Raw genomic sequence first — 108055 nt, forward strand, 5'->3', positions numbered from 1 at the left:
AGAGAAAAATATCATGAAGAAAAGGCAAGGACCAGCAGGCCAGGACATAGAGACAAGGGCTTAATGACAGTGCATATTGTCTTCCATCAGTTCCTGCTGGCCCCCACACACTGGGTATTTAGGGTGATACACTCCCTCATTTATATATGTGTTTGCGTAAGTTGATTTAAGAGATTTTGAGACCTGCTTTGAGAAAGTTCTAAAATGCCTACTCCCATTACACTGAAATGTACTACCACACAGTCTTCTTTGTTCTAATGTAGAATATAATTCTATTTCCTTCTGCACCTCAACCTCAACTTTATGCCTAGATGGGAAGCTTATCAGCTTGTCAGTAGCAGAACAGTGATACGTTTGAACCACACCATGGAGTTTTGATCACTACAGGAGATCAATACAGCTGAGTGTCTGCTTTGTTTTGTAGATTTGTCTCCTCCCTCATTATTTTCAGAAGCAGGTATGTTTCCCAACACAAAGATGGCAAGAAGGAATTTATCATTGACTTTATCAGATCAGAACTTGGGTAGGCTCCCAAGGTCAACACATACAGGGTCCAAAGCACACTTTTATATATCTGTAACAAGGCTCCTTTGACAAAGCATTAAAGTACAACATTGGTTTATGTTACTTAAAAGCTTCTTAAATTTAGAGTTAACTTAGCACATGCCATACTGCATGCCCAGTCTCCTTTGTGGAGAGGCTGGATAGCTCACTAACCTTACTGAACTGTTACATACACTTTGCTCCTAACCTGGCCAAACTTTGTGCAATTTATTCCAGAGAAACTGTGGTTTGGCATTCTTACTTCGTTAACGTACCCAGAAGTTTGTCATTAATAACTTAAATTCTCTGGATCTAATATCTTTAAAAATAGAAGCAAAAATCCCAGGATCCTAATTCTGTCAAATGAGTCACTTCTTATTTTTGCCAGTGACCCCAGGGGAACAAGGCGAAGGCTTAAATCCTATAAGAGCCACAGATGAATTTCCTAATGGGTTATGCAGAAGGGCGTGGAAATCTGTGGTTTAGGAGCAGCTTGTGAGTTGTCTTGCTGCCCATTGCTTGCCAACCACCAGAGCACTTTAGCCCTAAGGGGACAGTCTTAAGAACAGACAGAGCACAATTAAGAAATACTAGCAAATCCCTTTATCATAAGCCTCTGTTTCATTTTCACAGGAATGACAATATGCCTCTAACATTTTTTTATAACTCACTAAATTTGTTCTTTGATGGTGTCATACCTGTATACCATCCATTGTGATTACTCTCACCTCCCCATCCATCCTCTCTCACACCTCACACCTTTGCCTCCTCCCCACAAGGCCTTATACACTCATGTCTTTTGGTTTTGGTTTTGTGACCCACTGAGTTTAACCAGGGCCATCTATGTAAACATGGGTTTGGAACTATTCCTCAGAGCCTGGTGAGCTCATACAACAGAAAGCAACAATTGCCCTACTTCCAGAACCTAACAAAAGCCATTAGTTCAGGTGAGGGATAGTGCCCTGCCTGTGATGCCCTCCATTTTCTGTGATTGACTTCTCAGGTCATCTTGTGCAGGCCCAAGGCAGATAACCACGCTGCTGTGAGATCATTATTGCAATGACTGTATCATGCCCAGAAAATGGTATTTTGCAGCTCCCTTTTCTATCTCTTCACTCCTTTTCCCTCAGTTCCTTGATACTAACATTCTGTTTAGGACCGAATACTTAACTGTCATTTATTCTCAGCACCTTAAACAACTGTGAATCTCTGCATTCACCATGGTTCATTGCAAAGAGGAGCTTCTCTAATTAAAGCTGAGATTATCAGTTGCCTATGAGCACACATCTGTCTTAGTTAGGATTACTATACTATGACCAAAACCAAGTCGGGGAAGAAAGCATTTATTTGGCCTAGGCTTCCATATTACTTTTCATCATTGAAGTAAGTCAAGACAGGAACTCAAAATAGGGCAGGAACTAGGAAGCAGGAGCTGATGCCAAGGCCATGGGAGGAGTGCTGCTTACTAGCTTGCTCAGCCTGCTTTCTTTTAGAACCCAGGGCCACTCGCCAAAGGATGTCCCCACCCACAATGAGCTGCTCCTCCATCAATCACATTAATAAAATGCCCTACAGGTTTGTCGACAGCCTGCCCCTTTGGAAGCATTTTCTCAATTGAACCTCCCTCCTTTCTGGTGACTCTAGCATGTGTCAAGGTGACATATAACTAGACAGGATATTATCTGTGCAGATAAAAATGAAGATTTGGAATATATGTGGAAAGTGTTTGGAAATTAAGGTTCAATGGATGTGTCTTTACCTCATGATATGGTTCCATTCACCTGTCAAATTATGCCTTTCTCAATTATTTGTTCTCATTCACCCCAAACTTTATACTTAACCTTACATACTATTTGATCTTTCTTGCCTCTGGGAGCTTTTTGGAAGGTTCTTCCCTCTGACTTAGTGTCCCTTGTCCCCTGACATCTAATTCTGGCTCCTTGTTAGGGTTCCAGATCATATTCTGCTATCTTAATCACATGCACCTAGATGTGGCACTTCCTCTGTCACAGAATTTCACATGCTATGTTGCCTTACTGTCCTTACCACCTCCCACTCACTGGCGTGGCTTCACACAGCACATTAAACCTGGCATCACGAGAGAGATGACGCAACACTTGTCAGATTGGGTTATTCTAGGCATCACATGGGACTACAAGGGAAAATTTGTCTTGGTTCTCTCAAAAGAAATAACATTCTATATCCTTAGAACTTTATATCTTCACTTCCTTCATATGTTATGACTTGAATACAGATTTACCTTGAAGATCAGGAACATACCTGAGCAGATGCCGTATCAATCATAAAAGTAACATGTTTTCCAGATTAAAAAGAGGACACTAGATTATATGACTTTAGGATTTGAAATTTTCTATCTTATGTGTTTAAAATAATAATTCCAAAAACAAAAGTTCTGACAAGTCACATACATTAAATGTATTTGGCCAACATGTATAAAAACATAATGGATAAAATTAAGACTCTTCTTAGTAAAAGCTATTGTAACTTTCAAGTCTTTGATGACCCTTTGGTGGAAGCCCTAAAGCCAGTATATTAAGGGTCAAATTAAAGGGCACAAATCCCGTGTTTGTTCAGCTTCTCTCTACCATGGACCGTAGTATGTAGCAACAATGCAAGTTCCATGCCTCATCCATGTGGTTTCTTTTTATGCTGCCACTTTGCACCGTTGAAGGATTTATCACCATCTCTGGCTCTAACAACACAGGGAGGTAGCTTTGTTAGTTCGGGAAAGGGATGTGGACACCCTCAAGGCTTTTCCTCTCACAATAGGCATAGACAAAATGAGGTCCAGAGACACAAGGAACTCCTCCAAGGTAGCAGAGGTAGGTTGAGCACACAGGTTCCTGGTGCCTTTCCCCAGTCCCCCTTTTTTTGCTTTTGATCTTTCATCTTTTGATTTTGGTCACTTGTGATGCAGTATGTGTTCCCTGTCTATCTCTGGGTTACATTTGCCTAGTTCACCATCAACAAGGCTTACAACTGGATAGTACTTACCCATAACTTTTCAGTGGTTAGAAGGATAACCATGATTAATGCCTGTTCTTAGAGCACGCATTTTACTTCTATAAATGGAGTAATTTGGAGTTAACTGGTGCAGAATTTGGATAGTGGGTTTTTTCTCTCAATTAATTCCTTAGTAGGAATAGGTTTAAAACAATGAAATCAGTATTGATAGTGGGTTAATAACGCTCTCTAAATATACAAAAGAGAAGGTCTAACATGTTGTAGAATATTATTTTAAGGTGTGTTGTAGCCGGAGGTTTCTCTGGTCCTGCCCAGCCCCACAGTCTGGAGGAATCTCTCCTATGTGCAGTCCCATAGCCGCTTATAAAATAATCATTCAGAGGCTTAATATTAATTACAAACTCTATGGCTTATGGCTCAAGCTTCTTGTTAGCTAACTTATAACTTTACTCAACCCATTTTCATTAATCTATGTATCACCATGTGTTCCGTGGCTTTATCTGTTGTGGTGGTATTCTAATTGTACTGAAATGTGATTTTGATTGTATGTTAATAAATAAAGTTGCCTGGGGGTCAGAGCTATTAGAGCTATAGCAAGAGTGTGGCGGTGGTGGCACACACCTTTAATCCCAGCACTTGGTAGAAGAGCTAGGTAGATCTCTGTGTGTTCAGGGATACAGTCAGCATTGGAGACATATGCCTTTAAGACCTGGGGGGCTGTACATACAGGCAGTGACGAGGCAGTCACGTGTTTGGGTTTACAACCAATGAGAAGGCAGAACAAAAAGACTATAAAAAGACATACACACAGGAAGTAGCTCTCTTTTGGGGAGCTAGGAGCACCGCAGGGGGAAGGGTAAGATTTTAACTCTGAGCTCTGACCTCTTGGCTTTCTCTTTTAAATTGATTCTGTGTTTCTTATTTAATAAGACGGTTGGTTACATCTACAATCTGTGTCCTTGCTGCTCCTTGGATGGCGGGCTGGCATCTCCCCCCACTCTGCCCTTCTTCTCTCTTTATCTCTGCTTGGATTTCCTGCCTGCCTCTAATCTACCTTGCCATAGGCCAAAGCTGCTTTATTTATTAGCCAGTGCGAGCAATACATATATTCACAGCGTACAGAATGACATTCCACAGCAGGGTGTTATTTTTGTTTATGTTGCATTTGTTTAACTTTGTGAGGCTGTGTTACTTTGCCTGTTTAAAACACCTGACTAGTCTAATAAAGAGCTGAACGGCCAATAGCAAGGCAGGAGAGAGAGATAGGTGGGGCTGGCAGGCAGAGTAAATAAATAGAAGGAGAAATCTGGGAGGGAAAAAGGAGTAGCCAGAGAAGGAGGAGGACCCAGGGGTCAGCTACCCAGCTACAAAGCAAGCCACGGAGTAAGAAACAAAGAAAGGTACATAGGAATAGAAAAGGAAAAGCCCAGAGGCAAAGATAGATGAGATTATTTGAAATTAAGAAAAGCTGGATAGAAATAAGCCAAGCTAAGGCTGGGCATTTATAAGTAAGAATAAGCCTCCATATGTGATTTATTTGGGAGCTGGGTGGTGGGCCCGCCCTAAAGAGTAAGAAGTAACCAACAACAGTAACAAGGCAGACAATTTTCTTTTTTTAAAAAAACTTTGAAAAGATTTTAACTTTAACTTTCATATATATGTATGTATATTAACTTTTTAATACTAAACATGAAAAGCCATCTTTTGAGTTCTTGGGGAGGGCTATCCAAGGGACTCCCCAAACATTCAGCCTATTGCTGTTGCACTTGGCTGCTGCCATCCAGAGGTAGAAGGTAAATTCCTATTGCTGAAGATACCATGCACTTCAGAAATAGGGCCCCGAGACCCTTGAGCTGTACCGAATGCCTACTCCCTGAGGAGTTGTTTCCATGGTACTAGAAGGCACTGTGCAAACTTCCAAGGGAGGGAGACATTCAATCATCTTACCCAGCTATGATGCCTATGAGCCGCATCAATGCCTAGCATGGCATATTAACCCTAAGGGAGCAGCAATGGCATGCATCCCTTGTTGGTAATTGCTCTAAGTGAACTTGAGACCCATTCAACAAGAGGGAAACAATGCTTGGCACTGGAAACTTAATTCTCCAGTGCTAGTGCAGTCTTACTTATTTTAACATATGGAAAGAATCTCATTTAGCCACATACAGCTTATAATGCCTTCAGAGTGTTATGGTTTAATACTAAGTAAAATTCAGACTTCCATGGATTGATTAGATCTAACTGAAGTCAAACTTTAAATACCAGAATTCTTGTGTTGTGCCTATAACTAGCAAAATAATTTTAGAGAAAATTGCATTGGAAAATTGTAGCTAGAGTTTTCCTGCCTGGCCCACAGTCAGGACAAATCTCTCTCACCTGCCAGTCCCACAGCTGCTCAGACCCAACCAAATAAACACAGAGACTTATATTGCTTACAAACTGTATGACCGTGGCAGGTTTCTTGCTAACTGTTCTTATATCTTAAATTAATCTATTTCTATAAATCTATACCTTGCCACATGGCGTGTGGCTTACCGGTGTCTTCACATGCTGCTTGTCTTGGTGGCGGCTGGCAGTGTCTCCTTCTGCCTTCCTGTTCTTTCTTTTCTCCTCTGTTAGTCCCGCCTATACTTCCTGCCTAACCACTGGCCAATCAGTGTTTTATTTACTGACCAATCAGAGTAATTTGACATACAGACCATCCCAGAGCAGAAGATGAAATTAGATTTATTCTTAAGTTGAACCCAAGCATAAATAATTCAGATAGCTTCTTTTTAAAGACCAATTCCAGAATAGTTTTCCTTATCCAAATCAGTGTTTCATTAAGTGAAAGCATATATTACAAGACAGAATCACAAATATTTCTCATATTTATGTGGGTTTTCCTTTATTCTTCCCATTTTTGCAAAACAAAAGCCCTGGTTGTTCTCATTAGCATGGAACTAGACAGTCATACTTTGCTTGTTATAATAATGGAGCATAACCTAGCATGTATCTTACTTCTTGGTGTTAGTGGGGTCAGAGAGAATAGTTGGCAGTAACTGAGTTTACCTCTGTTTCCAGAAAATAGTTCCATGTAAAACAAATGTTTTTACTAAAAATAAATGGAAAATAGTAGACAAAATACATTTATATTTAGTATATTGTTTCTGTTTAATGGTGAATGGAGACAGAGTGGAGATAAGTCCTATGCTTACATGGGCCTGATTCCTGCTTCTAAATTTGTATGTAATTTCCTCAGTTCAGGTACTCCAAGGAAAAGGCACCACAATAGAATAAGTATATTGGGACTAATGTCAGTGAAAGAAAAAAACAAAACAAAACAGAACCAAAAAATGTAATGGAAGGGAATGAGAATAAGGAGAAAGGTGCAGACCATGCTTCAGGTCTCTCCCTGTGAAAGGAGACCAGACAAGGGAGAAGGATTAAGTAGGAACAGCCTCAGAGACTCCAAGTAGAGAAATACTGGCCTAACCAGGAGACTCTGGCACAAAGACTGACCAGAGAGCAGGTCTGCTTAGGAAGAGATAACCATTAGGAGGCCATGCCTAGGCTTCAGATGGGAGCCATCAGGGCTTCTGAAGGCTTTAGAGCTTGTGGAGGCCCACAAAGGTTTCCTAGTGAGATCTGAGCTTGCCTTACCCAGCAGAGCTGCGTTAGAGGATTGCTTGTGTGGTTACCAGGTGATTGGAAAGGATCTGCACTTGGCTGAGCTGGGGGAGGTCTTTTGCTCCACCCCTTGGCATTCCTATAAATAGCCCTTTAGAAGAGACAAACAGGGCCTGGGATAAGGATCTGCCCCCCCCCCCAGGTTATCCCGTATTGCTATCTGTTTCTCTCTCTTTTATCCTTCTATCTAAATCTCTTATTCCTCACTCCTCAGGAGCACCTTGGGGTAAAATGTGGGAGCCGGTCTCCCAGCTGGCCTCCCACAGGAGCTAGTGGTTATCAGCTCAGCTAAGTAGCTTTTTGTGTAACTAATGTTAATCTTTAAACAATAACCATCCTTTTATAAATGAAATTTAAATTCTGTGTGACTATAGCTCTCTATTCTTCTGATATTACCTCTGAAACAGGAATTTATGATTAGCATATTAAAGGTGTACTTCCCAACATTAACATTATACTTGGTAGTAAAAACATGAGAAGGGTGAGGATACCCACATGTACCACTTCTATTCAACATGGTAGGAGAAGTCTTACCTGGAGTGATTAGGAAAGAAACACAACTAAGTGACATCCACATTGAAAACAATTAAGTAAACCCATCTCTCCTTACATGACCCTAACATCTAAGAGTTAGGTGCATTTCTATACACTAGCAATGACCTATCTCAAAAGGAAGTTAAGAAACTTTTAACTATTTTGTTTCTTGTTTTGTTTTGTTTTGAAACAGGGTCTTGCTGTGTAACCCTCACTGTCCTCAGACTCAGAGATCCCTTGCATTTATCTCCTAAGTGCTGAGATTAAAGGTGTGCACTACCATGTCTGGCTTGAAAATTCCACTTATCATAGTATCAAAAAGACTAAAGTACTTAAAAATGAAGTGCTGATGAAAGAAATTTTAGAAGATGAAAGTAAAAGAAAGGACTTTCCATGTTCATGTGTTAAAAGAATTAATATTATTCAAATATTCAAACTTCCCAATGTGACTTACAGATTCAATGTAACACCTATACAAATCCCAATGACATTTTTCAAATATAGAAAAAATTTCTAAAATTTGGAGGGAACTCGCAAAATATTCTAAATACCAATGCAATTATGAGCAAAGAGAAATGATTGAGAGGGTAAACTTCATGACTTCAAGATAGTAATCAAAACAATTCAATACTGTCATAATACTGATATAGACCAATGATATAGGATAGAAAGTCTAAAAATAAATCCATATATACATGGTCAATTTATCTTCAGCAAGAGTGCCCAGAGCACACTATGAGGGGAAAAAAAAATCATCTATTCAATAAATAATGCTAGGAAGATGGAATATCCACATGCAAAAGAATGAAACCAGGTCACTATTTTATACTGTGTACAAAAATCAATTCAAAACCCAGTAGAGACTTAAGTATGGGCAACTGTTAAATGGCTAGAGGAAAATATGGCAGAGGGGCTCCATAACATTGGTCTGGGCCGTAATTTCTTAGCTATGACATCAAAAGTATGGACCACCCCTCCCCTCACTGCAAAATGAAAGGAATCCAGAATATAGGACCAGGGAGATGGCCGGGTGGGTCAAGTGCTTGTCAGGCAAGTGAGAAGACTCGATCCCCAGATAGGCATGGCAGCTCAACTGCACTTCCAGCCTGAGGAGAGACTGAGATTCCTGGAGCAAGCTGGCTAGAAAGATGAACCGTATTGGCAAGCTCTGGGTTTGATGGGAAGAACTTACTTTAAAAAATAGGGTGGATGAGCCATTGAAAAAGATTCCTGAAAGCAATCTCAGGCCTACACACACACACACACACACACACACACACACACACACACACACACACACACATATGCACACACACATGTGCATGCACACACATACACAAAAGTGCATACAACTACATACATACAAATATACATCCCTTTCTTCCACATAAACATTAAAAAGAAAAAATCAAGACAATAGATGGGTGGGATTCTGTACAATTTAAATTTGCTGCATATAAATTGTAACAAAATGAAAAGATAGCCCATAAAATGGTTGGTATTGAGGAATTAATATAAAAAATAAGGATAGATATAATTTAAGTAACAAAACTTTAAAACAAATAGCCTGATTAAAAATAGACACATGACAGGGATAGGTATTTCTCCAAAGACTTAACAGTAGTTAACACATTACTAGTTATTAGGGAAAGACAAATCAAAATTATAATGTATTGGTGAAATTATTAAGGCCACACCACATAGTTAAAAGGAGATTTATTTAATGGCATAACTTACAAATGAAGGAATAGGTAGGTTGAGGGTTCTGGGAAAGACGCAGCAGTAGTCCGACGATGTTCTCTGGAGAACTCTTCTCCATCCACCTCTAGCATCTGGGCTCCCAGCAGCAGCAGCAAGAGAGCGCAGCACATCCCCATTTCCGGTCTTCAGTACCTCCCTTGGCCCCGCCTTATGGGCGTGATAGTTACCAAAACCTCAATGGGGGTTGGAACTTCCAGACCAAAGCTGGAATGGCTACCCACTACAATAATGAGTTATTGCCTCATTCCAATTAGGATGAGTACTATAAAAATGACCAGGGACACTAAAAAAACCTGAGTTTTAGTGAGGATATACTCCAATGGTGGGAATATGAATTGGTGAAGCCACTAGGGCAAATGATGCGAAGTTTCCTCAAAAAATTAAAGGTAAAATTACTTTTTGGCCCAACAGTTCTATCTCTGGGTATAAAGCCAGAGGGACTTAAGTGTATTAAAGAGAGATCTGTACTCCTTGGTTCATTGTAGATATGAAAATAATTAAATGTCTCTTGGATGAGTGAAGGAACTTGTTTATATAATAGAATATTATACAAGTATATGAATGCAATAAAATCTTACCATTTGTAATAATATGGAAGAATCTGGAGGCTACTAAGCCAACACTATCTTTATCACACTCTATCTCAGGGTTCATTGAGGAAGAGGGGGCAGAAAGACCTGAAGAGCCAGAGATGGTGGGTGACTATAATGAAACAGTGTTTTCTGGACACAGCAGGGCAGTTGCACATATAAACTCGCAACAGTTGTGACATCATGCAGAAGACCCATGCAAACTCAGGCTAGAAAAACAATTTCATCATGGAGAGGACTGGTGGGCACAAAGTCCCACTCCTAGCTGAGGGGCTATTGGCTAATGAGAGCTGCTGGGAGAGGGAGTCAGTCTTCCTTTAAGAGTGTCACCCCTGATAGGTTGACCAAGTGTCAGTGGATGACCACACAACCCAGAATATATGAGAAATACAAATTGGACTTGATTGGCTTAAAAATAAATAGAGAAGGCATAATGTTGGGTGGGTAGGGTAAGGTGTGGGAACAACTGGGTAAGGAAAAGTGAATATGATCAAAGTGCATTGTCCTTAAACAAGGATGACATCAGTAGACATGCTAACCTGAAAGGGGAAAAGCTTACAAAGCTGTAACTATAGCCAACTACAGGCAACTAGAAATGCTGGGTGGGAGGGATAGTCTTCCCCAGGGAAGAGCACACCAGTGGCTCTCCAATATTAAATGGTCATCCCTGCAAAGACAGGCATACAAAATATTATACAGACTAAGCAGGTTGTATTTATAGATTTAGGAATATATATACATATATATATACATATCTGTTTGCGTGTATGTATGTATATGCAATTAAAGAAATAGAGGTCATAAATTTGAATAAGAATAGTGGAAGGTACATGGGAGAATTTGGAGGGAAGAAAGGGAAGGGAGAAATGATGTGATTATAATTTCAAAGAATAAAAATATATTTAAAATCTACATTGCATGAAATTCTCAATGACTAATAAAAATGGGAGGAATTAAAAAAACTAAAAAAGACAGGAACTTTGGAGGAATTAATTGAATAATTTTTATGATGTGATGATGGTTTAGTGGGTATACAACATACACACACACACACACACACACACACACACACACACACACACACACTAAAAAATATGTATACTTGCCAGGTGGTGCTGGCACACACCTTTAATCCTAGGACTTGGGAGGCTGAGGCAGGCAGATCTCTGAGTTTGAGACTAGCCTGGTCTACAAAGGGAGTTCTAGGACAGCCAAAGCTACATAGAGACCCTGTCTCAAACAACCAAAGCCACAAAGAAACAACAAAAATTATGTGTGCTTATTTGTAGGTATTTTGCCAGTTACTTGGTAGTATTGACCATTTACTTTTGTGTTTCAGTTATCAAACTGGGCTCCAAACATATGAGCTGCTTCCTTCTCTAACAGTGTTTTGTTTTTTTTTTTTAAATGAGAAGTGACATTATCTGTATAAGACTGAAAAATTAAGTTATAAGATTGTTCCCTTTTCCTAAATCTCATCAGTAAGCAGACACTGTGCTGTTTTGGTGTCTATTTTCCTGAAGTCTGGCATACAGTAGTTGCTTACATAATGTTAGATGAAAGAATAATTGGATGAATAACAGCAAGCTCTCACGTAATGTAGAGTTTCATTGAATTGCAGTTTAGATATTGACAACAACAATGTATGATGCTTTATGTTAGTGCTGAGCTATTAAGATGCAAATCTTTATCTAGCTTGAAAGAGCTTGACCTTTATTAAGTGCTGTAACCAAAGGATAAATGATTGTAAGAAAACAGGTAGAGAGACAAGGTGGTATTTATGTTGAGACTTATTTATGTGTCTTTATGTGCATGAGTCATTCTTTCATTTTGTTGACAAATTAGGTCATTTCTGTGATGTTTAGTGTTAACTGTAAACAGGATCTACAATCACCAGAGAGATAGGTTGCTGGGCATGCCTGTGGAGAATTCTCTTGTTACTCGCTGTGGGAAGATGCATCTTAACTACAAGTGGGTCCCATTTCCCTGGGCAGGTGGTCTTGAACTGTATAAAAGGAGAAAGGAAACTAAGTAGTTTACATGCATCTGCGTTTTGGCTGAGTACAGTGTGGCCAGCTTCTTGCCTTCATTTCCTGATCATGGTAGGATGTGCCTTAAACCGTGAGCTAAGACATAGCCTTTCTCCTGGTAGTTGCTTTTGTCAGAGTATTTTGTACTCTGGGACGAACTTTTTTCACCTTCCTGTGTACTGCAACTCTAGATAAGCCCTTTCGGATTATCATCTGTGGTCTTACCCCATTTTTCCCCTTGATTTGCTTTAGGCCTTAATTTTGGGATCTTCACATTTATACTTTAGGGACATTTTTATCTAATAAGCCCCAGTTATATTTGGGTCAAGCCCATTGAAAAAAGATTCTGAATAAAAAGTGTACTTCACTTCTTGGTGACGCTCGCAAAGAAGAGAGTAGTTTTGTAAGTCACTCAGTTTAAGAATAAGATACAGCTCATTAGCAGGATTTGAAAATGTTTTGAGAATAATGTCAAGATTTACCACCCCACCCCCCATATTATTTTTTTCAAGTAAAAAGCCTAAGAGGCTCAAGACTGGATGATGACCTAGATTTTTGGGACAGCCTACACTGAAACAATTATTTCTTTTGAGCTGTCACATTTGTAGGCCACTAGCTGTAGATAAATTTGTTAATGTTACCATACTATTAATGTCCTTTCTTCAGCCAGTAAATCTAACCTATAAAATAAAACTTAAAACATGGACCATGTGAGACTAGTGCCTTTCTTTATTTCTAGTGCAGAGCATTCAGGATCACAAACTGTCACAAGTTTATAAACTGCTATAGTTTACAACATTACTTTTCTGGCTTAATTATTTTCTTCTCCAAAGCTGTGGCCATCTCAGGCTCCGGGTGTTCTCGCTTGATTGGGTTCATATATTGGTGGTGCTGTGGAATGAGTTATGGGCCCTTACAACTCACACATTGAAGCCTTTCATTCATGGTGTCAAGGTCTTTGAAGACAGGGTTCTTTGGGTGGCTGGTTTTGAACAGGTGGTGAAGGCAGAGCTTTCTGACAGGTTCAGTGCCTCAGAAGAGATATAAAGTACTTTCATTTTCTCCTTCCCATGGCGGGCGGGTAACATGAGAAGGTGAAACAGTGTGGGTATTCTCTAGAACACAACTCTGCTAGACCCTGACCTTGAACTTCCAGCCTCTAGAACTATGACAAATACATTCCTATAAATAAAGCCTTCCAGTTTGTGGTACATGCTGTGACAGGTGGAGCTAAATGCCATTGTGATTGGCTACCTGCTAATGTGATCCCTGTAAAATCAGAGGTTTTCCCTAATCCAAACTGCCATTCCAAAAGCAGCGAGAAGCCAGGTGCATCCGAACAAGGTCTGAGGCTAGGTCATTTCAGGAGTTGGGCCTCAGGGTGAGTGTAGGTCTGAGGAGTGACTTCAGAGCTGGGCTCAGCTTAAACATTTTCTGTTAACCTCAGTGATCATTTCAAGACAAGGCAAAAAGAACTTTCTGTGGGTAGCTGCACACTTCTGCTTTCTGTTTATGATTTTTTCTTTTTTTTTTTTTAACTCTATTTGATATAATCAAGGAGATAAGAAAACTTTACTCAGAAGCTGTGTCATTGAATATGATAGAGTTGGACAATTGGGTGCCAGATTGTGTTGTGTTGTTTGTTTTTGCTCTTTTGGCCTTTTTGGGGGGCCCACCACCCAGCTCCCAAATAAATCTACACATGGAGGCTTATTACTTATGAATGCCCAGCCTTAGCTTGACTTAGTTTCTTGCCAGCTTTTCTTAACTTAAATTATCTCGTCTATCTTGTCTCTGGGTTTTTCCCATTCTCTTACTTCTGTAAATCTTACTCCATGGCTTGCTGTGTAACTGGGTGGCTGGCAGCTGAAGTCCTTCTTCCTCTCTGGCTACCTTTTTTTTTTTTTTTTTTCCGAGACGGTTTCTCTGTGTAGCTTTGTGCCTTTCCTGGAACTCACTTGGTAGCCCAGGCTGGCCTTGAACTCACAGAGATCCGCCTGGCTCTGCCTCCCGAGTGCTGGGATTAAAGGCGTGCGACACCACCACCCGGCTTCTGGCTACTTCTTTCTTCACTCCTCCATCTCTCTTTTTTTTTCTTTCTATATCTTCTCTCTGTCTGCTAGCCCCGCTTATCCTTTCTCCTGCCTCTTTATTGGCCATTCAGTTCTTTATTAAACCATCAGGTGTTTCAGACAGGCACAGTAACACAGCTTCAGAGTTAAACAAATGCAACATAAACAAAAGTAATACACCTTAAAATAACATTCTACTACAATGTTGTTTATACATCCTTCCTCAGATTATCTGATTGCCCGGCAGCTGTATTACACTGACTTGCACTGACTTGTATCCACTGATGAGGATTGATTGTGTCTTCTCTGCTGTAGGCTCTCTGACTTCTAAGCTGTGGGGAACTACTTCCACTTCCCATTAACATCAACATTCCTTTACACACCATATATATTTGAGCATCTATACTTCTTCTTTGACATGTTTCCCTTGAAACAAAATCTTTGTCATGTGTTCATTTTTAATGCCATGTTTTTACACTTTTTCTGAATATTATCTTTTAACACTTAACTTCCTCAATCAGACATGGGGATAACAACAATTCCCCCATCTTATTTCCTCCCTATACTTTAAAGATTACATGAGCTCATACTTAAGGACTGTCTTATTTACTTTTGTGTTCTTAATACATTCTTAATACATTCTTAATACATTGAATTATGTATCATGGTGCTTTTATTATTAAATACTAGACTACTCGGAGTTATTCTAATTACTATCAAACCTTACTGATAACACAAGAACCACAACCTCTGACCTCACTTCAAAATGGCTAAAGGGTTCACTTTAGGTAGCATTTTTGAAGAGCCAAAGGTACAGAAGTCACATGCTGGGCAAATGGGGACATGAACACTGGGCCCTGGTTTTTGATTCCAGGGAGGAGGCCTCTTGTAGAAGAGAAAGGCTAAAGGAGACTCCAGAAGTTGCCTCTTTCTTTGTAGGCCCTGTGCCACCAGGGATTTAGAGATCAAAGGTGCTTTCTCCACACAAACATTAGCTTGTCTAACACACAGTCAACTTGCCACTTGGGCTTAGCCTTTGTGCTGGCTAAAGTAAGAAGATAGAAAGAGGCAGGTAGAGAGTAGCATTTCTAGGATGTAAAATCTTACAGAGAATATCACCATTTGTTAAAGCACTTCAACTACCTACTCTGATTAACCAAACCTGTATTCTACTTTTTAGCGTCAAAACACTTATTTCAGTTCCCAAATATAAAACCCAACTTTAAAAAACAGGAAGCTAAAATTCCAAATTGAGGTCATCGTACAATACTCTGTGGTGGCTTTTCGCGCCACACGCTTAGCTTTACTTTTCTACTCTGTCTTTCCCTACTGTTAAAATGAACAGGTATTTTAAACATAAAACATTGCTAAATCAGAGTGTTTCAGCAACCATATCTGAAATCATTCACCCATCACAGTGTAGTGGGATGTATAACCCCAGAGATACCAGGCTGTATATGAAATGTAATCCCTCAGGCCCAAGTGTATGAATACTTGTCTCCAGATTGGGGCAGGGGTACAATTCTAGGTGGTAGCAGAACCTTTGGGGTTGAAGGTATGGCTAGCCTTGAGGTATGCTACTGGAGAAAGGCCTTTGAGGGTTTCAAGCTGGCCCTGCTTTGGCCCTGGCTCTCTGTTCTTATTTGGTACCATATCAAAGCTGCTGCTACGAACCCTTCTGTCCTGGGCTCACCCACTCCAGCAGCCATGCCTTCTCTGCCATAGTGGAATGTTCTCTCTGGACAGAGAGCCAAATTAAATGTGTCTTCTCATAAATTGCTTCTCTCAGGTTTTTTTTTTCCATAGTGACAAAAAAAGTAATACAACTAGATTTCCATGATTCTAACAAATATTTGAGATAAATCAACCTATAAGGGTTGGAAAGGTTTATTTAGTTCACAGATTTGGAGCCTTTAGTCCATGGCTGGCCTGTTACTTTTGGGCCTGTGGCAAAGAGTTAGATCATGGTAGGGCCATGGTAGAGCAAAATGTACAACTCATGGGTGTCAGGCACTGTATGGGAAGAGGAGGAACTATATTCTACTAGATCCTTCTGGTGCAAAATCCTAGGGACCCAAGACCCCCTACTAGGTCAAAGTCTTTGTTACCTTCCAAATGAACCAAGCCCAAAATTTAGCCCTTAACACATGGCAGACATAAACTATTATAAGGTTTTAGTCTTGGAACCTTTAATTGTTATATATAAAGAGGGTCATATGAAAGAGATTAAGTGAAAGATGGAGATGAAAAGGTATCTTGGGATGAATTTGGGAGGCCCTGACCTGAATGCATGCACAAATGCCACTGTTACAGGGCAATGGAGGGAGCTCAGACATAAACAGGAAAAGGCACTGTGAGAACAGACCCTGGTTGGTGTGATAAGGCTCAAAGCTAAGAATTCCAGTAGCACAAGACTCTGGGGGAGACAAAGGAAGAGACTTTGCTACAGAGCTTATAGGAGAACTGGAGGCCTGCTAGCACCTTGTTTTGACCCAAGTGAAACATCAGAATTCTGGCTTTGAGAACATGATACAGTCAACTGCTATTCCTTCCATGATCACTTGTTACAGCAGACACAACAATCAAATATAGGTCATTCCACAGAAAAGCTGCTTCTGCTTTCTAAAAATAAAAGGATAACTTTGCCAAATGTGTAAGATTACTTGTGCCTCCATTATGGGGTGTTGAGAACTGTGTGGTTAAGCCACAGAATTGACTTACATATCAGAGGCAAGTAGCTCTAGATCAAGGTCAGCCACATTGGTTTTGTTTATGGTTTCTCTCTAGTTTGTAGATGGCTATCCTCTCTGAGCCTTCCCATGGTCTTCCCTCTGTACCTGTTTGCACCCTGACCTCTTTTTTAAGCACAGCCATCCTGTTGGTTCAGGGTCTGTCCATGGGAGGTTATACCTAAATTGCTTCTTTTAACTATTTTTAAAACACTGGGCTGTGAGGGAATTTGAATTAAGCTCTGTAAGTGGACTAACCCAGATTTCTCAGGGAAACTTTGCTTGACTTGAAAGCGTGTTTGCCTTTGTTGTTGATCTTACTGTCTGTCCTCTATTATGCCCTGTTTGAAGCTGAGTACTTGCACACTTTGAAGTTGTATTTATTTTGATGGCAATGAAAGATGAATGAATGTACTGATCCTTTAAATGCTTGGCAAGCAAATGTAACTTTTGTGTTTATTTCAACGTCACATAACCTCGCTGAGTACTACAATGTGGACATATCACATTTCTGCCCCACCTCGGGCACTTACAACTAGGAGTAAACAAACCATTATAGAGATTTATTTACAGAAAAGGAATTCTTAGTGTGTCCTCTGAGGGCTGGGATGTTTCAGTTAGTAAAAGTACTTTTTGTCACACAACCATGATGACCTGAGGTCAGAGCCCCAGAACTCAAGAAATAGCCAGGCAAAATGGTACATATCAGAGATTGAGTTCTGCGGAGCTAGAGACAGGAGGATCCCTGTGGCTTGCTAAGTTGATGAGCTCCAGGTTCAATAAAAGTCCTTGTCCAAAAACTAAGTCTGAGAGTGACAGAGGAAGACATCAAACTTTGGCCTCAGTCTCTGACCTCCACTTGCATGTACACAAACACCAGACAGGTACACATACACACATGCACGAATGTTCTCTGGACTAGCAGCATCAGTAACACCTGTACAACTATTAGAAATGACTAACTCAGTTCAGCCCAATTTTTTAGGTACTAGTGTTGGGCCAAGACGTCTACAGTCTGACATCAGCTTATATATATATATATATATTTTTAAGATTTTATTTATTTATTATGTATACAGCATGTATGACTGCAGGCCAGAAGAGGGCACCAGATCTCATTACAGATGGTTGTGAGACACTATGTGGGTGCTGGGAATTGAACTCAGGACCTCTGGAAGAGCAGTCAGTGCTCTTAACCTCTGAGCCATCTCTCCAGCCCCCAGTTTGTATATTTTTGTCATATTTATGCATAGCACCATTTTGGAAAAACGTTTTCAGATAACAACTAACTCAGCCCCATGAGCTTGACACGTTTATATTGAAGCTCTTTACAAAGTAAATATGGTTTCATTCAGAAGATTAGTTATAAGCTTTCTTTAATTTTAGACAAAAAGAGAGGAAATGTGTGGTATTGTGTTCCCCAAAATATTGTGTACCTTAATAAACTTAATAAAGTAAATATGATAACACAGAAGTCATTTGGGTCTTGTAAACTACAAATGATATCTCTCACAAGGATGAGTTTTATAGCCTAGAAGTAATGCTCGAAGTTTTAGGGGGAAAAAGGTCTACGATACATAAAACATCAATTCTGGAGGATATGGGCAGAGCCTGGCTCATCAGACAGCAAAATATCACAAGGTTGTAAACTATATCCATTCCCAGCATTCCAGGAGGAGGAGAGGTTAAAAACCTCTTTCCTTTGAAGGACGCCTATGAGTTTAACTTTCCTGGCTTCTCCAGTGCTTATCTATGTGCACACGCATTATTTTTTTTACCTTCTACATAATGACATTCTATTACTTACATAATCAGACACCTAAGACTTAAAAAGCCAGAATTAAATTAGTAAAGATTTAAGACCCATAATAAATAATTACTGAACTACATGGAATTATTTTCTATGTCAAAACTCAGGGCTTCTGCTTGGGGTAGTAAAAATAATGACCTGCTAAAAAGCTATGTATATGCAGTTTTAATGTGCAGCACCATAAAATGTCAAAAGTAAACTAACAATAAGAACACCGTCCCTGCCCCCCAATACATGGAAAAGCAAATGGAGTAGCTATTGGTTATGCCCAAGGTCAGGGGAGAAATGACAGGGTCCTCTGACCTTCCCTTTCATCCACAACTCAGACTTTTTGTTATGAAACTCATTATTTCTCACCCTTACATGAATTCTAATTGTATCCATAAGTGTCTGTTGAAAAATTGCTATTTAAATTGAAATCTTCCCTCTTTCTCACATTAGCTTCCTCAGTTCTTCTGAAGGTCTGTTGAGAGTACGGAAAAGGCTTTGGTTGAGCATAGTTCTTGTCTCATTTGAACTCTTTCCCTCAATGATTGAAGCATGATAATAGTTTGTTGAGTTGCTCATGTAACCTAACTCTTATTTTACGTATGAGGAGGTCAAGTGACACAAGTGACCTGTTCAACAAGACCCAGATTGCTAATAAAGTCAGAGCTTAGGTGTTCTTAATGTAAACAGGTGTTGCTGGATATATTCAAAAGCATTAGAAATTAAGGTCTAAGTTTGGGGCAGGAAAAATAAGAGGTAGATGACAATGAGCTGCACTGTAAATCATTAACAGAAACTGAAGTTTTGATTATACACAAAGCCTTAATTAGAAACTTGTGTAAGTAATTTGACTTAATAAGTGCATAAAATATATAGAAAAATGAGATATTATGTTTTAATATAAAGGATATTTGAGCAGTAAGTATCTATGGAAAGTCTTTGGGACATTAGTAATCCTCCCTCCAACCATAATAATATTGCCCAACCTTTATCTGTGGAGCCTCTACTGTGCACCCTGTGATGCACTATAGCAGAGGCCAAGATTCTAGCTTTCAGAATTTCTGTAAGAAATGGGAAGGATTTATAAAAAGAGGATATCAGACTGCAGTAGAATTAGAACCAACCACTAAGAGGCTTTCGGGTGACAGTCGGAGGATCACGAATGCAGGTTTGTGCACTATGACTGAAATGGCCTTACTAAGCTGATGATGTACAGAGACCTGAAGGAAGCTGGGCAACAGGCACAGCATGTGCTGGGGAGAGTTACAGGCAGAGGGACCATCCAGGTAAAAGGCCCCGAGGAAGTACACTGGGCATGTGTGTGACACAATAACATACATTCCGAGGATGGAACATACAGGGGGATAGGTGCGAGAAGACAAGTAGAATCAGGCAATGGAGGGATGGAGCATGTAGGGCCTTGTAGCTCTTACAAGAGTTTAGGTTTCTTTAGTGAGTAGGAGAATTTTGTACAGAGGTATGACATTATCTGATTATCTGTCATGTGTCTTAAAAGGATCACTGATGACTGACTGTTCTGGAAAGACTGTAGGAAGCCATCACAACCCAGTGAACAATTATGGTGTCAAGGACAATGGTAGTTGGGAAGATGATGACAATTATTTGGGGTACAGTTGTAGTTTGAAGGCTAACTTGACTGATAGACGGATGTGAAGGATGAGAGAAGAAAAAGTTATCAGGACAATTCCAGAGTTATGGGCTTGAGTAAGGGGAGGATGTGGTGACATTTACTAAGATACATAATATAGCCAGGTGCTTTATTCTAATACTAGTAACTAATACAACTGATAAACAAGTCCATTTTATTTACTAAAAGCTCAGAGGGAAAACTTTATTGCTTATGATTTTATACCACTTTAATGGCATCTGTAGTGAATAATGTAGACATGAACTCCAGAGAGATTGCTTGGTAAAGCTTTTTGTTCCTCATTCTAGGAGAGGGAAGCATGCCATGCTCCCTGGCAGCATGTTGTGAATGGTATGTGTGTGGGAGATGTCAGCTTTACTGTCTCAATGCTTGTTCAAGGATGAAGGAGGAAAGGAGAGGAAGGGAAAGAAAGAAAAAAGTTTACAACCACTTAACGCTAGCCTTAGAAGGCAGAGATGTAAGGACTACTTGGTCCTCTTGATGAAGATGGAGACCTTCCAGTGCTACAATATTAATTCTGTAAAGGTATATTTTAGTGTTACTACATGTCCTATTGTGCTTGTGGATGTCACCTCCAGTTTCAGAATGCATTAAATTCACATGTAGAGCCCTTGAAGTACACAGGGACAGAACATTGACATTTTTATTCTTAGGAGGATTTGGCTGATAGGCTAAAGAATAGGCTTTTGTTATGCTGGCTGGTGTCTTTAATCTGAAGGTCACTGAATTGAACTTTAAAACTGTTAGTGTACAGTACCATGGATGTGTAGTCCCAGCTACTTGTGCAGCTGCTAAGGCATAAAAACTGAACATAAACATTTGTGACCAGTCTGGGCAATAGTTAAAGATTCCCTAGCTAACTCTATCAATGGAAAGCAAATCTCTCTCTGTCTCTCTGTCTCTGTCTCTGTCTCTGTCTCTCTCTCTCTCACACACACACACACACACACACACACACACACACACACACACACATCTACCTGATAAATGATATCTAAAAAGTTCAGGGTAATGGTTTGATATACATAAATACACATTATGAAATAATTTCCACAATCAAACTAATCAACACATCCATCACTTCATAGCTTGTTTTAGCAAATCTTTTGCACAGGCAAAACTAGTTCTAAAGTCATGCTTTCATCCTTTGAAAGTTTTTCATTTACAAGTGAACAGTGCAAGTTTGAAATAGAACACAAACCATTGTGTCTACAGCTCCAAGCTGCAATTTCAGTATTGGGTACAAACTTTAAAGCCAAACTTAAAATCTTCCAAATGGTCATTGTACTAGTTCCTTTCCTTGTTGCTATGACCAAATACCAGATGCTCAGTTCAGAGTGAACAGTCCATCATGGCCAGAAGCAGATACCACTTTCAAAAGCCTGCCCTCAGTGGTCCATTTGTGATACTGGGCCATGGCTCTAATGGTCTACAATGTCCCAAATTATTGTTACCATCTGAGAACCAACTATTCAAACACATGAGCCTGGGAGTTGGGGGCAGTTTATATTCAAGCCATAAGTCACTTAAACTTGTTATGATCAACCAAACTGCTTTTACATAGTATTCTGAATATTTCATTATCAGTGATGAAAAATCTCTCAATCCTGCCTGCCTCTACCCTAGAGATATCAGGGAACATTTTTATTTGGTGTGAACTGGGCATGGTAATTACAAGTGAAATCTAGTGGAAAGAGACCCTGGGTACTGCTCAACATTTTATAATAATGTACAACAGTGCACAGGAATTATCTAACCCAATGCACATTCCACAATATGTTCTCCACTGGAACCTTACAATTTGCCTGTCAACTCAATATTGGCACGCTGAAGGAAGATCAGCACTGTAGGGTTGTATTTCTGGGATAAGACAAAGTCCCTCTGAGGATGTACGCCTTGTTGTTCACCACTCTTGGAGTTGGAAGGCTGTTCAATTCTTTCTTTAGAAACTGACAAGTGCCAGACATCTAGAGAGTTAATGAGAGTGCTTAAAAGGTAATTATCTGATTTATCTCATGTCTAAGAATTTCATTTGAGCACTGCCTGGTCATTTTAGCTATATGACATGCTATTTAATCGAATTGACTGTGACCATTAGCAATTCTAGACATAGCAGCATTAGTAACCATGGCTGCCAGTTATTAACTCAGAGTCCTCAGGTACAATATTCTCTAAAACAGGTGCCTCAAATTCTGATGACCATCTGTCTTATTTTCATCTCCAACAAGTTGTGCCAAAATGTTTACATGCCTAATGGTTTTTGTAAAAAGCAAACAAGCAAGCAAACAAACCTATGCAATATTAAAATATTTCAAAAAAATTGAGTTATAATTGACACATAAGAAAATAGCTATTTAAAATGTAATAATTAAAGATTTTTGGTATATTCAGAGATGTATAACTACTAGTGCAACTTGAGTTTGGAACATCTTCCTCATTCCATAATGAAACCCTGTTATCTATCAGCAGTCATGCTGTACCTCTTGTAGACTCAGGCGACCAGCAACAGTGACATACTACTATTGCTAAATATTTGCCTAGTCATTTCATGTAAATAGAAGTACAGTCACTTGTGAAATTTCACTGAGCATGTTTTCAAGGTTTCTCATTTTGCAGTATTAGTTCTTAATGTTCAAATATTCTACTGGAAGTATGTATTTCTTTTTCTTGAGTACTATTGTAACTGAAATGTATTTTACCAATTCTCTGAACATGTGTTGAGTTTGTAATTCCCAATTTAGAAACAGCTTTTTATTTAGAGAGACCTTGTTTTGAGACAGTGTCATATATGCCAGGCTGGTTTCTAACTCACTACATGGCTGAGGATGACCTTGAACTTCTGATCCTTCTGCCTCCACCTCCTGAGTGCTTGGGTTATAAACACGGGTAACCATGGCAGATTTATGTGTTGGGGATTAACCCAGGGCTTTGCGCATCTGGGCAAGCACTTTACCAATTGAGCTATATTCCAGACCTAGAGAGAAGGTATTAAATGATTAAGTTAAAAAGAGGATAACCTATAACCTAAGGGGCCCCTATACAACATGACTGGTCCATATAAAAGAACACCAGAGGCGAGTAAGCACAGAGAGATCTTGAGAGGACACACTGAGGAGGCAGTTGTCTTCTTCATAGAATTAGCTTAACAGAAAGGGAGAGCACAAAACTGAGTTTCTAAAAATGCAATATTTATTGTCAGATTCCCTCCCCTTGTGTTATAAGAGTCATCTTGAGAAGCCTATTAGAAAAACTATAAGGGAATAAATCATCCATAATTAGGAATAAATTAGTTATTTCAAACACTTTTGGAATGAACTTATCATCTAATAATACAGGGAAGAAATATTTTATTCAGCACAACTTGTCTACATTTTTTTTTGTATAACTTTGATCCAAGAGAGCAAATGGTAAGATTATAATAGAAAACAAAACCTGAACAATTCCAACTAGAGTTAACACCCCAACTTAGATGGGGGAAATTTCATGGGGTTTCACCCTTAGATGAAGAACTACAAGTGATGAAGAACTGCTGAGAGGAAGAATTAATCTTCCTGAGAGACAAGCCCCTAAATGGTTATCCCAAACCATGCAGTCAGCCCTAGAAACATGCACAGGAGGGGAACATGAATGCACTCAGCAGGTTATATTCATGTTTATTCATTATGGATGTATTTGTATCAACAATGGTTAAAGAAGAGGAGGCCATCAATCTGGGAGATTTGAACATGGAGGGGTAGGATGGAGGTGAGGATTCCCCTAAGTGAATTAAAAAGGCTAATGATCACAGGTTCACAGCTGGGACATCAACAATTACTTTCCTCATTTGGTAGCATGCACTACCTTCCATCACAGTAGGGTGAAGCTTCCAGGTCAGTGGCAGCTTGATGAACAACGCTTTATGACTCAAGCATGCAGTGTCTTCAGCAATAGTGTCTCACTGTCAAGTTCTACAGGGTAACCAGGAGCACTGGCAATGGCCTGTAATGTTAGGGTGTATATGAAGGCTCTCTAATGGCCAAAATTCCGAGAGAGAGAACCAATTCCTGGTATTGGGCTTTTTGTTAGTCTGTGGTATCTCACAGAACTATCACCTAGGAAAGAACCTACTACTACTATTCTACTACATGAACATAATATTAAACCAACACCTAATGACTTAACCTTTATATTCATCGATTAATGCATCTCAACTCTCATCAGAGAACCTTCTTTGTACAGTAGGTGATGATTAACACAAAGACTCACAACTGGTCAAGGTCCAGAGAACAAGAGACTGCAGAATGCTCAGCCCTAAATAGGACATTTTTCACTGCCCGCCCCCCAGTGTTCAGGGATCCAGGAAGTGGGGGTGAAAAGAGTGTAAGAGTCAGAGGCAGTAGATTACTATAAGAAAACTTCCCAGACACAGCACAGTAATTACAAATACAAAACGGCATATTATTGTGGGATTTTGTTTGACTAAATTCTACACAAACTGAAAATGTCTTCTATTAAGTAGCATTTTGGTCATGTTAACACAGGTAGTTTCTGCATTTCCAAGAAGTTATCCTATGTTAATAAATACAGACGACTCAATCATACTAATTTTGGGAGGGTTAGCAACTGAGAGCAGAAGAGTTGAAAGGCATTTTGGCTTGTGTCCCCTTGAAGAGGTCTTAAGCCAACGATAAGTCAAGTCCTGTTAAATATTTTGATAAGGAGTTGTTGTTATACACTAATATTGCTTATTAAATGTTAGTAGTTCCATGTTGAATCATTGTTAAGATTTTTAATGTTATTAATGATGTGAAAGGGATTTTTTTGGGGGGAGTATCTCAAAATGCAGAGATTTGTGCATATTCAACATATAACATGACTGAGTTATACTCCCCAAAAGGAGCAATTTCTAAAAATAAATACATAGTTCATTACCTTAAGATTACATACAAAGAGAAAGTTGATGTTGCAATAAACACAGTAAAGCTATTTGGGTTTGAAGCCAAGTCTGTGGAATTAGGTAACATGATATTTATAATTTACATAGATAAATCTTCAGTCCTAGTAAATTTATCTGGAATTACTTGAAAAACAATTCCCTAGATATAAATGCATTTAAAATGTAAGGATTGGGCAATTTCACTTTTTCTCAGCAGTTTGCTAGTACAGTGCCCATACTGGAAAAAGTAAAAGTATTTCAGAAAACAAAAAATGACTGAAAAGGGAAATTAAACTTTCTTTGGTTTGCAGCCAATATATGGGGATTATATGGGTACTGGTGAGTTCTGAACCACTTAGAGGATTACCACAATAGTTTTTTTTTTTTTTTTTTTTTTTTTTTTTTTTTGGTTTTTCGAGACAGGGTTTCTCTGTGTAGCTTTGCGCCTTTCCTGGAGCTCACTTGGTAGCCCAGGCTGGCCTCGAACTCACAGAGATCCGCCTGGCTCTGCCTCCCGAGTGCTGGGATTAAAGGCGTGCGCCACCAACGCCCGGCCACAATAGTTTTTAATAAAAAAACAAATGAAATATGGAATACTGTATAATTGGCAATTTGATATTTGTTAAGTCACTAAAAACCAAAGTTCATATGATCTATAGCTTAGAAATGAAACAATCACCAGGCGGTGGTGGTGCATGCCTTTAATCCCAGCACTTGGGAGGCAGAGCCAGGCAGATTTCTGTGAGTTCGAGGCCAGCCTGGTCTACAGAGCGAGTTCCAGGACAGGCACCAAAACTACACAGAGAAACTCTGTCTCAAAAAGCCAAAAAAAAAAAAAGGAAAAAGAAAAAGAAAGAAACAATCTACAATTTCATTTTCCACTAAAATATTTATTTGAGGTATCTTACTGAAATAAATAAGAGTAGTTTTCCTCTAATACTGGTAAGTATAGTTATCAATATATCATTTTTTAATTGAAACACATCAAATTGTTTTTCCTAGAATATAAAGTAATACTGGAAACAAAAATAAGTACTTAACCAATCTCACTATTAAGTTATAGCCACACGTCTCCTGAATCTCAGCATGGCATAGGATTTGGTGGAAGAACAGCAGATGTGAAGCCAGAGGGCCTGGGCCCCATTGTCTAATTGCTCCATGTCATAGGCAAGTTTCTTAGTATTCCTAAGCATTAGTTCTTTACCTTCAAAACAGGGATGATATTAGTTATAGCTACTTCACAGGACTGTTGGGAATATTAACTACATGAATACACATAAAAGCTCTTCATGATATGTAAAAGAGCTGTAAAAATAGTTTCATTTCATATAAAAGAATCAATGCATATCTCCCTTCAACTGAAGACTGAGCACCCACAATGTCTTCTTCAGTTGAACTGTCACTGTAAACCTGGAGTAGGAATGCACCTTAGCCAAGCACCAAGGCTCACTGATGAAGGAGACCCAGGGACAGGTTTCTGGGCAGTTAGGTAGGAGCTAATGAATCCTGAGGGTCACTCAAAATTCCAAAAGCTTAAAAGAAAGAAAACAAGAACATTTATAGTCCATCACAGGGCTGGGAAAGAAGCTACTTCTTATTTTGTGATTTCAAGGTCACCTATTAATTCTTCACAGAAGAAGGGACAGTTTCATCACTTACAGTTATATGCATGTGTGAACACAGCACTCTCCTGCAGTAAGGTCAAACACTAGTCGCTAAGGGCAGAGTAACTGAAATGAATAAACTCTATTGTAAATTTAGATACTAGTAGCTAAAATGACTAGTTATAGGAACATAGGAAGGGAATACCATCTAAGACATCAGTACAATGATGATTTAAAAAAAAAAAAAGCCATGTTCCTATGCTATAGTAAGACCCCAAATCATAAAATTTCAGTATTTACAGATGCATCCATCTTCAAACACATTTAAAAAAACTTACTAAGAGAATTAAACAGATCATTGTAAATATTAGTAACACGTAAAACCACACTAACAATGATACCACTTTAACACATAATAGAAAAATGAATTTTTCTGTATTTTAACTTTTAGTAGCAAAACATAAAAAGCAAAATAACTGCCTAATGATTTAGCATTAGGAGTTGTACTACTTACTTTTAAGTTCCAATGACAGTGCTATAGTTTAAACTCATGCAAGTAACTAGTTATTACAGTTCAGTACTTTCTTAAAATATTACTGAGAAGATAATGGTGAATCATATGCTAAAGATGATGAAGGCCCTTTCAAAAATGTGGTCTACATTGATTGGATATATCAACTCATACAAAACTAGACTAGTTTACTTTCTCTCTTATATATTCTGACTTGTTATTACAAATATCTATCCATTACAAGAAAAGTCTTCAATACCTTTCTTAATTCCCCTGCCTTATTAGTTACAGATATTCATTGAAGCAAAAAGTGTTTCAGTAGGAATGTAAAATTAAAATTCATTGTACATGTTTTGAAATTAGTATATGGAAAAGGAACCAATTGCCAATTATTACTAGGCTAGTATGTAACAAAAAAAAAAATTCATCCAATTTGAAATAGTATTTACTAATATTTACCGATCTTTTGTTTTTAATTAATAGTTTTTTGCTTTACAACTATGAAAATTAAGTCCTATATTAAAGTCTGTGGGATGATTTCACAACACTTCATTCAAGCTCTTCAGTTTCTTTGGTAAACAGGTCTGCTAAGTCAGCCACAGTCAAAACAGAGGCTTCAGAGTGCTTCCCGGGTGAGCTTGTATGACTGCAAGATTTCAAGAAACACAGTGAGAAAGGAAGGCCAGGAGCTAGTGACTGCATGCACAACAACACACGGAGAACACAAATCTGCTCCTATACTGTTGTAACTGAGCCATGGGGATCTCTTTGGAAGTAGATAATGAATGTTACATCTCATGAAAATCAGTGAAAATGCTGAAATACTTCTGAGGCTTTGTCAGAAAATGTTTTCTATGAACAATTAATAAAAATTCAAAACAAACAAAAACCAGCAAAAGACATCTGACAATTGTTGCCAAGAACGCTCTAAATTCACCATTTACTTTTTTCCACTTACTGAGTGAGAGGTTCAGTGGCTCTTTTAGTATTTTAAGTAACTGAAAATAAGAATCACTGAAGCCTGAAGATGTAAAGCCTGTGGGACGGCTGGCTTTTTTCCTTGTACATCAGCAAAGTATGGGAATCTCGGATTTGAAAAGGTTTCTGTGTTACTCCAAGTACCCCTGGAGATGCAACCCCTTCTAAAAAGCTATCATCTCTTCCATGAGCAACTTCCAACACATCCCATCTCACAGGGAGGTCCAGAGGTACTAGTTTATTTTAAGATGACCTTAAAAGGAAAATTACTGTGCATATATTAGGAAGTTTGATGACTGCAAGACCACGTTTAAAAGGTCAAACTGTTTTGCTCCTCTGATGCTTGTGAATTTGACACAATTCACCAGCCAAGACTGCAAATTCAGACATTCCTATCAATCTGTGATGGGCAAGGGTCAACTATGAACAGCAGTTCATGTTTAGTTTCACACACACTGGACAAAGGCCTAGGTAAGACAGAGCAACACATTTAAAAATAAGTGTCATGTGGCAAAGAAAAGTCAGCTAATTTTGCATATTACAACCTAGTAAATTACCTTAAATCAAATATAGACTGTACAAAGCATTAGTTGGGAACTGCTTTGGATAAAATGCTATTCTCTGCTTTATAAAAAGTATTAGTGTTTATATCATTTGCTATCATCCAAGTGAAGGTGATCTAAAACTCAAATGATAGGGAATGTTACCTACCTCCTCTCAGCAGTTTTCAGCATTGCCTGCATTCGCTCTTCTATTGTTGCTTTAATTAAGAATCTATGTACAATAGTAGGTCTAGAAGATAAATCAGAATTGTAAGCTTAAAAATCATCTTAAGACAAATGAGTAGAACCTGACTTTACATACACATGCTGCATTTGTTAGTCCATGGGTGCCCACCTGTGGCTGGTACATAAGAATGCTGAGGGACAGGCCAGAAGTGAATACTGCCAATGTGATCTTCATGAACTAATTAATACTCTCATGAGGGAGAAAGATAGTATACACATGAAAAATCAGGCCTATGTACAGATAATGCCATAAGGAGTTGAAATGAGAGATGGGAACTAGTTACTAAGGACAGAAGCAGCGGGAAGAGCAGGCAACAGAAGACAAAGCATGTTCATGAACATTACTGGGATGAGCACACACGGGAAAAGCTAGAAATGTTTCAGGGGTCAACAAAATAACATAAGTGTGTTGTAGCGAAACAGATGAACACAAGGTTAGAGGTGGGCAGGGTTCAGACCATACATTGTGGTTTTGCAGGGCCCGATCAGGAACTGGGTTCTGTGGTTATTATAAAGGAATATGTTCCAGTGGTTATGTATAATTGGATTCACACTGTACTTTGGAAATGCCTCTGGCTATTGTGGAGGCAGAGAAGAGATGAAATTCATAGTCCTCTCAGCAAGAGGAGGTGGATCGTGCTTTGTGTCAGTGGGTAAGAAGTAGTCAGAAGATGAGGAATATCTTTGATATACAGAAGTCAAGACTGAAATAATTTGAATATAAGACATTAAAAAGAGATATACAGGAGAATCCTAGATTTGTCTGAGCAAGTATAGATGATAAGAGTCACATTAAAATATGAGGAAAGCTTGGGCTAGCTGAGAGTAGTCAGAATGCAGTTTGTTTTACCTAGTCTATATCCTGGGAGAGCTGTGAAGTTCCTATATACGTGTTCAGATATTGACTAAATCTATAAAGCTGGTAATTTCTGGGTTGAGGGATATACATGTGAAACTCACCCACGTATACATTCTACTTAATACTATGGCACTGGGTGAACTAGAGAGAGTAGATAAAAAGGGCCACTGGACCACTGGCAAGAAGTAGACCATCAATTACACGCTAAGCCTCATTTTAGTAGTATTATTCACGGGACAGCTACCAAAATAGGAAGGCTAACAGAATGGGAGATCAAGGAGGTAGAGGCGGACTGTAAAGGAGTGTCAGTTTAAAAATGATGACATTCAGACATGTTTATGTGATGTATTACAAGAGGAAGGCTCCTGAGAATAGGAGAAGAGGTAGGATTTAAGACAAATGGGGTGGAAAAAAAAGGACACATCTTCCACTTTAATAAAGGGGGGACAAACACTATACCTTCCTGACCATTACCTGAGCCATACTCTTGCCTGAAACCAATCAGTATTAGATCCTATACCATCTTGCCCAATCATGGAAAATGTCCAGTGTTCTATCCATCTTGTTTTCCTCTTTCTTTCTTTCTTTCTTTCTTTCTTTCTTTCTTTCTTTCTTTCTTTCTTTCTTTCTTTCTTTCTTTCTTTCTTTCTTTCTTTCTTTCTTTCTCTCTCTCTCTCTCTCTCTCTCTCTCTCTCTCTCTCTCTCTCTCTCTCTCTCTCTCTCTTTCTTTCTTTAAAGATTTATGTATTTATTATGTGTACCGTGCTCTGCCTGCATGTATGCCTGCATGCCAGAAGAGGGCACCAGATCTCATTACAGATGGTTGTGAGCCACCATGTGGTTGCTGGGAACTGAACTCAGAACCTCTGGAAGAACAGCCAGTGCTTTTAACCAGTGAGCCATCTCTCCAGCCCTTGTTTTCCTATTTCTAATGAATCATTCTGTACTTCATTTTTCATTGAAAGGAAAAGGACATAATTTTTAATTCTATTCTCTTCTTTTACTCTGCACAAAATCTCTCAAACCCCTCCTCCTCCTATGAGCTGCACAGTAACAGAATGAGCCGTGGTTAAAGCCTGGGCCAGGGAGGCAGCAGGTGCACCTGCACTGTTCTCCTTGCTGTGTCACCACACAAGCTACGCAATCCTTCTGTTTGGGATGGCTGGGCTAGAGCTGAACAAGAAAATCTTACAGGCAGTTGCTTACACTGCTCCATTTAAACTGCTTTTGAACATGCTGCTAAGTAAAACTAATGGTCACAGCTCCAATAGTAAGATTCCTTTCCTGACATTTTGCAGCAAATGACAGTTAACCATGTAGGTGTCCTACCCTTTCCCAGAGCCTTTTAATTTAGGTGTGCCAGAGTTTAGTTTGTGGCCCATCACTTATCTTTCTCTGCTTTAATAATTCTATTCATGCTCATGGTTTATAAAACACATCACATGCTACTGATATCTAAGTTTGTGCTTCTAGGTCTGGCTTCTCTCCCAGTCTCTGAACTTAAATATCTTAGATAGCTAATAAAATCTCAAACATATCTGAAGTAGATTTTTGTTCTTCCTACTCAATCTGTTCTAATAGTCTTCCTCTACTCAGCTAAAGATTTTTTATCCTCCTAGCTGTCTAGGATAAAGCCCATGGCCCAGACCCAATCTCCATTATGCCTACAGATACTGTTAGTTCTACTTCCAGAACAATCCAGAACCTGACCACTACTAGCAGGTGAACTACCACCAGTCAAGCTACCTTCCACTTTCATCAAGACCACATGGCCTCCCATGCTCCCCTTACTCCCAGGACTGAACACAGCTCTCAGAATGACTGTTTCAAAGCTGAAGTTAGACTGAGTTCTTCCTCTGCTTGCAGCTTCCCAATTAGGGTCTAATATGATCCTCAGGATGATCCCTGACTTCATTTCCTACCTGTTTCAGTCGAGAAACTGTAGTTCCTTGCTATTTTTTTAATTTTTATTTTTTTGCAAAACCAGGAACACTCCTGACTTACAGATGTCACACTGACTTTATTGTCTGCTTAATCATTCTTTCTTAAGATATTAGCATGACTAACTACCCAGTCTCTTTCAAGCTTTGCCCAGATGTTACCTCTCAGTAAGGTTGGATTCCAAGTCATTTGTGTTCTTTTATCTTCCCCATCCTGTTCGACATTTCCAGGTCCTAACATGACATATCCTTTACCTACATCTGTTGCATAATAACTGTTGCTAGACCAACCTGCTTACAAGTTGCATGAGGACATCTCAAATGCTAAAATTATGCATGGCACATAGAAAGTGCTCAACAGAAGTCTACTGAAAGAAGTGTGTGGAGAGTGATGAACACCAACTATTACGTAGATAACAGAAAGAAAGATAAAAACTTCAAACTCTATGAGGCACAACTGTCACTGGGAAGGAGGATACAAAGGTTCAGGTAGTCTTTTAAAGGAGGAAAATCTATTTAATGGGAAGTAATGGCCTTAATGGACTTAGGCTTTTAAATCAGAGACAAGTCCTATCTATGTTTTAGAACAAGAAGTCAGTGTTTAGGGCTGGCAAAATGGCTTTAACTTAGTAAAAGTACTTGGTAAGCCGAAGAACCTGAGTTTGATCCCTAGAACTCCCTTTTCTTAAAAAAGTTAGATGCTGTGTGCATAGGCCAGTTAGCCTAGAAAGTATGCCAACCAGCAGAAAAGCAAGTAAGATTGCCTCAACAAAATGGAAATGGAAGGCAAGAATTGACTTCTGGAAGTTGTCCTTTGACCTCCAAATTCACAACATGGTATGTGGACACCGGTACTTACACATACACTAAATTTAACTGTACTCTAAATGGCATTTGGAAGTACTTTAGAACAATTGTGCATTATGGTTCTACTACTTTGCTATATTTTGTTAAGTTTTTTTTTTTTTTTTTTTTTTTTAAAGAGTACAAATCCATTTGATGAGATTTAGAATTACCATGGAAACACAACTCTCGGTGCATCTGTATGGGTACTTCCAAAAAGGCTTAAGACTTATGTGAAGAAAAGAGACCCACCATGAATAAGGGCAGTAGCATACCATGGGATCAAGACTGAATGAGGACAAAGTAAGCTAAGAATCAGCACTCATCTGCCAGTGTTCCCTAATTGTGGTTGCAGTATGACCAGCCATGTCCTTTTTCTGCTACTTTGAATTTCCCACTCTACTAATAAAACTGTGAGCCCAAACAAATCCTTCCTTACCTTGGCTGCTTTTGTTTAGTGTTGGACACAGCAATGAGAAAAGCAATTAAAAACAGAGCCTATTTCTTTCCCACTTAAAATTAAAGGTTATCAAAGCTCTTTATGCAACAATCTGTATTTCTGATTCTCACATGCCAAGTTCATTTACTATTCCTTTTCTCATGCTTTACGACAGCAGTTCCAAACACCTCACAATCCTCAGAAATGTCAGTTTATCTCCTACTTATTTCTACATATGCAACTCTCCATGACTGCTTTCTAGTCCAACTTTAATCAGTCCTTCAGCCTACTGTCTTCCTTTATTCTTAGGGCACAAAGCATACCATTTTTGTTCATATAACTTTAAATCATCTTTTTCTTGTGCTACATAGTAGCTTTCTGTGTATATTGCTAGATGGGAATGGATTATGTCTTACATGATTAGAATCTTCAGTGTGTAGCATAATGCCTGACATACTTTAGGTGTTCAGTAACACTTACTAAATGAGTAATTAGTGTGTGCTTAGTAAGTGTATGTGTATGTCATCAAACACTCAAGGTCTCTAACATTCATGAGGTAATAGAACTAGGAAGTTGTGTTACAGATACCCATATAATCTATCATTTGAATAAAGGAAGTACTTATCACATAATAATCACTATTACTTTAGTACTACACTAAATCTAATTATCTTTTATTTACACTGACTTACTGGTTCATTCACTGTATGTGTGCACGTGCATTCAAGTGCCAGGGAGCCCATGCAGGTATGTGACAAAGTGGAAATTTCACATCTGACTTCATGTGAGGGGTTAGACTATGTATGCATAAAGTGAAACATAAATCAATTTCACAGTTAGACTAAGACTTTTTCCTCAAGGTATCTCATTAAAGATATGTATATAATCTAGAATCTGAAGGCAAAACAAAACAAACTCTAAATCATTTCAGGTGAGGGAGACAGAACCTGTACTTAAAAACAAACAGGCCATGATGAACATAAATAATTTAAGTGCTGAGTTAGTAAGTGGTTGATGCTAATTTTAGTCCTTACTTTGTCTGTCCGATCCGGTGCACCCTCCCAATGGCCTGAAGCTCATGGGCAGGGTTCAGTATAGGCTCCACCAAGAGGACATGAGTGGCTTCGATGATAGTTAGTCCATTAGAGCCTGTGTGCAGGGGCAGCAGCAAAATATTGACTTGAGGATCATGTTTAAAAGCTGAAAGGTTCTCCTAAAAAAGAAAGATACATTTTAATATTAGCTGGACTGATTAAAATAAGAGCAGTTTGTTACAGTTCAAGTTGAATATGGTAGTGAAAATTAAATGCTAATCCACCAATTTTAGAAACTAGAATGTTGTTTTCCTTGATTTTGAAGAAGAGAATCATACAAACACTTTTGCTTTTATAGCATATAGTAAAAATCATATCATAGATATGGGATACATGAAAACTGAACTATATGAATGTAGAGGAAAATGAGAGGAAGGAAAAATATGTCAGAGTTAATGTGAGGTAAGACAGGAATCTACTACATTTAGTTGTTCTCATGTGCAGTGTGTCTCAGATTACGAGGGTGTGACTGTAGGTGGAAGTTTCTCTCTTACCTGCCTGTTCCCAAATCCCTGGCAGCCACTTCTTACATAATTGACTCCGAGGCTTAACATTACTTGTAAGTGCTCAGCCGGTGGCTCAGGCTTATTATCAACTAGCTCTTACACTTAAATTAACCCATAATTCTTATTTATGTTTAGCCATGTGGCTTGGTACCTTTTCTCAACACGGCTTTCTCATTTTGCTTCCTCTGGGTCTGGCTGGTGACTCCTGACTCCACCTCCCTTTCCAGCATTCTCAGTTTGGCTTTGCCAACTAACTTCCTGTCCAGCTACTGGCCAATCAGTGTTTTATTAAACCAATTCAAGTGACAAACTTTTACAGTATACAAGAGGATTATTCCACAGTACTGAATGTGATATAAAGGAAAATTTAACCATATGTACCTTTTCCTGATTATATGCGTGTGTGTGTGTGTGTGTGTGTGTGTTTTGTGTGTGTGTATGTGTGTAGAATACAATCCCAGGATACAGGGACCCCTTCAAAAGAGATACTGCAAGGCTATTTTTTCTAGATAAGGAAAAGGATCTCAAGTCAAAAACATTTTTTTTTTTAAAGACTCTCTTTTTAGGTATAATTGAATAGATCAAAAATACCTGCAGTTTTTCTACTTTGCTTTAAAATGTTAATTTCATAGATAATCAAGAACTCAAACCCTCCTTCAGGGTACAGGACAGAAGATAAACCAAGTCAGCTAGTGAACAGCAGTTTCAGTTAGCATCTGATCTGTTAAAAACATAAGGAAAACTTGACACACCTGGAATGTCTTAATGCGACTGATTTGTGTAAATTCCATGTTGTTGTCGGTGAGAGCTTTTGAAATAATATCTAATACATCTTGCCACTAGAAGATAAAAGTGAGAAAAATAGTGTTTACACACAGCTTTTGACCAAAGAGGATTTGAGAAGGGAAGAAATAATAACTAAACCACACTAACAGTTAAATGAACAAAATCAAATCCAAACTCTCAGATAGAGTACCTACAACACTAGTTAGCTCTGTTGGGAAATACCATTTTCCCCTATCAAATAAATACTGGCTGAAAGGTAGCATAATAAAATATAAGCATCACTGAAAATAATTAAAATCCATAATGCAAAACAATGGCATATTTAATAGATATAGTTTCTTATCTTTCTAAATGGAAAACTAGGGTTTTTACTATATTTACATTATAAATAATACTTTGTAGTTCATTAACTTTTCCCTTAATAGTCAAATTCATTTGTGAATGAGTCAAGGTTATAGATTCCAATTTTTAAAGTACTGAAATAAAAATCTCTTATTGAAATCAATATAAAATGTTACAGGAACTGCCTTTATAAAGTATCATCACATTCCTCTAAACAGAAGGACATAGGAAAAAAAAAAAAAAGCTGAAAGCATCCTGAATCTTAACTATACTTCAGCAAGCATTTAAAAATAGTTCTCAGATAAATACTAAGTAGAGGCAGAAAACCAGCTGGACTGAAGCAGAAAGTCTTGATTATACCGTTGAGAAGACGAGTGCTTTGGCCCCTGGATCTCTAAGCTGTATTTTCATCAGAGTTCTGACCACAGCTTCCACTTTTGTAGAATGGCTACCCTTTGAACACAAAGGGGAAAATGCATTAATATCAAATAAAACCTGGTTAAGAAAGGAAAGAAATCGGTATAAAACACTTCATTCAAATATATATAACAGAGACACTTAACAAGTATCTATGTGCTTAGTCTTTTTGTTTTGTGTTTGCTGAGAATTTTCTTTAGTCTCTAATTGCACAACTGAATGAGTTTATGTCCAAGATGTGTAAGAGACAGCTCAGTGGGTAAGCATCTTTGGTATGAGCCTGATGATCTGAATTTGATTCCCAGAGCTCACATGGTAGAGAAAGCCAACATTTACATGTCCTCTGACTGCACACAATGTGCCATGTCATTCACATGCTCCCTGTCCTCCAAATGTAAGAAAAAGCATTTCTTAAAAGAATTTACAGATAGTTAATTGAACAGAAAGGCATACTAGAAAGTCATAAGGTAATGATACTAAACACATTTTACTTGGATTTTTTAGTTATTAAATTTTGTTACAGCAAAGAAGCAGAATATGTATTCAATAACCTTCCTCATTACTCTCATTTCTTTCATATAGAAATGCAAGAATACAAAGAGCCAAAACTCAAAGCACTTTGCAAAATGATGTCTTCAACCAATGAATAAAACTTCTTGTAATGGCATGGCCATGGACAATGACAGACACCAAATGATGTCATCTAACACACAGGTAGACTCACTTTACAAGAGTGGTTTTTTTTTTTTTTTTTTTTAATCTTTCAGAACTATTCTATCAAAGGAATATGGAAATGGAAAAGTGGTTTAAAACCTGAAGAATAAACAAATGATGAACCTGTAATCAGTGTGGTAAATAAACAATCAGTAACTGGTTTTTCAGACCTTAAATATGAACATCATAATGCCCTAAATTAACGTGTGGGGAAGGGGCCTGACAAACCAAAATGCAACAGTATTTCCACAGCAGCATTAGTCCTCTACCCTTGATGCTCTCAGTTCATTTATTTGCACATGAAAGGATAGAAAGGGAACCAAATAAACAAAGAAGTTGTCCTAATTTAATATCAAGACAAGATTATGAAAAAAAGTTTAAAAATCTTCCCACTAAAATAAAGAACTTATATTTCCTTCTTTAGATATACAGACTCTCAATTATACATACAAGGTTAAAAAAGAGAACCATCGCCGGGCGGTGGTGGCGCACGCCTTTAATCCCAGCACTCGGGAGGCAGAGCCAGGCGGATCTCTGTGAGTTCGAGGCCAGCCTGGGCTACCAAGTGAGCTCCAGGAAAGGCGCAAAGCTACGCAGAGAAACCCTGTCTCGAAAAACCAAAAAAAAAAAAAAGAGAACCATCTTATCTCAGTCTACTGATTTAAAATAACAAAGAGAATTACAAACAGGAAATAAACAGAAAGTGATAATTTGGGCCTTTAGATAGAACCACTCCCATCCCCTGCAATGTGCTACTTTTGAAACCATTTCACTTGATATGCTTCAGTACCTGTTGCCAAGCCCGATGACCTGAGTTCTATCCTTCGAGCCTCCATGGTAGACGGAGAGAAGCAAACCCTGCAAGTGTCCTCTTAACCTCCACATGCACATTCATGTCAACACACACAAGAAATATATTCCCTTCAATCTACTGAGCTGTTTCTTACTAAAAGTTCAAGAGAAAACAGAATTCTTTAAGTAACATTCCAAATAGGGTGCTAACTCCAGAAGGATTTAGCACATTTTCCTGGTATCAAATTTTGGTGGCTCTCAAAACAAAACATAGGGCTCACTTATAAATTATCATGGTACTCTAATGGGTACATGCTTTCCATTGTCTTAGTCACACAACTAGGACTGGAATCTTTGGCTCTAGAGCAACTGCTGTTTTCACAGTACTGCTGGGGACTAAACCAAGGGCATGTGCTTGCTAACCACACTCTACTTATAAGCCACACAGCTAAGCCCTTTGCCTCACACTATAAGATGCTATGTTAAAAATTCATTGCCTCTGTGAACCTATCTTGATAAAAAGCCATCATTTGTTAAGTGAAAAGAAAATGCTCTAGACAACAAAGGATTTCTGAAGTGAAAAAGTAGGAACACACGATCTCTGCAAGTGTGTATGCGAGTCTCAGTCAGACTCGAGCTCACTGATAAAGCTAGTGTTGCCAGCCAGCTTGCTCAGGGGATTCCTTTCTCCACCTTCTAAAGCTGGAATTAGAGACAAGCTGCCATGCCCACCTGACATACATGTATGTTCTGGCGTTCTAGCCATGGTCCTTATGTGTGATATGTACTGAACCCCTGAGCCATGTCCCCAGGACTGCACACCATATTTTCTTAATCCAGTTGTGAGTTTGTGCATACTTGGGTTAATTCTATTTCTTGAGTACTGTGAATGAATAATGCTTCAAGGAACTGGGACAAGAGATAAAAATTTTGGGCTGGAGAGATGGCTCAGAGGTTAACAACACTGGCTGCTCTTCCAGAGGTCCTGAGTTCAATTCTCAGCAACCACATGTTGGCTCACAACTATCTGTAATGAGATCTGGCACCCTCTTCTGGCCTGCAGGCATACATGCAGGCAGAACATTGTATGCATAATAAATAAATAAATCTTTAAAAAAAAAGAGATAAAAATTTTAACACTGCTCATATAGCTATTGTTTCTACTGTTTTCCCACCCAAGAGATGAAGTCAGCAGGCAATTACTAAAATAGTTAATAAAGAAATGAACTCAAACCTTTCTCTTGAGTACAATATAGAATAAACTAGAGTTTTGGAAGTCAACACTTTAAAAAATAGTAGAAATATATCAGCAACAAGGCCAACAAAGGGTATTTCTTATGAAATTTGGCCTAGATGTCATGCAGTAGCATAAGGCAAAATCAGAAATGCCATGTGGATTCTCACTCTAATAGGTGTGACTAATTTATTTTAATCAGATTAAAACAGAGTGGTGATGTGCTCTTGCTGCAAAAATTATAAAATTTAAATTTTGAGTTAAACATTTTCATTTGTGTTGAAAGGATGGAAAGAAGAGAGTCTCTTGCCATATGTTTAGTGGACTAAAAGAATTATTATAATAAAGCAAACATGTAGTATCTGACTTAGAAATTTGGCTATCCTTGCCCATCTAGAATAAAACTGCTATATTAATGCAATTCTGGGATAATGTGGTCTGTGGAGAAGAGAGTGCAAGGATAGTACAAATCTTTATGCAGGAGACAGACAGACACATCATAGTTGGCTTAACTATTTCCTTCACATCTGTTCCTATCTGCTGAGATCCTTTATTGAAAAAGAGAGACAGGAAGTAGGAGATATATAAGATCTTCCTGCTGCAGTAGCAATAGACTACTTGACTTGATTTGAATAAATAAAATTACCAGAAAAATACCATTGCCTTGTATTTTTAATAACTTCTAATAAAAGTAAATAATGTGCGGGGTCATAGATGGAAGCAAGGTATACCAATCCATTATGCTAAACATTGCCTATTATGTCCCTTGGTACCCAGCCTATTTCTGTTCACAACATCAGTAGACAGAGAGTCAGGGAGAGTGTATGTGTATTCTATTCAGTCTTTTTCCTGGGGATTCCAATGGTTCCACTTGCAGAATTATAGGTTAAAGTCCTATAGCACACCAGAGAAAGCCAACCTGGTCTAATTGCTAACAAACAGAAGAAAGGACATTTATGTTTAGACTACCTACATAAATAAATAAGCCATATTTTCAGAGATTTTATATCTATTATACATTAATGTATATTTTATGCATGTGAAAGAAATTAACAGTGTAGTATACATGAAACATATCCAATCAAGTTCTATAGTAGGGGAAATACTACTCATCACTCAAGAGTAAATACAAAATGAACTCATGGTAAGAAGCACTGGGAACTCTAAACTGGTCATTCATATTTTTCAGCAAAATTTCTTGAAGCTGTCTAACACAGAGAATGAAGGATCTTAATAAAGATTTTAGGGATAGATAAATACCAAGTTGCTTTAGAAAAAAAGGAAGATGATTAGGAAAAAAATTGCTTTGGGTACTTAGAAAATTCATTGCAAGGGGATGAATAGGAGTAAGACAAGAGGGAACTGGGGTTGATAGTGACCAAAATGCGTTATATATTCCTATGAAAAATGTGGTAATGAATCCCATTATACACTTAATACATCTTAATAAAATTTAACCAAACTGGCTGAACGGTGGTGGCACACGCCTTTAATCCCAGTACTCAGGAGGCAGAGGCAGGCGGATCTCTGTGAGTTCAAGGTCAGCCTGGTCTACAGAGGGAGTTCCAGAACCACTAGGCCTACACTGAGAAACCCTGTCTCAAAAAACCAAAAAACAAAACAAAACAAACCAAAACCAAAACCAATTAATCAAACAAACAAATAGCTAAAAGAACTTATCTGAAGTGCAAAGCCCAGTGACAGACGATTAGGAAGATACTCTTTGCTGTATAACTTTAATTATTCTACTTGATTCTATGGTTAAAAAAATTACATTGTAATACTACACATGCTACGGGCTATTTTTTCCCCTGGATATAGCTGTGTATATAATTGCAAAATAAAGTATGGTTACCATATATATTATGATATAGTCATACAATAAAAATCAAACACACTACAGAGGAAGGAGGGAGGAGGTATAGCTGCACTAATTTCTTCATATTTTACAAAGAATGGCCAGGGGATTCTGACCACTGCTAGTACTAAAGAAAAATTTATATGTATTGGAAATCATACAGGCTATCCACAGAACTAAAATCTGAAACCATTCACAGTAGTAGAGTAAAAAGAGAATGGAGGTAAACACCAGTTTTCACTGTGTGATATTTTGAAATTATATATTTTTCCTTTATTTTATTAATTATTTTTACTAAATATTATAAGAACCATTTTCTATTTCCTATTTTTATCACCTCTAAACTGAGTCTTAAGGGAAGAAGTGGGAGGTCTATAATTCTAGGACTTCTCATGCATTACCCCAGTGATATAATCAGGTATTTATTTACCAAATGAGCTGCCTCTGAATCATATCACCATCCCTTGCTACAGGCTACTGTACCTACTGCCCATGGATGCCCAACCTGCACCTGCCACTAAGTCCATCTATGCCAGATGTGGGACAGACACATCTGAAACAGCACAGTAATACTTTATTCTTGTAGTCATTACTTGGAGTAACTTTTTAAAACTTGTACACATACTATGAGAATTGAATGACATAAGATTGCGACTTTCTTTTAGAAAATTTCCTCTGAGAAATGTAATTTCAAAGATGACATAGCCACTCAGCTTAGTTTACTCTGCTTCTAATAAAGAAAGGGGTGTTCTCTAGTGAGCAGTATGAACAACTGGAATGGTACTGGGTGGTAACAGATTTTTCTACAGGTTTCCTTAGAGGTCTGTAATTATATAAGAACGTTCAAAGGCTCCTGCGATTGTCCAGTAGAAAGTCAGTTACTATTTTGGTATTTTCTGACTTTCATCCTGTCCTTTTCCTTTTGGAATAAGGCTAGCTCTTCCCTAGTGCCAAGCTGCTGTGTTGTTTCCATTCGCACCCGTTCACCAGGGTGGAACCCCATGCTGCTGCGACACGCACAGCACAGTCCAGTTTTGAAGCTCGTCTGACTGACCTCACGAAGCAGGAATGCTCCTCAAGCATATGCCAGGAATGAGTGCTGGGCTCTTCACTATTCATGTGTTACTGTACAAAGCACAACAGAAACTTTCTCTAGGCTGTGGGCAATCTTATATGCTTAGGCCTCAAAATTATTCTCCATTTTTTAAGATAATTTGCAGAATTATTCCAGACCCAAATTACTAGCTGTAAAAAAGTTAAAAATCATGTATGGATCAAAGGGATATTTTATAACAATCTATCTAGACATTTATTGAGTGCCTATTGCATGCTAGATATCATGCTAGATGATTAGGATACAGTAGAGAATCACATGTCTCAACTCATTCTAATGGAGTTAATGAAAAACATAGCCAAAAAGGACTGTTTTTCAGAGATAAAGATAATTTACACTTTATATCTTCAAAGTCTCTGTTGTGTGTTCAATTTATCATATGGCATGGCTGACTTTCAGCATGATTAACAATTCAGAACTATAATTGTTAATGGAGCCACTGAATAGAAACTTTCTTTTCTCTTTTGTCAATCAGAATTATATCTACTTAAGCTCATTTTTAACAAAAACATCAATATCATTTTCATTTTATCAGTTAACACTGATGTATAACATATCTGATAGCTCATATATGGATTTTGAGACATATACATAAATACAGTTATGTGTAGGTTTTATTTACCAAGTTATTGTATGCTTATTTTAAACTTACTCAGAATTATAAAATTAGCCTTTCTACCCAGATATTTAATTACATTTTGGAAAGTATGGCCAAGCCAAACTTTTGATAACTGGAAAAGCAAAACAAAACAAACACCAGAATTCATATACATCTTATTGTTTATTAATAAATACATCTTATTACTGTACTGACTATCTTGGAATTAGAATGTATATGCAGTCTTTTCTCTATAAAGTTCCATAAGACACCTCTAAGGTTAGTAGATGTACTTGTTAAAACCAAAGATCCTGGATCATATCCTATCTGTAGTAAATAAAAACTCATTGAGATAGAGCCTGAACAGCCTATTACTAAAGGCACACTGGCTGAACTAAGATGATGAAATAATAGTGTGTAGTTGGGATGGATGTTGTTTTACTGTGGTTATATCTTTGCATAATGTTTTGCAGTGAATAGAAACTTAGAAACTAAGAATCCTAATCAGTATAGAGGCTGGTTTTATACCAGCAAAAGTGCTTTGTATGAAACCTAGCCAAACACAGGACATGGGGAACAAGTCACATGGGGCTATGTTCTGCCAGGAGGCCTACTTCATCACATCCAAAATGCCTTGCAGTTGTCAGAACTTGCAAGGGGAATTTTGTTTACTTTGTGAAATGCCCAGTAGGTTCCAAGGTTACTTAGGAATACTGTCACACTGTTGCTATGGATGATACAGTTTTTATTTAAGTGCATACACCAAAGGGATACTGGTAATCTCAATATCTTATTTCTATGTTTAACCCACAAGATACCTTATACTTTGAAATCTCCAATTTCCAAAGATATCATTAGAAACAAAATGCCAAAGACTATATATTACTATTTTTGCATTCTCTAAATATCTTTTATATGATCTCAAGTTATATGATTAAGCACTATGTACACTGTTATACAAAAGTCTTATCATGAATACTTAAGATTGAAATAAACAAAAACGTTAAGGTTATAGAAATTAACCTATTTATGATGTTGTTAAGTACCAAAAACTTGATAGTAATATAAAAGACAAGAACTTCTGGGTCTAGAAGTAGTATGAACCAAGTAAGAGAGGAAGGCAGACTCTGAAAACACATGGCAGATGCTTGAAAGAGCAAGTGACAGACACAATAGGGTATAAATGGGACAGAGTCAAAGAGGTGACAAATAACAGAAGGCAGATGTGGCAGACACAAATGGTGACAGAAAAAGCAGAGAAACAAGCAAAATGTGGTAAGAAGTAAAGTGAGAAAGTGGAAGAGGGATGAGATTGGTTTATGTAATATGTAAAATATTTAGTCATGTTTAGTGAGAAAAAAAAAGTAAGCATATCTGTGTCAATGGCAGGAAGAAACTGCCTTAACTAAACTCTCTAATCTTTTCTAAATAAGATAGTTTAACTCATGTGTTCACCAATGCCCATGAAAGACAAGCAGAAGCAAGAGTACACAGTAGTATTTCAACACTGACATCCCTTTCCCAACAGGGCAACAAACGTAACTGTCCTGGGTGTAGGAAAGCTGCCATCCATGAACAGGTGTTGGGTCTGATGGGTTCAGTGACTCAGTGCCACAGCTGTGCAGTTTACTGGTCGCTAGACCAACCTCTTCCTAAACCTCCTGTACAAAGCAGGACAGCAGTTCTGCCTCACGCTGGTTCCTGGTGCCGTGATTAATGTTTTCCCTGTGTAAAGATGAGCTGCCTCCTCTTACCCAGCAATGCCACTTGTGGCTGTTGGCATACCTGCAGCTAAAAGAAGAAAAAAAAGATAGTATTTCTCCTATCTCTTTAGGAGAAGGAGAGAGAAATAAAGGAGCATGGAGAGTAGGAGGGACAGGGAAGGACAATAGTTTAGGAGTAGGTCAGTGGCCACCAAAGCCTCAGGGCTGGCCACTAGAATGCTCCAATTACCTACTTTATTTTACAACCTCTGCACCCATGCTTTAAAAACACATTCATCCAAAGGATTCAGAGATAGACTAGAGGATCCTTAGGTCATGATGTCTCTCTCCTCACTTATCCTTCCCAAACTGCACTGTGTATTCACCCTTCCAGTTACCTGCTTATACTCTTGGTTGTTTTACTGGCAGAATAAGTACTTTTAGACCATCATCATCATCATCACCACCATAAAGACACAGACACAGACACACAGACAGACACACACACACAGATATATTAATTTTTTAGATTTGTGGAAGCATTGTTCTTTTGTCTTTTGACTCTTAAATAGAAAATGCTTATTTTTCTGTGCTTTGCATTTGAGCATCAGTATTACTCTCTTTGGTCCCTAATACAAATAAATTTGCATTCTCATGATCCTCAGGAAACTCAGTTACCCTCTAATTCTATTCTTTGCTATCATTTACTAAACACTATCTTTTGTTTGTTAAACACCTGGGTATATAATTTACAATTGCTATATACCTCAGATTTAGACATTATATGTAGATATTCAAGTCTCACCTCTTTTAGCATTATTCTCCTTCACCTCACTTATACCACTCCAGATAGACACACTTTTACAGTTTGTTTGCTCAACAGCCCAACCTGTAGGTATTTGAATTCAATGAGATCTCTACTTTTTATAAACTATTACTCTATCTTTTCAAGGGTCTAATACTACAGATTAGCTTTCTTCTCTGTATTTTCAGTTTATCCTTTTTATTTTGTGAGTGTTCACATGCACACATGCATGCCACATGTGGTCAGAGGACAACTTGGGGAATCTGCTTTCCTTCTACTTTGTGGGTCTCAGCGTGGAATTGAGTTGTCACATTTGGAAACCGTCTTACCGACTCCTGTGTACCCTTTTACTGGATCTTAAACATGCTTAAAAATCTTTAATTTTGAACACCAAGAATTGACTTTCTACACTTGTGTCTGGTAACAGTTCTTGGTTTTCTATTTCTAAGTTTATCAACAGTTGGTCATTTTCACTCTTTATTTATTCAGCTCCTATGCACTCCTTGATTTCCTATTCTGTTATTTCCTTTGCACTCACTGCACTGAAGAAGTTCCTTCTGAAGTCATCTCCATTAGCCACAGCCGGGAAAGCATTCCTTGCTGAAGAACTGTCCCAGTGGCCTTGGCTGACAGTGTGTTCTCCCAGCCTGCCAGGTCTTTAGTTCCTTCTCAGTCTCCTCTTCCAGCCTTCACTGTCCCTTCAGTCACCATTTAAAAGTTATGGATATAGGGCTTGACCTGAACATAACCTCTGATTTCTTCCTTAGGTTGTCTTATTCAGCCTGTGGCGTCAAAGATCATTTATACTAGTGACTGAATTTCGTATCTCTAACTTTGCATTAAAAACACCAAATAAATATTGAAATGTACTCCCTTTCAAACTTGTCCTCTGTAGCAGCAATGATACCTAATCTGGGGGATCTCCAATGCTATACCTCCAACATTCTGTTGTACTGGAATATACCCACCTCTTCCCGTCTCCGCTGCCATCAACCTAAAGTTTCTGAAGTAGACAATGGCTGTGGCCTCCTAAACTCATCTAAATTTTTTCTTTTCTTCTTTTCTATTCCTGCTAACTGATTTTTCTAGGCTGTAGCAAGAAAGACCGTGAAGCTTTAAAGCCCGAGTGCCCATCCCACCAGCCCTTCTATTGTACGTTCAGTTTCGCCCACTGCTCTGCAGCCACTCACTTTCGTCTGAGTCATTTCTGTCTTGGTCTTTTCACATACTGGGTGTTCTTTTTCTATCTGGGAATCTCCTCTCCACAGATCAGTTCCATCCTTTTCCCATGCTGGTTAATCCCCTCATCATTTAGATCCTGTATGCTTAATAGTCATTCTTTCAGAAAAGCTCAGGATGGCTTTTATTTTGTAGTATTTATCATAATTATAAAAAAAATCTTTTGTTTAATGTCTGTATTTCTTGCTGTAACTCAAATTCCTTCTCCACATTCCCACCACAAAACTGTAAAACTCATGAGAATAGAAACCACATGTTGACTATGTATTGCATCTCCAAGGTCTAGAATACTGCCTGGGGCACAGGATACACCTAACAAATATGCATGGAAAGAATGAATGGAAATTTGTTCCAACTGAACACACCAGAGAGCAATGAGACTGACACTTTAAACTTTACTCAAATATCAGAGGGGAAAAAAGCAAGGACCAATTCTTTAATTGAACTGCAAGTTTCTTGGGAGGAAGAACACTCTATAGAACACTTAATTCTGTCAGTAACTTTAACTTGCCTCCAATTCTACTCAGAAAACACATTCCTAAAAAATAAGCATCAAGCGCTCAGAAGAAGGAATGAATGAGGAGTCGGCAGCTTCCTATTGTCATCAGCTCCACTATTGTCCACTCTGCTCAGCCGGCCACCGATGCCTATCACATTTACAGACTGGTTTGCCTTTTGACCAAGTTATTAGAAAAAAAATTCAAAAAGCACATGTAAGAAAAATAAGCAACAGAAACACCTAATAAGTGTTTTTTAATAAATGAACACACTTTGGGTAGAAAGTCCAGTGGATCTTGTTTGTACACTGAATTAGTAGTTTTTTAAGAGTCTGAATGAAACCCGGGAAAGTAAGGAATATAAACTCAAATTCAGCTGTATTCTGAAGTATTAGTCCACAGTGTTTTATAGCATACTGTGTCATCCTGTGACAATCAACTAATGCCAGGAGCCCATCCACTTTTTTTCAGTTGGGACTAAATAAGAAGAAAGCTTTTTTTTTTTTTTTAAAAACAAAACAAAACAAAAAAACTTTATAATGAAGAGAAATCACATAAATGACAGGGAAGTGCATTCTTTAGCTCTTAGTGGGCATGACTGCAGTTAGTCATGTTGGTGAGTGAGTGCTGAGCTCTCCCACAAGGGGAAAGCTGGTGATAAAGCTGCAGCCTCCCGGCAGTGTGTACAGTGAACAGTGGTTTCTAAGACTCACTGTGTCAAGGTTATTTAATGCTTCCCTTCATCAGATACTAACTGCTGTGGCACTGCTTTGACTGTGTGTGTGTTTGACCTACTTTACCTTTACAGGGATGTCATCTTCTTGGTTTGCTTTCTCTGAGGTAAAGACATAGGAGACATCTTTGTGTGATGTGGTCTGGCGGCAGATAGCACACTTGATGGAGCTTCGATGAGACCCCACACTGTACTGTTCAATTATAATAGACGTGCATTCATTACAGAAGCAGTGTCCACAGGTCAGCACTGCCCACTGAGAAGAAAACACACATGACAAGTCTTGGTGAGAAGGTGGTCGATGAGTCCTTCCTCTCCACAGACACATAAACAGGGGAGATGGCTTACAACTACAATTCCCCAGTATTTCATGTAAAATATGCTTTCAGATGAATTTTACTCTAAGAAAATATATTTTCATAATTCTCAGCTTCACTTACCTTAACTAGTCAACCATTATAAGAAGCTAGCCTTCTCATTTCAGATTACCCCATTAGCACTCTAACAGCAGATAATGAAGAACTGAGAGCAACATCGATTTGGAGATAATACACTCACTGCCACTCAATTTATTTAGATTGAATTGCTAACACAATTATATAGAAAATGAGATGGTTAATGCTTCAGACTTGTTTTGAATGACACAGGAACTGGAACTTTTGGGGGACACTCACTGCTCTATGGCAACGGGGTCTTAGACTCTCAGCTGTGGTGGTCTGTCCAGGATTTGGACATGTCTGTATTTGTACTGAAAGGGCCAGACAGTACTTTGAAAGGGGTCCAGGAATCTCCTAGGAAAGCAATCCATACCAGGGAAAGAACAAACTGGGATAAAGAGCATGATTTTGAAGTAGTTCCTGAAAAAGAAGTTCAACTTGTTTCAGTTGGGTAACACATTTCTTTCTCCCTAGTTTCATGTATGCTCTCAAGGGCTTGACCCAGAATCCTCAGACCTGCCTTATACAGGCTTGCTTCCCACTGCAGCACTATTCAGTACCCCGTGGACCTCAAGTGACACTGGAAATTTAGGATATTTATAAGACAGATAGGACTTTTGTGACTCACAGAAATTCAACTGATAAGGTACAGAGCAAGATAGGTCCACCTTCTTTCGTAACAGGAAGAAATCACTGAGTCACCTGAGCAGAGTAGGAATAACAGGACAGTCACTAAATTGGCTCTGAGAACAAATGGCAACATCTCTAACAGTATCAGCAGGGATGTGGGACACAGAGTCCCTCCAGCACGGGGCTAGAGATTCATCACTATTTTCGTAATTCAATTTTAAGTTCAGGAAACCATGGTAATATTAGAATTGGATAAAATAATGTATATGAAAAAAACTTAAAAAACTGTCAGAAGACAAAATAAAATTTCAGAGACAACTGAATTTCACTAAAGCTAAAATTTAAAGACACTATTTTGACCCGCTCCAACTCCACCTTTCTGCTTCTTTTGATGTGAAAACTTGAACCCAGAGCCAACTGCAAGGTAGGCACATTCACTATCACAAAACAACCTCCAAGGCCTTACCCCTTACTTAAGAACATATTGTTTTCATTTACAAAGTGTCTTTTGAGAAATTTTCTCTGTAAATGTTGGATTAAAAGGTTCTTTATTCTCAATTTATTGTTGATCAGAACATAAAAATGATACATTTAACAACACTTATTTCCACAGAGAAAAATCTATTGTTTAAGAGTAGGCTTATCTTTCAAATGTTCCAAAGTAACTCAAATTCTGATACTGTTTATGCTGATTTACAAAGCAGGAATAAGTCAGTAGTAGGACAGAAATATGAATTCTTGGGGAACTAAAATGGTGCTGTCATGTCTGCAGGCATTTTTACACGAACATGCACAAGTGACTGTGCTTAATTCCTCCAAAGCATCTCCAAAGACCCAAACAAATAAACAAAAAAACCAAAACAAGAACAACAACAACAGAAACACATGTAAATTCTGCTAGGAGAAGCTATCCATCCTTTAGAGCTGGGATCGACCTGAGACTTTACTACTGTTAAAAGCTATACCACTATGCCTCTGTACTACCTTTCCCACTAAACTTGTGTTATATTATTTATACTTTGTTCAATTACCAAATACGTGAATGTGGCAAAATTAAGTTACTTAGAAACAATGTCTTATCTGGAAATACATTCCCAACTATGAATCTTTAATGGAAAAGACAGGAAAAAGATGGTTTAAGCATTTGTAGCCTTAAGCTTGTCAACTGAGCCCTGGCCCTATCTCTGAGATGAGAACTCAATACTCCTCTTTCAGTTATGAGAAAGCATGTGTGCGTGTGTGTGTGTGTGTGTGTGTGTGTGTGTGTGTGCGCGCACATGCATGAGGAAACAGAGAACGGCCGACTAGTGCAGAAGCCTTATACCCTGTGAGGTGCTCTATGACCACGTGACACTTGACATAATTTTACCTGTTTTCCCAGCTGTCGAGCACAGATGGGACAAGGCTCTGGGTTAACACCGCCTGATGTTTTGTCTTGAGACTAGGGGAAAAAGGAAGAATCCCAAAACATGTTAGCCATGTCATTATATTCAGAACTTGATGCATGCTTTGAAATTCATTTGTACAAGTATGTGTTGGTAATTTCAATCTGAATTATCTAATTAGTGAGATGAGCTAATATTTTATGTATTGCTTAATACTATTATTTCTATAATTCATTCAGGACACAATTAAAGAAAGGAAACCATTTTATTCTACCATACCTTAAAGTATTATAGTACTATATTTGTGATTACAATTGAAAGCAAAATTAAAATCAAAATACAAATAGCTAAATCTTTGTAATTTTATCCTCAGACTACATTTTATCATAAAGAAATATGAATTATTAACTGCTATGGTGACACACAACTTTAATCCTAGCACTTGGGAAACAGAATTAGGTATTCAAGGTATCGTGATGAAGCTCTGGTTACATAAGACCATCTATTTCTCATCTTAAATAAAAGGCTCCTTAAATGTCACAGAAGTGTACACTCATAATGCACATGTAGAAGTGTGCACTATAATGCACATGTAGAAGTGTGTGTGCTATAATGCATATGTAGAAGTGTGTGTGCTATAATGCATATGTAGAAGTGTACACTCATAATGCACATGTAGAAGTGTGCACTATAATGCACATGTAGAAGTGTGCACTATAATGCACATGTAGAAGTGTGCACTATAATGCATATGTAGAAGTGTGTGTGCTATAATGCACATGTAGAAGTGTGTGTGCTATAATGCATATACAATACAAAGACAGGTGTGAGAAGAGGCTGTGATTTAGCACAGCTCTGTATTAATATTGCTGCTTCTAAGCATCTCTGTTTGAATCTCACTAAGCAAATAACTGGAGAGCAGTAAATACTTGACTTGAGACCTCTGTGCCTAAAAATCCTATCAAACTGTAAAAGATTTTAAACACCTCCTTAAAATTCTTATAAAATTTTCAAGTTTCAGAAAGTCAGCCAGGTGGACAAGCTTTAAAGCTAAGACAATATAATGGTAAATTGAATAAAAGATCACTAAAAATTTTCTTTCTGGTTTCACTAACCAAATATTCAAACATTAAAAGCAAAACAAAACAAAAACCTTTAACAGCTAAGTGGTAATAGAAAAATAAAATAAAACTCTGAAATGTATTTAAGCTCAGTAACTATAAAGACCCAAAAATTAGTTTATACAGGCATTTAAAAGAGTTGAGTAAATTATTTAATCTTAATATTGATCTGTTTTAGATCACATAAAACAGATCACCTACAACATGGTGGCTTAAAGTAATTCACCATATATTTCTCACAATTCTACAGGTCACCTGGGTACTTTCTGGGATGGGTTGGACTGATAGGGACAGGATGCTCCTGGAGACACAACAGTTCATGACTAGCTAGGCAGAAGATGGGGCAGAGGGTCTGTAGAGTCATTGTAGACAGAACTACTTTTGACTCCGAATAACACAAGCAAAATGTCTGTACTATTAATAACAGGACTGATAATTTTTTAAAATTTTTTTTCATTTTTTAAAAAATATTTATTTATTCATTATGTATACAGTGATCTGCCTGCATGTATGTCTGCAGGCCAGAAGAAGGCATCAGATCTCATTATAGATGGTTGTGAGCCACCATGTGGGTGCTGGGAATTGAACTCAGGACCTGTGGAAGAAGAGCCAGTGCTCTTCACCTCTGAGCCATCTCTCCAGCCCCACAGGACTTTAAGTGGAAACTATCACTAAAGTGGTTCTTGAAATATAATATGGGGAAGGGGCACTAAGAAAAGCAATACCTTCTCCAAATTTGTCAAGTAAAGAAGCTGTCCAAGTTTTTTCTGAAGTTGTGATGTAGCAACAGCTTTATCATTGACCAGTTTTATACGGTTCTGTTCAACCTAGAAGCAAACAAACAAAAAGCTTATTCTCTCTCTCAACTATGTTAAACATGTATAATTCTGAATGCAAAGTCACGTCTTCTCTTATAAAAATCCATTTATACATTAAAATTCAATTTTACAAAATTACTACTGAAAACACTTTGAAAGGACTTCGTTTTACAGATGAAATAATTCCATCAAGTTCTTTTAAATGGAAGCATCATGATGTAAAGGAAAATTGGATAAAAATCAATCTGAGTTCTATTTCTGTGCCACTTCTCAATAATTCATATATGGAATGATAATAATGACATGATACACTGTTTGTTGAAAGTGGTTTATGACATCCAGGAAGACTATCCCTGACTTTTCTTCTTCCCCTTCTGGAGTACACCAGAAAGAAAAGAGAATTAAATGAGAGGGATTTTCCTCATTGTTTATTTCATTTGTAGTGCTGTAAATTTAGCCTGAAACACACATTAGAAGAAAAACATCACTGAGAATTCATACTTAACAGTATAAAACATAATAAATTATCTTAAACTTTTTCAAAATTACAGTCTAAATGCTTTACAAAAAGAGATCCATGTAAAGTATTAAACTCTCCTAGAGGATAAAAATAAAATTTATGTTATGGAACAGGAAAGTGGTAGAGTTCTGACTGAATCCTGATACAAATGGGGATTATCAGAGTTCACATTGTAAACACCTTCTATTAGAAAGAGGAAGAACCTACAGAATAAAAACTTCTGGTGTCTTTTGAAAAACATGTTTTCCAATTCTGGTAAAACTGAGGCTGTATAAAATACTTCTCTCCATCTCTAAGCCAGGCAGAGGTGTTGTACACCTTTAATCCCAACACTTGGGAGGCAGAGGCTGGAGAATCTCTGCGTTTAAGGCCAGCCTGGTCTCAGAGTGAGTTCCAGGACAGCCAGGGCTACACAAATCAAAAATCAAAAGAAAAAAAAAAAAAAAAAACTTTTAAAAGTGGCCAAGAATATATTAGATTTGAGGCATAGAAAGTGTTAAAAAACAGATGAATGTGCAAACAAAACGTACCCCAACAGTGGACACAAAACATGTATCACATATGAACGAAACTGCTCATTTCTGACCTATAAAAACTGTTTCATATGGCTCATACTTATAGCAGTAACTATTTCTAGAAGACATCACTGCTTTGACTTTATGTCTCCTGTGCATCTTTGATTTTGCTGTGGCCTTTTTTGTGATCTACTCTCAACTACCTCATGTGGTTCAATGATGTGATGGACAGGTGGGTTTGGCTTTGGTTCCTTGGGATGGCGCACTCTTAGTCGCTCTGTAGCCATTGCAAGTTCGTCAACAGCTGACACACGATTTCTCAGCGTCATCCAGTATTCATGGAGTAACTGAAGGGAAAGATAAAGACAGTGGCAGGACACAGAATTCAAATTGTTCAAAATCACCGAGATGTACCTTGAGCAAAAGGCTTCGATGAGGCCTACATTTTTGTATTAAATGTTCAAGGAAATTTAATTCCTTAGGCTAATTCAGGATGAGGACATAGGAGAAAATAACCCTGTAGGATGCTGCTGCTGCAGTTTTTCAGGAACAGAATACCTAAAGATTTTGTGGTGAGATAAAGGTCTACATAAACTGATACTAGATTTATGTGATCACCACTGTTTTTGTCTTAAAATATTTTTATATTATATTCACATATTCAAAATAATTTGTACATGTGGTAATGAGATTACTGAAGTAAATGATTGAGCACACACCATTACACCATTGAACTCAAGAGTTAATCAGACAAATTCCTTAGAAAGTCTTAATAGTATCATTATCTCCTTATATTTCCTCTTTCAAAGCCAAAGAGGCAATTTCTATTAACTACTATTATTTATCACTGTTCATTATTATTTATTAATTACTAGTAATTAGTATTAATCCCACCTTTCATTAGAAAAATACTGTACTTATACAACTTCTCCAAAATTTATAAAAATGTTATCAATCACTATAAATACTTTGATAAGCCTTCTTCACTAACATTTTGAAGTAGATACTAGTTGATGGATCTAGCAGTATCTCATTCGTTTTTCATTTATAAAGGAAAATTGTACAATGATGGAGAGAGGTGTGCTAAGCACTCATCTAGACACAGCGCACATGGCGACAAGACTATGCTATAGAAAACAATACAAGAATGACAGGGCACTGTAAGAACAATGTTTTCCTCCATGGTATATGTAATGGCTTGTGTTCATGTGCTTTATATTTATAATAGCAAATACTATGAGCTAATGATTTCAACTTTATAAAAGTATCATTCCTCAATTTATCAAATGTATGAACTGACATTTTAGACAATATATCTTCTCTTATTTGACACAAAATTTTTTATTTTGCCTTAAAATATTACAAAAGTAGTAACATGGAAACATAACATTATAATTTAAAAATACTTTCTCTCCCCTTACCCATCTCACATCCGAAGATCAAAGATAATTTAGTATGAAAAATTATTATCAAAAAATCCCAGAAGCACATCTCAGATAGTTATAGAGCAATGGAATTAGTGAAGTAAAAAACTAAAGACTAACTTACGCTGTATCCATTGCAATGGTTTCCATATTTCCATCTTGAAAAGTACTTACTATCTTCCATAATATTCAAAGTTAGTACTGATGTTTGGTTGTTATTCCCCATGCAAAAATGAAATAAAGCCATATGTTTACTTCATAAAACAGCTGTTAAGGGGGCTGGAGAGATGTCTCAGCGGTTAAGAGCACTAGCTGCTCCTCCAGAAGACCTGAGTTCAATTCCCAGCACCCACATGGCAGCTCACAACTGTCTGTAACTCCAGTTCCATAAGATCTGACACCTTCACATCAGTGCATATAAAAAAAAAAAAAAAACCCAAAAAAAACCAGCTGTTAAGATCCAGCTAATAATAGAATAAAACACATAATTACACAAAGGTTTATGATTAACTCCAAGTGTCAGTTTAATAATTTTTGTTTTTAATAAAATTTATCTAATTTAATAAAAAGAATTGGCCAAGTATCATTATCCTTTATTATAATAACTGTACCTTATACTCCTTCTTCCATGCCTCGAAGAGATCCATTGAAACACTCCCTTCATCTACATATTCAACATCGAACCTATGTGATCTTGCAAATGACAATATTGCTTTCATAGACCGCTCTGTCTCACTTATTGCCCACAGGCCCCGGGTAGTAGTAGGTACTCGATCATCCACAAGTCCTTCTTCATCTTCTATCATTTCTTCAAAGATTGCAGTCTGGCCTTTGACTCTGAAAAGATACCAGAACCAAACAATTCGAACTGCTGCCAGTAACTAGCAGAGGGATGCCATCAGGACAAAAGAGAAGCAAGTTCAGTAGCTCTGTGGCAATTTTCACATCAATAAGGTAATACTTGTAGGTCTCTGAAAAAACAACAGCAATTCTGAAAATTGTCTTGTGCTTTTTTGTTTCGTTTTATATTTTCGAGACAGGGTCTCTTGTAGTTCAGACGAGGCTCACATTCACTACATAGCAGAAGCTGACCCTGAACTCCTGAATGCCCTCCCTTTAACTTTCAAAGGTTAAGATTACAGGTGTATGTGTTTTGCCTAGTGTTTCATGAGCACAATTCAGGATAATAACAACAAAAACAAAACACACACACAAAAACACCCAACAAAAATAAATAAATCTCTTAGCTCATTCTAAATCACATTCTGAGAATGCTGAGCCACAACCATTACCAGTCATTAAAAAACAGAAGAAAAGACAAAGTGGCACAGAGCACAGGCCACAATCCGAACACAGCCATGTCTACACACCCTAAGTACAGCAATCTCAACACATGGATAAGGTCTCTGATGAAGACAATAACAAGTGCTGCTGTTTTCTTACTGGTTACTTACTATGCATTAAGCATTTTGCTAAATAGTTTATACGTATTTTCTTATTTAGTACTTAAGAAAATGTAGGGTAACGTCACCACCTTCACTTCAAGGGGTCAGAGAGGCGATTTGCCCTTGTCAGTGGACAGGGATTTGAGTTCAAATCCATCAGACTATTGAGCCTGGGATCTTACAACTAATCTCAACTGCTCTTCATTACCATAATTACAGACTGTCCCTCATGAACATTTAGGGGTAACTTCTAATGAAAAAATGGGGCACGTTAGATGCCAAACAGTCATTAAATTGATTTAATACAGGAAAAAATATAACCGAGGTCATAACAGAAAATAGAGTCACATAATCATTCAATCCTTTGAAATGCTTTTTTTTCCCTCATGGGTAATAATCAGTGAACTTACGTGTTAGAAAATAGCTTTGATTCATACTCTGTGAACAATTCATCAGCTTTACAAAAGACGCAGCTGAAACAGAAATATTCACAAATATTAACAGCAATAAGAAGTAATAAGATAATTTCTAAAAAAAAAGCTTAGCATATTGTCTTTTATTTTTCTAACAAATGAGAACTTAAGAAAAAAAATAAAAATAACATGGTTGTCAAGCATATAATCCTTGATTTGCTTTATTTTAAAAATACATTTCTACATCTGTCTGAATTAAGAGAAAATGGTTCAACTTATGAACAACTATTTCTTGCCTCAGATCAGATCAAATGTGTCCTCCTAGAAAACACTGTACCCTGCATGACTTCCCTGCCACCCACCAGTTCAGAGGGAGTCTAGCTGGTCGCAGGTGGCAGACTGTTGCAGACTCAATCACATCACGGGATGGAGGTCTCTCCAGCTTCTTCACAGCCTCTCTCACTAACTTCTGGACCTTAGTGAGCTCTTCCATTTGTGTTGTAAGTAAGAACTGAAGACCTCTGCAGTCACGGAACCTTATTCCCATCACCAGCACAACACACCAGACAAAGAAGGTAACAAGAAAATGTTTGTCAATCATACTGTTAAACTGTCAAATTAATACACTCACTGAGACTTCCTTTCCGAGTACCCAATGGTACCTACCAGTACTCAAGGTTTAATACAATGCATTGCCTATTACAAAAAGATGCCAAAGAGTTTAACAATTCTATTCTTGGGAACTAAAAAAGAGCATACAGTATCTTTCAAGGATCAGGACTAACACATTCAAACTTTTAAAGGCTGAATCACTATAGACTTTATCTTCTGATAGTCTTTCCCTATTAGGAGAACGTAGACTACAGATTAAAACAAAACTGAGAAGAAAACAAAATTGAGAAGAAAAATGATGCATATTTATAAAAATGTAATTAAGCCAGGTGTAGTGGTATAAGCTTTTAATCCCAGCACAGGCAGGCAGAGGCAGGTGGGTCTTCAAGTTGGAGAGAATAATATAATGAGTTCGGGGCAGGGCTACTTTGAGAGGCTCTGTCTCAAACCATCAAAAAGAATAAGTATGAAACAACAACAGCAACCAAGAACAGACCCTAAAGGTTCTAACAGAATACTTCAAATGGTTACTCTAAGGAAAAAAAGTCTCTGTTTTAGATTTTTTTGTTTGAAATACTCAACAAAGCCGGGCAGTGGTGGCTCACACCTTTAATCCCAGCACTCAGGAGGCAGAAGCAGGCGGATCTCTGTGAGTTCGAGGCCAGCCTGGTCTAGAGAGTGAGCTATAGGACAGGCTCCAAAGCTACATAGAGAAACCCTGTCTCGAAAAACCAAAAAGAAATACTCAACAAAATTTGAAAACCTACATGTTCCTAAGTATATGTTGGGACAATGACCTGCACCTCCTGATACCAAATGATCTAGACACTGGTAATTACACAGTGATTCTGTGTTGTGTTATTTTCTTACTTCTCTGACATAGAAAGCTTGTCAGTTTGTTGCTTGTAGTTACTGCTTATTTCATTTCGCACCCGCTGAACAAGTTCCTCATCAACAGAAAACTCCATTGCTCTGTGGATTACATTCAGCCACCAAGGAGAATTAGAATGAATCTGGGGAAAAGGCCAAAATTAATCAATTAGTAAATATATTTAGCATTCACCAAGAAAGGTGATGTGAAAAACTGAAAAATATTGATAAGTTCTGTTCTCAAAGGATAACATATAAATGTGTGTATACTGTATTTACATTATCTACATCACACAGAAAGACACACAACCTCTGTATATATTGGGCAAATATCTCTTTTGTATTCATAACAGGAGAGTCGCTCTTTGGAATACTCTGGATGAATGAGACTTTATATAAAACTTGTGTATGAAAGCTGCATTAAAATGTGTTTTAGCAAAAAGAAAACTCAGTTCTGTCTAAGTGTAAAGGCCAACACTCAAGAAAGTAGATCTAATCAATGAATATCGAACTGGATTCCACTGAATAAAAACAAAATTATGACTAGATACTAAACAATTAATGAATTAGGAAGTGTAATACATGGAACAACTAATAAAAATTCTAAGTAAAAGACAATGTATTGTGCTGCCTCATCTTAGATTTTGCTCTGGTGTCATAAAAAAGAAATTTAGAAAGGACAAATGGCATCTAGTCTTTAAGGATAAAACCTGTGCTTCTAAATGTGGGGAGGGACATAGCGAATATCAAAAGTGGATTATAGACTTTCTCCAAAGGACAAACTGTTATTTACCCAACATCAAAAGGAATCTACTACAGTTTAAAAGGAATAAAACTGAACTTCAACATAGTTGACTCAACTACCTACCTGCCCACTCCAGAACAGACACTACTAATTGTAAATAAACTTATTGTAGTGGTTTTTAATGAGAATGCCCCCACAGGCTATTATGTTTGAACTCTTGTTCCCAGTTGGTAGAAGTGTTTGTTAAGGACTAGGAGGTATGGCTTTGTTGGAGGAGGTACATCACAAGGGGAAGACTCTGAGTTTCAAAGGACTTACTCCATTTCCAGTATACTCTCTCTCTCTCTCTACCTTACGCTTGTGGATCAAGACATGAGCTGTTTGGCCTTTGCTCTGCCATCATGGACTCCTTAACCTCTGAAACCATAAGCCCAATTAAACAGTTTTTCCCCCCCATAAGTTGCCTTGGTCATGGTGTTTTGATAAACTGTAGAAAAGTAACGAAGACATCTGTGTTATGATAGAAGCACTCACAGGTGCTAAGATTTCAAAAGGGAAAAAAAAGTTCAAGATTTCCCGCAAGCAGAATCAATCCCAACTGTTACCTGGGGACAAGCACAAGAAAGCCCACACATCAGTACCTTCCTTTGGAGCTCCCGTATGGACTGCTGCACAGGCTGCAAGGCTTGCTGGGCTTCAGCCACTTCTGTGTTACACTTGCTCATATAGTGCTCTCGAAGCTGCTTGGCCTGTGTTGAAACAGAAAGTCAATATAAACTTTTACTTGAGGGTTGGAACATAATTTAGTATCATGTTTTAGTACCAATGTGGTCACTCCATACATGTAAAGTTCCTTGACTTAAACATAAAATTCCATAGTGTAAAATATATAGTCGTTCTAGAAACTTCTAAGATACACAATGAAAAGAACAAAATTGGTATGTCCAAGCCATAAACATTTTAAAATCCTAAAGATTTGTCCCTTATAGGATCAAAAAAGACATTAATATTTCACCAGTGAGGCAAGAGATACCTTACAGAATTACTTCTCTGATTAGTTGTTGCCTTTAAGAACTGCTGTAGTTTAAAAATAACTCTTGAGATACACAGTAACAAAGGTGTTAGAAACTGAACCTGTTCCTGTACAATTTGTATGTAGAAGTCCTGACCCTTAGTGTGACCGCACTTGGAGATGGGGCCTGTAAGAAGGTAACTAAGGTTAAAGGGCATATGGGTAATGCCTTAGTAGAGTCCTTATGAGAACAGAAACACCAGGGATGTACAAGCATGAAACGAAGGCCACATAAGAAGACAGCAGTACCTAAATCAAAGAGAGGAGCTGAAGGAGAAATTAAACCCATAGCTTTGAGGACATACACCTTGATTCTGGACTTCAAACTCTAGAACTGTAAGAAATATTTATTCTTTAAGCCTCCAGTGTGTAGTATTCTGTTATGAAAGTCCTAGTGGACTAATAATACTACCAGGAATAAAATTATTCTTACTACTTTTCCACCTTTTTAAAGAATAGTGATCAAAGAATTCATAAACAAATATGATATATGAAGCCAGAGAGATGGCTCAGTGGTTACAGTGCATGCCTCACAAGCAGTAAGATCAGAGCTCAGATCCCCAGAACCCACACACATGCCAGGTGGGCATGGCAGCTTGCCTTTATTTCCAGTCTTGGAAGGGGGACAGGAGGGATCTCCTGGGCAAGATGGCTGGCACTACTTGTTCTACTAGTGATCTCTGTGTTTGACTGACTCTGCCTCAAAGAACCAGACAGAAGAGCAGTCAAGAATGACTCCTGATTTCAATCTTAGGTCTTCATGCACACACATGTACCCACAAATGAGAGCATGCACACATACATGCACACCACACACATATACAGATGAAAAGAAAAGTAATAAACACACAGACACACACAATGCTACATTCTTTAGAAAATTTCCTGTTATTTGTAACAACAAAGATAAACACAGACATTACACTAAATAAAACAACCAATGCACTAAAAGATAAATGCTGCACGACTTCACTTTGATGTGGGATTTAAAAAGCAAAACTTACAAATGGAGAGAGTGGTGGTTGCTAGTGGCTGAAGATTGAAGGGAATACTGGTCAAAGGACTATACAGCAATGACTATAGCCACACTATACTATTGAGAGATTTTAAATATTTTCACTATGAAAGTTAAGTATATGAAGTAATGGTGATAGATTATTTATGTTGAATGAGACACTCCACAATATCTGCATATATCAAAACACCATTTTGTATTCTATAAATTTATGCAATTCTGTCAATAAAAAAACTCTTTTTTAACAAATATAAAAGGGATAAATGTACTTATAAAATTCCAATTTTCTATCTTGCTAATACCTATAAAAACTCTCCTTTGAAGTTCAATATATTTCAACTATCTCTACTCTTTTGATTTTAGTCATGTTCTTCCTCTTCGATCTTAAAAAAGGCAAAAGTCCTTGGGAAAATTAGTATAGCAAATTATTCGGAATTTCTAGTAAAATAACTTACAGTATCATTCCTTTCAATAAAAGGAACCTTTTAGAGCTGTGGTTCTCAACCTGTGGGTCATGACCCATGGAGGGGAGCCAAAGGACACTTTCATAGGTGTTGCCTAAGTCCATCAGAAAACAAATGTTTACATTATAATTCATAACAGTTACAAATTTAGTTATGAGGTATCAATGAAAATAATTTTATGGTGGGAGTCACAACATGAGGAACTGTATTAAAAGGTCTCAGTACTGGGAAACTTGAGAACCACTGTTCTAGAGAGAAATGCTGCCGAAATTTTGAGTTCCTGTGCTCTCTTAAAATATAGAAAGAGAATGTCTGTAACTCTTCTGTTGACTGAACTACACTCTTTATAGTCCTATCATGAAATCAGAATCTTCTTTTCATTTGTTAATCATTAACACAGTATATATAAGTCTTGTAACATATTGGTAAATACATCACCAGACAATCAAAATAATATGGAGTCCAATATTCTCTGCCACTCCACGTCACCAGTGCAAAGTTTAGAACATCAAAATAACAGGAAAACATGACTGGCTACATTTACTTAGATGTTATACACCAGAAATAACAACTAAATGAAGTATAAAGTTTGAAAATGTAAACTTTTATAAATAGAATGAAAAGAATAACAATTACCTCTTCTTCAAGTCTGCCATCTCTTAAGGTGGGAGGGATCCCTGGGTGTTTGGCTGCCAACAGCTCCATTAAGTTATGTGTGGCATGAAGTCTCTATAAACACACAAAAGGTGAAGCGATGATGCAATGCAGTGGACACCACATCATCTACTGTGTGGCACATGGAGCATGAGTTTCTATTGCTGAACACTTTTCCTCTGAAAATGAGTAACTTTTCCCCCCCAAGAGGAAAATGAATGGCAAAGGTCTTAAATCATAATGAATCTTCTTCAATTAACAATATACATTTTCCTGCAGCATGGCTATGTACTCAGTAGAGTACAGAGTATATGGTATACTATTTCTTTTTGTTTTTGTTTTTTTGAGACAGAGTTTCTCTGTGTAGTTTTGGTGCCTGTCATGGATCTTGCTCTGTAGACCAGGCTGGCCTTGAACTCAGAGATTCGCCCGGCTCTGCCTCCTAAGTGCTGGGATCAAAGGTGTGCACTACTGCTGCCTGGCCATATTATTTCTATTGTACATGCAATAGTATACTCAGGGAATTAAAGGAAATTCAAAGCCACACAGTAATGCAAAAAGGTTGACTGTATTGATTATTTTTCTAGAAAATCAGTCTGAATGAGTCACACAGAATTATGACAAAAACAAAGATAATGAAAACAGTTGGTATCTGAACACACTGAGCTTAAAGAATGAAAAGGGGAAAACACTGGTGTTGAAGAAATTAGAGGAAGGATTTCGGTATTATGTATAATTTACTTCCCACTTTGATACTGAGTCAGCAACTGGCTAGAGGTTAGAGGTAATGAGCAGAACTAAAGTAAGACCACAGTGGTTTAACTGCTAATTTACCACTTTACCTGGGAAGATGCTAGGCTAAAAGATGATTAGGATAGAGTTCTGGTAATACGATTTGGTGCCAGTGAAATGAGACTTTCAGGTCTCATTTTATCTGGGCATAGGTTACCAGCTGTAGCATAAGTCTCTGTGGAGTATACGTTACCTCAAATATCTTAGGTCTTTTCAACATGGCTCCTTAAGCCACACAGTGAGTAGTACTAGCAGATTTCATAGCAAACAGGTGCAAATGATACTAGAGATCCGTGTTTGATCTTCTCTGTGTGGGCTGTGGAAAATGACCTATTAGCTTTTGTGCGAGAGTCAGAAGGGAAGACAGGTGTAGCATTTGTCCAAGCACAACAGCATTGGTGCCCTGACTGGTCAGAGTAAGGATTCAGGGAGCAGACATAAACTAAGGAAAAACAAGAACCAAGCTGATCGCTTATCTTTCAATTTTGAATTCATAAATTCGGAACTCAAACTGTCTTCTTGCACCTCTTCTATTTTTATTTCCTTTCTTGAAGAAAAAGACATCTTTCCCCATGAGGTACACACGTGTTTATGGTCCACGTCCTCCCTTGTTATTCTTTGTAGAATATAAGTACATCTTTGGTTGACCTTTGCCTCATCCCTGCCCCCTCTTATACACTTTTCCAAATGTCCACTGTATCACATTAATACCTAAGTCCTAAAGTCTTTATTGTGAATGACAAAGTCAACTTACCTAGGTATCAAACCCAAGCTTGCTAAGATTAATAAATTCGTCTTTACTTCTCAATTAGCTAGAATCTTATCTATGATTGGCTGGGAAAGAGCAGTTAGTGTTATAATTCAAATATGCAAATCCTCCTAAAAGACCTCTAAAAGTTGAAAGTATAAGACACGGGTCACGTTTATTTTATTCAGCTTCACTCTCTTAGTTTAGCTCATTTTCTTTTTGATGAAAGCTATTTGAATAAACATGTTGATGTGCAAGGGGAAAATTATAAAATTAGCCTACTCTCTGAGTTACAAATAATTAAAACTATCTTCCAGTGTAGGCCTGCATAGAGAACAATGGTGATTCTCAAACTTTATCATATACACAAATCAATCCAGGGGCATATTAAAAAGAATGAATCCCAGATTTTATCTCTAGTTATTATGACTTAGTTCACTGATACCCTTTATTTCAACATTTTAAAAAGTCATTATTTGAAATAACTTGAATGCATACTTGACACTTTTCAGGCTGCACTTACTTGAAGTGAATCCGTTTTGAGTTTTCCTTTGTGCTCCTCAGAGGAGCGCAGTACTTCTCTGTATAGCTCTGCTGCCAAGGCATACTCACCTGAGGAATTAAAATGCAGTGAAAGGACACAAGTCACATCACTCTCAAGTGTTATCCAGTTATCTTTAATCTAAAAAGCTGTACCAGAAAAAGAACAATTCTAATTCTTATTATGGCTATTATTACTGATTTTCCAGTGTTGTAGATAAACTCGGGGTTTTGTACATGCTGACAACTGCCCTACTACCAAGCTAGCATCCCAAGCCTGTAACTCATCTTTTTGTAGGTTAAAGAATCTGACATTGGCCGGGCAGTGGTGGCGCACGCCTTTAATCCCAGCACTCGGGAGGCAGAGGCAGGTGGATCTCTGTGAGTTCGAGGCCAGCCTGGGCTACCAAGTGAGTTCCAGGAAAAAGGCGCAAAGCTACACAGAGAAACCCTGTCTCGAAAAAAAACCAAAAAAAAAAAAAAAAGAATCTGACATTGAATTAGGATTATTCCAGCTTTTTTTCTTTAAAGGTGATTATCATTCTTTTACTCCACAGGGTATTTTATTGTTTCAAATTGTATTGAGATATATTTAAAATAAAATATATTTATAATGCCTTAAAATTATACAGCAAAATGATTAAGTATAAAAAATAATAATTCCTCTTCTTAGGGGTAAAGGTTGCCAATTAGCATTCATTATAGTTTAAAATTAAAGACAAACTTGGGACATCAATAGTGATAAACAAGTATTCATAACATTCTGACCAATCCACCTAATTCTCAGAAAAAAAACCAAACTTTTCTTGATATATATTACTCATTCCTAGTATAAAGCATACATAATTTTCAATTAAAACCATGAGCTGAACAGAACAATAACAACACACACACCAAATTAGACTGGGGGAGGAAAGACTAGGAGGCTTCATCCCTACACAAAGAACTACAGGCAACTAAGTATAATGTTGAGAGTGGGAGAAAGTCCTCCCCAGGGAAGAACACACCAATTGGTTACCCAGTACCAGATGGTCAGCCCTGAAAACATATATCACATACAAGTAACATTATACACAGACTATGTTATATTTAAGAATATATTTGTATATAAACATATATGCATGTAACAACAATGAGGCCATGATTTTGAAAGTAAGCTAGAAGGAATATACAAGGGTGGGTTTAAAGGGAGGGGGAAATGGTGTAACTATGTAATAATCTCAAAAATGAGAAAAATAATTAAAACAACACTTCAAAAACCAAGAGCTGTCTGTAATGTTAGCACTAGGAGGGAAGAGGATGGGGCCTCTGAGGTCAGTCTGCACCTCACAGCAAACTCTACTACACCTCACAGCAAGCCCAAGGCCACCTGGACTAGAACAAAACAAGAGAAAATGTGCAGAAGCCAGAGACAATCTCAGCAATCCTTCCACTTCTAGTCACACCCATCATCACCAGTTTGTGCTTATGCTGTTTCCTCTGTTTATAATTAGCAGCTTCTTCACAGCAAACACTTCAGAAAGCATCTACTGAAGCACAGCCTGACAAACAATGGACTGAGTTAAGTCTGACCTGCATTTTTTCATAATTTCTCAGTGAAGAATGGCTTTATATTTTTATTTTCTGTGGTGCTGGGATCAAAGTCAGGCTCTGTGTATGTCAAGCAAGTGAACAAAGTGCCACTGAGCTCCATGCCGAGCCGAATTCTACATTTGAACAGTGGAAAGAACGTCAAGACAGCATTTCATGACATGAAAGCTACAATGACCACAGTTGTAGTAGGAATCTTAAAAGTTCTTATTAATAAAATCAAACCTGGAGCCAGGTATTGGGGTGAACACTGGAAGATCAGAGAGACAGAACAAGCCACAGCTAATCTCACCTGGCCAAGTTCTCAGCTGATCTTGTTTCCTCAGACTGGAAGCCTCTGTGTCCTCATATCCGAATGGTTCTCAGCTGAACTGTGCTGCTAGAAGCCTGAAAGCTTAACCAGTCAAATGCTTAACCAGCCAAATGCTGCTAGTTTCTGGTCCTCACGCCTTATATATCTTTCTGCCTTCTGCCATCACTCCCTGGGATTAACGGCTCCCTTTCTGGGATTAAAGGCGAGAGTCACCATGCTTGGCTGTATCCTTGAACAGATGGATTTCTGCCTCTGGAATGCTAGGATTAAAGGCGTGTGCCACCACTGCCTATCCTCTATGTTTAATATTGTGGCTGTTCTGTCTCTGACCCCAGATAAGTTTATTAGGGTGCACAATATTTTGGGGAACACAATACCACCTCACACAGTCTCATTGGAGCCCAGCTCTGCTCACTCCTGTGCTGTCCATAGCTGCCTGTGTGCTACAGAAACAGGGCTGAGTGGATGTCTCACACAGCCTACATGGTCCTCTCTGGCTTATTACAACAGGGTGAAGATGCCGAAGCAAAGGCGAGAAGAGTCAAGTTTAGTGGCTTAAATAATAGCATCTACTTTTATTTGTTGCCTGAGGAAAATCTCAAAACTAGTAAATTACAAATTAAATTTAAATTGAATGCCACAAAAGAATATAAAAGCATTGTAAAGATGCTGCTGTTTCTTTGCCAAGAAAGTATGTTCCTCTTTCCCAAAAATAAAAACAACTTTAAAGTAGTTTTATTAATATTTGGAGTTATATTTGTAACCACAATAAATTTTCTATATAGATATGCACACTTCTGTAAATTTGACTTTTTGTTCTCCCTCCTTTCCCCCTTTTTAAACTCATATATATGTCCATGTATATGTATGTATGCATATACACACATGCCCATATACATACACAAAATATAAAGCATTCTAAAACATACACTTTCATAATACTGAGGACTCAGCTAATTTCTATTCAGTATAAAGGAGATTATTTTCATAAAAACAAGATCACCTGATATAATGAAGAGTAATATTCAATTTTCTTCATGCAGCAAATTCTTTGAGTTTTTTTCTTTTTCAAGTAGGATTTCCCTTATATAGCCTCAATTGACTTTGAACTTCCAATTTTCCTGCTTCAGCCTTCCTAGTGCTGAGATTGAAATGCCACTCAATTGGTATAGGGACACAATTAGTATCGATACTACCATTTATAAGGGACAATCATCTAGTAAGTTCTCATTTATGGAAGTATCGTGACTTAGACCATAATCTAAGCAGCTGATTAAATATGATTCATTATAGTACCTGGTTCATTTTTATTAGAAATACATTATCTGAGGAAAACACAAAATATGTATATTCAACAAATTTTACAAATTTAAGACAAAGCCAAATTTGGAAATTCACATTCTCAGCCACTTGATGGCAAAAATATTTCCAAGTTACTGTACTAGACTGAATGATTCCAAGCTCCTTTTTTCCAAAGAGTATCTATGTGTAGGAAGCATGTTGCTTAAATTCGTAATACTACGTGTTTAATACCATAGTCACCGAGGATCTGAAAGTATTCATTACATATCACACATTTCCATAATATCAACAAGTATTTCTAGAATTTGAAAGTGTAGATTTCTTTTAAAATTTCAATCTTTACTGACTGATCTCTGTATAATCAGAGTCTAAACAGCATTAGCTACTGTAATTCTGCCTACACACAAGAAACTACAGTAGGGATGCAGTGAAAATCACCTGCAAAGAGTAGGTGTGCAGCTTGTTTGGTAGCAGCACTGGACTCTTATATAGGAGCTTATACACATTCACTCTGCCAAAGTAAGGCTGCTTGAGAAAGAGCGGATGAGATGTTTTACCCCAATCCTAACATCAGGGCAGGGAAAGGAAACAATCAGAGAGGGACACAGGATAAAAGTTAAAAGAGGGAAATCTACTCATCATCTAATCTTGTTATAACAGCATAAAATGAAGAGAGCCAGGTGGGATGGTACATGTCTGTAACCCAGAACTAGAAAACACCATATAAACTAGGCTGATCTCAAATTTGTGGCAGATATCTTGCTTTTGACTCCCAAGTGCTAGGTAGGATAACAGGCATGTGCACCATGTCAGGCATTAGCATGATCCTGAGAAAGCAACTAAACCCATATGAATGTGTTTCCTTAAGCAAAATGGGTAACACCCCAACCACCAAGCAATTATGTGAATAAAATAGTATATAGAAAAGAAACTGTTATGTATAATATAAAATGTATTTAGAAAAAGATCATTTTGAACTAGGTGTGATGCTGAATGCCTTTAATCCCAGCACTCGGGAGGCAGAGGCAGGTGGATCTCTGTGAGTTCCAGGCCAGCCTGGTCTACAAAGTGAGTTCTAGGACTGATACAAAGTAGCCAGGGCTGCTACACAGAGAAACCCTGTCTCAAAAAAAGGAGGAGAAGGAGAAAAGGAGGAGAAAAGAAGGAAAAAAGGAGGAGAAAAGGAGGAGGAGGAGAAGAAAAGGAGGGGGGAGGGGGAGGAGAGGGAGGAGGAGGGAGAGGGGGAGGAGGAGGGGGAGGAGGAGGGGGAGGGGGAGGAGGAAAAGATCATTTCTAGCTGTAACCTCAACTTGCTTCAGGAGACTGAGGAAAGAGGAATACAAAGTTTGAGCTAAGCCAAGGCCATACAGCCACCTGACTGAATTAATTATACAGAAACCTATTTTACGGGTTAGAGGATGACCATTTCTCAGATAGGATGCTACATTTCAATGACCCCAAAGTATTTTAAATATTACATTCATTATTCATACATTTTCAAGGTCAAGCATTAATATTTTTCACTTATAATAGTCAAGTAATCTACAAACTCTAATCACAATTACTCTATTCAATTAAGTTGGCACTGTAAAAAGCTGCTATTAGATGATATATATTTTCCCAATTTTCCCTTTTCTGTCCAAGCTGGTATAAAACTAAGTTCAATATAGTGTTTATCTATTTAGTATTATTTTTATGAACTGTAAGGCCCAGGTATTTTAGAGTTTAGGCTGATTCCTAGACTACTACAGTCAGGGCATGCTTAGCAAAATGATGCTATGATGCTTAAAAATAGATGAAATATAAATTCATAAATACTATTAGCTAAAAAAGCCTCGCAATGTTCCAAAATAAGGATTTTTCACCAAATATGTAGGTGCCATATTTGGAAAATTTATCAGACATAACCTAAAATTTTTGCCCTATTATTAATTATTGCCAAATAAAATTTACATTGTAAACAAGGTGAAATTACTAAGAATCTGGTTTAATTTCATTCTATAACCTATAACACAAGGAAGATTTGGTTCCCAAGTTTTCAGTGTTTCTCTGCCTCCTACAAGAATGACACTTTCTTGGGGAGGCAAGCAAGGGTTACTCTGTACTGTGATCTAATGGACTGTGACACAGATGTTCTGAGTGAACTACTTGTACCCAGCTTGTATGGGAAAGGAAGAGACACTTCCTAGTATGACTCTGCAATGCCAAAGAACAGATAAAGCAACCTAATTCAAGGCTCAGAACACTATTTTGTACTCTCCAGAAAGTACTTATTTCTCTAAATAAATAATTTTCTTTTGGTGTATGTATGTGTGCAGGTAAATGTGCGTGTGGGATGCACATGCATGTGTGTGCAATTGTGTGTGGAGGCCAGAGACAATATGGAGTGGCTGCTCCTGCTCAGGTACTGTCTACTTTGCTTTTGGAGACAAGGTCTCTTCATGGCTAGGCTGGATGGCCTGTCTGTCTCTCCAGTGCTGGATTATAAGAGTGCGCCAGATCGATTCTTTTAAACACGTGTTCTAGAGAATCAAACTCAGATCTTCATGCTTGCAAGGCAAGGAGCTTCACCTAGCTACCACTCAAGCCCCCTTTTAAGTGATGTTTTAAGTTGTTACCAGTAAATGAGAACAGCTGCAAAATCTCCTCATGACCATGCACCAATGTAGAGCATTGGTATACTAGCAACCAACATGGTACTTGATGGTGCACAAGAGGGTTACGGTGGAGGACTGAAGGAAATGCTATTTATCAGGAGATGGTTCCTTATCTACCTCTAACACTATGAAGCAGATCTCCCCTCATCAGCAGGGGCTATATACCAAGACACCCCCAGTGAATGTTTGACAGTGTGCAGTACTGAGACCTGTGTATACAGTTTTTTCTTAGGCACATATTCTTATGGTAAAGTTTAATGTATAAAAGAGATTAATGTAATAGAACTATAAATACATTTTTGAATATTTTGTGCCTCAAATTTCCCTGTAATTATTGATGTGCTGCACCTCACACATCTTGGTATTTTGTTCTCATAAACACTTCCCAGCTTCTTTTTTGAATCTCCTTTATACTTAGTGTTATTTCCCCCCTAAAATATCTTAATTATTTCTAGTTATGTTTTATTGATATCTATTTTTTAATTACGTATTTATGAGTCAGGAGGAGATGCATGCCACAGTGAACATTGGAGGTAGAGAACAACTTATGGGTTCTTTTCTTTCAAAATGTGGGTCTTAGGAATTGAACTCAGGTCATCAAACTTAGCAGCAGGTACCTTTACCCAATGAGGCCCCTCACCAGTCCTTGATAGCAAATTCAATTCCACTGTGGAGGACTTGAATTTTTATGTTATTGACTTGCTTTATACCCTAGATATGTACCTGAACAGAGTCTATATTCTTCTGTGGCTGGCTACAGTGTTCAGTAAATGCCTACCAGGCCGCTTCAGTCAAGTCTGTTCTAGTGGCTAAGTGCTGACACGGTGTTATCTGCTTGTTCTATAACTGAGGGGGTACTGACACTTCCTACTACAATTACAGATCTGTCTACTCTCATAACAGGTCTATCAATTTTTGTTGTATTTATTTGGAAACAGTGGTTTTAGTTGTATATGCAAGATCCAAGATTTTATTTTGCATCTTCCTTTCTACATCACCCTGGCATATACCATGATATGAAAAAAAAAAAAAAAAAAAGAACTTATAGTACCATTATTTTAAAAAAGAATCATTGAACAATATTTCCAGGAATGTGTTAAAATTTAATCATTTTTCTATTTCTAAATGGTCTGATTTTTCACTATAAGAGACTTAAATAGCCGGGCAGTGGTGGCGCACGCCTTTAATCCCAGCACTCGGGAGGCAGAGGCAGGTGGATCTCTGTGAGTTCGAGGCCAGCCTGGGCTACCAAGTGAGTCCCAGGAAAGGCGCAAAGCTACACAGAGAAACCCTGTCTCAAAAAACCAAAAAAAAAAAAAAAAAAAAAAAGAGACTGAAATAAATATCTTATGATAAAATCTTTTTTCATATTGTAATTTCCTAAAATTTTCTAATCTCTAAAACTTCCTGAAGTGTTTGCTTAAGGTCCATGTACACTGACTGTTCTTGACATGTTCTGTGTAAGGTTCTCTGTGTAATCCAACCTATTTAACTCATATCAATAGTGTGCGAGAACATCACTCTGTAATTAACCTTCCTTAAAAAGAACTGCAAGAATCAGATATAACAAAGTAATCACCTTCTACCTTTAATGATATGGATGCCTGCTAAGCCGTTGAGGGCACAAACTAGTTGCCGATGGGCCTCTTCACATTCAGTTCCACATTTCTTCTGCAAAGACGTGAGCAATTCTTCCATTGTCATGGTGCTAAAAGAAGAGACATCTTTCAAAACCAGAATGAAACCTCCAAGGACTATCACAGCAGGAAAGTCACACTGTGCTTGGTGAAGGGTACAGGACTCTTACAGTGTTTTACAGAAAACTGCACAAATCTACAGCAGTTTTCACCATTTTTTTTTTTTACTTCTGAGTACGTGTGTGTGTCTGTCTGGGTATGATGTATGTGTGTGTGTGTGTGTGTGTGTGTGTGTGTGTGTGTGTGTGTGTGTGTGTGTGTGTGTGTATGCCCGCCCACTGAGGCCAGGAGAGGGCCACCTGAAACTGGAGTTCCAGGCTGTTGTGAGCTGCCTGACATGGGTAATGAGAACCACACTCAGTCCTTTGGAGGAGTCGCAAGAACTTTGAACTGCTGAACTATTTCCGGTCCCTTCACCTTCAGTTTTACAGTTTCTAATATTACTTGTTACTAATCCAGCAAATATTGTATCTGGTCTGCCTTCTTTTAAGTTTTCACACTTTATTCAAAAGACGAAGGAACTAGAAAAATCTCTCTTAAGTACAAACTACAATACAATCCATTTGAAATAGTACAGGGATCGCAATGTAAGACTGGGTCTGAATCAATCCCCTCACTACAAATTATTTAAATTTACGCTTTACTGTAAATTTAATTTTCAGTTTAAAAAATAAAAAGTAAGAGATGCTACAATGGTCAAATGTCATTTCCATTAGAAGGATGTCATAAACCTCTATTTAAATAGAAACTGTTTCCATAGCAATCTGTAATTCTTAAAACTTATCAGTTCAGCTTATATTGTATGAATTTATCATCTTTGCTATTTCTAGCTGCCTATAATCCACTCAAAGGTAAACCCCCAAAATAATCCTCTTTATAACTCTTTGACAGCTAAGAGTTTATTATAATATCAGGTACTATGAATAGACCAGTTTTTGAGGTGCAGTCCAATCTGCAAAAAAAATTCTGGAACAATAAAACATATCAAAGAACATAACTAGCACAATTATAAAGATAATACTTAGTGGTAATCTAGCTGCTCCCTCATGTGGGGAACTAGAAGTATATTAAGAACAAAAAATGTAGCCAGGTATGGTGGTGCATATCTTTAAGTTCTTAGGAGGCAGAGACGGGAAAATCCCTGAGTTTCAGGCCAGCCTGGTCTACAGAACGAGTTCCAGGCCAGCCAGGGCTGCAGAGAGAAACCCTGTCTTGAAAAGCGCACACACAGGGTTGGGGGGTAGAAGTGGGGCAGTGGGACAGACAAAAGTACAGACAAATAAAATCTCTCCAAACCAAAAATGCAACCACAAAAACCTGTTATAATTACTCTTATTTTAAAAGAAATGTTCAAAACCATGAAAAAAACTTTTGTTATCACTCTTTCACAAATGAGGCTCCATACAGAGAAAACCATGAAACAAACAAACAAACAAACAAAAAAACACCCCAAAAAATTCCCTGATACCTAGCCAAAGTCCCTGAGTAAAACTGGGAGTCAAAAGTGTTTAAATACTACTGAAATATAAACCCCATAGGGAAGGAAACTGAGGGAAACCTCTTCTGGAGTGGCAAGAACTCCCCGCGAACAGCCTGTGGATGGCAGCAGGCCTGTCTGAGCCGCAGCAGAGGGTACAGGATGGAGGTGACAGTCCTTCTGTCCAAGCTGCTCAGTCTCAGGGCCCAGTCGGAGATCTTCCTGAGCTTCACCACGGCATCCTGGCAGCACACCTCATGCTGACGGTGATAGAAATGCCTCTCCACAGGGGAAAAGTGGAGCCAGTGCGTTTCCTCAGTCTGAGGTGGAATCTGGATCTGTAACGGGAAGTTGGAAACAGAACAATTTAACCTGAAATTTTAACTTTTCACCCCAGCTTTGTTTCCTTGTAATATCCTTAGTCAGTAAAAGGTTGGCACACTGACTTGGTCAATGACATCTTTCTTTGCAGACCTCCACAGTATCTTGGCAATAAAACTGTAGAGATGCTGAGGATTCTTCTTGCAGTATGGGCGATAGAGAAGTCGAATCCACCAGTGTTTGACACAGTAAGGTTCAATCCCAAGAAAGACCACCAGCCCAAAAAGATCTGCAAAGGGAAAGCACAGGACATCAGGGACAACTGTTTCTGGATTTCTTTATTGCTCTTTTGCATAAGATCACCCACAGACCCACAAAGCACACACAGAACTCGTCAGAAAGTAGAATGCATCTTGTAGCCTCTGGAATCTGAACATTTAATTCCGGATCAATTTACACTTCTAAGATCTCCTGTGCTCCAGGCTCTGCTCTAACTCCTGAGACACTTACAATGTAACACTACCACACAAAGCTTGCACTGAATCCAAAAGCCCGGCAGTGAAAACTTCCTTAGTGGATTTGCTAAGACGCATGTATCAAAGCAAGACTTTGAGAAAAATATGAAGAAAAAGTATGATGTAATCTCATGCGATACAGAGAATATACTCTGACCTAACATCCCTAATGATCTACTAATTAAATTTCTGGGGAACTAGCCTAAGACAAAAATGAAATTAGACACAAAACTTATTTAGTGAATCACTACTCTTAACTACTGAGCCATTTCTTCAGCTCTGAGTATAATTTTATGATACATAAAAGTATCATTAGTTGAAAAAAAAATACAGTATATGGTCTCTTCAAAAGGAGTAAGAATTATTTTTAAAATTCCATAATTCCAAGCCAGATGAAGTTCCCAACATGGAGAGGAAAGTTCCGCCCTAAGCCCTGGAGCTATTGGCAACTGTTAGGTGCTGGGAAAGGGAGAGAGTTTTCTTTAATAGTACAGCTACTGGTAAATCAGCCACTCTCAGCCGGGCGGTGGTGGCGCACGCCTTTAATCCCAGCACTTGGGAGGCAGAGGCAGGTGGATCTCTGTGAGTTCGAGGCCAGCCTGGGCTACAGAGTGAGTTCCAGGAAAGGCGCAAAGCTACACAGAGAAACCCTATCTCGAAAAACAAAAACAAAAACAAAAACAAATTAGCCACTCTCCCAAAATATTTGGGCAGCACAAACTGGTCTGGTGAGTGAACTGGGGAAGAATTAGGGAAGGCAGGTATTCGAATATGATCAAGACACATGGTTATAAGACTAAAAGGAACTAATAAAAATGTAAAAATCATAACTACCTAGAACATCCTTTGAAGATGACTGACATTTTAGGTTGAAATTACTTATTTTTTAGACAGGGCCTTGTTATGTAGCTGAATTAAGTGATTCTGATAGCACATGGGCATTAGTAACATATGCTTATCTGTAGGAATCACAGATTTATAGTTCAGATCACATCAGTCCAACTGTTTATGTTCTACTTCACTGAGGTTTTAAAAACCTCAAATTTATATCTGCCTATGACAAATTAACAATCTTCTTACCCAAAGATGTTTTTCCTCTAGTATTATTTACAGAGAAATGTATGAGTTAGAAATGTATCAACACAACATATCTTGTTAACTTTCCTCATCTAACTTTTCTGTTTTTCAAAGATAACCCTAGTCCAGATCCATGATGCTCACATCGCTTGCCTCCGTCAATCCTTGGAGCCAATCAGCTGATATCCTAGTATATACTCTGTTCTCTGCTAAATCATTTTCCATGTTACAATGAGTCATCTTTTGAAATATAAATTAATCTACAAGATGAGTATAAATCATTTTGTCTAAATTCTTCTGAGAGCTCCCAATTTTTCCTAAGAGAATAACAAAAACACTGTACTGTGGTCTAAAAGGTCCCTTTTGGCTTTCTCTATACCTGTCTACTCAGTCCCGGCATGCACATGGTTTCTCTGTACTTCTGTCATACTGACACTCTTCTGAGGGCTCTGCCGCCACATCACCTTCAGCTGCCTGGTTCCTCTATCACAGAGACTCCTTTCCTCTCCTAGTCACTTCACAGCACTGAAAATCTCAACTTGGCCGTCACTCTCCTCAGCCTCCCTTACTAGGAAGTTTGATTTTCTGTCTCATGCTTTCCTTTCTTCTCAGGTTCTAAATCTTCTGGAATTCCGGTTGACTTGAGACCTGTATCTATACTGTGGAAGGGGTACAATATTTGACCAATGTAAAGCAATGGGAATGCTCACTATGTATTTGTCCTCATGTATCTGAAGATATCACCCAAATTCTATTTACAAAGATAAATGCTTTAAATTATTAGGAACAAACTTTAAGTACACATATACTTAAATAAATAAAGATTTTGACAAAAATTAAGCATTGCTGTATTTGCCCCCCAAACAAGTAAGCTCATTAAGTCTGGTGACTGTGGAAAGTCTGTATTACCCTCCAATCCTCTCTGTACTGGAGTGCCACTGATACACCACCGATTAATCCCGCTCAAACGCTGGGCCATTTCTGCAGCCTAATGAAAGGAAAGTATGAAATAAAACATAGAAATCAGTCATACATTTCCTCATGAAAACAGCCACTAACAGCTGCATTTCCATTAAGATACATCTGTTTTTATTTAATAGTTATCACACTCACTGCTGAATGTCATACTTAATAAGCCAGTACCCAATATAGTGGTTCTCATTAGTAGGAGCTCACTGCGAGCCACCCTGAGATGTAGGGATAGTTCAAGAATGCAGAGAAGGAAAAAATATCCTGAATGAATACACCCCCTTCACCACTCCTTCCTATAGAGGTAAGCTTCTGTATGATGAGATATGATTCACCAATTCAGTTCAGGTTGTAGACAGGTCAATGCAGACAGAATAAAGATAAATAATATGACACCGGGGAGATAGCTCAGGCAGTAAAACACTCGCTACAATCTAGGACCTTAGGTTGGATCCCCAGGACTGAAGAAGGAAGCAACGTGCACCGTGGTTGAATCCGAGCGTCGGAAAAAGAGCAGGATGATCCCTGGGGCTGGCAGGCCAGCCAGTGGAGCTAAATGAGCAAGTTCTAGGTCTAGAGAGACCATCTTAAACAATAGTGTGGAGAGTCACAGAAGAAGACCCGAGATACACATACACACAGAGATAGATGTAATAAAATTCTATACCATAAAGTTTATTTTCTGAAGTCATCTGCCAAAGTCAACCTTGGATTAAGGCTACTAAGAACATACTAAGAACATAACCTTCAGGTTGGCTTAAATGATTTAGAAGTCCCTAAACATAGTTTGCTTTGAACTGTCATACACACATTGACAACCAAGTCTCCAAGTATTCCATAGAGAAGTATCATTCAGAGAATTAGAGTTAATTTCAAAGGATTATGTAGTTCATAACATAAGAATGTTTAGCAAAGCCGGGCGTTGGTGGCGCACGCCTTTAATCCCAGCACTCGGGAGGCAGAGCCAGGCGGATCTCTGTGAGTTCGAGGCCAGCCTGGGCTACCAAGTGAGCTCCAGGAAAGGCGCAAAGCTACACAGAGAAACCCTGTCTCGAAAAACCAAAAAAAAAAAAAAAAAAAAAAAAAAAGAATGTTTAGCAAAAAAATGTTCAAACAATATCACTAGTGTGGGTTAACTAAATTTCAACTACTGAATTATTCACGTTCTTCCTTCATCAGCACTCAAAGGATGTTGTGGAGATTCTTACTTTTACTGTAGGACATTCAACCATCTGGGCTTCATCAAGACAGATTCTCCACCACTCCACCGCTACCAGGGGGCTGGGAATAGCCATATAGCGTTTCTGGTTCCTCAGGCGACGCCCATCCTCACTATTGCTATGTGGGATATCAACATAGTTTAGTTCTGAACGAAGGACATCATAGGTAATGATAACTATATCTTGTTCTGCCAAAAAATGAGGCTGTAAAAAGCCATCTTTCTTCACTCCTTGATATACCTGGGAAATAATCAGAACCAACAGTTATTATAGAAAACCTTGACAAAGGCCATAGAAACATTCACTTATTATATCCCTACTGAACTGAGCCCTTTCTAAATTTGTATTTGGACACACACACTATAGACAGATTGTAAGCTGTCTAGAGAAATGTTATGGTCTACTGTGGGAGCCACGTGACATAAACAACTTGTTGTTAAATGGACTCAATAGGGGTGTGAGCATATAGTGGAAAAAGAGGAAAGAATGTGGGCAAGGCTGACAGATTTGATAGAGGTGTGAGAATACAGTGGTTGGGAAAGTAGAGCAATCACAGCTATTATTCATGCAGTATCGTTCTTGTTTTAGATACCGTGCGAAACACTGTCTCCAAACTTCAACATCAATACTGTTAGGTATTATTACTCCTTTCCCCAAAAGAGGAAACAATGACCTGCTCAAAACTGAAGGACCCAAGTCTGAAAGTCCCATCCACACAGAATAGAGCTTCTTAGTGGCAAAAAACATGCTTTATTTATTGTTACAGTCCCCATGTCCACGACAATGGCTGACTATGGAAAATCTACACTATTTGCATGGGAGGAAGAAGAAAAGAAATGTGGCCAACAGTAACACCTTTCATCTACACAGCAAGCCTGTGTGAGGCTGTTTTAGGAATTCAGTATAGTTCCTGGAAAGGATATGTACCAAATAAATATCTGCTGAATCAGTTTTTTTTTTTTTTTTAATTTTACTAATGAGGTAATTGAGACTCCAGAGAGAATTATGTATCTACAAGGTGACAGGTTGGAATGAGCATCTGCAACTACACTATGCTATCCTGGAACTGTATCTCTCTCTCAAATCACAAATGCCTGTAACAACTCATTTTCATCTTGATAATCAAGAATTTTACAAAAGTCTTCATATCAACATATTCTCAACTTCTAAAATTCAGGAGTCAGAAAAGGATATATAGTCTACTGTTCTGTTTCTTCTTTCAATATCCTCTTAAAGCTCTGGAACAGCTAGTATTAGTGTCATAACTAATAATTTTAGAAATATACAAACATGACGGTGACGTGGCTCAGTGCTAGAGTGCTTGTCTAACATCTGTAAGGTCTTGGGTTCAATTTATTGAAAAAAAAGTATAAAAACATTGACAAAAAACTCTGGAAAACAAAAGCATATAGAAAAGTAAAATAATACATAATCAAAATTAGATACAGATGCCTGTAATACGAGCACTTGAGAGGTAGAGGATCAGAGTCCAATGTCATCCTTGAAGCTATACTGGGCTATGTGAAATCCTGCCCCAACTCTCCCTCCAAATAAGTAAAATAATAAACAATATTAAAAATAAATGCAAACAAATTAAAAGCACAATGAAAACTATCATGAAGAAACACACATTTATTTACATGTTTCTCTCCCTCTTTAGCTCAGTGCCTTACCAAAACTCGAAGAGATGATGATCTCACATGCCGGTTGATTTCATCCACCCACTGATGGCAAATGGAACTTGGAGAGATGATCAGCGTTGCTCTTGTTGACACTGGCTCCATTGCAACAAGGCAGTGGGGGCAGTAAAAAGGCTTCACCTTCAGATTCTTCTCCTCGTAATTCACACACTTTGCATGCTGCCACAGGTGACACTTCAGACACTGAACTCTCGGCTTTCGGCCAATCTGGTCAAATTCACCACATATGCACTCAAAGCGGTAATCAGAGGACTCAAAGGGACTCACAGTGTTAGAATGTGCCAACTCCTCATCAGCGGGCTTTGGAGAGCCAGCACGGTCTTGTGCTTCTGGGTCTCTCTTGTCCTCAGAGGCAGGTGCCCTTCCCGACACATCAGCATCAGCACTTGCAGCGTCACCAGCAGCTGGAGAGTGAATTTGGGGATCTGGACTGATAGGCTGTCTCTTTTCCTTCTTAGGGAGGAACACAGGTTTTTTCTTCAATTTACTATGGCTTTTTCTGGCCTTATAGTAATAATAATAAGGATCATCATCATCATCAGAAGTGTTTGATGGCAGGTATTCAGAGTCTGTGTCCTTGTTCACTGATTTCCTTAACTCCTTCTGAATTTTCCTTGGACTCCCCACCACCTATGAAAAAGAATTGTTTAATTAACACGTGTCAATCAAGTTATAACCTGGAAACTAAACTCTAAACTTTATATATTTACAAACAAATTCAACAGTCTTTACCCAAGGAGAATTGTTCCTGACAAATGTTCTCTAATTTACTCTCTGAAAGACATCTTTCCGTAATCCTCAGAAAAGCAAAGGCTCTACTTCATCCCTATAGAGTTTTGCTTTGAGATACAGATCAGAAAGATAAAGGGAGATTACCTCATTGTTCTTAATGATTTATGATTTAAAGTCTGCTTAAATCAATCAAATAACAGAAATTTAGAGTACATATAATACCAAGTCATCAAGTACAAAAACCGTGGAAGTTAATCTACTATTTACTGCAATCAGTAAACAAACTCCTATCTTTGCCCTTTCCATGTGTGCCTCCTGCCACCCATGGTTTGAATGTCAGTTCTGGGCCAGGCATTGTCTTAGGTACTAGGGTATAAAAAAGAAGTACATTTGGTATCTGTCTCAACAGCTCTCTGAATAGTCAAAGCAAAAAGTGAGCTATAGAAATGCCTACAAAGGGCACGGAACACAAGTGGAGTGTGACAAACAGGTAGGTGATAGGAACAGCTCTGGGAAAAAGGTGTCAGAACTAAGGGCAAATACAAGAGCCAGGCGACTAACACAGAAACAATGCACTGGTTGGAGATTTCCCCATGTGGCAGAGGGATTACAAAAGCACAGCTCACTGCAGTCTTTTGTGTTGCTTGGGCACAAGGTGGATATTACCTTTTCCAAAAGATGAAGAGGGAGTGTGTGTGTGTGTGTGTGTGTATGTGTGTGCACTGTGTGTGTCTCCAAAGAAAAGGCTTTCATAATTTGATTTGTTGTCAGTAGTTGTTCCTCGATAATGTTTACATGTATTGTGATTATATTTCTAAAAGCAAATTAAAATTACTGGCCCAATGAAAACAGTTTTATAACAAAATATAAAATGTTTATAGGATGATGGCATTGGGAACACTATAATTTTATATAAAGAGACTTAAAATATATATCAATAGATATATATAAATTTGAGGCATTAACATTGCTAAAGCTGGGAGCAAAGTTTGTAATTGCAGACAGTATCATAACAATAGACAAGTTATCTTAAACTCTAAGGCATATGAAAACAACTAATTTTAGAGTTCATCTCATTGAGTATTTTTAATGAGTAAACCACATTTCTCTGGATTCAAATGTAACTAAAATAGTTACTACTTTTGTGACATTTACATTCAGAAAGTAGAAAACATAAGTCACTGGGATAAGGTTTTTCCTTACTTGTTTTTGATTTTTGTCTGCAAACTTTAAAAGCTTTAGTGTCAAGGTAGGATCTACCTATTTATTCTGTATGGCAAGAGGTGGGGTGGGTGGTTTTTGGTTATTTGGTGGGTTATGGGTGTTTGACTTCATTTAGGGGAGTTGGTTACAAGTTGTTATTGGTCATGGTCAAAACAATAAAACTAAACAAAGGAAGTTAGATTTAGGGATCTCTTTCTGAAGAGAAAATGGGGGATATAGTATAGAAATGACGGTATAAAAGGGTGGACTGTTGAGTTGTTTACATAACCACTACTCTCAAATATTTTGCATTGGTATGGATTTTAGTATATTGATACAAATTTAAAGCTATTTTTATACCATGTATATGTTTCTATTTTTGTTTAAAGTATTATACCTACACAGCTCATTTAAAAATATAAAGTTTTTAGTTCATGAAAGCTATTTAGGATAATAAAGAAATACATGTTAATGGTTAGTCATCTAAAACTATCAAACTTAATAGTCATGTTAGGTATGTTTTCAAGACATACAGAGATACATTTTAGATAGACAGGTGATCTTCAAACACTTCAAAGATCTAAAGAATATGGTATTTAAAGTTTTTAATAACATAGGCTTTTCATGACAGTAAGACCTGTCTGCTGCTGGCAGTACCAATTTACTTCAAAAAGAAATGATGGGCAAAGAACCTCCATATGGAGTTTGCTTTCTTTGTGGCAAAAGCCAGCCATTTGGGTAAGAAACTGCTCTTGCCTTGACTGCTGACAGTGTGTTGGCCAAATTGGACAAGCAAGACACAAAAGAAAGAGATTGCCAAGGTTTGCCAAGACGTGGTAGGACAGTCCTTCAAAAATCCTGCTTCACAGAAAATGTCAGATATTTTAGGCCCACAGGCTGAAGATGGATGCTTCAATGTTACAGAGGCATGTTGGGGTGACTGTCCAGACAGCCTGATATCTATCATTTCTTAGTTTTACAAGTTGTTTATTTTGCACTTCCTGTTTCCTCAGGTAATATTTTATCCTTCTTGGGTCTCTGATGGAGATTGAAGACTAGATTGTTATAGTTTTACAGTTTTCCTTGTTACCAAATTCAGAAAAGAAACTTACATAAAAGATGTAAAGTTTGTAAGTTTGAGAGACCCATAAGGCTTAAATTGTTTATGTAAAAAATGTTTTGAGGTCTAAAAAGATAGTTTTAAGATTATAATACAAGTTATGATAGAAAATGGTTTAGGTATAACACTTTGGGCTCATCAAGAGAGGACAGATAATGGAATATTTTCTCTAAATTTGCCAAATACAAACAGATCGAACACTGTAAATAGAATTCTTACCTGCTATTTGATAATGTATATAGTTTTAGTGTGTAAGAGTTAAAATCTTTCTTTTTTATTTAGACAAAAAGGGAGAAATGTTGTGGAATATTTCTTTACACTGTTTTAAAGATGTGTCACTGTGATTGGTTTTAAAATAAAGCTTAAAAGCCAACAGCTAGGCAGGAGGTATAGACAGGGCTTCTGGACAAAGAGAGCTCTGGGAAGAAGAAAGGAGTCGCCAGCCAGATACAGAGGGATCAGATATGCAGGAGGAGAGGTAAAAGCCACGAGTCATGTGGCAACAAATAGATGAATAGAAATGGGTTAATTTAAGTTATAAGAGATAGTGGGAAAAGCCTAAGCTATATGCTGAACTTTCATAATTAATAAGTCACTATGTCATTTTTTGTGAGCTGGTGGCCCAAAGAAAAATCCTTTTACAAGTATATTTACTTAATAAATGCTGTTACCTGCTTCTTTGTTTTATCACATATATCTTCTTCCTTGTAATTCTTCCCCAGTGTAAAAGTCCCAGAGAAACCATGGCCTTTGATCTGTTTCACAAGACCTTCCAAGATTAAACATTTTAGCATCCGCTTCAAAAGACTCCGGTTCCGCTGAACATCGTATTTGTATATGGAGCTGACATACTTATAGATAGAAAGAATAGAAACTCCTTTTTTCCCATTCATTTCTTTCACAGCTGTTAGGATCATCACACGTGTAGCTAAATGTACAAGGTGATAAACAAAAGGACATGCTAATTACCCAAAATAACTAAGATAAAATGTCAATCTGCATTAGGGACTGGGTTAAGAAAATAAATAAAAGATGTAGTGCACTCTAGTACCATTCCAAAGAATATATAATAAAAATTGGCCTTAAATTAAGAAAAAATTACTGTAATAGAAATAATTTAGCAAATAATTATTCAGGCTAATTTGTCTGACAAAACAACAATCATTCAAATTATAAAGCAAAATCTCCTGAATGTCCTAGTATATTCTATGCTACCATTGCTAAGGAAAATTAATCTGTTAATAGAAATCATAGTAGCTACACTTGAAAATAAACAAAATTGAAGAAACTTAAGTATAACAGACAGAACTAGTAGTACTGGGAGCAACTCTTTATTTTTGTTAATGTAACTTGTAACCATGCTCTTATGTTAAACACAAACAATTTAAATAAAAACCAGTTGTGATTATTAAACCTTTCTGAGGACAGTACAGAGTGCAGTAAAAATCACGTAAAAGACACTACTTGAAGAAACCACACTTACGGGGGCAGTGCACTTTTTCTTTTGGTTCATATTCTGTATCCTGGATTTCTCTATTTTTTAATTTTCCTTTGGGACAGTGAGATGGGATGAAATAATTCACCACTTTCCCCTGAAATACATGACATTTGGTAGTTGAAATATTTGGTATTCAATATTTTGAGTATTATAATTAACCCTTCTTCTATTAAAGAAATGGAAAATAGTCATATACAACTATAAAAGGAGATAAGTAAATGTCATTCATTATATAAACTTTTTTTTTTTTTTTTTTACTTTGGAAGCTTGCAACTAGCCATCATTTTTTTATTTGTGTATACTATTTAAATTAACTAAACATAGGGAATTTCTGAAAGAAACTTAAAGACACATTTTAAAACAGAATTGAAATATTTATAATAATAAACATTAATTTGGAAATAAAATATGTAATGAGCTTAACATCTCAGAAAGAAGTTATTAATACTTCACAATGTCTTTTTTAAAGACTTATTTTTGTTTTGTGTATAATGGTATTTTGCTTGTATATATGTCTGTGTACGACATGCATGCAGTGTCTAAAAAGGCCAGAAGAGGGAGGGGCATCACCTGGAGCTAGAGTTATAGATGGCTGGTTAGTTGCTCAGTTGGTGGGTGCTGGAAATCCAACCTAGGTCCTCTAGAAGAACAGCCAGAGCTCAGAGTTCCTAGCTGCTGAATCATCTCTCCAGACCTGCCCCCATCATATATATGTAAATATATATAAATTTATAAAAATAAATTTTTCTTTTCCATTTACTATTGAAATCTCTAAGGTTTACTTTGTATATGTGGACTTTCCAACAGATTACATACATACTAAGATTGTGGGCCTGTGGCTCCTGAAGGTTCTTAAGTGGTTCTACCTTTGATTAGTGGGCTAAAGTCAGCAGGGCTTAATGTGCTGGCTTCAGGTTTCACTACTGGGAGATATAGGAAGTTATTTTTTGTAAACTCTAAAATTCATATATTTAAATAAAATCTATTCCATCTAACAATCTATTACTATTAAGCTATCAGTCAACCAATAATTTCTACTTACCAGAATCTGAGGTTTGTAATTAAATAGTTCTTAAAACATTCAGTGGCAATCTGGACCTTATAGTGTTGACAAGATATCTGAAGTACCAGTAGGATTTATTATAAAACAGTTCTTTGCTAACTAGTTGGGAGACTGGTAACTTACTACATATTCTGTTAACTGGTCTGCATCACTCAAGAAAAACCTGCGCCGGGCGGTGGTGGCGCATGCCTTTAATCCCAGCACTTGGGAGGCAGAGCCAGGCGGATCTCTGTGAGTTCGAGGCCAGCCTGGGCTACCAAGTGAGTCCCAGGAAAGGCACAAAGCTACACAGAGAAACCCTGTCTTGAAAAACCAAAAAAAAAGAAAAACCTGCTAGGAAGCCAACGTCCCACTCTCTGCAGTCACTTGAAGGTAATCAAACATGAACACAAGCCATTGCCATATAATGCACAGAAGGGGTTAACCTGAGGGCCAAGTAAATGGTCAATGTTCACTGTAAGGTCTCTTAACACCCCATGTTCCCGTCCTCCGGAGCAGTGCAGTATTTCTTTGTACCTCAGGAAGAGTGAGACCATCTTGTCTGATGTCTTGTCGAGTATGTGTCAGAATCAGAGCCAGAACTTCCACTGTCTTTCCGAGACCCATCTCATCTGCTAAGATTCCACCAAGCAACTGTGGTCCAGCATGTGGGAAATCACGAATGATGCTAAGAGAAAAGACAGTCCAAGAATTTAAATAAAAGTTATGCTGTCCTTTATTAGTATTCCCAAAAAGAGAACAGAAGAATGCAAAAAACTTAAAGTTTATTGAAACTTCATTTAGGAGACAACAATTCAAATTACAAATCATAGGTAACATGAGTGAAATAATAACAATAACCTAGCAGACAACTAAGTGCAGAAATAAGAATGGTGTAGTACATAATGAGCATTTTGTCTATTCTATAAAAAGAAATGTTATGCAGGCTGGCAACATGGCTCAGCAGGAGAAGGTGCTTGCCACCAAGCCTTATGACAAACATGAAAGAAGAGTCTCCTGCAAGTTGTCCTCTTCCTTCACAGGTACGCCATAGCACCTTTCCTTCCCTGGCCACAGAATAAATAAATATATGTCATTTTATACATTTTAGAAGGAAGCACTTTTTCCTTTTAGGTCCTTATGGACACGTAATTAAAAATATAGAAGACAATAAATATTGATTTATTTATTATGATTAAAGAATCTTATATTTTTTTAATCTATAAACTGATAAATTTAATGAAAATTGTAAAAGTTGGTCTTTTATAAACAAAATAACATTAGTACCTGAGATATAAATCTCCTCTCTCCTTTATTCTTTCCCTCTCAGAGGTAGGGTTTCACTATATTGCCCTGGCTGGCCTGGAACTCTCTATGTAGACCAAACTGGCCTCCAACTCCAAGATTTGCCTGCCCATGCCTCCCCAGGTGCTGGGATTAAAGCACATGGCTCACCATGTCCAGCCATGACAAGATTTTGTCAGTCTTGATAACTCAGCATGAAAAATGACAAGGGCTTTTATTTCTGAGTCTATCCTAGCTACAGAAATACACAGTAATTTAGCATTCCTCAAGACCGTGAACATGTGTTAAAAATCTCATAGATTTTACTGCGTGTATTTTAAAAATCAGCATATAAGATTTTGCCTTACCAGCCTGTATATGGATTATAGTAGAGTTTCAAACCATCAGGTGTAACAATTTCTCGCCACAAGAAGTGCAGGGAGTTGTCTAAAATAAAGTATAACCACATAAGAGTTTTTGTTTTGTTTTGTTTTCTATCACATATTGATACTAAAATAAAACAAACAGAATGGTATGGGATGCTGACTCAGGAGACCCATGTCCTTGAAAAGCTCACTCAGGAAAAGCTACATATTTGCCTCTCACTTAGCACATGGGTAAAAGGCCACGGTTTTCTCCAGTTCTTTTTAAAAAATATTCTACTATTTGCCAGCTTCCTTTGCTTTGGTACACATCCATATAAGCAAGTAATAACACAGAAAAGGGAAGCACAACAAACTGCTGAGGGTCACTAGGAAAACTAACACACCAACTCAACCTGAAGGGTTGGTTACCTTTAACAAAGCACCCAAGAAGTGGGCAACTTCTTTCTTTCTTTCTTCCTTTCTCACTCTCTCTCTGACGATAAATTTTTTTTCTCATACAATATATTGATTTAGATTTCCCCTCCCCAAACTCCTTCCAGCTCTTTCCCACCTACCCAGATCTACACCCTTTCTTTCTCTCATTATAATACAAACATCTAAAAAATAAATAAATAACAAAAATTAGATAAAAACAAGCAGAAGAAAAAGAGCCAAAGAAAAAGTACAATAAGCACATTTAGACACACATACACATGCTTGCACTTGGTACACACAGAAATTCCATAAAAGCACAATACCAGAAACCATACTATATATGAAAAGGACCTGTAAAGGGGGGGCGGGGAAAGCTTGACAGCAGCATTATATGCATTATGACACAAAGAACCTCCAAAAATGTCAGAGTTCATTTTATATTTATCACCTACTGCTAGGCATGGGGCTTGCCAGTAACAATGGTTTGTATACCTAGTGAGACTCTGCTGGAGAAAACTAATTTTTCATTTGCACAATTCAGAAAGATTCTGGGTTAGGGAAGCCCAGCTAGCTCAGTTGGTAGAGCATGTGACTCTTAATCTCAGGGTCATGGGGTTCAAGTCCCACGTTGTGTGGCTTATCATTTAGCAGGATTGAGGTGGCTCATGCCAGTCATATTTGCTACAGGAAGTGGAAGCAGGAAGATCACAGGCAACTTTAAAATAACTCAACAGACCTATGCTACTTAGCTCCAAGATTTATCTTAACTGTAACCAACCTGCCATATGGAGCAGAGAGTGAAAAGAAAGATTCACTTCACTTAGGAAAAAGAAAGCTCAAACTGTAATATTTAAGTATTGCATTTATCTCAACCTTCTTTGGTCTTTCTCTTTAATCTTTTAATTTACCAAATAGGAAATCAGTCTCTATCAATAAAATGAAACTAAATTCTAAGGAAGTAAAGATGACATAGGAAAACATACGGTATTTATAAATGGAAAAATGCAATTCAGAGAAAACCACACAGAGCAGAGGAACAGCTATGTGTCACATGGAGATTTAATTTAGAAAATCTAGTCTATAGATTAAAAAAATGAGTTCCTGATATGCAAAGTATAGACACACTTCAAAAATGTCATATAAAAAAATGAAATCTTTGCTCAAACTGTGTGCAGATGTAAATGGTTCATTTTCCCCAAACAGGCCAAGTGATGGTGGCAATGGCTGCCTCTTGAAGGTAGAACCAGAGCTGACTGGGCCATAAGCAAATGTCTTAAGGCAGTGGAATTTTCTGCACCAGTACTACTGTATAAAATATAATGAGTCCCATATATAACCTTTAATTTGCAGTTCTTATTATAAAATAAGAAATAAGTGAAATAATTTTAACAGTCTACTTTACCCTGATAACTAAAATATTATTTAATATGTAACCAATACAAAAATTAAGGGGTTTTACATTGTTTCCTTTTTACAGTACTACATGAAATCCAGTGTGTATTGTAAACTCACAGCATATTTCAATTTTTCAACTCTCAAGAACCATATGGAGCTAGTACTTACTTTGGCATGGGTCTAATTCTGTTATATGGTGCTATGGTTTGGCTCTGATTTGTTCTCCGATGACTCTTATGTTGAACACTCTTATTGTTGCCACTGAAGCAATGCTTGGAGGTGGGGGCTTAAGGGAAGTGACTGGATATCATAGCGCTAGCTTCATAAATGGACTACTTTATTAGTAGGTTTATTAATTTGAGGGCTTACTTGGAACTAGCAGAAACTTTAGCAATAAGACCCAGTTAAAGGGAGTCAGTTGGTCCTGACTGGGACTGTCCTTGGGGGATGTATCTAGTCCTGGTCCTTTCATAACATGTTCTTTGCTTCCAGGCTACAAAGAGATGAAGAGCTCTTCAGCCACATGTCACTGTAATGATGCAAACATTGTAAACACACCTAATATGCTCAATGACTAAGACTGTACTGAATAATTTATATTTTCAGTACAAAATATCATACAGGATTTTCACAACCACAGTGTGTAATTGTGCACTTATTTCATACCATTACAACTCAATAACTATATAATCAAGTATATGTAAACTTGAAGCTTTCCTTTCTAAGCACTGGCAACTCAGGTATACTACACCAAAGCTGGCTAAAATTCTTATAATTAAAAAAAATTCTAGATGTATTTGATTGCATTCTTCTAATTCTGAAACAAGGTATTTTCTTCCCTGTAAATATCTAATCTCTCCTCAGGTCCAAAGCAATGAGGCCAGTCACTCTTGCACTGAAACCTCTCACTCTGTGATTTTCTCAACCCTGGAGATGATTTTCAGATACTCTGTCGCTGTGGTAGAGGGCTGACAAAAACTGTTTGCTGACTCTAAGGATATAGATTTGTTAAATGCATCAAGCTTTAATTTCAAAGCATTTTGTTGTGTATAAATTATACCTTTCTGTAGTTATGTATCTAAAGAAAATTATTTCATTTTAGAGAAAAAGTAATACGACCTTTGTGGGACTTTAAAGAACTAACAATTTCCCAAACAAATAATTGAGAGGAAAATACTGAATGAGAGATCGGCAGTGAAACATACAGATTATGAAACTTGACCAAGAGCATCCAGCTCCAGAGTTGAATGTTTGTTTCAGGGCAGGATGGGAGAATGAAAGACTATGAATGAATGAGAATGTAGGAGACAGGAAAATAGAGACAAGGAAAGTAGTTTTGGAAGAAGACAAATTTACTGATATTTGAAAGGATCAGGAGTAAGGAGAAATAATATTGCCTATAAACTGATACTGTCCAAAATGAAAACATAAAAAAAAAAAAAATAGGAATACTTGGGATAAATAAGTAATATCATCTACCACTAACTGAGTAAATCTTTACAGGAAGAAGTAGAACTAGTGAATAACTCATTTTTAAAGAATTGTATGAAAATCTCAAAATCTGTCTACTCACTTAAAAACAGTGCTGGCATGGTGGTGTGCACTTTTAAGCCCAGTGCTCAGGAGGCAGAAACATGAATTCTCATTAGAGTTTAAGGCTAGCCTGGTCTAAACGGTGAGTTCTAGGACAGCCAGGGGCTACACAAACACCCTGTCTTAAAGCAAACAAACAAAAATATTAATAGAGCACACCCTTCCAATAAATTCCTTGGTTTTATTTATTTTGTGGGGTAACCAAAAAAATTTAAACTAGGAAAATTAGTCACATTTGCAAATCTGCTCTGTTGCTAACATTTAGATTCTTACTCATAACTAATCAAGTTCTAAAAGCAACAACCCCCTTTGACAAGTTGGGACTTTTTTCCTCTTTTTTTTTTTTTTGAGATAGCATGGCACACAGCCCAGAATGGCTGGCCTGAAATTCACATTGTGGCCTGGAATGACTTGAATTTCTCATCTTCTTGCTACTACCTCCCAAACTGAGATTACATGTAGGGACCATGATTTAAACTTATTTCCTACTTTTCATACATTCCCATTAAGGCTGAAGGAAAAAGCATTTTAAACTTATACAAATAAGGAAAGTCACATATTTTTCTAGATTTCTATTTGAAAGACTTTTTAGAAAACTATTCTCTTTTCAGTATTATTACTTGCCATTACCCTAGCACATGTCCCATTACTGACTATCTTCAACATCTTGCCTCCAATCAACAAGCCCTTCTTTAAACATCTTATACTTGCCACCAGCAGGAACGCTTCTGAAATGCTCTTGTTGTAGCATCCAGTTGACGGCCTCTCTCTGGTACGGTCTCAGTACTGGGATCAGTGCAGGATGTTGGACATCCACTTGAACTGACTGTGTTTCTTGCTGGTGTGTTTGCTTCACAAAGTGATAGAGCTCATCAATGTCCTGGCCCTCTGGCTCACTATCTGAATCATCCTCATCTTCTTCTGGCACATCTGTATATCCAACAAAGGTACTCATAACAGGATCTGCATTGTAAGCCACAAGCAATATTTTTCTATTTAAACCCATCCCCTCCCACTCTGTTTTAGACAACATTTCACAGTACTCTCTGGATTAGCCTCATATCCAAAATCCTCATGTCTCAGTCTTCTGAGGGCTGGGAATTTAGGTGCATGTGTTATAAGGCCTTCTAACCACTAGTCCTTATTGCAGGAAACTCCCAAGCACCTATTATCTCCATAATCCTGCTCTGTGTGTTCTATGACTAGAAATCCCTCCCCCAAAATATCTACCTACGCTTTCTTTAAAATAGTTCAAATGATGCATGGTATCAATGTTGTCCTTGGTATTCATGTGCTATTTTATGCTTTGGCTTTAACTACGTGTTGTAATCTATCTCCTTTCTCAATCTCCTATATGTACTTGTCACAGCTCCTCAGAGAAACTGACATGCTCTGTTCTCCTAAGTATTTTCACCTGTGACTTATAAATTAACTTATTTTACTTTATACCTTAACATAAAAAATCCTTATTTTTTATGCTTATTAAAGCAAGGGTTCTCATTAATTTTTCAGGCTAAGATGAAAAAGTGGGCCTTTGGTAGCAGCAGCAGCTATTGAAGAAATATGCTAAATAATGCTAAAACCATTAATGCGTATCCAGCTGTCACATTTCACCAGATGAACACAACTGTCCAGTAGAAGACTCACACTGTACCTTGAACAAAATAAAAACCCTAAACACACTTGCATTATTCTTTCAATGTGAAGAAATGAACCATTTTTATTTCCAAATTGTTCTCAAAGAGCACATGACAAAACTACATGGTTTTATAGAACATACCTAATATGATCAATTACAAAAAGTATATGGAATAATCTACAAGTTATTCAATACAAAATATCATATAGGATTTTCACAACCACAGTGTTTAGTTATGCATTTGTTTCATATCATTACCACAAAATAATAAATGTAATCAAGTACTGATATCTAAGCTTGAAGTTTTCCTTCCCAAGCACTGGTAGTTTAGGTGTACTTCTCCATAGCTGGCTAAAATTCTTTTAACTAAAAAATTCTAGATGTATTTGATAGCATTTCTAATTCTGAATCAAGGTATTTTCTTCCCTGTAACTCTCTAACTTGCAAAATAACTTACTATTATTAGTATTGTGAAGTTTTGAAAGAATGAGTTAAGGCTTCAATTTACACACTATGTTCAAAACCAGATTTCCAAAACATTCTAAAATGAAAATGTTCCATAGGGCCAGAGCTATAGTTCAGAAATACAGCACCTGCTCAGCATCTGTGCAGTTCTAGGTTTGACACCTAGCACATAAAGGAAAAAGAAAAAACAAAGGAAAGTAATAGGGAGATAGAATATCCTAAAAACTGCACCAAAACACCAGACACACTAAGTTCTCCACCGTAACTTGGCGACTCCAAGCTGTTTCTCCAGCAGCAGAGCTGGGGTGCACCCAGCCAGTCCCGTGTCTACCAGTGGCACAGTCCTGGACCAGCAGTGCTTTCTGCGTCTGCTTCTCTCTACCACTGAGCTACAGTCTCTGATATTCACAGTCCTTAGCTGCAGTTCTAAGTAAGGATTCCCTGTCCCACCAACCAACAACCTGCCTCCTGAGATTCTCTGTCAGACCGCAAAAGTGAGGTAGACAAAGGCCAGCGACAATCTCTGGCTACTATGGAATTTTGCAGAGAAGGAAGGAAGGAAAGAAGGGACCCAACCAGTTCAGATGTGTTCTGACTGCCTTTTGACTTTGTATATTGATTTTGTAAACATTTCTTGAATGCTGGGCACAATGCTAAGCAAGTACAGTGAAAAAAGTCGTATTAGTGAGGGCATTCCAGATAAGATTGTTATACAGTACTGTATGAAGATCATTTAAGTTCCTTCATATTTATTATTTATTTTTCAAGTTGTTATGTAGATTATTTTAAGGTGTGATACTTTTGTTTATGCTGCATTTGTTTAACTCTGTGAAGCTGTATTACTGCGCCTGTCTAAAACACCTGATGGTCTAATAAAGAACTGAATAGATGGGGCTGGCAGGTCGAGAGGATATATAGAAAGAGAAAACTGGGGGAAGAAAAAGATGGAGGAGTGAGGAGATTTAGGAGCCAGAGAAGGAGGACTCCAGGGACCAGCAACTCAGCTACACAGCAAGCCACGGAGTAAGAAACAAAGAAAGGTATACAGGAATAGAAAAAGGAAGAGCCTAGAGGTAAAAAGTAGATGGGATAAGTTAAGGAAAGCTGGTTAGAAACTAAGCCAAGCTAAGACCAGGCATTCATAAGTAATAATAAGTCTCTGTGTGTAATTAATTAGGGAGCTGGGTGGCAGGCCCCCACAAAAAAGACCAAAGAACAAACAACATGTTACGTGTACAAGCTGAAGAAAAACTGACAATCCCAAAATGCAGTTTTAAAGTTCACTTTAATAATTACCTGGAATAATAAAATTATGTAACTTTTCCATTACTCTCTTCATGAGCTGATTGAACTTTTTCATTCTTGAACTTGCATCACTCATAAAGTCTAGTCTTGCTAGGCCGGCTTCCAAGATATAAATTCCAACCTAAAGAGAATTAAAGTTTTACTAAGAATATATTATTCTTCATTTGGACACAAGAAAACCCTTGAGAGAGTCACTATTTCTAAAAAACAGAACTTTGAGATGAAAAAAAAAAAGTATATGGGTGTTTTGTCTGCATGTATGTTTATGCACCACACGTGCAGCAGTACCCCTAGAGGCCAAGAGAGGACAGTGAATCCCTGGGGACAGGAGTTACAGATGGCCGTTAGCTGGCATGTGGGTGCTGGGAACCAAACCCAGGGCCTCTGCAAGAGCAGCCAGTGCTCTTAACCACTGAGCCATTTCTCCAGTCCCCAGATTCACTGTTTTTAAAGGCTTTAACAATGTCTACACCATAGGCACGAGATTTAATTTCATAAATTCACTCTGTAAATGTCTATGATGCATTATTTATCTGAAAAAATGAAAACAAAAAGACTTCCTTAATGGGGACAAAACACAGGAGAACGTTATGAAAACCTCAATTCAACCAACCATGTCACCATTTCTAAACCTAATGAACACTTGAATAATCAGTGAAGCTCATTACAAGGAAGCATTTCCTAGAAAACTAAACACACACGATCACTCTTTTGTGGTTAAGTTTGGGAATCCTTATCATTGGATCAAATATGAAATAAAAGGTGGAAGAAAACAGACCTTGACTAATGCTAAGTAAAACAATGCAGCTCATGAATGTTAAGAGCTGAAATACTCAGATCTGAGTACAGGCAATGATATTTAGGACTAAAGGAAATTTAGGAAATATAAGTTTTGTTTAGATTAAAATGTTCTCCTTTTTTAAAATGGAAGTCCACATGAAGCAGCCCAAATAGTTTAATTTTTAAGGTTTATAACAGCAGACAATTCTTTTTTTCATTTCTCCAGCTATCCTGGGGCCAAACTCCCTAACAACTGAACTCCTTCATGTCTTCTGCTGAAATGTAAGAATCCAGTAACACTACAGAGTAACAAGTGAGTTACATTTCAGGACTGCATGAGTTTGCCTTTTGTTCACCTGGGGATGGCTTACCATGGCAGCGACAGATAAATATTTACATTTTTATAAAAATCAAGGTCATGGAAAGTAGAAGAGATTAAGATTTGATTTTAAGGGTAGAATACAGACACACCAGCCATGAATTCTTACATTCCTGCTATCACTCTGCAAAATACTGGTTCTCAAAATGAATAGACAAGGAATTGCATGGTTATGAGTTTCAGTGTCCATCCAGGGAAAGTTAACTTCTGTATAATGCTTCCAAATGTTCTCTATTCTTTAGGTTATTTTTAAGTAAGTCCATGGCCATTCCACCCTGAACACACCAGATCGCTCCAGAAATAATAATTAGACCTGCCAATACAATTGCTTTTAATTTAAGAAATGTGACACAAAGATGAAACATCTTAAAATTTTCTTTCAGCCTTTAGCATAAGGCATATAATCTCTTTACAGAGTACACCAACTTACATTATCTCACCTGACTTTAGAAAAATTTATCATTAAAGGATAGGTATGGTTTACAGTTCATATAGAAAAGTTGATATCAGAACATTTGAGTGATTCTCATATATTTACACAACTTACTGAATGCACATCTTGAAATGAATTACAAACGTTAGGTAGCAGGCACTTTAAATAGGCAGTAAAGATAAAGACCTCACAGTTTAGCAAGCAAGAAGGATCTAAGATGTAAATGCAATTCAAGTAGGAAAAAAAGGGGGAAAGAAGGAAGGAAGGAAGGAAGAAAGGAAGGAAGGAAGGAAGGAAGAAAGGAAGGAAGGAAGGAAGGAAGGAAATAAAATAAACAACAAAAACCAAACTATGTATCAAATATTCTGGGTTGGGCTTAAGAGAAGTTCTCCATGCGTGTGAGTCTTTCTGAACAGACTACCAGAGAACGACATAGTAGAGGAGGGGAAGAAATAACCTAGGCAGAGGGAAGCCAGAAAAGCAGAGACAGAAAGACAGCATCTGTGCGGAAAACAAATTAATTCGGAATTTCTGGAGCCAGACGAAAAAGCACAGTGACAAAGGGTAAGAAGGGTCAGGGACATGTGACAGAAAGGTGTATGTCAGAGCAGGAAGGCTACACTTCAGTTCTACAATCAGGAAACTAACTCCTATCACACCATTTCTGAAACAATGTAGACAAAGATTTGAAAATACAAGGTCAAGGTGAGGACCAAAGCAAGTAACTGAGCACAGAGGCAGGAAGTAAAACTCAGGGGAATCCCCTCAGGAAAGTGCTAGAAATGATTGGCAGGAAGACACAGTCTTGCTGTTACTTAAAGCCCCATATAAAGTATTCTTTGAAACAATAATGAGAAGCTTACTGATGGGTCTTGATACTTTCTAAGTTAACTTCGATGTAGAACCTTACAAGACACCACAGAAACTGAGTACCTTGATCGTATGATTCCCTTCAGGTCGCTGATAAAGTTTTATTCCTCTTTTCTTCTGCAGCCAGGCCAAATCCTGTAACATGTCACTACTGAAGGACGATTCCACTCGAAGACCCTTGCCATAACTATCAGCCGATTCTTTAAGCACACTTTCTTGTTTTTCCTCATCTTTACATTCTGAATGGACATAGATCAGGAACTGATTGCTTGACTCTGAACTCATCAATGTAAAACTCCTTTCAGAAAAATGTTCAACTGAACTCTCTTCATGGAGAAGCTGAAGAGCAAAATCTCCCAGCAATGCTTTCCAAGACTGATCGTCATGATAGGGAGAAATGGTAACATTCAACTTGACAGACAAAGGGGTCTCTTTTTCAGTGGATTCTGAGGTGCCCACAGCCTCTGACCGCCTCTTCTTATCTCTGTGAACCACATCTTCAGGAGGGTCATCATCTATGAGGATGCAATCAGAAGAGGAGTCTGCACCCGAGCAGGACTGCTCCTCAACAGTCAAGGGGAGCGGTTCATTCCTCAGCTCTTCATGCATGTTCCAGTGAAGCTGCTGCTGCCTTTCCTCATCCACCTTCACTGGGGGAGCACGTTTCCTTCGGCTGCTCATCTTCACACTTTCTTGGTCAGTGAATGTGAATTCTAAATGACAAATGGAACAGTGGACATGAGACAGAAAGACTGGAAAACGGTGGCAACACAGGAAAAGAACACCCAACACGATGGAGTCTGGTTAACATCTCTGACCTGTTGCAAATCCAAATTCCAGCACAATTAACAACATACATTTGCTAGGAAGGTTACCAACATAGAGATAATGTATCTTTTATGAAGAAATATTTTCAAACAAAAAACAGTAACACTGCATGCAATATTCATGCTTGCAGCTCCAATGTGCACCTTGGGTAGGGCCTTACTCCTCTCCTGGATATTTTCTAGGAATCTCACAAACAAGACTATGACTTCCATTCACAGTGGAAATATCATTTCCTGGGACCTAATCCAATTCTTTATCTTAACAATAACCGTGACATCAAGCACATTCCCTAGCGGCCCTTAAACACAACATAAAATCTGTTATATAACATGTAATCTTCAGAAAGATAAATAGAAAAGGGTAAATTTTGAAGAAAACTTAAATCAAGTAATAGTTGCTATGGTTTGGCTGTAAAAACTCCCACAGACTTATGTGTTAGAACTGGCCCCTGGCTGGTGGATTCTTGTTTTGGGGGATTCTGGAAACTTTGGATGGGGCCTAGGCTAGGGAGTGCAATGTCGGTTGCTGAGCCTGGAGGACCAGCCTCATTTCCTGTCCTGTCTGTTTTGTTTTCTTACCTACCCAGATGTGAGGAAGCAACCTCACCATCCTGCCGCCACCAAGCCCCATTCTCACCCTCACTGTGTCTTCCCCATCAGGATGGACTGTTCCCTGAAACAACACCCCCCCACCCCCCACCCCCGAAGTTTTTTTCTTCTCTGGTATTTGGTCACCTCAAGGAGAAAACTAACAGGTGAGGAACACATTAACCATGATCGCATGTATCAAATAGGCTGTAACAGTTTCACTCATCTTCAGTGGCAAACATTTAGTTAAGAGAATCAATTGTACAAAAGGAAACAAATTATAAAACTACACTTGGCTGGTGAAAACTAGTAAGACAAACCTCTCACAAAGCTGGAAACAAAAGCCTGTCTCATGTGTCAGTTGATTTAAACTCAGGCCACTGCTGAATAATTCCAACGTGCTTGACAATCCCAAAGCATTCAACTTCGATCGACCCTTATATAGTTTAAAATCGCTTAGAAATGCCTTTCTTAAAGAGAAAGAAAAAATGGGAGAAAAATCCTAACACACACAATGTTTTTTATGGATTAACAGATTAAAAAGAATAAGAGGGGCAGCTTAAACAAGAATGAGGTGGGGACAAATTTACCCACGGGACGTGGGCAAATACAGGCGCAAAGAAGACAGAACACGTAGTAGAAAAAGGAAAAAAAAAAAAAAAAAGACTTCGCATGATAAATTCAGGCCATTTGGATTAAAAGGCACCGAGTTTAAATGGCCAGGGTTTAAAGTCCAATACTGGACCTCAGACGGGGGGTCCCTCAACCTTAAATCCCCATCTTCATTCATGAAACCCAGTGCTACGGCAGAGCCAAAGCGCACAATGCGCCCCCCAGGAGCCAGGGTGGCTCGGAAAGCGAACGCCACCGGCACACGAGCACCGGGCAGCCTACCTTCCCCGCCTCGGCCTCCCTTCCAGCTACCTGCAGTCCCAGGCGGGTCCCCCCTCCCAAGCCATCCTCCTGCCCCAGCTCCCGGGGCCGGCGCGCGGCAGGGGCCTCAGCGCGCGGGCGCGGGCGGCAAAGCACCCGGTCCCCACGCGAGCAGGGCGCGGCCCACGCCCCGGGGCTGGGGCGAAGTCGCCGCGGGGGGAACCCGCAGGGCCGGACCCCGGGGCTCCGCCGGAGCCTTCGCTATTTCCTGGTGGTGGCCCGGAGCCGACGGGTCCCCCCGCGACCTCTAACCTCTGACTCCACAGCCACCACGGCCTACCTCAGCCGGTACCCAAGCGCCCGTCGTCCCCAGGCCGGGCCTTCCTCACACACTGCGGACCACCCCAGGCCGACATTCGCCAAACACACACACACACTTACACACTCACACACACACACCTGACGGAGCTGCGCACGCGCCGCGCGGCGCCCAGGCCGGAAACCACGGCGCCGGCTGACAGGCGTCGGGTCCCCAGCGACTGCGCAGGACGCCCGGGGACGCCCCGCCCCCTTTCTCCCACGCTGGCTTCAAAAGGTGCTTCTGCGCAAGCGCCGCCCCTGAAGCCCCACCCCCCGGCCCCGTGAGAAGACCGTTGAAGTCTCGCGATGGTTGGTCCCATCTCTTAGCAATTGTAGGATGGGCGGGGTAAGCTAATGAGAGTAAACACAGGAGAATCCACTTGCTGGCACGCCCAGCTCTTGCTAGTGAGTCCCCAGTTTGCTTATATATAGCTCAGCTACCTTGTTTTGAAACCGTCCAGGTATATTGTATCACGTCTAATCTACGTTTAGGTCCAAAGCAGGGGGCGGGGCTCCTCCCCAGACGGGGCGGGATGGTGTGAGTTGTGGTTTTAATACACAGGCAGACACTTATGTAAAACTAAAATCACGATGTTGAGCAGTGATAATACCCGAACAAATCTACAAGTGAGGGATAAAACTACTGAACCAAAAGAATTTGATTTAACAAAACAAACAAACAAAAACGAAATGCGGAGAAGATGTCTCCAGAGGCATCGCAGAATAAACTAATAATGAAATCCGAATGAAATTTATTCTGGCCAAGAAAAATGTTAAGGCTTTACATGTTTAAACAGCGTAAGAGAAATTATACGTGCTGTGCTGAAGCTACCTTCCCAGTCTCTTTTCAGAAGGGAGAATTCCACCTTCTGTAGACACAAAATTCTCCCTTCTGAATATTTCAGTAGTGTGTTTAACAAATGCTTTGTATATCCTTTGAAATTTTTCTCTGCGAGGTAATGTTTTTTGTTTTTTGTTTTTTTGAGGGGGGAGGAGGTGTTTGTTTGTTTGTTTTTTCTTTCAATTTTGTAATCACCAGAGCTAATTCCAGGAGAGAAAAAAAAAGGTTCTCTTGTTATTTGGCTTTGTGGAAGTCCCCTGCTGAGCGACAACTGTTCATGAAAATACTGAGTCCTAACACCTAGTAGATGGTAAGTAATCTAATGAGAGTAAACACGGGAGAATCAACTTACTGGCACACCCAGATCTTACCAGTGAATTCCTAGTTTGCATATAGCTCAACTAACTTGTTTTGAAACAATCCATGTATATTGTGTTATGTCTAATCTACATTTAGATCCAGCCTATCACAATAAGGTAAATATTGCAATAGTGTTTCATAAATTTTCTGCTTTCCCTATGTATGTAAAAAGTTACGTTTACTTTATGCTGTGGTTTCAGTAAGTATACAATAACATGTCTAAAGAGAGAATAAATATAGCTAGGCGGTGGTGGCACTGGCCTTTAATCCCAGCACTCAGGAGGAAGGAGGCAGAGCCAGGTGGATCTCTATGAGTTTGAGGCCAGTGTGGTCTACAGAGCGAGATCCAGGACAGGCACCAAAACTACACGGAGAAACCCTGTCTTGAAAAAACAAACAACAAACAAACAAAAAAGAGTATAAATATCAAAAATTTTAAATATTTTAGTGCTAAAAAAATGCTAGTGTCCTTCCGAATTTTCAGCACGTCATCTTTTTCCTGATGTAGGATTTTCTTTGAAGCTGATGGTTGCTAACTCAAATTGGTGGCTGGTAGAGGATGAGGCACTATAGAAATTTATCAAAATTAGAAATAAATTCAGGGTGGCAAAGAAAGAGACCGCCACTCCATCTGAACAAGGTAAAACTCTGAGCCGCTGGACATGGGTGCTCATAACTGAACTCAAGTCTTATGCAAGAGCAGAATATACTCAACCCCTAAGCTATCTCTCCAGCACACCAAAATGTATTACTTAAATAATAAGATTTGAAAGTCAGAATGACTCCTCCATGGGCTGAAAGCCTGATGTTGTGTTAGCAGGCATAAAAGTGTATCAATCTCAGTACACGTTTCTCTCTCTCTCTCTCTCAATATATATTTTACATTTCTGAGCAGTATATTTTAACAATGAGCTTAAAATCTTCAGTAAAAATATTTAGTAAGCAGATAATCTGCCATCCAGGGTTTTAATAACATTCTTAAGTGCCCTAGGACTTTGAGCAATGAACGAATATTTAACTCCAACCTAAAGTCACCAGCTGAATTATTGTCCTGAAGAGAAAGTCTCCTGTAATTAAACTTTGAAGCTACTCACTGATTTCTCTTTAGCTATGAAAGGCCTAGATGGCATGTTCTTTCACCAGAGATCTGTTTAGTCTACACTGCTTGCCATTCCCACCCCATCAATGTTAGTTACATTTTTTCCTTGATAAATCTCTATAGTTTCTTCTCCGTCATCTGCTACTTCGGTTTGCACCTTTGTGTTATAAGGATTCCCCTTTTCCCGTAAGCTTCATGAACAAACTGCTCTGCAAGCTTCAAACTCCATGTCTCTCAGCCTTTATAGAGGAGAACTGAGTCAGGATTTTGCTCTGCATTAGGGTTTGGCTTAGGAAAATGTGGTTGGTTTGATCTATCAGATTTCTGTATTAATAATTTCTTGTGTTTACAGAAATAATTATTTTTTTGCAGTTTTTGTCATCAAATGCCCATTTAATTTTCTTCAAGACTTTTTCCTTTACGTGGATCACTTGTTGCAAGAGGCCTCGCTTTCAGCCTATCACAAGTTAAACTTAATTATTTCAAGCTTTTAATTGAAAGTGCGAGACATGGGACATGCTTTCTAGTTATCCTAATCTCAAGAGTGTTGTTTCAAATAATGAAGTGGCTCAAGAGAGGGAAAGAGATGGGAAAACAGTCTGGTTGGTGATATAGTCAGATCACATACTTTTATTAAAGTCATTTTTATGTATAGAGATGGTGTGTGGTGTCTCAAAACAATTACCACACTAACATAAAAGATTACTAAACAGAGTATCATAACATAAAAGTTTGAAATGGCATGAGAATAACCAATATTTGTGTTCGACATGAATACAAAGTGCCAATATACTGTTAGGAAAACAGCATCAGTAGACTTGCTGAATACAAGGTTGCCACAAGTCTTTCATTTGTAAACAAATACAATAGTGGGGTAAGATGAAGTATGCCTGTAAATGTGAAGGCAGTCAGACCACATGCTCCCTCATTTCCTCTCAATGGCTAAAGTAATGACAAGTCTATTTCCTTTTGAGAATACTAAGGCATTTTCATTGTCATGGTAGTCCTAACTCTGGACATCTTTTGTGCAAATGAATGATTTAAGTTCTTCTCAGAGAGAAAGACTCAATCTTTGAAAGTAACAATCCTTAAAAGGCTGTTATGTAAGTATACACAATTTTATCTTCCTTTGGGGCCCAGAATAGAATAGTGTCAAGTATATATGTACAGCTTTTGATTCTGCAAAGACCTTTCATGTTGGTTTTTCTATGAAGTTCCCAGTAATATGAACTATTGTTCACTTTTCACTGCACTGAAGAACCATCTGAGATTCAAAGTAATTGGTTGATTTTCCATAATTTAGCTCTATGAACAAGAAGATCTAGACCAGTGGTTCTCAACTCCCTACTGCTTTGACCCTTTAATACAGTTCCTTATGTTCAGGTGACCCCCAACCATAAAAGTATTTTATTGCTACTTCATAACTGTAATTTTACTACTGTTATAAATAGTAATGTAAATAGTTGATATGCAGGATTGTAATGAGTCTGTGTTCCACCAGCCTCTAGCCAGCTCTCTAATAATGGCATGAGACTTCTTGTTAATTATGAAGCCTTGGCCTTTAGCTTAGGCTTGTCTTAACCAGCTCTTATAACTTAAATTAAGCCATTTTTATTAATTCTGCCACATGGCATTACCTCTCTTCCATCTTGCACCTCCTGTTTACTCTCTGGCTGGTGACTCTGCCTTTATTATTCCCAGGGTTCTCTCTCTGCCTGAAAGTCTGGCCTCTACCTCCTGCCTAGCTATTGGCCATTCACCTTTTTATTACACCAATCACAATACATCTTCACACAGTGTACAGATATCCCACACAGGATAGCTAATATGTGACCCCTGTGAAAGGGCTGTTTGACCCCAAAGGGGTCGCAACCCACAAGCTGAGAACCATTAATCTAGAGTGTTGCTTGACCACTCTGCATAAGCTGTTGCCTTATTACTGAACCATGTAGTTTACTACTGTTAAACAGTTATCCACTAAACCTGGTAAGTTAGTGCAGGCAAAAAGCAAGCACAAGATATGTAATTCTTTTTTTTTTTTTTTTGGTTTTTCGAGACAGGGTTTCTCTGTGCAGTTTTGCGCCTTTCCTGGAACTCACTTGGTAGACCAGGCTGGCCTCGAACTCACAGAGATCCGCTTGCCTCTGCCTCCCGAGTGCTGGGGCTAAAGGCGTGCGCCACCACCGCCCGGCAAAATATGTAATTCTTTGATGACTCTGAGCTGTGTATTTCAGCAAGAGTAACACTAGACCAGTTATCCTTCCTTCTCAACAGAAAAAAACATGTTAGCAAAATTTATTCCACATTCTTGCCTTTTCTTATTCTCTAGGAGTGCAGTAGGTGGCTGCCCAGCATGATTGACAGTTGCCAAAGATGACTCCTTGTTGCCAATTTTTCCACTACCAACTTGTCTTAGAATTGCTTTTTGTTCTCCAGATAGAATGAAAGTTCTAGGGTCAATGTCACTGTTCCTGGGTGAATCACAATACCCAAATCCACTGTAAAACTGTGGATATTACTAACAGAGAGTGTGATGAGGAAATAAGCTCTTAAAAAATTGGTGCCTACAGGGGGTCGTCAGCTCTGTCAAAAAGACTGGTAGTAGGTCAGTTAAATAATCACAGTGGTATCAAGGGTCAGCTATACTTCTAATATGGGTCAAGAGGTATATGAACAAAATCTTCATGTTCAAAACTTCACATATGCTGTGGGATGGTCTGTATGTCAAATTACTCTGATTGGTCAATAAATAAAACACTGATTGGCCAGTGGCTAGGCAGGAAGTATAGGCGGGACTAACAGAGAGGAGAAAAGAAAGAACAGGAAGGCGAGAGGAGTCACTGCCAGCCGCAGCCATGACAAACAGCATGTGAAGATGCTGGTCAGCCACGAGCCACATGGCAAGGTATAGATTTATAGAAATGGATTAATTTAAGCTATAAGAAGAGTTAGCAAGAAGCCTGCCACGGCCATACAGTTTGTAAGCAATATAAGTCTCTGTGTTTACTTGGTTGGGTCTGAGCAGCTGTGGGACTGGCGGGTGAGGGAGATTTGTCCTGACTGTGGGCAAGGCAGGAAAACTCTAGCTACACACATATTTTTTCCTTAGGATAAGCCTACATAGGTTTAAATTTTAACTTTTTTTTTCTCTTGGTGATCTGTAGGTCACATTTATTTCAAAGTCTGTGCCCCTCCCCCTCTTTCCTGTTGCAAGTTCAGCCTGAAAACTAAACCTTGAGTAGTGTGTTCCTTCTGCTTGTCATTACTTCTAAAGCAATTTTTGTAATTTGTATATAAAATGCTGCATTGGACATGTTCATGGCACATGAATAATATATCATTTATTGCATTAGTTTTGAGTGTACAAAGCAATGCTTTTACATTAGGTAAAAGCAAAGAGAAGATTGAAGGAGTTTGTTATGTAAGAAAAGAGTGTAATGAAAGTGGGATTAGGGCTCAGAGGTTAAGAGCACTGGCTGCTCTTCCAGAGGTCCTAAGTTCAATTCCCAGCAACCACATGGTGGCTCACAACCATCTACAATTAGATATGGTGCCCTCTTCTGGCAGGCAGGCTGAACACTCACTGTATACATGATAAATAAATAAAATCTTTAAAAAAAATAAATAAATAAATAAAAAAGAAAGTGGGATTATATTCAGTGCTTGTCAGCAAAGGTAAATGAACTACGCACTGCATTTGCAATTTCTGACCCTCCATGTCCAACCATTACTTTCCCCTCTAAGTCATCATATTCTCCCAACTATCTCAGAACTAAGCAATAGGAATATTGTAGATAAGTGTTTTATGCCTATGAACGAATAATATTTCTTATGCCAATTTGAGAGCTACAAGTAAAGTATTGTTAATCTACTCTAAAGGTCTCAAGCATGACATTTATAATTATAAAAGTAATGTTATAACACTTTCAGAGTGAATATAAAACCTCAAAGAAGCTTTGTAATGGTTGTGTTGTCAGAAACTGGTGCCTGCCAGCAAATGAAGAGCCTTTCCAAAGCTACCGTTCAGTTGGCTAACAGTGTGTGCTGACTTTAGTACTGGTGTGCTGTTAAGTCCGTTCCTCAGGCAATAGCAAAATTAAGTATTAGCTCTGTTTCACTTCTGCCAAGTTTCTGGTCTCCTCACTAGGTTCTTAAATTAGATTAAATACCTAACATCCTTAAAGAGTACACAACAGTAGTGTTTGATTACCTATTATATCTGCATGCTATAACACCCCATATTGAATCTAAGCTCATCTGCATACCATAACACCCATCTTGGATCTAAGCTCATCTGCATACTATAACACCCATCTTGGATCTAAGCTCATCCGCATACCATAACAACCTATCTTGGATCTAAGCTCATCTGTATACCATAATACCCCATCTTAGATCTAAGCTCCTGAGGGTTGATTTTAAACAAAATTGAAAAACTATGAAACTACCAGGAGAAAATACAGGGGAAGCACTTCAATACATTAAAATAGGCAAGGTTGTTTTTTTCTAAGCAAGACCCCCAAAACATAAGAAATAAAAGTATAAGTAGACCAGTGAGATTACATTAAATTAAAAAAATCTCTGCACAACAAAATGAAACAACCAATAGAGCAAGAAACATAGGAAAAAATAATTGTCAACTATGACTCTGACAATAGGTTAATTCCCAGAATGTGTAAGGAAATAAAAATAACTCAACAACAAAAACCAAACAATGAACAAAGCATCTTCAACAATCTGCCAGGAAAATTAGACATGCACACACAGAAGAATGAGCTTAGACCCAGATCTATCACCTTGCATGAAAACTAATGCCAAGTAAATCAAAGACGTAAGTATGAAACCTGATACACTGACATTGCTAGATGAAAACAGGCATTAGCCTATAGGATATAGGTGTGTATATATGTAAGAAACTACTTTCTGAATAGAACTCCATTTGCCAAGAATGAAGGCCAACAATTAACAAGTGGAACTTTATCAAACAAAAAGCTTCTGTACGGCAAAGGAAACAACCATTTGAGTGAAGAGGATGCCCACAGCATGGGTGAAAATCTTTGCCAGCTATACATCTGACAGAGAATTAATTTCCAGAATATATGAAGAATTAAAAAAAATGGAGTTAAAGCAAAACAACCTCCCCAAAAGTCCCCCCAAAATAGCCCATTCAAAATAACCGGCCTGGGACCTGAACAGAGTTCTCAACAGAATTTATAAGACAACAAAAACTTGGCTAAGAAATATCTCAAAAAAAAAGTTCACCATCACTAGCAATTAAAGAAATGTAAATCAAAACAACTTTTGATTTTCTTTTACCCCATTCAAAATTGCAAAGTCAGCAAGGATGTGGGCGAGGAGGGAACTCTCATTCTCTGTTGGTGGAATTGCAGATGGTGCAGCCACTTTGGAAATCAGGGTAGAGAACACTCCAAAGGCTTAAAATGAATCCCTCACATGACCCAGCTATACCACTCCTTGGCATACGCCCAAAAGACTCAACATCCCACCTCACAGATACTTGTGCAGCCATGTTCATTCCTGCTTTAGTCACAATAGCTAGAAATGGAAACCACCTAAATGTCCTTCAAGTGATGAATAGAAAATGGAAATGTGTCACATATACAGTATGGAATACTATTCATCTGTAAAGAAAAAGGAAATGATGAAAGTTGCAGGTGAATGAATGGAACTAGAAATACATTGAGTGAGGTAACTAGGACCTGGAAAGACATATGCTACATGTTCTCTCTCATCAGAGGCTCCTAGCTCCAAATCTTCGGACGTGAATACATATACTGGAGTAACTGTAGAAACCAGGAGGGTAAAAGTGGACTATTTGGGGGGAGGGGGAGCTATAGAGAAGGGAATAACAGGGTATATGTGATCTGAAAAAGGAAATGGGGAAAGAGGTGGCTGTAACTATGGAGTATGAGGGTGAAAAATAGAGAAGATAGAGGAAGATAAAATAACAGTAAGGATATCTAAAAAGGTCATAAGGAATCATACTATTATCTACCTAAAGAATACCTACAAGGCATGTAAGTCTATGTATAAATATACATATGTAGATTATATGAAATTTTCTCATCTGGGCTAACATTACTCTCTCCAAGAGCCAAAGACCATCTAATGCTATGGGATGGTCTGTATGTCAAATTGCTCTGGTCAATAAATAAAACACTGATTGGCCAGTGGCTAGGCAGGAAGTATAGGTGGGACTAACAGAGAGGAGAAAAGAAAGAACAGGAAGGCGAGAGGAGTCACTGCCAGCTGCAGCCATGACAAGTAGCATGTGAAGACACCAGTAAGCCACGAGCCACGTGGCAAGGTATAGATTTATGGAGATGGATTAATTTAAGATATAAGAACAGCAAGAAGCCTGCCACGGCCAAACAGTTTGTAAGCAATATAAGTCTCTGTGTTTACTTGGTTGGGTCTGAGCAGCTGTGGGACTGGCGGGTGAGAGAGATTTGTCCTGACTGTGGGCAAGGCAGGAAAACTCTAGTTACAATCTAATAAAACCCTGACACCAGGCATGAAAAGCCCTCTCTTGAGTTGTTGGTCAAGGTTGTCCTGGAGACTCCCAAAACTTTATAGGTTACTGCTGTTACTCTTGGTTGCTCCTAAGATGTGGAAGGTAAGTCCCTATTGTTGAAGACACCATGCCCTTCAGAAACAGGGTCCAGAAGCTCCCGAGCTGAAACTGACCCCAAAACCTCCTTCCCGAAAACTAATTCTCATGGTGAGAAAAGGTGCCATTCAAGGTTCCAAAAGAGGGCAGCAACTCACAGTCTTACCAGCTATGACAACTGTGAGCCACAATAATGACCAGCATGTCACAGTAATCCCAAGGGTCCAATAGTGGCACACATACCTTGGTGGTAATCGATAGCTCTATAATTGGACTTAAGACACTCCCTTCTCCCTTCTACAACAAGAGGGAAATCAGGCGTGGTTCTGGAAACCTAGTCAACTGCCCAGGGCTAATGAAGTAATGGATCTTAAAAGAGAACCTGCAACTGCCACTTGACTAAACCAGTATAATCCCTAACTACATTATAGATATTTGTCCTTATACACACAGCTAAGTGTAGTTCTATCCCTCATTAAGGAAACTTGTTATTGCAAAAGACAGAGACCTTTACTGAAAACCATAACCAATAAAAATACAGAGTTGTAGCTCCCAGTCCTAACTGATACATTACAACACAACCCCTGTACTGGAACCTCAGTAACCATTTTAGAAGAGGGAGCCAAAAGATTGTAAAAGCCAGAGGAAGAAAGTTTGCTGTGAGATTGTGTCTCCTAGAAATGTTAGACACTACATCTATAAAGTCTTAACTATGTGACTGCCTAAACATGAGCTAAAAAAAGGACAACACCAATAGACATGTTAACATGGATGGAGGAAAGCTCCTGAACTAAATAAAGAACTGCAGGTAACTAAGGAATGTTAAGAGGAGGAGAAAGAGTCTTCCCCAGGGAAGAGGACACCAATTCTTTATCTAATACCAAATGATCAGTCTTAAAAAAATTCATACAAATTCAGTACAGACTGAGCAGGTTATACTTAGGAATACACACATACACACACATTTTGTAACAACAATTAAAGAAAAAAGAGGCCATCAGTTTGAAAAGGAGAAAGGGGTAAATGGGAGGGGTTGGAGGGAGGAAATGAAAGGGGTTAATGGTATAATTTCAAAGCATAACATTATTTTGAAAGAGTCCACCAAATTTAGGAGATAACTGAAAAATTGAACAGTGGCATTAACTGTTAAAACCAGATGATGGCTGTGTAGAGGAGGTTCATCATAGTTTG

General features: G+C 38.2%; 1 protein-coding gene across 3 annotated transcripts; it reads right to left on the minus strand.

Moving 5' to 3' along the window:
• Window positions 1-26164: 26164 nt before the first annotated feature.
• Window positions 26165-98187, minus strand: Shprh (SNF2 histone linker PHD RING helicase). Of its 3 annotated transcripts, none has more exons than XM_076552764.1 (30): window positions 98033-98187; window positions 95349-95998; window positions 92815-92944; window positions 90126-90344; window positions 85995-86073; window positions 84880-85030; window positions 83286-83394; window positions 82474-82730; window positions 78721-79377; window positions 77036-77287; window positions 75768-75846; window positions 73392-73555; window positions 73027-73283; window positions 71358-71479; window positions 63893-63981; window positions 61812-61904; window positions 59266-59373; window positions 57880-58022; window positions 56760-56933; window positions 56395-56457; window positions 55151-55376; window positions 53319-53462; window positions 51988-52089; window positions 50126-50197; window positions 47757-47945; window positions 36346-36438; window positions 35610-35696; window positions 34292-34470; window positions 29100-29180; window positions 26165-28056 (listed from the first exon to the last, which is right to left on the minus strand). In XM_076552764.1, exons 2-30 carry the CDS (start codon window positions 95964-95966, stop codon window positions 27960-27962), a joined length of 5034 nt encoding a protein of 1677 aa, XP_076408879.1. In that variant the 5' UTR covers window positions 95967-95998; window positions 98033-98187; the 3' UTR covers window positions 26165-27959. The 3 variants fall into 3 exon arrangements, 2 of the variants coding, with proteins under 2 accessions (XP_076408879.1, XP_076408878.1); XM_076552763.1 differs by having other exon boundaries at window positions 97914-98045; XR_013045091.1 differs by lacking the exons at window positions 26165-28056; window positions 29100-29180; window positions 34292-34470; window positions 35610-35696; window positions 36346-36438 and adding an exon at window positions 48755-48828 and having other exon boundaries at window positions 47807-47945; window positions 97914-98045.
• Between the last annotated feature and the right edge of the window lie 9868 nt (window positions 98188-108055).

This window comes from Peromyscus maniculatus, chromosome 16 (genome assembly GCF_049852395.1).
Source record: "Peromyscus maniculatus bairdii isolate BWxNUB_F1_BW_parent chromosome 16, HU_Pman_BW_mat_3.1, whole genome shotgun sequence".
NCBI classification, from domain to species: domain Eukaryota; kingdom Metazoa; phylum Chordata; class Mammalia; order Rodentia; family Cricetidae; genus Peromyscus; species Peromyscus maniculatus.

Coding starts and splice junctions, on each gene's coding strand:
- Shprh (XM_076552764.1), bottom strand. CDS start 95,966: ATGAGCAGCCGAAGGAAACGTGCTCCCCCAGTGAAGGTGGATGAGGAA. Junction 71,480..73,026: donor TTCTTGCCACTCCAGAAGAG/GTTTCCCTCAGT, acceptor CTCTTCTTTTAG/CACCATGACAATGGAAGAAT. Junction 56,458..56,759: donor GCTAGACTCCCTCTGAACTG/GTGGGTGGCAGG, acceptor TTTCTGTTTCAG/CTGCGTCTTTTGTAAAGCTG.